This window comes from Cervus canadensis, chromosome 4 (genome assembly GCF_019320065.1).
Source record: "Cervus canadensis isolate Bull #8, Minnesota chromosome 4, ASM1932006v1, whole genome shotgun sequence".
NCBI classification, from domain to species: domain Eukaryota; kingdom Metazoa; phylum Chordata; class Mammalia; order Artiodactyla; family Cervidae; genus Cervus; species Cervus canadensis.
The window spans coordinates 26387265-26497616 of record NC_057389.1 but is presented as its reverse complement, the minus strand read 5'-3'; the positions used below and the strand labels follow the sequence as shown (position 1 = coordinate 26497616).

The 110352-nt window shown below is 38.3% G+C and overlaps 1 protein-coding gene across 2 annotated transcripts; it reads right to left on the bottom strand.

Moving 5' to 3' along the window:
• Positions 1-2807: 2807 nt before the first annotated feature.
• Positions 2808-79823, bottom strand: HAPLN1 (hyaluronan and proteoglycan link protein 1). 2 transcript variants are annotated; one of them, XM_043464718.1, is made up of 5 exons: positions 79408-79823; positions 39464-39586; positions 15820-16191; positions 7893-8195; positions 2808-5584 (listed from the first exon to the last, which is right to left on the bottom strand). In XM_043464718.1, the coding sequence occupies exons 2-5, from the start codon at positions 39558-39560 to the stop codon at positions 5295-5297; spliced, it is 1062 nt and encodes a 353-aa protein (XP_043320653.1). In that variant the 5' UTR covers positions 39561-39586; positions 79408-79823; the 3' UTR covers positions 2808-5294. The 2 variants fall into 2 exon arrangements, with proteins under 2 accessions (XP_043320653.1, XP_043320652.1); XM_043464717.1 differs by lacking the exon at positions 79408-79823 and adding an exon at positions 54613-54778.
• Between the last annotated feature and the right edge of the window lie 30529 nt (positions 79824-110352).

The window sequence follows — 110352 nt, the reverse complement described above, 5'->3', positions numbered from 1 at the left end:
GGAGGGCCTTTCAAAGACTTAAAACTTCAAAATTCCCTGCTTTTTGTTTTCTACTCATATGTATGAGCTTTGGCAGGCAAAATTTTCATTGACTAAAATCAAAGGGAGAAATAGTGAAAAAAATTTTAAAAACAACAAAAACCCCAGATATTTTGAGCAGAATGAAGAGCTGCCAATTGAGCCCCTTACTTAGAAAGAAAAATATGGGAATGTGGTATTCTCAGAATTTACCACCATCTGAGAATCTCATATTTGTTGATCAAACCAATAGGTTCATCATTAGAAAATGAAGAATCTGAGCTTTCTCTCCACCTTGAGAATAATCGCCTGGATAAACACAGCTCACGCTGCAGTCAGACACCAACTGAAAGAAAGAGGCATCTTTTAATAATGGAGGCATGTGGAACTGGACAACTTCGGTGGATAGGGATAAACTGAGAAGGAAAATTGTTTAATTTCAGAGAAGACATGGAGCTACTCTCTGGGCTGACCCAGGTTGTCTCAGATGATGAGTGGCTATGGAGGTGACAAAGCTTTATTGGTGTGAAACAAATATAGAGAAAATAAGCTTCACTTGCTTTTAGTGGAAAAAAAAAAAAAAAGTGGGCTCAGTGAATTTCCTCCTGAAGATTGGAGCAAGTAGCCTGTTGTGTTTCCTAAATACATCACCTACAAAGAGATAAGGACTCCAGAGTCATCTTATGCTGTGCCCTCTAAATAATGCTAAATGAAGGGCTGAAGAAATCATACTATCCAGCAATGCTTTAATGTAATGCTTTGCTTTTTGGTGGCTCAGCAATAAAGAATCTGTCTGCCAATGCAGGAGATACAGGTTTGATCCCTGGGTCAGAAAGATTCAGTGGAGAAGGAAATGGCAACCCACTCCAGTATTCTTGCCTGGGAAATAAGATGGACAGAGGAGCCTGGAGGACTATAGTTCATGGGGTTGCAAAGAGTCAGACACAACTGAATAACTAATCAACAATTCTTGCATATCTGATCATCCTGGACAAGGTCCCTTCTGCTCAAGAACAGTCTTAGTATTAAGCCTTGACACTTGATAGGGAATTAAGGGCACCACATCTGAACAGTGAACTTGTTTTTATTTAAGCACTATGGAAACCCATAGGAACTTTCAGTATTAGTACCAAGCAGGTTTGTGTGTGACTTGGCCATAATACAAGAGGTTTGCTGGAAAAGTTAAGATGATACTTTTCATCTGTGTGAAAACTTAAACATTAAAGAAAGATGATTTAATTTCATGTTACCCTTAGACTTTCTTCTCCAAGGTTGTTCAAAGTATTCCAAGTAAGTATGGGAAAACATTTAAAGTAAGCTTTTCTGTTTGAATGTCAGTAACCCAAATTGTTTTAGATGTGCTTGCATTCAATTGTTGCACCAGTAATAGACTCTTGCACTCAAGAATCCATTTTTAAATACCAGAAATATCCAGAAACTGTCTTCCACATTGAAAATTCAGAAGGGATGGAAATATTAACAAATATGTTCTTTTTTATTGGAGTATAAAGTGCTTGAGAAGAGCTTCAGCAAGAAAATTAAAAACGTTTTTTTAATATAGCTACATATGTAGCTTAAATATATAAATCTATTCAAGGATACTACAGATTCCTGGCACTGCTAACCAGATGAACAAAATAAATTACACTTTGAATCATATCAAAAGAGAAAAATAAACAGTATATTTGGGGATAATACTATTGCTGATTTAGTAACACTACAGATATATTCCTTTTGTTGCTGTTTTGTTAACTTTGCAAAATATAGGAAATGGGAATTGGTAGGTGTTTACAATTTGAAGTCAAATGTATCAGAAAAAGGATGAGTTAAACGTCTTTTCTTGAAATAATGCATTTATGGGGTTTGACACAAAGAAGAATAGCTAAGATTCTACAACTCAGAAGAATCAAGAGATACTGCAGTAACACAAAATTGACTTTTAATGTTTGTTTACCAGTTCATTGTATCTTACAGAAAATGAAAACATTTTTTTTTTTTTTTTTGTAATACAGATATGGTTCTTCTCCTCAGATTTGTACTCAGTAGGTATTAAATGCCTTTAAATACTGACTTCCTTTTAATCAGGTGGCTTAATAATGACTTTTATATTTTTCATTTCTTTCATTGTACATCATTGCTGTGCTGGCAGTAGTGAGCTACGGTACAGTTAACTTCTCAACACAACTATGTCATTTATCCACTGATCATTCTTTATGTATTCTACACTGAGAATGAATAAGTAATTCCCTTTTCATCCTTCCCTCCTTAGTGGTCAACTACTTCTTGAGACCACCATATTCTTTGGAGCACTGAAATCAAGAAACCCAGTATGGCTGCCAGCAACCAAATTGGAGTCTCCTTTGAGACTACTTCTAATTGCCAAAGTAATAAGCGACTATATAATTGCATAAAATAAAACTTTAACAGGTACCGGCCCCCTTTCTATGAGAGAAAGTTTAAATTTACAAATATCATATTTGGCTAGAAATTACTGTGATAAAACATGGCAGCAGTTGGTAAAAGATGGCTTCCAGTGTTAATGTAGCTAACTTGTTTTCATTATTATACTGCCTTTTATATGAATCATTTCTTTTTGTCTATTTTATCAAATGTAGGCTTGTCAGTGAAATATGCAGATATATTTTGTTCCTTAAATGGGCCAAGTGTTAATTATGAACAAAATGATCAAAACAAGATTTCCTAACCAGACTCCCATCTCATCCCTCTGTTGTTCTTAGTACCCAAGTCTGAGGAGCAATTGTTGAATTAGTCAGTGTTATCTAGTGTTGTACCAACTTTCCATTAGGAATTGTGTTAGTATAACCTTTTTTTTTTTTTTTTTTTTCAGACATTCTCAGTGAAATACCTTGAGGAATGAAATAGGAAAATAGATATTTGGTGAAAATGGCAAAACAAGAACATTAAAAAGAAACTCTTATTCAAGGAGGAGTCCAAAAGGGTATGGGAATTCTGATCCTTTGAGGGAAGTCAGAAGATAAAAATTCTGCCCAGCAGTATTCGTTCTGTTAAGATTTTTTTTTTTTAACAAGCATGGAAAAGTGGTGTGCAGTCAGTCTAGATTTTAGTCAGCTAACAGTCACTCCAAAGATTTTTATCAGCACCAATTCCTATACTAGTAAGTATTCAAAAGTTAAGAAATGCTACTATGCTTAATATTATAAAGGTAGAGTTTTGCAGCAATAACTGGAGTTTGTATATCTGCTTCAAAAGAAATTTCTTTTTCCACTTGTACTTCCAATAAGATTCTTGTAACGAGGGTAGTAATCATTCAAGTATGGATTTCCTCCAGTGAGCTGACCCCACTTTTGAGGTACTAGAGTCACTGTTTCAGAGATAGTCCCTCTTTAAATAATATATTCATCTTATCTTAGACCATTCAGGTATTTTTAATTTAGAAGTTTGAATTCTATTTGTATCAGCAGTGTTTGAGTTAAACTTCATAATCTCTTTGGATTTATATTTTTGTACAATTTGCATATCCAACTTACTGTAAAAATGTGCATGCATACATTCTCATCTTTTAATAGTAAAGCATCTGAAAATTTCCAGATATGCTTTTGACAGAAGAAATGATCTACTTTTATTTACAATATTCTGCCTAGATAATATATGAGTATAGTTATGGTTTCATGGACTTCCAATTGTCCTATAACTTCCACACAAATAACTCTACATCTATAGAGTAAATTTATTAGAATTATTACAGAGCTTTGAAGGCAACCACAATCAATTCAGGAAACAGATTTATTTACTCATGTTCATGGGAGGAAAATCTACATAAAAACATTCATGAAAGCATATCAGCTATGTCATACTTGGATTATTATACTAAATCCCATTTATTAGAACTCATTGTGAAACAATGGGAAACCATGAAATGTAATTTGAATACAAATATTGGTCCCTGTGGGGTTTCAACACTCATAAAAATATAGGAAAACCGAGCTTTATTTAAGATTGGAGCTGCTAATGGGGAAAGTTGTTTTTTGAAGCTGGTCTTACCCTTTCATATAAAGCCCTGAAGATTTTAGTGTAAACTCTTTGACAGCTTCAGCATTTCATTTAAGCCTGATGATGATCAGCAAGAAAGTGATATCCATCACTGTTCACATTTTCTATATGGAGAAAGGTTAAAACGACTTTGTTGACTTTTTTACCCAAACACAGGCACCAGTTGGACTTTCTAGTCTTATACAAATAGGAATAATAAGAATTCTGAAAGTTGGGTTCTTATATCTTGGTTAGGCAAGTATAGTTATTTATTCCTTCTATGATTTAAATTTTTGTCATGTCATGTAAATAAGAAGGAAGTATTAAATATTTTAAAGTTAATTTTATAGGACAAGAACAATTCATAGGCTAACATAAAATCAAGCTGCTAAATTTTACAATTTTTCTGTCCAGCAGTTTATCTATATAACTGCCCTGAGTAGATGCTAAATGCTGCTTAGCAAACGGCCCTTAGAATTTAAATATATTTCAGTAAAGCTACTCAAAAGAAAACAGTTCTTCTCAGGCATGTATAATTTTAATTAGAAGAAGGTAGGAATCTCTCATTGGTTAAATATGATCTGCTTATTTTAGTTTCATACTTCATATAAATGGGAGTCTTAAGGGGTTTTAACTGTGCTTGTTATACATTGGAGTTCATCTGATGTCTTTTTTTTTTTTTTGGTCAAAAAGGCAGGATTTTAAAGAGTAAAATATTCTGACTGTCGGAGCTTTGAAATATTTTAGAAAAGTATAGATTGTTCCCTTGTGAAACTAAGTGTTGTGCAACCTCTCAGAACCTCAGTTTATGTAAAGAAGCCTATATTTCAAATCTGTTGCTCTAATCTGTTTATTGTAGTGCATTTCAAAACTGTACAAACGTGTAAAATTTGTGCTTGTGGCAGCTGCTGCTCTGAGTAGCTTTACTTTCCTTAGTTTAATCCTAGCAATCCTCAAGCTATTGCATGCCCCGATCATGAAAGGATACTTCATTGGGATGATGTAGCCTAAACAGTTTGGCTCTAAAACCTCCATATGTAGTGCTTCCCTTAAAATTATATTAATTTATAATATATATTGAATGATAATAGCTTTACAAAAACAAATTAATGAATTGGTCTTTATGAAAATGACTCTTTACAGTAAGTAAAAAAGGGTTATCACAGTTTTGGTAACTTGCATGAGTTCATATTGGAAAAAAAAATAAAACCTTTCACTTCACATGTTCTTAATGACTTTCAAACTGCTGTGCTTTAGGGGCACGTTCAGTTGTATGCTCTGAAGCAGTAGACACCATACAGCTTATGCTTTTTATCTGGGAAACCCACAAAGCGCACCGCAGCCTCGCTAGGACTGCAGCGCCTTCTTGGCCTAGAGATGGGGTAGCGGACACTGCCGTCCGCCAACCAGCCTGCATCGCAACGGTCATATCCCAGAAGTTTCCAGGCAGCGAATATCTGGCCCACTTTAGCAATCTGAGCACCATCATTGAGACAAGCCTGCACCGCTTCGTCGTAGGTCAGCTTGGTGGGGTGGATCAGGTAGTAAAATCGGCCTGCAGAGAGAAGGAAAGAGGGTCAGTGGGCCTGTCTGCAGCTCAGCCCAAGAGAGACGGAAAGAGCCTCAAATGGAAGTGTTTCTCAAGGCAGGGGGATATACAGTGTCTGTAGAGGTTCTGAAACGTAGGCTAGTCAGTTAAAGGCAGTAACCCTAGATCTCTCTCCATTAAATTAGTTTTTTCCTTGCCCCTTAATGTGTGTTCAGACATGCTCTTTTAGAGCAGTGAAAAAGAAAAGGGAAATGACAGATGCAGTCTCTGTTAGCCAATTAGTGGCTAAAAGGGCCCTTCTGTAGCATTAGAGAAGACAGAATTCCATGTTAAAAGCAAGAGCTATTTAAATTCTAGCTGTAGCAAGACTGAAGCCCAGCACAAGTTTCTGGAGAGGCAAAATTTGAATGTGAAAGGATCAAAAAACATTCCTGACAGAAAAGTCCATTTAAAAAAAATCAAAAGCCCTCAAGTCCTTTTCATTACAGGTATCAATAAGGCATTATTCTTATTCAAAGACTACAGTATGAAAATGCAAAACATACAGGAAGTCACTTGCCATAAATAGTACGGACTTAGAATGTGAACCCAGTCTGTTCACTCACTAGCAGAGAGGAAGAAGTTAGTTGTTTTTTCCAACTTCCCTCTGTGGGAGCTCTGACACCTAACCATTTCTTGATTTCACAAAAAAGAGCAAGTTAGCTCAACCACTTACCTCAGTAGTGTTCATTACCTAGATTCCTTCAATTTGTACTAAATATGCATAAAAAGTATAAAATATGACACCAACTAACTAAAGTCATAGGCACCTACCAGTGCAAGATTTTCTCAGACTTTTAGTTTCAGGTAGAATAGGATCAGACTCTTACCAGGTTACACATTGTCATGTGATACCCTCCTGAAAAGTGAAAGTCGCTCAGCCATGTCCAACTCTTTGGGAGCCCATGGATTATACAGAATAATGGAGTGGGTAGCCTTTCCCTTCTCTAGGGGATCTTCCCAACCCAGGGATCAAACCCAGGTCTCCCACATTGCAGGCAGATTCTTTACCAGCTGAGCCACAAGGGAAGCCCAAGAATACTGGAGTGGGTAGCCTATCCCTTCTCCAGCGGATCTTCCCGACCCAGGGATCGAATCGGGTTCTCCTGCATTGCAGGCGGATTCTTTACCAACTGAGCTATCAAGGAAGCCCTGATACCCTCCTGCCTCTCTTCAAATATAGATTATTGAAGTCTAAATTAGTGCTTGTCAGTTCTTTCTAGACTAAAAGGGTATAATTTGGAGAACGGGTAGTGGTCATGGGAGCATTAATAGAGGGTTAGTTCTATCACCTGTACCTGAGGCTGGCAAACTATAGCATGTGAGTCCAATGAGGTTTTATTAGAACACAGCCACACCCATCTGTTTAAGATTGTTCATGGTGGCTTCTGTGTTGTAGTATACAAAGTTACATGAAGTAGTTGCAACAGAGAGCATATGGCCCACAAAGCTAAACATATTTACTGTCTGACCTTTTGTTGATCCTGATCCCTTTCTGTTTCCCCCATAGCATATCAACAGGCACCTAAAATGTAAAATAATGGACCTGGGCCAGCCTCATGGGTTTGCAACCTGCACGGTTACACTGGGCCTCATGCTTGATTTAATGTTCTACTGTGTCATCTTAAAATTTTTAATAATTTTTTTTTAGCAAGGAGGCCACATTTTCATTTTGTACTAGGCCCCACTGTCATATCACTGGTTCTGGAAGAAGCAAGATAGGGTTGGGAGTTGTGCTGAATTCAACTAATCAGTCATCAGTACTGATGCAACCTGGATCTCTCACTTCTGCTTTTGCCTCCAATGTTATTTCTACTTAATTTTCTTGCAAAGTTCTCTTAATCAGAGCTCTCTCTTTATCCAAGCTCTCTGTCCTAAGCTTTGCTGATGATCTGTGAATAACTTGACATTGTAATTTAAAGAAGAGCATGACACGGACACCATCCTTACTTCAGTGGAGAGATCTATATCCTATGGAGGGCACACAGTGGCAGCATCTTTGGCAGTAACAAAAAGACTCCATAAAACATGACAGTCAAACTATTTCACAATAGCAGTTGGATGCAATAAAACCAGAGCATCATGGAAATATGTACTTTTGCTTGGTATCTGTGTGGATTTTTTAAAATTATGATATTACAGAGCTTCTTTTATATGAAGCAATACTTCAAAGATTTTCCTCTTTTTAAGTAGATAAGATTAAAATTTTAACGTCATATCATAGTATGCATTGGTCTCTGGGATAGCAAACAAGGTAGTATGGTTAATATCTTACCATTGAAATTGGATGTAAAACAGAAGACATCATATCTGCTTTTATCTTTGTCCCAAAACCCATAGTTCCTGACGCCAGGCACTGTGTTCTGGCCTCCACAGGGTTCTCTGGGTTTTGTGATGGGATATTGCACAGACCCATCACTGAGCCAGCCAGCATTGCACCAGTCCAGCCCACTCCGCCAGGCATCATACAGCTGATCAAAGGAGGCAATCACAGCATCCTGGTCCAGACAAGCCTGCTGTGCCTCATGAAAATTCAGATTGTAGCGCCCCAGTCGTGGAAAATAAGGGAATACTACACCTGTCCAAAGGAGAAAGCAAGGACTCGTTAGTGGCACAAATATTAAGAACTATAAGCAAACCCCACTTGAGTGGGGAAAACAGAATTATCATCAGATGAAGTAGCAGCTTTTTGTTGTTTGCAGTGTTTTCTAATGGTTCCATTTCCCTTCAAATAGCCTCTCAACTCTGAGCATTTCACAATGAGCTATTTGGTCTGGTAACTTCAGTGATTTACCTATTTTGCTAAGCATTCAACTCAAGCCTCACAATTATCCTTTCTGAAACGATTCATCTGCAAATTATAGTTTTCAAGTTGCCCTCCCTGTGAACTTACCTTTTGCATATCTAACAAAAACCTAATTAAGCAGTCTTATTTCATATTAATAGGGTAATTTTTTTACAGTCAGGCACTTCCATAAAAAGCATCCTGGCTCTCTTATTCTTTTGTCTCAGCTTTTACTGTAGCTTAACTTAATCCTATTTTTTTCTCTCCTTGAACAATATGACTAAAATAAAAGCTTTACTTTTTAAATATTTCTATTACTATTTTTCAGCTTCCATATTCATACATTGCAAAGTGAAACTAAGCTTTTCTAAACATTGATATTGCAAATAGAAAACAAAAGCCTTTAGAAGTTTGTCCTATACAAGGTAGGTACAAAACAGACATCTGCCAAAGGGACTGCCAAAGAATTAAATATTTTAGAGGACAAAACCCCTTAGTAAATGTAAGCACTTGGTGAAGATTTGGCGCTTGACTTTGCCTGGGAATATGCAACAGTTTTCCAAAGCATTTCTTTAGGTTGATTCAAATCAGATTTTTATAGGAGATGATTGAGCTGTCTCACAACTTTCTGCACAGTTTCTTTAAAGAATAAGGGTTGCATCATAAAAAAGAAAGTTGTATCATTTGTTGAACTTTATGAAGGACCACTGAGTCAAAATGTCTCCTCCACGGTTGCTAAAAGAAAATTAATTTTGCCTTGAATTTTTTATTATAATGAGTAGTAATTCATATTTTAGCATGTGGAATGTAAAAAACTGTGACTCACACAGTAATTTGGTGGATTATACCAAATGTGCTATTTTACGAGACTGCAGACCTTGTGCAAAATGGATGCACAATCTACTAATAGTGTAACTAGTTGCACAGAAAATGTTTTCTTTTATCAGTTGTCCTGGAAGATTCTACAGGAAGAAATTTCAAGAGCCTAAATCAAGTCATGTTCACTGAAGGCCTCTGCAGGACACATTTGTCCCTGCAGGGCAGTCCAGCTGGCACCATCCACTGGAGGCAGAGATCCAGGAAGGCTTCCTGATCTCATCCTGCCTTCTCAGGTTCTTGGCTGAGAGATCTGTAAGCTGAATTGGAGCCAAAAGTAAGGAGGAAAAGACTCTGTTGGTTGCCTTTGCCCCCTGTAGTGGGGTGGGGAAGGCCTGGAGGCGACTCCTTCTAAGAAGGGCTGTGCCCAGGCATCCAACTAACAGCCTAGTCAGCGCTGAGAAGGAGCCACTTTAGTGTTCCCAGTCCCCTCACGCTTTGCATCCTCTTTTCTCAGCAAGTCCAGAAATGCCAATGGAAAAGAAAATATTCCATTTTTCCAGTAAAACTTTCCTTGGCAGCTAGACCTTAAGTGAGAGAAAATCTCAACGTATACGAACACCCCCATTTCCCAAATAGCTCGAGACGGTAACATTGGAGAAAGCAGGATATTTTAATTTGTAATAGTTTTAAAGACCTAGGCAACCTCTCAAGTTTTAATTCACCAGACTGATTTGGTGAACTCCCATAGGCATTGGGGAAATTTTTTCTGTAGTCATTTGTCCTTGATTAACCATTGAATTATGTTTGATTTAGTTCCAAAAATAGTGTAATATATTTTTGAGTTCCTTTTACATTTAACATAATTTCATGCAATCATTTCTCAAAGTCAAAGTGTAACCCTATATTAAAATTTCACTCTTTTTCAATGGTAAGAGTAAATGGTCAACTTATAGTAACTCAAAAAATTTACTTAGCAGATTTTAATCAATATTTGATGCTGGAAAGAACAAATTCTGAGTAAATCAAGGTCAATTTCCACATCCTCACCAACATTTTAAAAGTTTCACTTCATTGTACACATTTCAACAATCAGATGTTTTGTATGGGTGGGGGCATTTCTGGAACATGTTTGTTAGTATTTTATTTATTTACTCGTTTTACTTCCAGCTAGTTAAGATTTCAACATCTAAGACTATAACTGCAGAAACTTTCTTGGCTCTGTGGAAAAATGTGCAATTCCTACAGTTGAATTATGGAGCAAATGGTGATTACTTTCATCCAGCATTACAAAAATAAGAAAGTTAAACTTTCATGAGTGAGAAAGAAAGGTATATGATTATTTTCCAAGTATGATTATTTTATACTTATATGTCAAAATATAATCAAAAGCTCTTTACTTTTCTCTGAAAGGCTGGTATGCATTACTACAAAGGGGATTAAAAAGAAATATCCATCACATGGAAAAGGATAATATCAAGTGATGTGAGTAGTTTAGTGAATTAAAATATGTTTTAAAAGCACATTCTTTAAGACTTATAATTGCACAGTCCAGTTCATCTTAGTTGTTGGCAAATATCATTTTGTTGGATATGTGAAAGGTTTTCATGCCATGGTGTATATTAAAGCTAAAGGAAATTTCAGTAACTCCATAAAGTAAATCTTTTTAATAATAAAATGGTAGAGGCCATGCAGAACAATTTTACTTTCCACAGTACCTCTCAGAATGCCTTTCAGTGTTACATACATATATGAAGTTAGCTTTCTATTTCTAAAAGATCTCAGACTGTATTTTTGTGAATTAGCCCCATTTTCATCAGTGGAAGACCAATACAGTGGGAGATTGGAAGTACAAATATCATGTTTCTCATATCATTATCTATATATTTATTGGTTGCTCAAATGAATTCTGTAGGCCAAGCTACTCATGAATTTCTGGTGACACTCTCCTTGTTATATAAGGCTTATCTTTTGCTGGGTGTTGTTTCTAGCAATGTGGGTAATTTGGTAGTAATCAGAGGGCTTTACCCTATCCAAGATTCTATATGAAAAAAAATTATGTTTCCACAACTAATTCCAACTCATATGTAGGTCAGTTTTTCAAAAGGGTTTACTTTTTTAAAAAAAAATCAGTGTGATTTGAAAAACAGACTTAAAATACAACTAAGAGCAGGCATTATGCTGAGTACTCTAGGATACCTTGAGTTTGGGGTGTAGTGTCTTTCTGCAAAGAGTCTATGATTGTGCGTATACACACACACACACACACACACACACACACACACACAAATCTGACTCCAAGATAGAATAGAATCTCATAAATACAAACCATATGATTTTGGCATCTTGAAGTAGAACGATTTTTTTCTAATTGGGAAAATTCTTTGAACGACATAGCATTTAATCTGGTATTAAAGGGCCAATATGATTATAGACATTGTACATTTACAGTTAGAAAGGCAGCTTAATTATGACATTTAAAATGATACACTTCCCTGGTCTTATATATGCATGTTAGAAGATTGACAAGGAGCTTAAGCAGAACTTGCCTGATTGGGTGATGACCCTATGTAAGGATGTAATTGATAGTGAAAAAAGGTCAGAACCTGGAATAAAAGCTAATAAATGATAACCACAAGGTATCGCTTCTGCTGCATGTGGTTTACCATAGCCTTCCAATTCTTATGTATATAATTGCTGCACTGTGAGCATCTACCCAAGACTAGGTGGAAATTGTCAAGTCCCTCATAGTGTCTGTCCTTAGTTAGCAATTATGGTTCCTCAGATTTTATTCTATGATGGCACTGTGTCTGTCATTAAAATTTTTGTAGTTTTATTTTAAAATGAATTCTTATTTCAAGTTGAAATATATAGATAAAATAATATCCTGGATTTTTCTTGAAAATTATTCAATGGGAGTAGATAAAGCAGGCTAAAGTAAGATTGGCTATCTGATGACACTTTTTGAAGCTGGATGATTATATATAGAGGCACGTTACACTCTTCATCATAGTCTTTCTCCTTTTTCAAATGTTTGAAATTGGTGCTAATGAAAAGTTAAAAAATTTTATCCCACCCTATAGCCATGCTGAGCCTTAAATCAGTCAAACTGGATGGCATCTGTTACTCACATTTTGGCCTTTGAAGAGTTTCTCTTTCAACCTGTGATGTTCTCTTTCCCATTTTATCATGCTTTCTATGCTATGAAGGTACCAAGTTCACTTCTCACGGTCCATATCAAGTGTCTCTTCCTTTAGAGTGCTTTCCATTGCATGGCCCTTCCTTTACATGCAGGCTTTTTTGTATTGAAAGCATAAACCCACTATATCAAACATTCACTCACTTATAAACTATTTACTGGAGAAGGGAATGGCAAACCACTTCAGTATTCTTGCCTTGAGAACCCCATGAACAATATGAAAAGGCAAAAAGATATGACACTGAAAGATGAACTCCCCAGGTCAGTAGGTGCCCAATATGCGTCTGGAGAAGAGTGGAGAAACAACTCCAGAAAGAATGAAGAAATGGAGCCAGAGTGAAAACAATGCCCAGTTGCGGATGTGACTGATGACAGAAGTAAAGTCCGATGCTGTAAAGAACAATATTGCGTAGGAACCTGGAATCTTAGGTCCTTGAATCAAGGTAAGTTGGAACTGTCAGACAGGAGATGGCAAGAGTGAACATTGACATTTTAGGAATCAGTGAACTAAAATGGACTGGAATGGGTGAATTTAACTCAGATGACCATTATATTCCATTTAGCAGGTGAAAAGTGAAGTTGGACAAGTTTGCAAATATTTACAAAAAAAACGTGATTAGAGTTACAGTAGAAATCTGTGGCCTGAGAACATCATAGCTGGGGGTGGAGGGGATAGGGCTCAGGGTAGCATTGGTCTTTGATCTTATTTTTAAAGGATTGTATTGTCTCTAGTTGTTCAGAAATGGATTCATATAGATAATGTTAAATGTGGAACTGTCAGTCACTTCAAGGCAGATCTTCTGGTTAATGACTGTTTCTACTTTTCCTATAGTACACAAGAGGATGGAAGGACACTCTGCAATGAAGGGGATTACCAGCTGTAATAGACACACCAATTAACACAGCATGACTAAAAGACAGTCCCTTGATCACCTCCCAAATAATTCTGGGGCCTTTAAGAATCTTTAGAAAGCTTCAGAGGAACTGAGACTATCAAACACCAGTGCCTTTCTGGAACCTCTATTCTTTTACCCCAACAAAAACTTTCTCCTTACTGCAAACCCCCAGATCATAGTAGATAAAAGCAATGACTTCATTGAGTGCCCTTGGAATCAAATCTAGTCCTAGCTCTTACTCCTAACCATGTTACCTTTGGAAAGTTTTCCCCAAGTTTCAGCTGTCCAGGGGTATTACTGAAAGTGAGCAAAATAAATATGCATATGATTAGAGCAATCTGTTTGTACCTACTTACTTTAACAAGTTCCACCTTATTTTAAAGTACTTACTTTTGAAAGTATCTTAGAATCTTTAATGGACTGTAAGATTGTGGAATGAAAGGAACCATGTTTTAGAATTTTTTGTTTCTCATGGTACAACAACAGCACTTTAAAAAATATTTATCAATTAAATTGGTTTCTTGGGCACATTTACTTAGTTCATATGCATATAAGTTATATGGTAAAGAAGTATCCTGAAAGCATGGAAAACATGGAGATTTGGGAAGGTGCAGGGCTTATATAGGAAAAATTACTCTTCTTACAGTTCCCCTTCAGCATATCTAAGTGTGTCTTAAAGGAAGTCTCAGTTTGACTATCGAGTGTAGTATCCTCTAAAAATGTGCTAAATTTCCTTTTCAAAGAGACAGCAGGCTTCATACTCAAAGCCATCGTCAAGCCGTTATAATTTAGAAAGACCTTATATTCATTGTACTTATTTTTCTGGTTTCCTTCTATTTCTGGCAAGTTATATTGTTTTCTATTTATTTAAAGTGTATTGTTAAGTAAGTGTAAGGAGATAACAAATATGGCATATGAGTTACTTAAGTTTAGGAAATACTGTGGTATATAAACATGGACTTTAAGAAGAAAAACTAACAATTGATAATATAGTTCAAGCTATTGTTCATAGATTGGAAGCCAATGTACAATATGGATAAGTAACTTGATCTGGTTACAAAACATATACTGACAAAGCTGGGACTAACATAAGCATCTTAGTCCTCCTAGTTTCCATTGCCTGATGCCCCTTTGATAACAGAAAGTGACCCTCAATTAATATTTGATGATTACTGTCTTCTCTAAGCCAACTACTTCTTTCATCTTTAATAATGCCAGTGTTCATGGATATTAAAGTGAATCAATAAACACTCTAAGTATAAGGTGGTGTGCAATCAGGAGCCAAGAACCACAGATAAGAAAAGGTCACAAAAATGCACATTACAACATCAAGCAATGTATCAGACACACAAAGCTGATAAATCTGTACGCATGTAATGGTACTCTATTAGATTCAGAAGGTCACATCTTCAGTGGTATGCTAGTGGACAAAATAGATACTTTTCCAAAAGCCACAAATCTGTCCTAGAATGTAGAAGGAACTTATAGCAAACACATACCTATGGTTTATATAAGGAAGGACTATTCCATTAATGCAGTCCAAATTTGTTCTTTCATGTAAAGAAATGCTCAAATTCATGAATGAAGAGTGTCTAGAGGTATATCATTAACTAAGGGGAAGCGTAGAGGGCTTTGGTATAGGCAAGACAAGATGGCATATTTTATTTTTTAGCTTTGTATACATTTTGGTCTTTGAACCTACTAAGAGTGTTGAGAGTGTTAATTGCTTAGTCATGCCTGACTCTTTGTGTCCCCATGGATTGTAGCCTGCCAGACTCCACTGTCCACGGGATTCTCCAGGCAAGAATAACGGACTGGGTTGCCATTCCCTTCTCCAGGGGAGCTCCCTATCCAAGGATCAAACCTGGGTCTCCTGCATTGCAGGCAGATTCTTTACTCTCTGAACCACCAGGGAAGCTGAACTTACTGAAAGTATTGCATATTTAAGAAATAAAACTTCCTCCAAAATGCCTTGACCATTTGCTATTCAGTGTCTAGGAGACTCTGGACCATTAACAAATTTACCTCTTTCCAAGAATGTTTAAATAAATCTAGAGGTTACTTTTTGTTAAATTAAGTTTTCACAGTTATTTTACAGAATACAACTAAATTTATTTTAGTTAGCAGATGTCCTTCACAAACTTGCCATTATTTTGAAACTGAGACAATTTTAGAAGCATAATAAAAAGCCTCCACTCTGCATTTCTTAATAACTATGTAATGAGATTTAAATTTTGAATGGCATAAGGCAGTTCCTGAATATTGTTAATTCAGTTACACTGCACATTTCTTCTACTTGCAAATAGCTTCAATTTTGCATATAACCATTGTGTATAAATTTCAAATATGAAAGCTTGAATTGTAGATAGACTGCAAATTACAGTAAAACATGCTTTACATGGACTTTTGGTTTCTCACATCAGCACTGGGATAACCACTGGACATTACTTGTCATGAAAAAAAAGCAAGGATTAATTATCATTCCTAAGTTTAACACGATACTTACCTTGTAAATCTAATGCTACCACAGCAGTATCATCTTCTAATCCTTCAATCACCTCACACTTATATCTCCCATAATCCTCTAGAGTAAGGTCTGTGATCACCAGAGAAGCATCATTATCACTGCCTCCTTTCAGAAACACTCTACCATGGTAGCCTCCATAGGTTTTCTTGTGGTATCCCATGGAAACAAAGACATCCACTTCCTTGAGGTAATCTGAAGTTAGCTTGGTCCACTTAATCCGGATTTTGTGGGTTCCTGAGCCAAATGCTGTAGGGTCTCGGTAAAATTTACACGGCAGTGTAACATTGCCACCTCTGTGTGAGAACACCTTGGCTTGTTCTGCTTCCACCAGCAGACGGGGGCCATTTTCTGCTGTAATTGGAAAAAAGAGAACAAATTAATATGCTTTTAGACTTTTATAATATTAAATATACTACCTATAGAGGGTATCTGGTGAAGAGTAGCATTGAAGATAAGCTTCTCTGCCTTGTTGAGCAGTGACCTCCTTTAAATTACAGAGAAAGGTACCTCTAGTACCTAGTGGGGTTCTATAAGATAGTCATGTCGTTTAAGCCACTGAAGAAAGGGAAAGTTGTACATGACAATCAATGAGAAATAGTGGCTCTAAGATTCTACAGTCATCTTAAGTTTGAGGATGTCATCATAAATTCCTTTTTTCTTCTATATTTAAATATAAAAATGTAGAAATAAGACTAAGAGAAGTGATGGGGAACCATAATTATTTCATCGATATAAACCCAAAAATTCAAATTGGGTAAATTGATCTTTCCTCAGCTGAACTTTCTAATACAATAAGCCTGTATTGTATTTAGGGAAAAGTTTATGGCAACAGATTAATGTTCATTGAACTGTTCTGGCCAAAGAACTTAGAATGTTCTCCCATCTCTGCCTTCAGATATACATCTGTGATATGCCATTCTGGCGCATTTCAAGCAACATGTATGTATTTTATTTTCACACAAAGGCTAGACCTCAGAAAGCCATTTTTAGTGAATGTTTTTTTAAAAACTCCAGATTTTGAAATATATTCCTCAAACTTTGAATGGTAAAAGTGTATCCAAAGTTATATTTCTTTTCTAATTAACCAGATAGTTATTTGTTTCTTTATTCCTTTAAATCTCCTTCTACTGTGCCTCTGCTTTTTCTGTGTCTTGGTTTACAGAATCTTCTCACTTCACTTCTGCCTTGACTTGCCCTTTAGCTTCCTTCCTCCAAGGACTTTATTGCCTTCCCAAGAGCACCGTGATATTCCTAGCCTGCCAAATCAGCAGGGCTGCCAGGCTCTGGATAGCCAGTTGTTATTTTCAGATCTTGGCTTTCTCTGGGGTTCCCCCTGGTTCGCTCATTGTGCTTTTGACCTTGATGAGCTCTCTTGAGAATATGCAAGCTTTGAAAATGAGAAAGCGCTACAAGAACTCCTGGATGCACATACCCTCTCATCTACACACAGCTTTCAAAGGCTGCCAAAGCTGCCTTTCAGGCAGTCTTTCCTTCTTTAGGCTGGAGGTTCTGAATCAACCTTGGTCATGAATCATTAGTGGTATACAGGTAGGTCATCAGGCAGAGTAGTTGGTCATCTCCAGACAGATCTCAAAACTAAGTTTTGAGATTAATTATTTAATTAGTTATATGTAACTTTCAGATTTTAAAATAAAGTGTCCAAGAATAGACACACTGATTCCATTTTTATTATAAAGCAATCAAAATATTAAAAAATAAGCATATTTAATTTATGTCAGCTCTAATCTTCAGAAATGGAATAGTTTAACCACTTTTAAAGCCATCAGTGCCCTACTTTGAATAGTTTTTTAAAAAATGAAAGGATAGTGGCTTAATTATCCAGCTTAAAAAATCCTGGCTAAAAAAATCCAGCTCATTAAGCATTTCCTTTGATTCTCTTCATCTTCTTATTTAGGCCCATAGATTCATAAGACATAACAGGTGAATCTATTCAGCTCTACTGCATGTATGATATTCCACCTGCAATATCCTCAATGACCACACCCATGTTCTACTTAAATATTTCTAGTGTCTTCTTTCTGGGAGGAGGAAAAAGTGCTGTTTAGTAAGTTGCTCAGCCATGCCTGAGGCTCTACATGGATCTACCCAGTACCTTGGGAGGACACCTGGAGCTGGGTCTTTCCATGATGGGACTTGAGACATGACATGGAAGTGAAGTCAAAGTCAAAGTCACTCAGTCGTGTCTGACTCTTTGAGACCCCATGGCCTATACAGTCCATGGAGTTCTCCAGGCCAGAATACCGGAGTGGGTAGCCTTTCCCTTCTCCAGGAGCTCTTTCCAACCCAGGGGTTAAACCCAGGCCTCCCACATTGTGGGTGGATTCTTTACCAGCTGGGCCACAAGGGAAGCCCATATAAGACCTTCAAAAAGTTGAAGTTTCCTGATTCTCTCAAGTTTTTTTTTTTTTTTTAATCTTTTCTCTTATATTGGAGCACAATTGATTAACAATGTTATGATAGTTTCAGGTATACAACAAAGGAATTCAGTTATACATACACATGTATCTGTTCTTTTTCAAATTCTTTCCCTATTGAGATGGTTACTTAATATTGAGCAGAGTTTCCTGTGCTATAAAGTAGATCTTTACTGGCTATCCATTTTAAATATAGTAGTGTGTACATGTCAATCCCAAATTCCCTAACTATCCCTCTTCCCTACCCTTCCACCATAAGTTCATTCTCTAAGTCTGTGAGTTTGTCTCTGTTTTGTAATTAAGTTCATTTGTATCATTTCTTTTTAGATTCTGCATATAGGTGATATCATAAGGATAGTTCTCTTTGTCTTACTGTCTCACTAATGATAATCTCTAGGTCCTTCCATTTTGCTTCAAATGGCATAATTTCATTCTTTTGAATGACTGAGTAATATCCCATTGTGTATATATACCACATCTTCTTTATCCATTCCTCTCTTGTTGGATATTTAGGTTGTTTCCATGGCTTAGCGCTTGTAAACAGTGCTTCAGTGAACATTAAGTGCCTTTTGGACCATGTTTTTCTCTGATATATGCGCAGGAGTGGGGTTGCTGGATCATATAGTAGCTCTATTTTTAGTTTTCCAAGGACTCTCTATACTGTTCTCCATGGTGGCTGTACAAATTTACATTCCTGCCAGCATTCTCTCCACACCCTCTCCAGCATTTATTGTTTGTGGATTTTTTGATGATAGCCATTTTGACTGGTGTGAGGTGATATCTCATTGTAATTTTGATTTTCATTTCTCTAATAATTACCAATGTTGGACATATTTTCAAGTGCCTCTTATCCGTCTTTATGTCTTCTTTGGAGAAATATCTATTTAGGTCTTCTGCCCATTTTTTTGATTGGATTGTTGATTCTCTCATGCTTTTTACTTTAAAGTCAAAGCTAATGCCCAAATGGATTGGGTTAAGGGGGTGTTACAGTAATTAGGAAAAAGGGCTTTGATGTATCAGAGACCTTGTTTTAACCTCACCTTTTCAGGTTTCTAGCTGTCTAGCTCTGAGCAAGGGGTGTAACCCCTAAGGCTCAATTTCTTTATATGTGAATTAGAGATAGTAATATCTACTATGTACAGTTGACATAAGAGACACTGAAAGCACTTAAAATAATAGCTGACCAAGGTATTACTCTGCGTAGTTTTTCCACTATATTTTTCCAGTATGATACTGCCTGATACTGCATATAATTTTGACATATATTAACCTTCCATGGTTCCATTATAAAGTTTTGAACCATGTGGAGTAAAAAAATACATACAAAGCCACCTGTGTTATATAGGAAACTTGGAAATTATTGTGTGGTTTAGCATAATCATAAGGTATTCCAGAATGAATACAAGGCCTGAGTGTTTTATAAATTAAAGAGTTAAAGCACAGATCAAAAGTCTTGTCTAAAGGGCTGAAACTTCTAATTTTTTCTGAGGTTAACTATAAATCATCTTGTAGTGTTTTAGAAGTATAAACTTCTGATTTTTTTTTTTATTTTTTTTAAAGTACTATTTACTTATACTCTAGCATTGTGAGTAGATGATGACTTATGTGGTAGAATGGTGAGAACTAAGCAGACACCAAAAAGCCATTGGATTCCCACAAAATAATTTTTCTAACAAGACTGCTAGAATGTATAAATTTCTACCATTCTTATTTTTTGGACAGCTGGGGTGTTGAGGTAATAGATGCCAGAAGCCCTGGCTGAAATTCAAAAAACCCTATGAAAAATATGTAATGTATAACACGTTGAGTGACTGAAGGCCATTAATGTTCATTAACCTAAATCCCCAACCTGACCTTTAGAACAATGCATTTTATTAGTTTGCTTGCTTTTAGAAGCTCAACACTGCATATTATAAAGCATTGAACACTGCTGGTGGGAGTGGCCTATTGTAGAGCAGGTAAGATGTAGGAAAGAGCAGGGTTCTGTTGCAGGCTCTGGTAGGGCTTAGCTGTTTGAGTGACAGGTTTATGTCATGAGACCATTGAGCTTTAGATTTGTATCCAGCTGCCTTTGGCAGGTTGTCATGACAGGGATCAGCCAGGAAACACAGAAAGCTGGAGATGGGGAGGGCAGGAACAAAGGGAACCTATAATGCTGAAGACAAACTTTGCACAGTCGTGCCTAGAGTAAGTTTTGAATCTGATCCTTAGATTCAAAAATGTGAACTAGTTTGAAATTAATGTTTAAATCAAAACTATTCAATCAATAGGGCACTTGAAAAGCAAATCAAATGCAAAAGATAAAAATAAACCTTGATCATCAGAATGAGTATTGCTTATCCCTTAAAATTTTTCTTTGATTAGAAAAACCTAAGCAGCATATATGTGCTCATTTTAGGGGCACTGAATTTTTTAAAAAGTCTATCTGTAAGTTACAGGAATTTCACATTTTTATTAGTGCGTGTCAATGACATTTACTTGAAAAGATTTGATGACCTTCAAGACCACAGTTGTCTCCAGGGGAAACAGCAGGGCTTCATTATTATTTTATGAATTCTGCTGTGAAGTCTAGAGGACATCATTCAATTTCACCAAATTATGAAAGCAATGGCATGACTGAACAACTGATCTCTGTGTCACTCTGTAATTTAGAGGAAATCTTTTAAACAATAGGACAAAAACAAATAGTTGGAGAAAAACAGTTTAGAAATATGGTATGGGAATATTACCTATTGTTCTTAGTTCTATTAAAAGTGTAATCATGGTGGGGGTCAGGTTATTGATAAGGAAATAGAGATAATAAAAAAGGAAAGGTGTTATGAGTCTGAGTTGGTCTTTTAAAAATAAATAACTTTTGGATTTTACAAAACAACCACTCCTGGTATTGGTTACTTTCTCACTGGTGTATAATGAAGGAACCTCCAAACTTTTAGATTTTCTAGACCAATAAAATGTAAAAAGAATCCAAACAGACAAAATGGAGGAATATATTTAAGATGGCTAAACAAGAACAAAAAAACACTCCCAAGGAAAAATTCTACCACTATCATTTGATTTTTTATTTTCTACATATAACATAAAATTTGCCATTTTAGCCATCATTAAGTGTACAGTTCAGTGTTATGAATTATGTTTACACTATTGTGCAACCACCACCAACCATCTATTTCCAAAACTTTTCATCACTCCAAGCAGAAAACTAATTCCTCCTTTACATCCCAAGCTAGTCAGCAGACACTCAAGTGCCAGCTCCACAATGAGTCATTTGAAAATGCTTCATAAGGGTTTAAAAATGTTTCCTTATTTTTGTGGTATTTGTTATCACTCTGGTAGGTTGAGATGTGTAAGACTAACACTTTGGAAACTGTTACTTCCCTTAGGCTAGCCAGCCTGTCCAAGGATGAGCAACCAGGCTCGATTTGTATCCTTATGCCTGTGCTTACCACAGTCTACTGAAAACAGTCATTCTGTCTGTTTAATGACAGTCTCTCTAGTGCACATCTTGTTATATTGTTCCTCCAGCATCAAAATAGTGCCTGGCCTATGATAAGTGTCTGTACTGAATTAGACTAGTGCCGCCCAGAGCCTGCACTCAACTATGGTAGTAGACATGGACCCCTGCACATGCTTTATACCATAATATAACTCTAAGATGAAAACATTTTTATAAAAACAGCTAAATACATGTATTAAAGACACAATATTTAAAAAGAAGAAATGATTTAGACATTTATCTCTCATGGTATTTTACACATTACATTTGAGTAGGATATATAATTTAGGAAAAAATTATCTTACTCATTAACCTTTAACTCTTTATAATTACAGTTAGTCCTCCATATCTGGGTGTGCCTCTTTTGGGATTCAGCCAGTTGGGGGTAAAAACTGTTTTTCAAAAAATGCCAGGAAGTTCCAAAAAGCAAAATTTGAATTTGTTGTGTGCCCAGCAAGTATTTACATAGCATTTACATTGTATTTAGAGCTATTTGCATAATATTTACATTGTTTTAGGTATTATAAGTTATCTAGAGGTGATGGAAAGTATAAGGGGATGATGGCTGTAGGTTAGGTGCAAGTACTGCAACATTTTATATAAGGGACTTGAGAATCTGAAGATTCTGGTATCTCAGGTGAGTCCTGGAACCAATCCCTGGTGGATACTGAGGGATGATTGTATTTTGTTTCCTTCAGACTGGAATAAACCTAATTGTTTCTGAAGTTGCTTACTGGGAGTCAGAAACTCCCATCATTTGGTCTTGATTCTGATCTGTCTAGTAAGCTTTGCATCAGAAAGTTTTACAAGGTTCACCCCCACTGTTGCCACCCTCCACTTCCGCCCCCATCCAGCCTTTATTGCCCTTCCGGAGGGCAAACTGCTTTTAGTTTATCAGAGACAGAGCTTTAGTTTCTTCCCCAACTCTTCCTGACTGTAAGAACTCTGGGTCTCTGTGACTCAGTGCTTCAGGAAGGACTACCTGATGAGGGTAGGAAAGCGTCTCTAAGGAAGATCATTTCAGCCCTCTGTCCTCAGCGAGTTGATCTGAGTTTGAAATCCTGTTGGAGTTATCCCTAGCTCATCTTTACTTTCATCTGGAGTTCAAACACTGATCTGAAGACTTGTGAGATTATGTGTACTTTTGACCGTTTGTGTGAATGCAAAAGAAATATATATATTTGCCTAAACTAAACTATAGAAGGAATCACTGGAAGCCCAAGAAACTAATAACCATGATAGCCTGTGGGAAGATAAGGTAGCTGTGTGGGTAGAGAACTCCTGAGAGATTTTCACTGTGTATACTATACTTTCATATTTTAAAAACTTTTGAACTGTGTATATGTATCACCTGATCACACACTAAACAGAAATGGTATAAAAATACACAAAATGGTTGAGGGAATTTAATTGACAAAATAAACAAAAAAACTTTGCCTAGAAATACACACAAGAAGCTGGTAGCTAGAATTGTAGTATACCATTATAATTGCAGGATTATAATTTTGTAGAAGACCTATGGTTCGGTTAATTATAATGTTATCTTTAAACAGGTCTTCAAAACATGGAAGTTTTATCTCATTTTTTCCCCCAATCCTTTAAGATGCTGCTGACAAAGGTACTGACTGTCATCCAGTTTCGACTATAAAGGAAGAATCTAAAGCTGAAGATGAGGTAAGTGAAGGTTACTCTTTGCTGTAAAGTGCTTACTGCTGTTTCTCACCCTCTGTGACGCTGCCTTTTGGTCTCAGAGGCTACAAGAACATACTCCTGTCAATACCCCTCCACCCTCTGCCAGTACCTACCTGCTCTCTAACCACTGTATAGTCTTTGTCTCCTGTTAGTTCCTGTCAGCGGAGAAGACAATGGCACCCCACTCTAGTACTCTTGCCTAGAAAATCCCATGGACGGAGGAGCTTGGTAGGCTGCAGTCCATGGGGTCGCTACGAGTCAGACACAACTGAGCGACTTCACTTTCACTTTTCACTTTCACACATTGGAGAAGGAAATGGCAACCCACTCCAGTGTTCTTGCCTGGAGAATCCCAGGGACGGGGGAGCCTGGTGGGCTCTGTATATCCCCAGTGCTGGCTTCGTCTACACCCTACTCCCCTGACTGATCCTCCTACATAGCTACCCCAGACCCCAGCTAATGATTGTTTTAGCTTTAGATCAGAATGTCTCCCCCATGATAGCTTATCAAAGGGGAGGTGAAAGGCATTTCCCTCTGCTGGTTTCCCTGGTAACTAATGAATCAACCTGATTTTACTTCGCCCTGTAACTAATAACCTTCCCTTACCCCTGGGAGCGAAGACTACAGCCAGGTCCTGTCCACTCTCTGCCACATACAGTGGGGTATTGCTCCAGGACCTTGCTTCAGACATGTAAGCTCCCTCATCCATTAAACCATTGATGACTTCGTTGCTGATTTCAGGCTCTTTCTTCAGTCTTGAGGCTGGGCAAGTGCAGGGCTTGTAAGCCTATGACGTTCAACCCAACACTTGCCTTAGAGCTAAAGCAATTCTGTGATGGGTGCCCAACACCAGAATATAGCATTGTTTGGGTGATGTTGATCTTGTACGTGTACCACATTATTATCATATCCAAGTTCTATAGTGAAAAAATAACAGTAAGTGCTATCACTATTTTTTTTCCATATATTTTTATTAGTTGGAGGCTAATTACTTTACAATATTGTAGTGTGTGCTATCACTATTTTAGAGCCTATAGGTTTTTTTTTCAGAGACAGTGGAAATCCACCCCACCCCCACAAAAACATAACTTAGACAAATTTTTGCCATATAAAAAGGTAAGCTTCTTTGCTGGAAATAGGCATAAAGAGCCTTCAATTAGCTCGAGGGCATCCATTGAATCCAGTTCAAAAATCTGTGTTCTGAACTGTAAACCCAAAACTGTTACTATCTTGAAAAATATTGTCTGTTTTTAATTCCCTTTTCTTCATCTGTTTTGACCAGGAAGAAGAAAAGTGTGGTGAGGGTGTTCAGCTCTGTTCTGCTGACCAAGTTCTTTGTGGGCTTTTGTCTTTGCACATTCATTCTTGTTTCATCTGTTATCTCAGAAGCTATAGTTTATTGATTAAGCCTATGAATTATGCCTCTTACATTGTATCACCTAAGCTTTATGGCCTCGGTTTCCTCATCAGGAAAATAGAGTTAAGTCACCTGCCTCCCAGGGTTCTCATTAGGATCAGAGGAGGTCATACACTGAGAGCTTAGCCTAGTACCTGGCACCCTGAGTGCCCAGTAAATGTTGGCTCTTACTAACAAACACACACTTAGTGGCCCAAGTGTGCTAGGTGTGCAAACCAGCTTCTGTCTTCAACGTTGTCTTCTTCACTGTGCTCTTTCGGAAGACAGTTCCTAAAAGTACTGATTCTCAAAAACTTGCACCTCATCAACCTATGGTGATTCTCCTAGTGGTTCTTAACAGCGTAGGAGCTTAATTCAGGACCACCACTTTAAAGCCTTAAAAACAAATCAAAACCTGTATCTATATAATCCAACTTCTTCCTGCCTCTTCCTCAGTTTTCTTTGGGGTTCCAGACAGTCTTCATTTGGGGGTAGGGGTGGAATGTATGTATACGTAGCTGTCACCCCCACCTTGCTCCTCAAACTTCTCTTCAGAATCACTACGGCAGCCTGTAAGACAAGTTTCCCCAAGGCTCAAAACCAGAGCCTTTTTTCATAGTGATTTAATTTCTGCTGGAACATAGTTATATCAACTGAATGGAACAAGATGGGAGCCGTTTTCACCTACCGCTTTGCTCAAAAGTTTTTAAGAGAAGGCTGAGATGGAGGTTGTATGATTCCTGGTGGGTTAGGAGCACAAGAATCAGCCTGCCTGAGTTTGAACATCAGTTTTACCACTTAATAGCCAAATGACCAGGAGCAAGCTACAGATGCTCTCTCAGTTTCAGTGAGGATAACCACTTTTATACAGTATGGTGGGGAGGACGGACTGAGATGATCTAGGTAATGCACATTCTATTGTGGATCACACATGGTAAGTGGTTTTAAATGTTACTATTAATTTATCAGTATTATTGCCATTGGTAACTTCAATATAACTGGTCCCCAAACTAGAGACAGTCATGCTAGCTGTGTCAGGCCAGAGATGTTTGCATTTGTTAATAATTTTCAGAATTTAAATTTATCCTGTTATCAATGATTTATGGAGAATGAAATAGCATTTGATTTCCATTATTTGAGACAGAATAAAACCAAATTGAGAAAAAAACACCAAATTGAGTTATCACCTAGAGAAATTAAGAAATACATTATAAGAAAATAAAATTGATTGTTTCATTAACAGTAAATTACAATCTTTGAAGAAACCTGCTTTCCAGGATTTTAACTGTAATACAGGCTTATTTCAAAGGGTATGGAGAAACTGAAACATTAACATGAGTCATTCTTCTTCATTAGGCTGTAATTAACCATAGTCCCTAATTATTAGAAACACGTCTTCATGTGGTAAAGGGCCCAAATCTACTTGTCTCTGCTCAGACTGCTTCCATTTTGTGGTGAAATGTAAGGTCAAGTTACCCATAATTTGCAGAAAGGACAGTGTTGGTTCTCTACATTGCTATGGTTACTGTCTTCATTTAGTGTGCAAAACATCAGGATAATACTGTCCAGAGTCAGTTCTGGAGGCAAAAGGGAACTGTTGGTTTTTACTTAATCGATGATCATGAATTAACAGCCTATAATGTGTCAAGAAGCGCGCCGGCTGCAACGGACCGTGCAGAAGTGTGGCCCCGAGGAGCTACCTCTCGCAAAGGTCAGGGTCGGTGACCGAGAGCGCCAGGCTGTGAGGCGCAGGAGCGGCTGAGAGGAGCTACCCCACGTCCAAGGTCGGGGCGGCGGCTGCGAGAGGAGGACCGAGAGGAGCTACCCCACGTCCGAGGTCAGGGGCGGCAGCAGAGAGGAGCTACCCCTACGTCCAAGGAGCGGCGGCTGCAAGGGCACAGGAGGGCCGAGAGGAGCTACCCCACATTCAAGGTCAGGAGGGGCGGCCGTGAGGAGATAGCCCTCGTCCAAGGTAAGAGAAACCCAAGTAAGACGGTAGGTGTTGTGAGAGGGCATCAGAGGGCAGACACACTGAAACCATAATCACAGAAAACTAGCCAATCTGATCACAGGACCACAGTCTTGTCTAACTCAGTGAAACTAAGCCATGCTGTGTAGGGCCACCCAAGACCAACGGGTCATGGTGGAGAGGTCTGACAGAATGTGGCCCACTGGAGAAGGGAATGGCAAACCACTTCAGTATTCTTGCCTTGAGAACCCTCTGAACAGTATGAAAAGGCAAAATGATAAGATACTGAAAGAGGAACTCCCCAGGTCGTTAGGTGCCCAATATGCTACTGGAGATCAATGGAGAAATAACTCCAGAAAGAATGAAGAGATGGAGCCAAAGCGAAAACAATACCCAGTTGTGGATGTGACTGGTGACAGAAGCAAGGTCCGATGCTGTAAAGAGCAATATCGCATAGGAACCTGGAATGTTAGGTCCATGAATCAAGGCAAATTGGAAGTGGTCAAACAGGAGATGGCAAGAGTGAATGTCAACATTCTAGGAATCAGCGAACTAAAATGGACTGGAATAAGTGAATTTAGCTCAGATGACCGTTATATCTACTACTGTGGGCAGGAATCCCTTAGAAGAAATGGAGTAGCCGTCGTGGTCAACAAAAGGGTCCAAAATGCAGTACTTGGATGCAATCTCAAAATGACAGAATGATCTCTGTTCGTTTCCAAGGCAAACCATTCAATATAATGGTAATCCAAGCCTATGCCCCAACAAGTAACGCTGAAGAAGCTGAAGTTGAACAGTTCTATGAAGACCTACAAGACCTTTTAGAACTAACACCCAAAAAAGATGTTCTTTTCATTATAGGGGACTGGAATGCAAAAGTAGGAAGTCAAGAAACACCTGGAGTAACAGGCAAATTTGGCCTTGGAGTATGGAATGAAGCAGGGCAAAGGCTAATAGGGTTTTGCCAAGAGTACGCACTGGTCATAGCAAACACCCTCTTCCAACAACACAAGAGAAGACTCTACACATGGACATCACCAGATGGTCAACACCAAAATCAGATTGATTATATTCTTTGCAGCCAAAAATGGAGAAGCTCTATACAGTCGGCAAAAACAAGACCGGGAGCTGACTGTGGCTCAGATCATGAACTCCTTATTGCTAAATTCAGACTTAAATTGAAGAAAGAAGGGAAAACCACTAGACCATTCAGGTATGACCCAAATCAAATCCCTTATGACTATACAGTGGAAGTGAGAAATAGATTTAAGGGACTAGATCTGATAGACAGCCTGATGAACTATGGACGGAGGTTCGTGACATTGTACAGGAGACAGGGATCAAGACCATCCCCATGGAAAAGAAATGCAAAAAGGCAAAATGGTTGTCTGAGGAGGCCTTATAAATAGCTATGAAAAGAAGAGAAGCGAAAAGTAAAGGAGAAAATGAAAGATATTCCCATTTGAATGCAGAGTTCCAAAGAATAGCAAGGAGAGATAAGAAAGTCTTCCTCAGCGATCAATGCAAAGAAATAGAGGAAAACAACAGAATGGGAAAGACTAGAGATCTCTTCAAGAAAATTAGAGATACCAAGGGAACATTTCATGCAAAGATGGGTTTGATAAAGGACAGAAATGGGTGGACCTAACAGAAGCAGAAGATATTAAGAAGAGGTGGCAAGAATACACAGAAGAACTGTGCAAAAAAGATCTTCACAACCCAGATAATCACAATGGTGTGATCACTCACCTAGAGCCAGACATCCTGGAATGTGAAGTCAAGTGGACCTTAGGAAGCATCACTACAAACAAAGCTAGTGGAGGTGATGGAAATCCAGCTGAGCTATTTCAAATCCTAAAAGAAGATGGTGTGAAAGTACTGCATGCAATATGCCTGCAAATTTGGAAAACTCAGCAGTGGCCACAGGACTGGAAAAGGTCAGTTTTCATTCCAATCCCAAAGAAAGGCAATCCCAAAGAATGCTCAAACTACCACACAATTTCACTCATCTCACACACTAGTAAAGTAATGCTCAAAATTCTCCAAGCCAGGCTTCAGCAATACATGAACCGTGAACTTCCAGATGTTCAAGCTGGTTTTAGAAAAGGCAGAGGAACCAGAGATCAAATTGTCAACATCTGCTGGATCATCGAAAAAGCAAGAGAGTTCCAGAAAAACATCTACTTCTGCTTTATTGACTATACCAAAGCCTTTGACTGTGTGGATCACAATAAACCGTGGAAAATTCTGAAAGAGATGGGCATACCAGACCACCTGACCTGCCTCTTGAGAAACCTGTATGCAGGTTAGGAAGCAACAGTTAGAACTGGACATGGAACAACAGACTGGTTCCAAATAGGAAAAGGAGTACGTCAAGGCTGTATATTGTGACCCTGCTTATTTAACTTCTATGCAGAGTACATCATGAGAAACGCTGGGCTGGAAGAAGCACAAGCTGGAATCAAGATTGCTGGGAGAAATATCAATATTCTCAGATATGCAGATGACACCACCCTTATGGCAGAAAGTGAAGAGAAACTAAAGATCCTCTTGATGAAAGTGAAAGAGGAGAGTGAAAAAGTTGGCTTAAAGCTCAACATTCAGAAAACTAAGATGATGGCATCTGGTATCATCATTTCATGGCAAATAGATGGGGAAACAGTGGAAACAGTGTCAGACTTTATTTTTGGGGGCTCCAAAATCACTGCAGATGGTGATTGCAGCCATGAAATTAAAAGATGCTTACTCCTTGGAAGGAAAGTTATGACCAACCTAGACAGCATATTAAAAAAGCAGAGACATTACTTTGCCAACACAAAGGTCCATCTAGTCAAGGCTATGGTTTTTCCAGTGGTCGTGTATGGATGTGAGAGCTGGATTGTGAAGAAAGCTGAGCGCCAAAAAATTGATGCTTTTGAACTGTGGTGTTGGAGAAGATTCTTGAGAGTCCCTTGGACTGCAAGGAGATCCAACCAGTCCATCCTAAAGGAGATCAGTCCTGGGTGTTCATTGGAAGGACTGATGCTGAAGCTGAAACTGCAATACTTTGGCCACCTCATGCGAAAAGCTGACTCATTTGAAAAGACCCTGATGCTGGGAGTGATTGGGGGCAGGAGAAGGGGATGACAGAGGATGAGATGGCTGGATGGTATCACCGACTCAATGGACATGAGTTTGAGTAAACTCCGAGAGTTTGTGACGGACAGGGAGGCCTGGCGTGATGCGATTCATGGGGTTGCAAATAGTCAGACATGATTGAGCGACTGAACTGACTGAACTGAACTGAATGTGTCAAGTATTAAGTTTAGTGCTGAAACAAAATGAAAAGTAAATGGAATACAAATGCCCGGGTAGGCAAGACTGAGAGAAGTGAAGGGAGCACCACAGTCCAGAAAATAACAGAAAGTGGAAGGGACTGTACTATTAGGGCACACACGCTCCATGCTAAAGGGAGTGGGTATTGGTTCCCACTGATGTCCAATGAGAATGCAGCCTGAAAAACAGCAGGACTTTCAATGTTTCAGCAGATGCTAGAAATGCACATTTTAAGACAAATATCTCCTATTCTATTTTTAAACACTTGCAATTCATTTAGATTTTTTAAAGGTACATGCGAAAACAATGACCACACATCAGTGATCAGAATTTAGACTCAGAGGTGAATATGTGACCTTTATCACTTCCTTCACCTACCTCCCTGCCCCACTTGATGCTGACGGTTTCCAAACTTCAGACCAGGGCAATCTCCTTGTCTCTGCCTGCATTTCCCCCCTTTTCAGGTGATCTCGCCTAATCCTATGGTTACACATATTTATGTACTGGCGATCCCAAAGCTTTCTACCAGTGTACTTTTCCTTGAGCTCTGAAATAGTAAATCCAACTACTTGCTGGTTATATATTGGATGCCAAACAGATAACTTGAGTCCTCCTCTCCTGTCCAAACTTGTTCTTCTCCCAGTCTTCTCAACTCATTTTATGCCTATGTCATCCATCCATTTGTTCAAGTCAAAATCTAGAAGGTGTGTTTGATGTGCCCCTTCCTTTCCCTAATCTCTTAATTTCTATGTCTTCGTTCCCCGCCCCCCCAAACTGGCTCATCTCCATCCATCTCCACTGGTCCCATCCTGGTTCACACCACCATGATTTCTCATCTAAACTACCTCAAGACCCTTCTAAATGTTTCCTCACTTTTACACTTCGCCCATCATAATCCAGTATCCACCTGGTCTTTTGTACATGGGAATCATAGTACGTCAGCCCCTTGCTCAAAATCAAGCAGGCAAACAACACCATTATGAACAGAAGCCTCTAGAAGTGGAAATCTCCTCACTTCAAGGATATGTTTTCAATGATGTTTCTATTGATATTTAAAATCTATGATTCGTTAGAAATAAGATAGGACTCTTCTTTCTTTCCATCTCCTTCACCCCATCTGAACACTTTACTGGAGTAAATGCTCTCAGTTCTAACTTGCTCTGTTAATTTTTTCTCGATGGACTATGGTCTTTCTGTGTTTTTATCCTTAATGTCCTTGTCTTGCTCGAGTGGACAGTGTTTGGAAAAGGTAGGTAAAATTCTTGTTTAACTCAGTGTTGTTTAGCTCATTTCACAGCATCATCCTCTAATATGTAAAAACATACGACTTGGAGCTTATACATGTGGTAATTAGTCTCCAAGTAAGCACTGAAGTTAACAACCAACATGTTTAGTTAAAACAAGATTAAAATGGCTCCAATTTGTACTGGTGATTTGAGAATTATTTTTGAGAACATGTGTATTTAGTGTCACTACCCCATTGGCTTTTCAGGTGGGGCAGTGGTAAAGAACTCAGATGCCGATGTAGGAGATGTGGGTTTGATCCTTGGGTCAGGGAGATTCCCCTGGAGAAGGAAATGTCAACCCATTCTAGTATTCTTGTCTCAGAAATCCCATGGACAGAGGAATCTCTCAGGCTACAGTTCATGGGGTGCCAAAGAGTTGGACACCACTAAGCATGCATGCACATACCACACTGTAGCAATACCAAATACACAAAATGTTTTTGAGTGATTTGTATAGAACTTTTATATTTCTTGTGCTTTCATTGTCTTCATTTTGAAATAAAAATGCTCGTATCATAAAGATTTCCCCCCCACCAGATATTTTCACTTTTATATCTCTTAAATATTCTTAACTTCTTAGCATTTTGATAGATTTTTGTATTCCAAAGTACATTCTGAAAAGAGTAGTTTCCATTTTATATTCAAAATAAAGAACCAAAACAACAAAGAAATCTAAATCTATTTTTTCTTGATAGCCCCTGCTAACAAGTCAGAGAAACAGGAAAGTCAGAGAAACATAGCATGTTGAAATTACTCTAACATTAAACCACTAAGTTATAGGTTAATACAAGTTACAACCAAAGAAAAACGCTTCTCAAAAAAAAAAAAAAAAAAGAAAAAAAAATAAAGAAAAACGCTTCTCTATTTAATTGACTTTTTCTGGGGAAAAAGAAAAAAAGCTTTGGGAAAGTTTCCAAATAATCATTGACTCCCCACATAATTTGCCAATTTCAGCCCCCAGAATGGAACAGAGAAAGCAATGACTGTTTTAGTGTGAATTTGCTGCTACCTGAAAATATTAAATATACGTTTTTATACCCAGAAATATTCCAAAATTCATTGTTTTAATAGATGCCTTATAAATAACACAGAATTCAGACTTTTAGGTTACTTAGTAACAAGATTAGAAATATTCTTAAAACATATTTTATGGGTTTAAAAAGTATGAATACAGTTTTATAATAAGATATTTTTGTTTGGCAACTAATTATTCTTTTCTTCATATTTCCACCTCTACAAACACTTATTTTAATTTTTTTTTATTACCTTTGATGTTCTAATAATATTGTCATTAAGCTCATTGAGGAGACGGTCTGTCCTACAGAAAATAACTCAAGTGTTTTGCACAAAGAGGGCCAGTGTTTAACAAATGCCCAAATGAGTAAATTATTTCAAAAGATACACAAATGTGAAGAAGATTGGGCCATGGGCTAGCAGATGCAAAGTTGGCATGAAAATATACATATATATTTCTGAATATAGATTAAAGGATTTATCAAAAGTATATATCAACCTACAACCAACCTATAGTTTTTGCTTAGTTGAATGGCAGTTATCCCAGTCAATAGTTCTATATTCATAGTGATGTCTGCCTTTCTCTAGACCATAAACTTGATGAAGACAGATTGTGTGTTCTGATCATCTTTCTATTCCCAATGCCTATTTAGGTGCTTGCTGTAGACTGAACATTTGTGTCCCCCCCCCACCCCACCCCCAGCTCCTCCCCAATTCATATATATTGCAGCCTGTTTCCCAATGTGATGATATTTGTAGGTGGGGCCTTTGGGGGTGATTAGGTTATGAGGGTGGAGCCCTCATGAATAGAATTAGTACCTTTATTAAAGAGGCCCAGGATAGGTCCCTTGTCCTCTTCTGCCAGGTGAGGACACAGAAAAAAGATGGCCATATGGCCATGCTAAACTAGGAAGCCAACTTTCACCAGACACCAAACGTGCCAGCATCATAATTTTGGACTTCCCAGCCTCTAAAACTGTGAGAAATAAATTTCTATTGTTTACAAGCCACTCAGTCAATGGTATTGTGTTATATGGCAGCCTGAAGAGGAGTATATGTGTATTTGTGCAGTATTTTGCAAATATATATGTATATATACCTGTATATACATTTTCATTCTTTTGTGTTTATTTATTATATATATGGTGATATTCTTATTTTGATCAAATGATAAGCCTGTGTTTAATGTAGTAAGTTCTTATTAGTATATTTGATCTTACATCCTAAAGTAAACAAAGAAGAGATTTTAGCATTAGGGTGTTGCTAATTTTTATAGTTTCATGATGAAATTCTCTGATATTTTTTAGCTAATAATTTCTAGATAATATTATTAATAGTGTATGTATTTAGATAAATGTAATTTGGAAAATGTAGTTGACATTCATGGATTTTGCATTTGTAGCTGTAAATAGTATACAAAAATAGTACATGATACCTCAAAAAGAGAAAAAGAAATTATAATTTAACTTTTAATAACAGACTCATATAGTCTGAGTCCAAACAAGTTTTAAGTGAAAGAGAGAACACATATCTAGTTCTCCCACTAAACTCTGGCTCTGTAGATAGTTTATGATCATACATTATTAAATTCACTTTTGATCCTTTCTGCACCACCAGATCTTGACTCTGCAGATATTACATAAAGAACATGATAGCATTGCAGTGACCACATGTAAATCAAATATTCTTCAAAGTTTCATGCCCACATTAGGAGGATTGCTGCATCATGCCTCTGGTTGATTCTCCTGGAAGTAAGATGTTATGTGCAGTGTGGGAGCTATGAAAGCGACCAAACAAAATTTGCTACCAAAACTCAGAATCCTCTTATCTGCTGCCTCTCATTCTACAGACTAAAATTTCCCTGCAATTTGCCAAGACTGACTTGGGCTTGATTAGGAAAAGTTCCTGGATTTTGGCCCTGAATTTATTCAACAAGCATATTGATCACCTACTACATGCCCAGTAGTATTAATTTAGGTGACAGGGATGCATTGGACAAAGATTCCTTCCCTTGTGGAACTGATTTATATTCTTGTGGCAGAGATGGACACAGTTATATAAAAATAAGTAAAGTAGATATCCAAGACTAGAGAGAAAACAGAAAAGGAGATCAGAGATAAATTGGGATACCAGAGGAGGGTAGAACATGGTAGGCAGAGTGAGTTCATTAGAAGGTGAAAAGTGATCCTAAATTTGAGGAAGGGCAGGAGGTTAGCAAGAGAAATTGTTCCTCATCAGTCATGCAACCTGGGCCAAGCAACATTTAAGCTCTGGGTCTTGATTTCCTCATTTGTACAATGGGATATTGACCTCGATGATCTATATTAAAGTCCTTTTAAGTTCTTAAATTCTGTTAACTATGATTTACTTTATGCCAACATTACAGAATGAAAGCTGTGATCCAGTTAATGTACACTAGGCCCCCACAACATGTCATGTGTTGCTAAATGCCATGGATGCTGCAGGACTTAAGGGGTGCTTGTTATGATAGTGGCAATTTAGAAGTATCTCATTACACTCATTCATGTATTTATCACATATATTCAACACCTACTATGTGCCAGGCACTACTTTCTAGCTGGAGTGTGACAAAGCTGACAGTCTAACGCTAAGCTAGGATGGAAGAATGGTTTGGGACACAAGAAGGAGGAAACAGCCACATTGAGTGGGGAGTGTCCACTTCTGCAAGGGATTCTAGATCTGCATTAATTTTTCTGCTCACAGAGAGATGATTTTCTGACAACTCTTTCTTTAAAAAATCTAATTGCTTTATCTCTTGAGATAAGTGACCATAAATTTCACTTAACAAAGGGTGTCACAGTGGTAAAGAATCTATCTGCTAATGCAGGAGACGCAAGAGACACAGGTTCAATTCCTGGGTCAGGTAAATCCCCTGGAGTAGGAAATGGCAACCCAATCCAGTATTCTGGCCTGGAAAGTTCCAGAGAAGCCTGATGGGCTACAGTCCATAGGGTCGCAGAGTTGGACATGACTGAGCACACACTTGGGCACATTATAAAGAAGGGGACTGCTTTCATCTCCAAGATTTCCTCTTATTCTTTTAAAAAATTTAAAGGAGCTTAGTTGTGTTTACCTGATATGTATATTAAGAGGAATATTACTTAAGTTTGGAAAAATTCACTTTCTACAAGGAAAGTAAAAGTGATCATATAATATTTAATACCATTGGGGAAATCTTAAATAGTACAATTTAAAAAGGGTAAAGAAGGCTACGTATAAAATGTTTATTTCATTAGAACTAAAGTAAGATATTGTTCTTACTGCTAGAAAATGAATTTGAAAAGCAAGAGCTTTTCCCACCAGTTTTTGTGTTCCTTTTTTATTTAAAAATCATTTTTTTTCCATAACAGTAAAGAAATAACATGGCACTAACAACTTTCATCTACTGGGAGCTTATTGCATGCTGGGTACTAAGCACTTTCCCATATATTATCTAATTTAATTATCATAAAGCTTTATGGAATAAACAGTGACTATGTCCAGTTTTATAGATGAGATAACTGAGACTGAAAGAGATTAAGTGAATTGCCCAAGGTCTAAAGCCAGAAAGTGGCATTAGGGGAAAGAGTCTTAAACTGGCAATAGGGGAAAAAATCTTAAACTGGTGGTCAGAAGGCCTGCTCCTGAAATACCAGAGGCAGGAGTCGCTAGATCACTGACATGGATAAGAACAGGCAGTTACGTATTCAGTATAACTATTTTGGTTAATAGCAAATGGTCATAAAATTTCTCTGCTGTCTATATAAATGTTTTCTTAAAAATTGTGTTTTATAAAGTATATTCATCATCTCTGAACTTCTACTGGTAATTGAAAGTCTACAAAGAATTTTTAGATCAGATCTAAATATTTTTAAAATTGTGCTTTTGTGAGATTTAATACCCCATATAAAATTCTTCCTAATGAACTCAAGTTTCAAAGGATTTAGATATTGTTTGACTAGGCACATCATGAAATGAGGAATATAATCCATTAGTTGAGATTGTTATAGAGACAATATTAACAGTAGCCATCTCTTTCTGTAGAAGTATTTGAGGAAATTACTATCCCCATAGTGCCAACAGTATATGATATATAAGCGAATACATTGATTACAGATTTTTAGCAGACTCCATGGACAAGTAGTTTGCTTTCTCATATTTATTGAATCAATTTGTAATCAAATTTGTAATCAAACTGATTCAATAAAAATTAAAGGAAGTGAGTTAGTACAAGTGCAATTTCATCTAAAACTATACCTTTCTCCATGGAAAACCGGCACAGTTTCCTTTTTCATCACTAAAAAATATGCTTCTTAATAGAAACTCTTTATATAGGAATCTATACTTGCCATTTCCCCCCTGGTATTCTGATTTTCTTTAAAAACCAGATTAAAATTTTTTTGCATATATATATATAGAATTTCCCATAGCTACATAAGGAAGAAATCTTCAGAAAAAAAAATTAGGTAACTCTTATGCATAAGAGTTAAGGTCCAGGATGGATGTATGAGACAAGTGCTCAGGGCTGGTGCACTGGGAAGACCCAGAGGGATGGGATGGGGAGGGAGGCAGGAGGGGGGATCGGGATGGAGAACACATGTAAATCCATGGCTGATTCATGTCAATGTATGGCAAAAACCATTACAATATTGTAAAGTAATTAGCCTCCAACTGATAAAAATAAATGAAAAAGAAAAAAAAAAAGAACATGTTAACAAAGTGTTCAGCATATTTATCAAGGCAGCCAAGATGAATTTGAGGGTGATGTGCCTGGGGAACTTAACAGTACAAAAATTTTTTAAATTAATGGAAAATGAGAGACAGAAAAGGTGTTTTTGCAGTAAAATGAATTTTGAATAATTTTCTATTACTGAGAGAAGCTTTTACTGCTTATCAGTATGATTCAGGACTTTGAGATTCAGATTACTAATTTAATGATTTGATTGCAAAATTCTTATAAAATTTTATGAAAGTTTCAGCTCCCTTAAATTCCTTCTGGGTCGTGTTTGATAAATAAAAGTTTTAAATGTGACAAAATAATCCAGTATTTCAAGTGAGTAATGAAAGATGTCTGCTTTAGTGATTACCTGCTATGCTATGAGTTTATTTTTGTGTTATAAAAGATGCCTGAAATTATGGCAGATATTTGGAAGTGTTTCTCTGAAGGGCGAGAACATGAAAGTTCAATCTGAATGCTATAATAAAGATAAAAGAAAAACTTTTATTGAATAGAAACTAATGCGAACAAATAATTGGAGCAATTTTAAAATAGATTTCAACTATGGACATAGCATGAAAATATCAACCCAAATCATATTTCAGTATTAACTTCCTCAAGCAAAATGTAGACCTTGTAGTTTTATTACTTGAAAGCTCAGGGCAACTTTCTAAGAACATTAATTTACAATTAAAATGAAATGGACTAGCAAGTCATTTTTTAAAAAATCGGATAGTGCAGGCAAATAATCTGGGTAATTTTGATACCTTGTGTCAGCAATTCTTTTGTACTAAATTTCAAGAGGGTATATGGGAATGGAAAGACTGGAGCAACAGAAGGTTTTCTTGATGAGAAAACTTGAATCTGACTTATAGGCTTCCTTCAGGAATAACTTTTAAAATGCTAATATACTTTAAAATATTTTTATACTCTGCATGAAATTTAGACTTTATGATTTATACATAGTTAAGAATATAACAGGTATCTAGTCTAGTAATAATTTAAAACCATTGCTAAACTTTATTATTTTCCATGAGATTTAAAACTGTTATTAAGAATTATTAGGTATTATACTCTGGCTGAATTGACTTTGACTTGACATTAAAAGGATGATCCTTCATCAGAAATCTCTATGTGTAAATGTCTTAAGTCTCTGGGAAACAGCCTTGATTCTGCTTTTATACAGTAAAGAAAATAGCTGAGTCAGCAGCTTGCATAGTAAAATTTGTGATTATATAATTCCTTTTTATGGTCCAATAGTGAAAAATGTAAAGCTGTTAGAAACAAGAAACATAGAGGTCTGAAAGAGGACCATCTAAAATAACTAGACATTGTCAAATTCAGAGTTCTATTTGGGTAGTCATAATACATACAGAAAAATACTTCTAGACAGACCTACACTATCATTTGACCTTCACAAGTCATACTTTTCAACAGTGGATGCAATTTTCTCAGACTGCACTTTTGACCTTGAAGACATTGAGTTATATCTTCTCAATGTTTTATTTCTCTTAGCAAACTTATAATGCTTCTGGTCCCCAAACTGACTTCATCTAGAATTCTTATCATCATATGTTTAAACTGTTAAATTCTGTAATTCTTATTTTAAATATTCAGCATGCAAGGGCAAAGAGAGAAGCTCCAGCTCCTTTGGAACTATCTTTTTCTTATTGCATAAGTCTCTTAGCTTTCTTAATGCGGGATGTCCCTCATCTGAAGCTGGGACTGAGGAAATAGCTGCATTGTACTGCAGCCTCAAATCTTGCTACAGCTCCCAGGCTTAGGATTCAGCTGAGCTGCAAAGAAACATGCAGGGAAAACATTGCTCTGTGGAAACTAAAGCTTTACCGAAGGAGATTTTAATGGGGTAAGTTCTTTTTCCTGAAACTTAGCTTGTCTGACTCATGTTCATGTTGTTTTTCTTGATGACTCTAACAGAATGACCTTACATATAAGTTTTGCCTCCTATTTCTCCCCGCTTTTGCCCTGTCTTTAAATGAACTTTCTACCCTGCATTCTACTTAGAAGATAGCAACTGAAAAGCCTTGAACAATTGCATCAACTCCCTGCAGTTGGATATTCTTAAGCCAATCCACTTTAATTGTCCCTGATTCTTAGCTCTACTGTAATGCAATAGCATTCAAAAGCCAGGGAGCATGTTCACCAATTAGCAGAAAGAAAAAGAAAAAGTCAATGCAGCAGAACCAAAATTGAGAAGCACTAACGTAAATGTTAAGAAATCACTTAACATTTCTAAGTAACTTGAAATGGATTTAACTTTCATAAGAGAAGGTGTGTTTTCTTACCTTGGATATGAATAACTCTGTCATGATCTACAGTATAGTTGTCTGGATGATCAGCCCAGCAGATTGAAATCAGCACCAGAAGAAGTAGACTCTTCATCTTTGTAGCCCAAATAATCTTCTTCACTGTGAGAGCATCACATACAAAGAAGCTTGTGAGATTTGGAACCCTTTGGAGTGTTGCACTGCACAACTTTTACTGCCTTATCATCCTAGAATGGGTCTGTAAAAATATTTAACCCAATCTGCTCAGAAAGTTACTGTAGCTGTCTTTGGAAGCTGAAGACTGCAGCTTTGAACAATTCCAGTTTCCCTTATGTAGTCAGAGTCCAAACAGTGTTTAACTCTATCTTTACAGAGTTGTGAATCTAGAAATTTATTTAGAACAGTATAGTTTTGATATAGAGAGTTATAGCAAGTTAAAAGAGATATGATAAAAATATAAAGACTTAAAAAAAACATTTAAACCTCTGAATTTGAAGTACAAGTTAATAAAACAATTTGATACAGCTACATATGAATATTTATCACCCAGTTTAATTCATAACTGAATATTAAGCCAAGGCAAATAAAGAATATTTGCATGAAACTTGACATCATCATTCATTTTACATATGGCTTTCTAAGCAGGTTAGATTTGCTTGTTCTAAAAAGAAAAGAGGACACACGCACAAAATGCCTCATTAAATAGAAGCAGCACATTTGTTACAGACTCACCATCTTAAACACTGCTTGGGTCTATGGTGAATAATTGAAAATTAGAGACAAACGAGGTTAGAATTGTGCATGCTATCACTGCAGTCATCCTGATTGATTTTTCATTCATTTCTACCTGAAATGCTGACGCATCAACTTGGAGTGCCAGGTAGGGTCTCTGCAGTCAGCAGAGCCTTGGCTGCAGGGAACATCCCTGCCAACCTCGCAGGGCAATTAGGCAAATGAAGAGCTGAAATAGACGGCCGGGCACTGCTCTGGTCCTGAGTGACAGCAGCAGAGCCGTTGCCTGGCTATCCTCATTCAAGACCAATTTGATAAAAAGGGACACAATCCCCCCCAAAACATTGTCATTGTAAGGACCAAAAAATGATTCCAAGTGATACACACCAGATGACCTTTGCAGTATTTGCCAGGCAAGAATTTCAGTGTAGCTCCTCTGTTTTAATGTGGAAGCTGAGGCAGATATTAAGAAGGGCTTTCTTTTCCTCTCATGCACACAGCAGCCTTAACAATACTTGGCTATTTTTAAAACTGAAATTGCACAGTACTGGCTTCTCACACTAATTTGTTTTTTCCAGGAAAGCCTGACTCCCTGGAATACTTATTAAAGAGCTCCGAGTCTGTTCCTGGAGGTCTTTGCAGGCCAGCCTCTCCTCCAGAGCCTAATGTCCTAATCACAGATGTCTCCCAGGTCCCTCTTGGGACCTCAGTACCTCTCTGTTTCCTCCTCTCAAAATCGTTATGATGCTCTGACTTCAGTCTCTAGTGTTTGCCCTAACCCTTTTCTTTTTATTATGTCACAGAAAGAAGATAGTGGATGAGCAAATTGAGAAACTTACTTTCCCAAGAAACTAAAACTGTCGCCTTCAAAATTCTATCTGATTTACTGATTTTATTTTCAGAAGTTTACTTGCTTGTTCCTCTGAGGCTTTTGGGAAATGATTTTTTTTTTGAAGCTACTGACTTTTGCCTATAGGAATACTCTTAACAAATATGACCTGTTTTCAGTCCAGAATAATGCTTTGGGTGAAAATATATACTAAAGGTGACCTTTTAGAATTTGGAATATAATTGGCACAATTACAGACACACACATAAGATAGTAGGCCAGCCGGTACACGAGATGTCCTGTGCTTCCTTGCTTGACATGGGAATCAGAGGAGGGGGGGGGTTGTGGAAGAGAGGGTATGAGAAAAATATACAAGTGAGCATTAAAAAAAGACCTTCAAGGAAGGGTCAAGATGAGCTGAGGCAGAGAATTTGCCATATTATCTTTCACATTAAATTGAACATCTACAGTATAACTTATAGAAAGTTGTATACTCTCCTCTCAAAACACACACACACACACACACACACACACACACATACACAGGTATGCATCCTACCACAGAAGTCATTCTGATTTGCTGATTTCCTAAGATTTATTACACACAAATTTATCTCCTTTAATTTCATATCATAGTATTAAAATTATATCACTAAGAATTCATTCCAGTGTGTTATGATATTAACTATCCAATGACCCAGTTTTAAAATGCAAACATCCCCAGGGGGAGGGTGGGACAGACAGTGCTGGGGATAAATAATACTAACAACGGCAGTTCCTTTTCATTGAATGTCTGTTATCTGCCAAGTGCCCTCCTAAGCACTGTGCATATCCTGGCGCATGCAGTCTTTACAGTAATACTGTGAAACGCAAGCCATTTTTCCTGACACAGTCACCTTGCTGGAGGTCACATATCTAAGAAAGCAGCAATGTTTGTGTTTGCTTCAGGCAAAAGTAGCACCTACTTTGAATTGCACTTATTTTTCTGAAAGAGAAATCTACTTATTTGTTTCGTTACCTTTTTTATTTAGGCTCTTTTACTTGAACCTACTATGCTCTTAAGCCTTTGACTTGTGCTTTATGTGAATATAAAACTTTTCCCCCAAGACTGAAGTGTGAGCAGTCAGATGGCACTTTCCTCAGCCTACTTCTGCCCTGCTGCGTTTACAACACCCTGCTGGTGCCATGAGCACTGCCACGGTGCTCACGTGTGGGTACACAGATGTGTGGGTACACAAACGTGTTCACACACACACACCATCTTTAATTAAAATCGGTGAGGACATTCACATCTTCAGTGATTTGTGATTAGAATAAAGTGCATATATCAGTGAACACTTGCCAGTACCCCACACTGGCATTAATGCAGTCCAGGTAGGAGAAAGCGGAAATGATCTTTGTTACTCTGCTGGTATAACAGCTGTCTTACCAAAAGACATGAAAATAGACAAGCAAGCTTTAGGGACACACTCTTCAGAAGCCTAAGCAAACTGCAGGTACACACGAGGCATTGCACACTGGACTGAGGTTTGTGAGGACGCGGGCTCTGCCAGCTCTCTATGTGCAGATGCTCAGGGGAGACCTGCTTGTTTGCGTTTGTAATGATTGTCTTCTCTGAGTGTCTAGATATTTTTGGTTAAAATCTTTCAGTTTTTTATAGGAGCAAAATTTAGAAAATTTGGGGGCTTTTATACAACCAGTTATTGTTGGCCTTGAATTAGCATTCTGAGTTCACCTGCAACTCACACACTGATGGCCTCCTTTTACAGGCTACCAAACTTTGGAACCATGATGCTGCAGTCAGCTTCAAGACGAGTTCCTATGGAAATGTCTGTGTTCACAGTCACAGACATCATAGGACTGTAATTTTGCAGCTCTGCTTTGGTGAAAATTGAGCTACTATTTAGAAGCAAGATATCTACCCAGCTTAAATGTCTCATAGTTTGATAAACACAGAGAGAAACTAACAGTCTAGTAACAAAGTGGCCAACTGCTATTTCTTAAATACCTATTATGCTAAAATTATTATTTAATTAGACACTGGAGAAATAAAGTGGAAAGCATATATGCTATTTTCTGTGTCTTGAGAGGTAATGCCACATATTTCCTGAACTACTATTACAGTGGGCCCTCTATATCTGTGGCTTCTACATCCTCAGATTCAACCAATCTCAGGATAAATATATTTGGGAAAAAATTCCAGAAAGTACTGAAAAGCAGAACTTTAATTTCAACTATTTTTGTAGCCTTTACATTGTATTAGGTATTATAAGTAATCTAGAGATTTTAAAATTAGGGGAGGATGTGCCTAGATTTGGAGAAGGCAATGGCACCCCACTCCAGTACTCTAGCCTGGAAAATCCCATGGATGGAGGAGCCTGATAGGCTACAGCCCATAGGGTCACTAAGAATTGGACACGACTGAGCTACTTCACTTTCACTTTTCATTTTCATGCATTGGAGAAGGAAATGGCAACCCACTCCAGTGTTCTTGCCTGGAGAATCCCAGGGACAGGGGAGCCTGGTGGGCTGCCGTCTATGGGGTCACACAGAGTCAAATACGACTGAAGCGACTTAGCAGCAGCAGCAGCAGCAGCAGCAGCAGGGCCTAGATTATATGCAAATACCGCTCCACTTTATATAAGAGACTTGAACATCTGTCAGTTTTGGTATCCACAGGGCATCCTGGAACCAGTTCTGACAAGGACACCTAAGGATGACTGTACATGCTAGGTACTGTCCTTGAAGCTTCACCCATTTAGCTGTTATATCTCAGAACAACCAAATTGAAGTCAATCTGTTCGTATACACATTTTACAGTTCTGGAAATGAGTCAGTGTGGCAAATTCCCCATCATGTCAAGTGAGAAGCTGGGGATCTGGGCAGTCTGGTGTGACCCCAGAGCCTGCACAATCCACCGCCATCACTGGGGGTGTCCTGGCACCCCGAGGAATGCCAGCAGCTCTCATAACTCTTTCAAGGCTTCATACAAGCTGGAGTGCTTCTCCCTAGCCTTCTCTCACTGGGTTGTAGGCATAGCACTGATCACAACACTGTTGGCACAAGACATGTGCATGTCCAAAGTCGGAATACTTTCCTCACTGCATGCCCGGCACCCAGAACTATCCTTTGTGCCAAGAAGAAGGGTGAATTTAAAACTGGACCTGGGAGAAACACTTACCAAGACTAAAGAAGCTAAGAAGGGAGTTTCTATGCTGTTTATAAAGATCACATGTGTTATTATGTAGAGGATGCTGAAGAGTTGATTTGTTCCTCCATTGAGGGCATCATGAAATTGACCAGGTTTCAATTTAGCACTTGAAATTTAGTTTACAAATTATAAGAATCAATACAAAGGTTGCTAGAAACTGGGCAAACCACAGAATCTCATTGGACAGAATTATTCTACAATAGACTGAATCTCCTCCTTGCTATCAAGCCTGATCTAGTTAGAGGTGGGTTAATGATCAGTGGTGCAGGGAAATGAAAAAAAGAAAAGACAGGGAGTGCAAAAGTATGCTTTTTCATTAGGTTAAATTAATTCAGCTTTTAAAAATTGCTCTCTTTCTGAAGTAACTTTTTTTGTTATCGTTTTTACTGTTCGAATGGCCTTTATTTCATGGAATTACAACTTTTAGGTTTTTTAAAGATCATATTTTATCCTTATTTAGCAATATATTTTTAATGACAGCCTTACACTAGCTCATCACTTGTTGTGTTGTTTTTGATTGGCTTTGTCTTCTCTTTTGACTCTGCAGGTGTGTAAAATTCAGAAGTCAGACCACTGACCCAAATGATGGCTAAAGAACTCAGACTATTAACGCATTTGAATTGTTCAGTGTGTGGAGGAACCACTGGGCTATTACCTAAGCCTCAGGATTTATAGCACACAATGGAGCAGAATGCAGAACTGCTTGGAATATACCCAATGCTCAAAAGAGAAGTCATGACTGGAAAAAAAAAAAAAACAACAACTTTGCTCAATTATACAACAACTTCCCCTCAGGGAGTTAGCCTGTATAAACTCCAAGTGAACACAGCATCCGCTCTGTCATCTTGCATTGTTCTATGAAAGTGCAAATTACAAAAGAAGCAGAAAAGAATTTATAATGCCCTGAATTAGATGTCCAGCCACAGCCATCATGATGACCTTCTACTCAAGCGTCATCAGTGTGCTACTTCCTTGGCGTGCTTCACTGGTGACCTGAGAAGGTGGGAAAGTCCTCGGTCAGGAGGAGGGAACTTTTCCCACCATCTCAGGTTGTTCCCCCAGTGGCTCAGAGGTAAAGAATCTGCCTGCCAAGCAGGAGATGTGGGTTTCATCCTTGAGTCAGGAAGATCTCCTGGAGAAGGAAATGGCAACCCACTCCAGTATTCTTGCTAGGAAACCCCATGGACAGAGGAGCCTGGCAGGCTACAGTCCATGGGGTCACAAAAGAGGTGGACAAAACTTTAGCAACTGAACAACAGGAGGAGGACGGAAATGTAAGTTCTACAAGAAGTCTCATAATCAATACATCATGTCTCATTTTTTTCACCTACAAAATAGTAATATTTTGTTTCCTAAGGTGAAAAGTTTTTGAAAAAGTATAAAAACTATGCAGCTTGTATTACAAGTTCACCTTGGACCTGGTCAATTTTTATGGCAAAATGTAAGAAAAATAACAAACTAAAGATATCTCCTTCTCAAAGGCTGGTGAGTTCTAAAAAGTTCACTATCTCTGTGAACTTTGGAATCTAAACTTTGTGAACTGTGGAATCTAAAAAAAAAAAGGATACAAATGAACTTATATGCAAAACAGAAATAGACCCACAGACATAGAAAACAAACCTATGGTTACCAAAGGGAAAGGGGAATGGAGGAATAAATTAGGAATTTGGGATTAACATGTACACACTAGTATATATACAATAGATAACCATCAAGGGCCTTCTGTGTAGCATAGAAAATAATACTTATATATACAGAGAACTATACTGTAATAACTTATAAAGGAAAAGAATCAGAAGATATACATACATATATATATATACACATATAACCCTGAATCACTTAGCTGTACACAACAGTGTAAATGAACTATACTTCAATTAAAAAACAAAGGTCACTATTAGGAATGAGAACAGAGCTGAGAGCAGGAGCAACAGGAAGCCCATTAATAAAGCAAATTCCCTGGGCCCTAAACCAGATCTTCTGAATCAGAACTGAGGATGCGACTTGCCCGCTGAGCTTGACAAGCCCTGCCCCCTCCCCCAGGTGACTCTGACACAGGCTCAGTTGGAGAACCACGTGCCTAAGCCTTTAATACCAGGCATTCTTCATCTGGTGGTTCAGGGAGCCAAAGCCAAGTTATCACACCGAGGACCAGGAAGCAACAGACTGACCATGTCCGGACTACAAGGTCACCATGATGCCTGGTAATGCTACAGGTTTAGTAGACTAGTTGAACTTAGGGTCTTCACAATTCTCCAAATAAGCTGCATTTTATTTATTTATTTTTTTAATTGAAAAAAAAAAATAAGCTGCATTTTAAATTTTATGAGTTTTTTTTGTTTTCCTTCTTTCTCCGTACTTTGAAATCAACCTATTTAATTCCTATTTTCCCCTAAATTTTTCATTTCAAAGATGCTTTTATCTTTTCTCATTTTGCTTTTCTGCTTCTGTTTCTCTATTTGTTACCTACAGACTTACCCATGCACTGTATCTTCATTTTTTTCTCTTTTCCCTATATTTATTGTATATTACATTACTTGGTAATTGATGTGATCATATGATTTATCATCCAAACCAGAGCACAGGGTGAACAGAGAAACTATAACTATATGGGAAACAGTACCACGTAAATTGGGTCTACCCTAGGGAGAAGGGCGTATGTTGAGTATAATGATAGAAAGGCACAATTTAGTTTTGTTCTTTGATCTGCCACTTTCTAGTTGTGTGACTGTAAGTGAAGTCATTCAGTTGCTTTGGGGTCAGATATTTTATCCATCACTTGGAATAGTTGATGACAAATATCAAAGTCTTCCACATGTTCATTGTTGTTCTTATTGGTATTTAACTTTTTCTTGCCAGAGATATCAGACCCTCCATTCTACTCACTTTGCATTTTAGGACTGTCCTCCTCAGCAAACAAATTCATGGATTTTTAAATGGATGACATGAGTAATGCTTGTTTAAGTAGCATTTGAATCACTTACTGTTTTTTAGCTCACTGTTCTTTGCCTGCTCTTTCTTAGAGAATTTGGGACAAATTGAGAGTTTGGGACAAACTCAGCAACTCTTCACTTAATCAAAGCACATTAGCTCCAGCTGCTTGTTGACCCATCTGAACCTACTTAAGGTAATTCTTGAGGAGGAGGTTAGATGTCTCCAAAACCAGCTTTATGGAAGGGTGCCACAGTGCTTTTGTTTGTGATTGCTTTTCTAAAACAAACATAAAAGCACAAATTATATTTGTTATTTATAGTGTCAAGTCCTTCAATCTCTAGGGAGTAAGGGAGAAAGCAATGCATATACATACTAATTAGCACAGTGACTTATTTGGACCTGTTTCTGAATAACTAATACTGGCATTGCTGAACAAATAAGTGAATGAAGCATATACAGCAAGATTCTAACACTCCCAGGTTGTATCTGTGTGAAACCCTAACAGTGATGCTAGGGAACATTGCTAGCAATGAAATGCTGGGAACATTCCATTCAATGTTTATTTACATGCAATACCTTTGGTTGGAATTGTATTGGAGAGTAGGTAGTATAAACTGTGCTTTTCCAATCTTGTAAGATAATACCAGTGGATAGGTAGATATCAAAATCCACTCACAAGAAAGAAAAAAAAACAGAAGTTGTTAACTGTAGTAAGGCCTGTGCATTTACAATGGCAATCAGTAAAGCTCTCTCCCGAGGTCATGGCAAGGAAATTCCAGACTCGCTGTCAATATACTCCAATATTCTAGTCTGAATACTAGCGGATAATTCACAGGCTGCTGGAGAGAAAAATAGTATGAGAGATGGGCAGTCTTAGGATACCAAGGTCCTGGAGTGTTGAGGACATTGCCTCAGTAGCTTGGGCATGTTCTGTGAGCTCTCTCTATGTGCCTTCTGCAAGGTTCTCACAGCTACTCAAAAGCCTTTTAGTTACATGAGATTTCTAGGTTTGCAGAGTAAGGGGCATGTCTTCTATAATTAATAGTGTGTTTCTTAACCAGAGAGTTGTTAGTAGAGGAAGTCAATAAATATATGCTTAGCAATACATTTTGATGATAACTGTGAGATTAAAAGACAATAAATCTTTTGTCTTCCTTTCTGTTTACTTTGGGGAATTTATCCTACTTTTCTTGCCCTAAAAAAATTATTTTACCATACAACATTAAAAATTAGACTATAACTAGTATGAATATTACATGGCTATGCAATTAAAATGCATCCATCATAGAATGTAGAAAACATTCATTTTCTATCATTAGAGTAAAGAAAATGTTCAAAAATCAAAATATCTCATGAGCAATTCTTAAATTTGTTGGTATATAAATTAGCAGTGCTATAATTTCATAAACTCACTCATAACTTCTTTTCTGTTTTGATTGCTGTCAGGGTGTATTGGCATTATAATCATGATCAAATTATGGCAGTAATAAGTCTACATACTAGAGGTTATTTTGATTAAAATTAAAATTTCACTAAAATTTTGCTTCTTCCCTGGAATAATTTCCTCAAAAACCAAACAAGAAAAATGTGTATAGATGTTAGCATTGTTCTGAAAACCTTCTTTACTTTAAAGAATATACTTGATAGGCATACTTGTACAGGGAACACATCATTTTATAGGTTCATTCTTCCTTGAGTCATGATCAAAATTCTCAGCACAAATAACAAGCATTACACTGAATAATATAAAGTTAGACCTTAAAATATTTTTCTTAATGTATAAAATCAAATGACTGGCTGCCATTATCAGTAATACTGAATGATTTTTGAATACTGACAAGGAATTTGGCACTAAATTAAGAACTCTACAAAGGTAGACGTATTCCCTTGTGAATTGCAATTCAAATAGGACTTGAACACAGGCATTTTAAAGAGACTGGAAGGCCCCTTTTAGCCAAGGATAGTTATAGTTTTAGTAAGCAGTTTTTTTCTGAAGCATTGCAAAAGAATGAATATATATGAAGACTATTAAGAGTTTAGATTGCTATCTCATTTTTTCCTAACTAACATATAACATCCAAAAACAGACGAAAGTGAATAAAATACAACAGTTTCCATTTTTAACTACTCTTTTACATCATTTTAAAGCCATGAAAAATAACTCTGTTTGTATTTTAATGGACAAATATGAATAAAATCACTAGTGTTAGGACTAGGTTACATAAAAATGAGTTAAACTCCAGCTTATATTCATGCAACTAAATAAATGCAAACCTCTTGGCTACAGACTTTATAATTTGAAACAAAAAATGTTTTAATTTAAACTAGAAGTAGGGTTTATATGGATAGAAAACTGATCATAACATCACTTTGAAATAAACTGCTTTTGGAAGTACTTCTAATTAAACTTGCAAAACAGTTTTTTAAGACTATTTCATTTAAAATTTTAGCATTTCTTATAAAATTCAAAATTGCAACAGCTGTCAGTTAAACATCATATTAAAACTGAATCTAAAAATACAACTGCAAATCATCTACAGGACAGCTTTGGTGGATCACAGATGTGACAGTAACAAGTTTTCAACATAACGCAAAATCCAACTCTAAGCCCCCACTGCATCCCACATGGAATTCTAAACTAGTTAACAACAAGAATCAGGCAACTCACATATATTTTAAACGATGATCAAACTCTGAGAAGGTGTAGAATGATTTTAAATATATGTCAATCCTGACTTTTTACTAAGCACACTGAAGAGTTTTATGAGCAAAGTTTTGCTGTGGTATCTTATCATACTAAGTCATGATAAAAGAAAAATAAATCCATTCATGATCTTTAGCAGCAGAAGCTTCTCTCCTCTCCGCTTGATGCAGTCCCCACCTCTTTTGGCTGCAACTTTTAAGATATCTTCCAAGACCCTGAAGCAGGTTTACTATTGGTCCACATCCTACGTCAAAGCATGATTTCATCAGAATTCAGTTCATTGGCCTAGGGATAACAAAGGCTGTTCCAGTCCAAAAGGCTGTGTCTACACAGAACAAAAAGGGAGTATCCAGTATTCTCCAATTAACTTGGCAAATATTGACAACTAAGCTCATTCAAGTTTCCAAATTGGTTTTGTGATACAAGACACAACCCAAGAATACATCTTAATAGATTTTTTAAAGTTCTAGTGATCTTTGAGTGTATTTTAAGCTTTTAAAACTAAGTAATCCTCCTTTATATCTTCTTGAGCTGAGGATTTTGTTCATTCTGTAAACAACCAAAATCATTTAATCAGCCTTCTTTATAGCATGGAAGTTTAGTCGGTTAGAACTGACTACCCTAGACTTTAAAATATCTACATAATTTATAACTTTCATAAAGAATGCCATTTAAAACTTTTATGTTATATAAGTATTAGGCTTGCCATTGACTTAGAAGTAAATAATCTGTACAAAAATGCGGGCAGTATTATCACAAGAAATATAGAAAGTGGGTGCACATAAACCTCAAAGGTTTTTCAATGTCCTAAATAGCATGAAATTACACTCCCACCCCTCCAGACATTCTCCTTCAGTTTGCTTCCAAATTCCCACCATTAGAGTTGCCAGTACAAAGTTCCCCTAGGTCTTTTCTATTTCAAACTTGAACACGTTTTTTTTTGTTGTTGTTTTTTAAGATATTATGGAGAGCTTCACGTCCATGCTAGTGAGAGCAGTGTAAAAATGACAGAGTTCCTGGATGAGTACTGTTAGAGTTAAGGAATAAATGGTCCATCATGAACAATTACATAAAGATCAGAATTCTCATCAAAGCCAGGTAAATGAGAGTTGTATACTATTTGTGTTCTAAGGCACAGTGGTAAAGAATCCACCTGCCAATGCAGGAGAATCAGGAGATGCGGGTTGGATCCCTAGGTTGGGAAGATCCCCTGCAGTAGGAAATGGCAACCCACTCTGGTATTCTTGCCTGGAAAATTCCATGATCAGAGGAGCCTGATGGGCTACAGTCCATGGGATCATAAAGAGTCGGACATGACTGAGCAGCTGAGCACAATAACCTTTGAATAGTCGCGTTCACCTTGCTAACTTCAGGAAGTATGCAGAGATATCTCTATCTAGGTGATACAATGTATGCCTGAGAATAAAGTACATACAAAGAAAGGGATATGGTTCAGTTCAGTCCCTCAGTCGTGTCTGACTCTTTGCAACCCCATGGACTGCAGCATGCCAGGCCTCCCTGTCCAGCACCAACTCCTGGAGTTTACTCAAACTCATGTCCATTGTGTTGGTGATGCCATCCAACCGTCTCATCCTCTGTCATCCCCTTCTCCTCCTGCCTTCAGTCTTTCCCAGCATCAAGATCTTTCCCAATGAGTCAGTTCTTCTCTTCAGGTGGCCAAAGTATTGGAGTTTCAGCCCAAGCATCAGTCCTTCCAATGAATATTCAGGACTGATTTCCTTTAGGATGGACTGGTTGGATCTCCTTGCTGTCCAAGGATATGGTAACACTGTACAATTTCCAAAAATGAACTGCTGTCAAAAAATTTTTTTTAAAAACCCGCCAAACTGAACAGTCATAGCCCTCAGGTGTTGGTAATAACTGCACATCTGAAAATCATTTTTAGTGTACACAATACTGCAAGGAGATCAAACCAGTTAATCCTAAAGGAAATCACCCCTGAATACTCATTGGAAGGGCTAATGCTAATGCTAAAGCTGAAGCTCCAATACTTTGGTCACCTGATGCAAACAGCCAACTCATTTGAAAAGACCCTGATGCTGGGAAAGATTGAAGGCAGAAGGAGAAGAGGGAGACAGAGGATGAGATGGCTGGATGGCATCACCAATTCAATGGACATGAACTTGGGCAAACTCTGGGAGATGGTGAGGGACATGGAGGCCTGGCATGCTGCAGTCCACGGGGTCACAAAGAGTCGGACACGACTTGGTGACTGAACAACAAATCCTGCGAATACAGAGAAAACCACTAAAGGTATAAATACCATAGGAAATAAAATGCAAATGACTGATTCAGTGTTCATTTGCAGATAATAGTTTAAAAGGCAAAAGCCCTTACCACTGAGAAGCAAGCAGGAAGAACAAGAAAAGGAGGAGGGGAAAGGAAATGAGGAATTAGGGGGAAAAGGAAGAGATGGAAAAGGAGAAGAAGAGGAGGAGGGGGAAGAATACATAGCAACTGGGCCGTGGACAAGGAGCAGTGTTCTTAGCGCTAATGGACCCCTGAAAAAGGCAGCCAGCAACACAGCCGCTGGCAATGGAGGGATGACTTGAAGGACAGATATCCCAACAGAGAAAAAATGGCCAGGCTACGCCAACAATCTGAACAGATCCAGGGAAGGAAAAACCAACCTGACAGACCTTAAGGGCTTCTAAATTATGTACTGTGCCATGTGAAGCCCCAATTCAATTATCCATTGAGCACTATTATATGTCAGACAAGTAGAAATAAGGTTCAGCTTCAGATTGCAAAGCATTTATTACCCTTTGGGGAGGCTGCAAAGCAGGAGACAGAGCAGGATGCTAAATGCATAGAGGCATCTCTATAAGATGCTACGGGAGAAAGAGGAAGAGCTCTCTGGTAATACAGTGGGGAGGGTACCACCTGGAGCTGTGAAATGCAGCAGCCTTGGAAGGCAACTAACCCTGGTGCCTGGGAGGGGATGGGAATGGTTTCACAAAGAAAGTGACTTCTCAGCTGGATCTGAACACAAGAAGGAGATAGAGAAGAGGGGAAGGCATATTGCTGTCCGTGAGAATAGCATGTACAAAGGAAGTGAGCTGTGAGAGACTTGGGCTGCTCATGTGACTGCATGTATTAACAGCTCCCTGTGACCGAAGAGGAGGATAATCAGAATGAATTGGCTGGAGATGACGCCTGGCAGGCAGGCAGGGGCAGGGACAAGGCCTTGCATATCATGCTTATTTGTGTTTTTCCTGGTGCTGCCAGTTTTTCTAAACAAAGTTCCATACCCACTAAGAGTTATTTACCTTATCCTTACACTTCTCATAATTGTCATTTAGTTGCTAAGTCTTGTCCGACTCTTTTCGACCCCATGGACTGTAGTCCACCAGGTTCCTCTGTCCGTGGGATTTCTCAGGCAAGAATACTGGAGTGGGTTGCCAGGGGATCTTCCCAACCCAGAGATCGAACTCGCATCTTCTTCTGCTTGGCAGGTGGATTCTTTACCACAGAATACCTGGGAGGCCCACATCTAACAATACCCTAAAAATACAACCTTGTTAGAGTACATTACTAAGAGAGATTTTCTCTTTTTCTTGAAGTATAGGTGTACAGCAAAGTGATTCAGTTATGTATATATACATATACATATATATACATTCTTCAGATTTTTTTCATTATAGGTTATTACAAGATAAGGAATATAGTCCCCTGTGCTATACAATAGGTCCCTGTAGTTTCTTTTATATATAGGAGTGTATGTCTGTTAATCCCAAATTCCTTATTTCTTTCTCCCTGCCTTTCCTCTTTGGTAACCATAAGTGTATTTTCTAGATTTTTGAGTTTCTGTTTTGTAAGTTCATTTGTATAATTTTTTTTAGATTTCACATATAAGTGATAGAGTATTTGTCTTTGTCTTATTTCACTTAGTATGATAATCTATAGGTCCATCTATGGTGCTACAAATGACATCATTTCATTCTTTTAATGGCTGAGTAGTATTCCGTGGTATGAATATACCACATCTTCTTTAGCCATTCCTTTGTTGATGGACGTTTAGGTTGCTTACACATGTTGGCCACTGTAAATAGTGCTGCAGTAAACATTGGGTGCATGTATCTTTTCAAATTAGAGTTTTCATCTTTTCTGGATATATGCCCAGGAGTGGGACTGCTGGATCACATGGTAGTTCTATTTTTAATTTTTTAAGGAACATCTATACTGTTCTCCATAGTGAAAGTGAAGTTGTGTCCAACTCTTTGCGACCCCATGGACTGTAGCCCACCAGGCTCCTCCGTCCATGGGATTTTCCAGGCAAGAATACTGGTGTGGGTCGCCATTTCCTTCTCCAGCGGATCTTCCCAACCCAGGGATCAAACCCGGGTCTCCCGCATTGTAAGCAGATGCTTTACCATCTGAGCCACCTGGGAAGTTGGCTCTATAGTGGGTATACCAATTTACATTCCCACCAACAGTGTGGGAGGGTTCCCTTTTCTCCACACCCCAAGAAGGATTTTCTTAATCATGTTTTGTCATCTGTTTACTAAGGAAGATACAAACATAACACACTTTAATAATATTTCCAATTTTTATGAAAGTAAAATGGTCTTAAAAGTAATGTGCTAACTTTTACTATTGGATTCTCAGTCTTTAGGGTGGCCAGATTAACATGATATTGCTATAAATTCAATGATTAGTGTAATTATAGAAGACATCAACATTTTAACACATTTTCATTTTGGGCTATAGCAAAAGACTGTCAAGCCACATACTTTAAAGTGCTTCTAGGAATATTTTATAGGATTTGAGAGCAGAATTCAGCCCATTTCATGGACACATAACAGCTGGAATGCAAGCTCCAAGAAGGTAGAAACTGTGTTCACCAGGATGTCTTCTGCACACAGTAGGAGCTCAGATGTGCTGGTTTTTCTCCGTGCACTGCAGGATGAATGGCAGCCCTCAGTGTTGGATATTATACAACATGCCCAACCATGTTCTATAGCTCTCTAGATGTTAGATACACCACACACATACAACCTACCTGTTGAAGAAATCATCATATTTCATATTAATTTAGAAAACAGTCATTTAATTTTCCAATGATAAATGAAGCACCTAAAAGTGCCTGGTTCCATGTTAATGTTACAAAAGTTTAAGCCCCCTCAGGACCAAAAAAAAAAAAAAATGTATTTTATTAGTCTTTGTACTCCTGGCATGTAGTGAGTTTTCAGTGTGTATTGAATGAATGAATTAAAAAGACTGGCAGTTCTGTGGTTCTAAATGCAGCTGATGGAGGGTGTCCTAGAGTTAACTAAGTAATTACTAGAGTCATTCATTTATTCCATTTTTTGTATTGATTGTTGTGACCCTTTCTGGCCTATCTCAACCTCAACCTGTCCCCTTTGAACTTTGCTGCTTGTTTGAAAATGTAGTCTACATAATCTGACATAAAAGGACCACTTTTGGCCAAGAGCGTGTGACCACCGGTACTTTCTTCCAAGTATTTCCACACAAGCTTTTAAAGTCCAGTTGTGGAACAACATAAGGCATAAAAGCTTGAAAAGCATTTGTATTGACTCTTACTGTTAACTGTCTACCTCTATCCAGATCATCAGTCCTCAGCCCATCTTATTAACAGAACATTCTCACACCAATAGAAAATAAACACAGTACAAGCCATTGAAGGCCTCGTATGAGTAGAATTATTTTTCATCAGCATTTCCTATTTGATTTCTTCCAGATCATTTAAAATTGTATTAACCACCAATGGTAGAGACAAAACAAAACCTAGGTGTGTAAAATGCAGTCAAATAGGAACTAAAAAGGGAAAGAACAAGATATGAGGCCAAATTATCTATCTCATTTCCTCCTCTGCGCTAATTTAAAATCTGCTTAAGCGTCATGACTTTTGATGTACTCCTTGCATGACTATCTGACTTCTTTCATGGAAAGGGAAAGGTATGCCAGGTAAAACAAAGAAGCAGCTGTTGCTAGTGGTGAAAAAGTAGAAAAGAGAGCAAGGCCAGTCTGTCAGATATAATCACCTCAGAGAGGCTCTCTGAACCCTGCTGTCCTTTTCTGCCATGCTAATGGAAGCCTCCCTGGGCTTAGAGGAGAGACAAAGACAGTGAATAGTAATTGCAGCCCTAAAGTAGGAAGTTTCGATGTCTTTGGACTTCAGATGGTAATTTCCAGCAATGAATGAATTCAGAGGCAACTATATCATCTCTTCATTCTGCTAATGCTGAAACCCATCAAATCTAATGCCAACACAGGCATTGCCCCAGCCCCCACTAAATGTTACCATTTTAGAGACAGTCTGCAAGTGAACTTAGAAATGCTCACTGACTCTGGGATGCTGGACCAAGGAGTGGGGGAAGATGGTAAAGCAGGTGGGGTGCAAAGTGACTCAAAACAAAAGAAGGTCATTATAATTTCAGGAAGTTCAAGGGCAGGATAATGTTTATTTTCTTCACATCCGGAAGGCTGTGTTATTTTTTCACTCATTCCTAAATATCAAGGGAAGAATTTCATTCTGTCAAAATGCCATTGCTTAAAAAAATAATAGGTTAAGTTAGCTGTTTGACAGTTAACAGGTGTTTGGAATAAGATTTAAGATTAAGATTTCCTCTTCCAAAAGAGGAAATATATTTAAAATAATAAAATGTATGCAAATAAACTGGTATGAAAAGGGGCATCTTGTCATTAAAAAGAAAAAAAACCCACAGGAAAGAAAAGAGGAAAAGACTAATCTCATTGAATCATTAACTTCAATGATCTGGTTTAGGCAAAATCAGTTTTTAAGAAATGCACAATTGGCAAATATTCTCTCACATATAGTGAATGGCCTACGGATGCATCTGCTGTTTCTCCCATTGAGAAGAAGAGCATGGCCTTCAGGAAACTCTTCACTATGATCTGCATTTTTAGTGATAGTTTAGTAAGGTCTTTGCAAAATAACCCTGTTTGCAAAAGCATATTTCTATTTAGTCATATGCATAGGCAGAATAAATAGCTACTTAATGGCATCATATGAAAAGCATTTATTCAAAAATACTTTAGAAACAAGTATATAAAATGCAGTCTATATCACCATTATGGAATCCAAACCAGGAAGGACCTCTTTAAATCCCATTGGATTGCATCTGGTGTCATACTGATGTGATTAGACACTCAGCTTCCCCGACTGTGATGCAACTGCTTTGATCAGAGCAGTGCCCACACTGTAGTATCAGTCCTTGAATCTTCAGCATTTAGGCTAGAAGAATACCCTCATGACTACCTTACAATTTGTAGCTATCAATTTTAATATTGTAGAACACCCTATTCTTTGATATACATAATGGAAAGAGAAAAAAGAAAACATCAGGAAGACTGATAAACTGCTAATTTGTGCTTTTTGGTGTTAGAATATCTAAATTCCGGAATTGCATTTATATAGAACATTCCTAGTTACTGCTCTTAAACAGAAACATCCAAAGAATATTTTTATCCCCTTATCCATTTATCTCTTTGCAGCAGCATAGTTCCTGCCATGCTTTATTTGGTTCTCTTCACAAACTTTCCAGTGCCCACAATGGATCTGGCATGAGCTCACTGGCACAGTCCCACTTTAAGAAGTTCTCATTCTCAATTGCAAAATGAAGCTGCCTTCAAAATACTAGCATAATTGGCAAATCAAATTTCCTCCAATAATTAAATGCACATGAAAAACAAATGGTTGTTGACCTCTTTAGTTGGCACCCATGATTTTGGATAATTTCTTGGGATGGTATTTGCCAAATGCAGATCTGAGTCTGTTTTTTTTTTCTTTTGTGATAATGGGTAAGTTAGGAAAGCTTATTTAAATGGGAGACATTAATATAGACTGGGGAGACAGCCCTAGAAAATGATGCATTCAGGGCAGTGGTGGACAGAAGCAGGAAAGCTTCAGCTTATGGACAGGGAGAAATAGTTACTTATAATCCCACTAATAAAGCCATGAGCCAAGGAAACTAGCCAAGGAGCTGAAGGCCATGACAATATTCATTTGCCAACCAAAGCCCACTTGGCCAATCACTGATGAAGGTCAGCAGCACCATAAGGAATGTAAATTCAGTGTTCTGTATTCAGGCAAGTACAATTCATAGTACAGACATTGTATTTACACAGCCAAAAATGCCATTTACAGTGAGCTTGCCTGAAGGATATGCAAAGTCTACAAAAGTCACACAGTCTACCTTATTTAAATTTGCTCAGTCCACTAGTCAACCACTGCAATTATTAGGTCCCTGTTTGTATAAGATTTTCTTTTCTCATGACAATTCATTTGACTATCCTTCCTATTTGGGGTGTGTGGGTGGAGAGGGTTTGGGGTTGCTGGATTAGTGTGCGTGCTAAGTCGTTTTAGTAGTGTCTGACTCTTTGCAACCCTAGGGACTATAGTCCAGCAGGCTCCTCTGTCCATGGGATTTGCCAGGCAGGAATACTGGAGCAGGTGGCCATTTCCTCCTCTAGACCAAAATGGAATGATCTGAATGCTAAGTGGTGACTGTCTTCACTGTCAAACTGTTAGACTGATACAGACAGTGAACTACTGAAGATCAGAGTCACAGGCAGTTGAGCAGTGACGACGACTAACATTGTCAGCCCGTCCCGTGTTTCCCTAGGGGGAATAGCTGCCTAAATAGATATTTTTCAGGGAAATAAAAGGCCTCAAGACTGAAATACAATTTTTTTTCCCCACTGATTGGCCAAGAGTAAAAAGGCAAAAGAGGTCTCTGGAAGAGAATGGAGTACCCATAAAAGCAACTTCAGCTACTTTAGTATTTTGCCTAGGGCAAGCGCTAATGAGGGGATAATATTGAGAGAACACAAAGGGATGATTTCAAACCCAAAAGGGGAATCAAATGTACAGACTAAGGCTAAGTAATAACCAGTTTTCTCAGAATTGCACAAAGTTCTTTACTTACTAAATGTCCCTAGATATTTTAAATTTATTACATACTGATTTTAATATAGACTGCAATATATGTGTGTGCATCATTTACATATAAAAATAAGCAAACCAAGTAGTTTACACACATGTGCATGCACAAACACAGCTATAGTTGGCTAATTCTCAGTTCAAATGTACACACATCTTTTAAAAAAGTGTTTCATTGGATTCATACAGAATTTTTGCCTCTTAAAATCTCAGCTAGAAAATTCTATATGAACAAACAAAAAACATTGAATTTCTCTTCATTCTTTCTTAGCTTCAAAGTTAAAGGACTAAAGTTATTTTACATTTACAGTATTATTAGTTCACTACTTTCTTCAAAGAACTATTTTTTAAAGGACCACCCAGAAGATTCAAGTAATTGAGGAATCAATCTTCAGTTTACTTGAAAAGAAAGACTGCATGGGACACATTTCCTGAAACCAGCATTCTGTCATATGTTTGGACTGGATATAATGCAAAGGACAATCTTAAAATTTGAAAATAACTTGGTCTTTTCTTTCTGTTCCTAAAACACCCAAAGCAAGAAAACAGTTGAGAATTTCTGATACCTTTTTCAGAGAGATTATTTTATAATTTGAGGTTTAGTAATGCCAGGAAAAAAAAAAATATACCACCCAAGGAGATCATAAAAGCCAAAGTCACAGATGTAGAAACAGGTTTTTAGCAATGTGATGAGTTACTGAGTTTGGGGAAAGTGTAAGATGTTATTCAAAGTGAATTATTTAGGCCATGGAATTCTCATTAGGTCGTGAGAGAAACATCTGTAAATGGGAACTAAAAGGTTTTATGAAAAATATTTGAGGAATACATTAGGACCTAGAATAACAAAAATGTAATGGTAGAATTGGAAATCAGTAACAAAAATATATGTGGAATATATCCATATATTAGGAAACTAAACTATAAACCTCCAAACAACCCAAGGTTCATAGAAAAAAATCAAAAGGAACATTAAAAATTATTTTCAACTGAATGAAAGTGAAAACATTAAAATTTGGGGGTTTCAGCTGAAGCATTATGTACTGAAAAATTTATAGCTTTACACAACTGCAATAGAAAAGAAAAAAGTTTCAGGTCAAGGGCTTCAGATTCCACCTTAAGAACCTAGAAACTGAAGAGTATTTGAAAAGGAGAAGAAAGAATAAAAATCAGCACAGAAATCAAGGAAGCAGAAATCAGAAACAATGAGAAAATCAGTGAAAACAAAAGACAGTTTCATGAAAAGATCAATAAAATTGATAAACCTCTATCCAGGCTAATCTGATAAAAGATAAATTATTAATTAATAGGACTAACCATACCCATGTGTTGGATAGGATATAGAGCAACTGGAACTCTCTGTAACACACTGCTGGAGAGAATGTAAAATGGCACGATCACTTTGGAAACTGTTTGGTTGTTTATTAAATAAAAATGTAAACATTACCTACCATTTACCAGCCATTCCACTCTTAGGTGTTCACTCCAGAGAAATGAAGGCATATATCCATATAAAGACTTATGCATTAATATTCATAGCTGCTTTATTTGTAGTGGTCTAAAATGGAAACTCCCTAAATGTCCATCAACAGATGAATGGATAAAAAACTGGTATCTAGATGGAAATACGATTCAGCATAAAAAGGACTGAACTACTGCTATTCACAATAATGTGAATGAAGTTCAAACAAATGATGCATGAATGAAGCCAGATTTTTTTTAAGAGAACATAATAATGATTTTTTACATAAAATTCTAGAAAGTGCAGACTAATTTTCAGTGATGGAAAGTATACAGGTATTTGTGCACAAGGAAGAGGGATGGGGAAGGATTACAAAGGGATAGTAGAAAACTTTCTGGACGATGAACGTTTTTATTATCTTAATTGTAGGGATGGTTTTATGGGTATACACATATGCAAAGCTGATCACTTGTGCACTTTGAACATGTCCTTTTTATTATATGTTAATTGTGCCTTAATAAATATTAAAAATAATCACCCATAATTCCAACTGATATTAATTATGGTTGCATCTTATTGCATACTTATCCAAACATTTTAGTCAAATACAAATGCTTTTCATTTTTGCTGAAATGGAACCAAATTATATCGCCTTTTTAAAAGCAATTTTTTAAAATTGAGTATATAATGGGCATCTTGTCATTTCATTAAATCCCCTTTTACATCATTTTAATACTTGCATGTTACATTATTATGTATATCAAAGATATATATGATGAACTATGGACAGAGGTTCATGACATTGTACAGGAGAAGGGATCAAGACCATCCCCAGGAAAAAGAATGCAAAAAAGCAAAATGGCTGTTTGAGGAGGCATTACAAATAGCTGTGAAAAGAAGAGAAGCCAAAAAGCACAGGAGAAAAGGAAAGATATTCCCATTTGAATGCAGAGTTCAAAAGAATAGCAAGGAGAGATAAGAAAGTCTTCCTCAGTGATCAGTGCAAAGAGGTAGAGGAAACAATAGAATGGGAAAGACTAGAAATCTCTTCAAGAAAATTAGAGATACCAAGGGTACATTACATGCAAAGATGGGCTCAATAAAGGACAGAAATGGTATGGACCTAACAGAAGCAGAAGATATTAAGAAGAGGTGGCAAGAATACACAGAAGAACTGTACAAAAAAGATCTTCATGACCCAGATAATCACGACGGTGTGATCACTCACCTAGAGCCAGACATCCTGGAATGTGAAGTCAAGTGGGCCTTAGGATGCATCACTACAAACAAAGCTAGTGGAGGTGATGGAATTCCAGGTGAGCTATTTCAAATCCTAAAAGATGATGCTGTGAAAGTGCTGCACTAATATGACAGCAAATCTGGAAAACTCAGCAATGGCCACAGGACTGGAAAAGGTCAGTTTTCATTCCAATCCCAAAGAAAGGCAATGCCAAAGAATGCTCAAACTACCGCACTATTGCACTCATCTCACATGCTAGTCAAGTAATGCTTAAAATTCTCCAATATCCGCTGGCTCATTGAAAAAGCAAGAGAGTTCCAGAAAAACATCTATTTCTGCTTTATTGACTATGCCAAAGCCTTTGACTGTGCGGATCACAATAAACTGTGGGAAATTCTGAAAGAGATGGGAATACCAGACCACCTGACCGGCCTCTTGAGAAACCTGTATGCAGGTCAGGAAGCAACAGTTAGAACTGGACATGGAACAACAGACTGGTTCCAAATAGGAAAAGGAGTACATCAAGGCTGTATATTGTCACCCTGTTCATTTAACTTATATGCAGAGTACATCATGAGAAACCCTGGGCTGGAAGAAGCACAAGCTGGAGTCAAGATTGCCGGGGGAAATATCAATAACCTCAGATATGCAGATGACACCACCCTTATGGCAGAGAGTGAAGAGGAACTAAAAAGCCTCTTGATGAAAGTGAAAGAGAAGAGTGAAAAAGCTGGCTTAAAGCTCAACATTCAGAAAACTAAGATTATGGCATCTGGTCCCATCACTTCATGGCAAATAGATGGGGAAACAGTGTAAACAGTGGCTGACTTTATTTTTGGGTGGCTCCAAAATCACTGCAGATGGTGATTGCAGCCATGAAATTAAAAGATGCTTACTCCTTGGAGGGAAAGTTATGACCAACCTAGACAGCATATTTAAAAGCAGAGACATTACTTTGCCAACAAAGATCCATCTAGTCAAGGCTATGGTTTTTCCAGTGGTCATATATGGATGTGAGAGTTGGACTATAAAGAAAGCTGAGTGCTGAAGTATTGATGCTTTTGAACTGTGGTGTTGAGGAAGACTCTTGAGAATCCCTTAGACTGCAAGGAGATCCAACCAGTCCATCCTAAAGGAGATCAGTCCTGGGTGTTCATTGGAAGGACTGATGTTGAAGCTGAAACTCCAATATTTTGGCCACCTCATGCGAAAAGCTGACTCATTTGAAAAGACCCTGATGCTGGGAAAGATTGACGCGAGGAGGAGAAGGAGACGACAGAGGATGAGATGGTTGGATGGCATCACCGACTCAATGGACATGAGTTTGGGTAAACTTCGGGAGTTGGAGATGGACAGGGAGGCCTGGTGTGCTGAGGTTCATGGGGTCTCAGAGTCAGACACGACTGAGCGACTGAACTGAACTGAAACCACCAAAGGCAGATAACCTTGAAGAAGATTCTTTTTTTAATAAGAGTGTCCCAAAACTGTTTTGGTGACTTTATATAGTGACTCTTATTAGGGCATCTTGCAGAGAACCTGTTTATGCTGAATGACAAGCACTTTTCTAGCTGTCCTTAAGGAGCATATATACAGTTCAAACTGTAAATTATCAAGGCCCAGGATGCCTTTGTTCTACTTCAAGGAGAAACCCTATGGGATGTGTAGAGCGTTGCTCTGCTCCTGAGCAGTCTTCCTTAATCAAAGGTTCATAGGCATTGCACAGAGCATAGGGGCAATTATATCAAAATCTCAACTTCATAGGCAGTCAATACACTGTAAGGCATTTTGTATATGCTTAGATAATTTCCAATAATATGTCAGGGTAGAGAGGAAGGGAAATATTTTTGTAGTTCATTCAAAATTAAGTTTCCTACACTGTTCAGGCATGCACCAAAAATTCAGACTTGTGACTCATGGGAACATTCTGTTACATAATGTAATGTGTAAGCAAAGAAATAACTAATTCCCAATATATTTAGTATTAAATCAATCCTGTTCCATAGTGTAGGATAATAGGTTTAATTAACAATCAACTGAAATATTGATAATAACAGGAGTATAATTCAAGTTATAGTTCTACTTTAAAATCAAGAGGAGAACACAGGAATTCTTGTGTTACTAGGTTGAAACAAATGCTTTACTTTACTTCAGATGATACTTTTCTATTGCTATACTGTGTAGAAATAAGATTTTTCTTTTAAAGTGGGAAGCCTGACATTCGCGGTATGGCTGATGTGTCATTTCTGAATGACCCTTTGCTTTCCATCAGTCTGAGGTGGCAGTTGCTGGCCTAGGGCAAATCCATTACCGTTCAGAATTTATAATTATTATTCAGGAGTCACAGATTGTTCACTTCTTATCTTTAGCCTGGATATTGCAATACTGGTGCAGGCAGGGTGGACTGGGGTGAAGGGAAGCATTTTTTCAAAGAATGTACAGTAATTATAATCACATTTTGAGTGCAGACTCAGTTGCTCAGTCGCATCTGACTCTTTGTGACCTCATGATTCGGTAGCCCGCCAGCCTCCTCTGTCCATGGAATCTCCAGGCTAGAACACTGGAGCAGGTTGCCACATCCAGGGGATCTTCCCTACCCAGGGGTCACACCCGCGTCTCCTGCGTCTCCTGCAGTGGCAGCTGGATTCTTTACCACTGTGCCTCTTGGGAAGTCCCAAGATCACATTTGCTTTATACCAATTACAATAAATTGTATTTTCTGTTAACATTTAGATCTCATATTCTTCAAGATATATCATTTTACCTTTGGGAAATTAATGTATTACCACTAATCATAACTATTAGACAAGCTAGGTTTCAGTTTTTGATATTCTAACAGTTTAAGGATACGGATATTCAGTGATGGTACAATGCTGTTTTCATTCTGCTCTCTGAAATAGTAACAGCATGTAATGAAATAAAGTTACAATAAGAGTGCAGATGATCAATGCCTTCTGTTTTCAAAAGAAAGGTTTTTAACTCCACACTGACATTTATTTTCCATTTCTCTGGTGCACTGGCTATTTGTTTAATAAAAGGAGACCTTTCCAGTGACAAGGACATTATCTTAATCATTAAAATAATTCCGGAAGCACCATCAATCAAGAGGTTTGCTTTCAAGTCATGATAATATAAATGAAGTTTTTTTTTTTTCTTTTAGTCTTAGAGTTTCAAGACTCAAAGCTTAGTACTTGCAATGTGGCCAAGAAGCTAGAAGAAATAAAATGATCTGCAGAGTTTGGAACAATGTGCCCAAAATAACAAAATTTTGCAGAACATAACATAATGTTTTGCATTTAGAAATAAATTGCTCAGATATGAACTGGGGAAGATATTGGACTTAATCAATGCAACTTCACAGGGCAAAATGAAAACACATGAATGGAAGTTAAAGAAGCCAATTTTGTGCAATGTCAGAAAGAACTTCTTGGTAAGTCCTCTAAAAGTGAAATGAATTGCCCTGTGAAATACCAGTGCTTTTTGCCGCTGCAGGTGTTGAAGCAGATCAACAAACATCTGTCAGTTATATTACACAAGGGATTCCTAGAGTGGGTGGAACACTGGAACCGATTAGGTCCTTTGAACTCTGATTCCCAATCTAACCTTTCGGGTCAGAACCCTTTAGGACATCAGATGGATAAACAATCTACTAAGAAGAAAAACATTTCAACAATTAAATACAGTATAAGAAATAGAAAAGTATGTAAGTAATGGTGATGCAAATAAAAAATTAAGGAAGAATTGAGAGAAAAGTGACAAATTCTAGCTAGCAGTACAATGTCAGATTGCCTAGAGGAGTCCTTATATTAAAGATTACAGTGGGTGTCATAATTCAGGTGGGAAGGATAATGTAGTACAGGATTCCTGCCTGAAAGGAGGGCCCAAGCAAAGAATTAGAGGAGTAGATAGAACTCCATGAATATCTGAGAAGAGAAGAGAAATATTCTGGAGCTTTTAATTCATCAGAATCTTTGTGATAAATCTGTATTTACTTTGGCTGTCAAGACCTGTCTTTCAGGGCCTTAAACAAATAGGTATAAGGTTGTAAAATACCGGACACACATCAAAAAGCATGAAATCATGCCATTTGAAGCAACATGGACTGATCTAGAGGTTATCATACTAAGTGAAGTGAGTCAGAAAGAGAAAGACAAATACCATGTGATATCACTAATTTGCAGCATCTAAAATATAACATAAATGAACTTATCTACAAGACAGAAACAGGCTCACAGGCACAGAGAACAGACTTCTGGTTGCCAAGGGGGAAGGCAGGTGGGGGAGGGAAGGACTGGGAGTTTGGGTTTAGCAGATGCAAACTATTTTATGTTATACATAGGATGGATAAACAATGAGGTCCTACTATATAGTACATGGAACTATATTCAATATTGTGTGATAAACCACAAAGGAAAAGAATAGGAAAAAGAATACATATGGGTATAACTGATCATTTTGCTGTGTGTGTGTGTGTGTGTGTGTGTGTGTGTGTATGGTTTAAATCATCAACTTCTCAGTCATATTTATTTCTTCTTTGTAATCTAAAATAATATTATATAGTGATAAAGATAGGAGCCTCCCATATTGCTTCCAGAATTTTCTTAGATAGCAACAGGACTGCCCAGCATCTGAACATAGGCTGCGGGAACCGGGTCACCAGGTACTCTCTCTCTAGGCTTGAAGACTTTGCTCTCGGAGAAAGTAGGCTGAGTCCATGAGATCCACCCAGAATATGATCAAGCCAAACCACTGATTTTGGGCATTTTCCTAAAGTGAAAAGAGAAGCAAAATTTCCAACTAGCTAATTGTGCTGCTTGTTAGTCTATCTGAAGTCTTTTGTTTCTGGAAGCTTTTAATATTCTCTTTGTTTCTGTCAGCAGTTTTTCTGTACCATGCCTGGCTGTGAGTTTTTTTATTTCTTTATTTTCTGGTTTTTATCCTGTTGGGCTTTGTAGTGCTCCTTGAATCCCTGACAGGGATAGTCACAAGCTATTATTTCGAAAAGATTGTTTCTGCCCCATTTGCTGACCTCCTGCTGGGACACCAGTCTATACCCCATATACGTTTTACACTTTTCTTCCCTCCAGTATCTTTCATCCTTCTTTCTATAACGTCTCCATCTGGTTGTTTTTTCAGAACTACTTTACAGTTTATTAATCATCTCCTCAGTGTGTCTAAACTTTTTGTAAACTCATGTATTGAGTTCTTAATTTTGGTTATTACATTTTCTCAGTTCTAGAGTTTCTATTTGAATCATTTTTGGTAGTTTCAAGTTCTTTGCTAACATTCTTCAGACCCAATTTCTTAAAATAAACATAAAATCTTCATCTGATAACTCTGATATTTAGAGCTATTGATCCATTTCTACTGTCTTCATTTTTCTGGTCATTTGATCCTGTCAACTGGGGTGCTGGATTCACTGCTAGAGGAGAGATGAGGCTGGTAAGGGAAACTAGGGCTGGTCACTGAAGACCTTGCCAATCATATTAAATAACTTGGACTTAGTTTTCACAGTAATAGTGACTGAGGAGATTTAAGCAGGTAAGTTTTTTTCCGTTTACACTTTAGAAAGATGACTCTAGCTTTAAGGTGGGAGAATGCATTAGAAAGCAGTAAGACTAGAGATGCAGAGACCAATGGGTAAGGTTTACAGGAATGTAAGAAGAGAGGATGGCAATTAGATAAGGCTTGTACTAATGGAGATTTTAGTGGGCTTCCTTCATAGCTCAGTTGGTAAAGAGTCTGCCTGCACTGCAGGAGACCCAGGTTCAATTCCTGGGTCAGAAAGATCCCCTGGAGAAGGAAATGGCAATCCACTCCAGTATTCTTGCCTGGAAAATCCCATGGACAGAGGAGCCTGGAGGGCTACAGTCCACGGGGTCCCAAGAGTTGGACAACTTAGCAACTAAACCACCACCATCACCAATGAAGAATTTTAAAAAAGGGTGTATATATCCAAGAGATTTTTATGGGCTAGAGTCTACATGATGATTCCCATGTTTCTGTTTTTGAAAACTGAAAGAAGAAAAAATGATGCCATTTACTAAACTGGATAAAATTGAGGGAAGTTCAAATTTAGGAGAAAAAGAGTTGACTTGGGATTAGTGCAGTTGAGATGGTAGGCTGATTTCCTAGTTGTGAGATGTTGTGGTCTGGACACTCAGGAGAAAATTCTGGGCCAAATATACAGCTCTGGATGTCATCTGCACACAGGCAGCAGCGGTGTCGCACAGAGGAGCAGATGAAAGGGCACAGGGTGGAGGTGGAGGTCAGGGTGGGCACCTCGGGTGAAGCATCGGAGCACAGAGCTGCCATGAAGCATGTGGGCTCGAGGGAGCCTGGACCAGACCGCGATGGAGTCAGAAAGAAGTCTGTGGTAACCAGGGCAGCGCAGTGTCACAAAACTGAGGGTAGAGATCATGGCGAGGGGATCATGGTGACCAGAATGAAAGGCAACTAAGAAAACATACTGAAAACAAGCAAATCATCGGTGACCCTGGTGAGGAGCGTTTCGGTGGAGTGAAGGGAGAAAGCAGGTTGTGGTGGGCGGAGGAGTGGACGGGGGAAGGGGTGGACAATGAGCCCAGGGAGTTCGTGAAGTCTGGCTCTGAGGAGGAGGAAGGTGGGCAGATAGGATGCATGTGAGATTAGGGGAAGTTTTCTAATTTTAGATCAAAAAGATTTGAGCATGATCAAATGCCAATAGGAAGATATAACCAAAGTGGGAGAGGTTGAAGGATACAAGAGAAAAAAAAAAAAAGCCTGCGTGCATCCTAAGTTGCTTCAGTCATGTCCAACTCTCTGCTCCTGGAATGACTGCCAGGCTCTTCTGTCCATGGGATTCTCCAGGCAAGAATACTGGAGTGGGTTGCCTTGTCCTCCTCCAGGGAATCTTCAAAAAAAATAGCCTAATTAATAGCAAATATGGGGGCTTCCCAGGTGGCGCTAATGGTGAAAAAAAAAACCACCCACCTACCAATGCAGGAGACCCAGGTTCAATCCCTGGTTTGGGAAGATCCCCTGGAGGAGGGCATGGCAACCCACTCCAGTATTCTTGCCTGGAGAACCCCATGGACAGAGGAGCCTGGTGGGCTACAGTCCACGGGGTTTCAAAGAGTTGGACACGACTGAAGAGACTTAGTATGCCGCACGCACGATAGCAAACATCTGAAAAGACTGGAGGATTCAGGATCTAGAGCTCAAGGGGCAAGTTCTGCCAGAGATGCTTAGAAGCTCAGGAGAGAGATCCTTTCCCATTTTTTCCTAACAGAAGGGAAAAGTCAGGGGCTAGTTTTGGTGGCAAGACAGGGAGAGAGTTCTTTCCAGATGGTTTCTCTTTTTAGTGCAAATTAGGGGGGCTTGGATATCTGCTGTAGAGAAAAAGCAAAAACTTTCAAGCAGTATGGTATAACAGCCACATAGCATTAATGATCCACCTGAAGTCAGATACCATGAAGTTGGTCAGTGGCTGCATTCTACAGGGTGATCTGAGTTTGCCCAGCAGTTCCCAGCAGTTTGGAGCAGTTGCAGAGGAAGTCGACTGTTAGATGTATCCTGAAAAAGGATTTGGGGCTGGTGGGTCCCTCTGCAGACAACAGGACAAGGCTAATGAGAACGTTGGCAAGTGTGATGGACAGTGGGGAAGAAAGTGAAGATGAAAGGGAACAAGTAGGTAGAAGGGACGTAGATGTCTGAAATGGAGGTTCCAGGACAATTTGATGAAACAGAGTCTGGGACTCCAAATTTCCTAGTTTGGGTGACTGGGATTTGACGATTATCAATTTATGTATAAGAAAACCAGTTTTCTTGAGACAGTCTTGGTTTATACCTGCTTTCCTGGAGTAATTGCTAAGGCACCCCATTTCACTTTCAAAAGTATCCTTGTAAAAAAAAAAAAAGTATCCTTGTTTGTGTAATAAATTAAATGTCTTGGTATCTATATAGAGATTACACGGAACGGGCTTGGAAGAAGGGAGATAATTAGTTTAATTATGGACATGTTGAGTTCAAGGAATTTATAGGAAATTCAGGTTAAAAGATCAAGTAAACCAAACATTTGGGCAGATACAACCTATACTCACCCATAATACATAAATCAGTACAGTACTACATGACTTATAATGTAGTGATTATCTCAAGTGATATACTGCAGATAATAGATTAAATTCCTAGAAAATATTTGCATTGGATGCTTGAGGGCCTTTTCTTGGTATTAAAATGTGTGGTATTTGTGAGTGAAATGAAAAATATTAATCATGTGAGAAACAGTTTTAACACTGACCAATTTGTCAATCCGGTCTAACATGTGAATGGCCTGAGTTAAATTGTGTCATACCTCACAGCACCACAAGGTGGCAGCACACTACACAGTGATAAATAATTAACCAGGGAGAAGATTCCTATCAGATATTCTGCAGTTAGAACTTTTAAGAGTTTATAGCCACTGGACATTGTAAGTGCATGCATGTTAAGCCCCATCAGCCGTGTCCGACTCTTTGCGACACTATGCATTGTGACCTGCCAGGCTCCTCTGTCCTTGGGATTCTCCTGGGAGAGGATTTCCATGGCCTCCTCCAGGGGGTCTTCTCTTCCCAGGGATTGAACCTGGGTTTCTTATGTCTCCTGCATGGGCAGGCGGGTTCTTTACCATTAGTGCCACTACATTATATAAATTTTTCTAAATGTATGCTTTTTAATTTAGAAGTAATTATTTGTTTTATTATTGTTGCCAATCTGAAGATGTGAAAATTAAAACATTTTATTTTGAAATATGTACATTATTTTTAAATATCTTAAACAGATTAAGACACATGTTGTCCCTATTCCCTGGTGGCTCAGTGGTAAAAAAAAAAATCCACCTGTAATTCAGGAAACACGGGTTCGATCCCTGAGTGGCAAAAGATCCCCTGTAGAAGAAAATGGCAACCCACTCCAGTATTCTTGCCTGGGAAATCCCATGATCAAGCCTGGTGGGCTACAAAAGTCCATGGGGTCATGAAAGAGTTGGACACAACTTAGTGACTTAACAACAAAACAAATGATCACAGATATACATTTATGGGCATTCTTAAGATAGCTATTAGTATATACAGCTTCCCTGGTGCCTCAGACGGTAAAGAATCCACCTACAAAGTGGGAGACCTGGGTTTGATCCCTGGCTCTGGGAAGATCCTCTGGAGGACAACATGGTAACCCACTCCAGTATTCTTGCCTGGAGAATCCCTATGGACAGAGGAGTCTGGCGGGCTACAGTCCATGGGGCCGCAAAGAGTCGGACATGACTGAGTGACTAAGCACACACAGTATATCATACACGAGCTATAAATGTTTTATAAATTTGCATTTTGATTGGTATCTTGTAGTTAATTTCACTTACAGTATCTTTTTAATACATTTATCTCACTAGTGAACATACACTTAGTAACATCATTCATTGGCCTTTGGAAGGAAAGCGTTCAGAAAGCTCATGAAGAAATTCTTGTTTGCCATATTCTAGCTATAGCAACACAAATGGAGGTAGGTATGGTTATCTGATTTAGCCAATGGATAGCACAGGATACCTGGTTAAATTTGAACTTTAGCTAAATGGCAAATAATCTCTTTAATATAAGTATGGTACCATACAATATTTGGGACATACATATACTAAAAATAAGTCAGCTCTTCGATATATTTTATGTGGCAACCCAAGTAGGGACCAATAGGAGGGAGAAGAAATGGGGGGTGGGGAGAAAGCAAGCTGCAGAGAAATCCAGGATTCTAGGCTCCAAATCTGACCTACTATTTAGAGCTCTTCAGGACCAAGGAAAAGAATTATAAATGGACTTGAACTAGGCTGCATTCTGTGGTGAACTCATTTATATGTTAAGCTAAACAACATGGGCTAGGGTTAATCAAGTACTCTGGTGAATTACCATCTACAGCACACATTGATTACTGATTTTCAAACAACAAAATACGACAACATATATTTAAAGCTAGTTCAGTTTTGGACAAAATTGAATAAATAACTGCAATTCAGACATTTTGGGGTCTTACCCACATTCAGGGTTATCATTATGAAAATCTGTCATTAGAGCATGAAGGCTCGGAAATGCCATTTTAATTTCGTTTAATCAACAAACATGCCTGGCACCTTCTGTGTGCAGAGGGCTGACTTAGACTGTGAGTATAAGGATTAATAAGACACTGATGTAATTCATCTCGGTAGCCATTTATCGTTGATAAAATAAAAGTTAAAATCTTGTACAAATCATGGCAAAGTCATTCTTACCATTCCCCCCCTCCCCACCCCCAGCCCCGGTTTTGGTCCCTGATCAATTGTTTCTCCCTTTGTTCCTCCCTAGAATGATCTCCTTTCTCTTCTGTGTGATTTTCAACTACCATTTTAATACTCAAGACTTCCAAATGTCTATTCCAGCCATGACTTCTCCACTGTGCCTAAGTATGTACATTTAACTGATGTGAGTTCTTGGCTGTCCCGTGAGTACTTCCTAAATTAGATTCATGGTTTTCTCCCAGAAAATTTTATTCTTCGTTTATTCCCAATCTTAGTCAATTGCAGTTCTCTTCCTGTTCTCCTCTGCCCTTCAGACATTCACACAATCCTCAACTTCTGTCCCCCATCCAATCAGAGTATCCTTACTAGATCATGTGTCTACTGTTCCATGTTCTTTCTAAACTCATTTCCTTCCTCTAGCCTCAATTGCCTTAAGTTAAAAATTTATTAAAATTATCAATTAATTTTATTTACATTATTTTATACCAATAATTATATTTTTAAATCTGAGAAGAGTTTATGATTTTAATGACATTAAGATTTAAGAATAAGACTGATAAGGAAACACAGGCACCTGGGGTTGGGAGGCGTTCAGATGTCTGAAATACAGACACTTGGAAGAGAAGGCAGGGAAACCCCTCAAGCTTCCCATTCAGCACAGGGCTAGGCAAGGATGGAAACAACTGGAAGCATTTATAGGACACCCACTGAATGTTCCACAGAAGACTCTTGAGAGTCCCTTGAGCTGTAAGGAGATCAAACCAGGCAATCCTAAAGGAAATCAACCCTGAATATTCAATGGGAGGACTGATGCTGAAGCTGAAGCTCCAATACTTTGGCCACCTGATGTGAAAAACTGACTCACTGGAAAAGACCGCAATAGGAGAAGGAGGTGACAGAGGATGAGATGGCTGGATGGCATCACTGATGCAATGGACATGAATCTGAGCAAACTCCAAGAGATAGTGAAGGACGGGGAAGCCTGGCATGCTGCAGTCCATGGGGTCACAAAGAGTCAGGCACAAGTCAGTGACTGAACAACAACATAACAACAACAACACTGACCCTTAGGCATTCACACCCTCCAGCGAGGTGAATACAGCAGGTCAGAGATCACATTCCTCTAGACTGCAGGGAAGAAGGGGAGGGAAACCAAGTCTTTCAATCTGGGTCAATAGTCCTAGCAATTTAAAAAGTGATGAACACATCTTTTTAAGACCAGCCCAGTATCTTACAGGAGCATCAGTGGTGGCATAATCAAAGAAATATAATCAAGGAAAACATAAATAAATCTGTAACAACTAATAACATGACTACCCTTATGCCCTATATCAACTATAAAATGCTGCTGCTGCTAAGTCGCTTCAGTTGTGTCTGACTCTTTGCGACCCCATAGATGGCAGCCCACCAGGCTCCCCCATCCCTGGGATTCTACAGGCAAGAACACAGGAGTGGGTTGCCATTTCCTTCTCCAATGCATGAAAGTGAAAGTGAAGTCACTCAGTCGTGTCCGACTCCTAGTGACCCCATGGACTGCAGCCCACCAGGCTCCGCCATCCATGGGATTTTCCAGGCAAGAGTACTGGAGTGGGTTGCCATTGCCTTCTCCGAACTATAAAGTGGGAAATATTTAAACAAATGATTCTGATTGGTGTTACTTTTAAAAAGCCAAAGCAAATTTTCAGTTTATTTCCAATTACTTTTCCAGAACCTATAATCATCATTGATGTTGAAATTTCTCAAAACCCATTGGAAAGTATCTGAGCACACATTTCAGAAAGATGCTGGCTTTGATCCATTTTGTCAACATGATGGCTAATCCCTGTCCTTGTCTTATAGCCGATCCCGGTCTTCCTCCTTCAGTACTTTGACTCAGAGGAATTCTGGACGACATATGTGGATTCTCAAGGCTCTGTCTCTGTATTTGGGGTGACAGAAGGGCTCAAACAACAGAACATGAGAACATAGGTGTTTTACCTGTCCAGAGGCAGCCACCCAAGCATGCTATTAAAGGGCTGAGAGGACTCAAGCAGAGAGAACAGGAAGGTTCAAAAGGAGGGGTCATGATGCTCCTTGCAACGGGGGAGGGGAGCTTGTGTCCAGGCAAAGCACTGAGGGGAGGGTGGAAGGACAGGTTGATCAGGCCAGGGGTTAACTGGACCCAAGATCCTGTGTGTTTCTAGAAACAGGCCTTGGGCGAGTCTCTCTGGCCTCACATATGGAATGGGGATAACAGAGATTGAAGACCGTGGAGGCCTAAATCGGCTTAATTACACACTGTGGTGTGAGGATGGGAAGGCCCCCAGATGCTTGAAATTCTTTCCACAGAAAACAAAACATTTACTTTACAGAGATAAAAGGCTTGAAATGTAAATGCATGAGTGAAACTCATTCACACTTGGTTGTAATCAGTCAGTCAAGAAATCAATAAACAGAGAAGTATCAGATTCCCTGGGGGTGGGGGGCAGAGAGGAAGGGTCTAAGTTTAGGAGGTAGCAGCTGGGTGGAAAGTTAGGATCAGTGCCCAGGAAAGAGACCTAGGAGACTAGGAAGGCCAACTTCACCTACTTGGCACATTTTACTTGTGATTCATGAGGTTTGTCCATCTGTCTTCTCCACCGGCTTGTGAACTCCTTGAGCCAATGACTCTGTAGCACCTAGCATTGAGCCTAGTGCAAACGGTAGGCACTAAATAATTCTGGGCTCATGCTGAATTTTAGTTCCAAACTGGTGGACAGCAACTGTGTGCAAATGAACTTTTGCTTTTCCTGCCCATCCAAAGAAACAGATTATTGGAACCCTTACTCTCCTGGGGTTCTGGGGTGTCAGAGCTGCCTTCTCAGGCCCATCTGTGCCCACACAACCAAGAAACAAAGCTCTCCCTCACTCAGCTGGGAGATGGCAAACGAGGGAAAATGATTTTAAAGATGCCTACTCAAAATTCTCCTAATAATGAAAACTATGAGGCGAGGACATTTTGGTTGCTTCTGTTGCTCAAAATATACATCAGGATCTTGCAGTGTTTTCTATTCATTATCCTCAGTGTGGAATTCTGATTTTTTTTAGTATCATTTTTCATGATATAGATAGAGTGAAGAGGCTAGCACATGGAGCTAGCAATGTGCCTGGCAAATAGCAAGTGTTCAATAAATTTTTGTTGAATGAACAAATGAATGCATGAATGATCGATTGGGGGTGATCCCCAAATTCCAAACAATTGAGTCAAAAATGAGGAAAATCCACATCAAGTAGGTAGAGACTAAGCTGAAACATTATGCATAAAACTTTGTGAAAAGCTGAGGAAAATCTAGATTTACCATACAAATACTTGAATGTCATTAGCTTAATTGGATTTTATTTAATACAGTAAATGGAACTGGAATATAGTGACTAGAGTATAGGAACAAATCAAGTCAATTTTGCTCTCTTTGGGTTAAGCTAGGTTGAACAAAATGGGAAATTTCTGTTGCCCTTGCAAGGCTGGGACCTAGTAATTTTTCTAAGTTATTTGGAAAATTCTGAGTTTGTTTTGTTTGTTTTTGTTTTGCTTTGCTTTACAAATAACCTCCTGGCCCTCTAGCAATACCCCCATCTCAGATATCACTCCCCTATCTAGCTATAAAACAATTAATAGAAGCTCAAAATATTTGAGCAACATTTGCTATTTTAAACAAGTCCTGGTTTTAGTCTGAACATAGTTAAGAACTTTTCAGGCCCAGCGAGCCCCACTTCAGGTCTCCATTATCGGAAAAAGCCATTATGTGGAGCCACTGCGGTTCAGCCAAGAACCCAGTAGTATTAGCACATTTCAGAAAGCGTGGCTGATTCTCTCTCGTAGTTTGTTCTTATCTAGTATCAGGTCACCTGAAATCATTAAAACTTCTTGTAACAGTTTTCCAATCCTTGACTAAATTTCCACTTTAAGGACCTCTGACTTTTTAGGTCTTAGAGAAGAAAATGGCAATCTCTCACTAGAATGAGTCTACGGTTCATGCTAAATCACAAGGATGATCGGATGAAATTGTTAACAGAATGCTGTGTTTCTGGTGGATAATAACTCATTGGACATAAAAATTAAGATAATATGCTTTATTTTACATGATTGTTGATGTTGATTCCAGCCATTACCTCCAATCAAGTCAGGCTATAATTTTGTGGCATTAATGAAGACAGACTTAATGAGCAGCTCTCCTTTCACAGTGTAGGTCTCATTGCCGTACACAAAACCAAAGTCCGCTAAACAGGAAACTTCCATTCCACACCAGCAGGCCTAACTCGATTTGTGGATTACACCTCCAGAGCTCAGCAAGCAACAAATTAATCATTTTTTTTTCCCCAACTGAGGCATTTTTTCCCTTCCAATCTGAATTTCAGAACTTGTCTTGATTAATGCTGATGTGCTGAACACTGTTGCCATTAAGTCATAGATCTTGCAAAGAGCCAGTTGGAGTAATAATTCATATATCTCCTGGAGCAAAGTTTTTCAAAAGTCTCCGTGCAATATTCTGATGGATCAAAATCCTATGATATCCTGATGCTTCTTTCCAACAGTGGCTTTCATTGTAATTGTTCTTAAAGATTTTTATCTATCATGTCAACTTAATAGAAACAATGTTCCTGCTTCAAAACTACATATGAATAACAGGTATAGATAAAATTGTTCTGCATGCTGATTATTAGTCCCTGAGAGCAATATTTTGTAAAGCTTACCTCACTACCCAAAAGCAACTTTTACCCTTATCCTTTTATATTTAATGAAAAAATATCTAAAGAATATGTGCTAGTATTTGTGTGCTAACCTTTTAAGCTAATTATTATTTATCCACTTAAAATTAGTAAATTTTCCATTTAGGAAAGTCATTCAAGATTCAGACTCTCCCCACTCTTTTTTTAAGCTAGGTCATGACATCTCTGCAGAAGACAAATCCTGTATTAGCGACGAGTTGCTGTTGTTTAGCTGTTAAGTTATATCTGACTCTTTCGTGATTAGAAGTAAGTTACTGTTATCCTGAAGGAGGCAGAAAGTTGATGATGTTACCCAGTAAAGAGTTTAACCAACTGTTAAGTGACGCCTTGATTTTTAAATTATACGAAAGTCACTTGCTGTATTTTCTATTCTGAGCACCTACCCCAAAGTCTGGCCTGCAGTTGGTGTTCAATGTCAACTGAATGCAACTCAGAATTTTTTAGGAAGAGGCTGGTGAGATAGCGTTCTTCAATTTGTCCACTAGGTGGCATACAGGGATCACTCTTCCCACATGGAACCGGCACAGACCCTCCCATTCATAGTGTAAATAAAGAGCTGCATTATTAATTTATACCATAGCATCCACTCTACACCTAATATTTGTTTAACCAGCTGTTTCCTGTAATCCTCCTTAAACACTATTGATTAAAATCCTAAGAACATTCAAGTTTCCATCCCTTCCCATTTTACCCCAATAACATATCGTTACCTTTACTTAACAGACTAAATACATTTAAATATCATAGGCTAAGTACTATGGTTACTGATAATGAACACAGGAGGTCGGAAAATTAACTGGAGGCAACGGAAGACTATAATACAAAGTATTTTCAAATTTGCTCTGCATTTCGCTGGAATTTTAACTGGCTGTGAATACCATTATTTTTAAAATGTAATCTGGAAAATAAAACATACATGGGGCAAAAGGAAATGAAAAGAAAACCAGTATTAGGGTGTTCCAAAAAAGGGAGTTATTTCCTGAATATGCCTCTTGTTCATCTTTACAAAGACCAGGGGCTGTGCTACCTTAAGAGTCAAAGCCTTCTTCAACTACTCAGAAAATACCAACATTCCACACCCAAGATGCTAAAAGGCAGGACTGTTTAGTAGACCATCTATTCATAAAGCATCTTCGTTCGCCGAATGTATTTATCCTGGATGTGTTACCGGCTCCCAAAGGAAGGAAAAGGAAGTGAAACCACTAGGGATATAATGAATTGATTCTTCTCTGTGAAAGTATCTTCAGTTCTTCTAAATTACAGTGTCAGTCATTCCTCTGAGATTCAGGGCCTAGCGGACAATAAATGGCTCACTTTATAAGAACACCATGTTCTCCTCTTGCTTGTTTCTGATAGAAAGCCCAGGCCCACTGAACACTCCCCTTTGGAATACTGGCCTCTGGGTACTTTCTCTTTGGAGACCAGTGGTCTGGAGGTTGTTGGTTTTCTCTTGCTCATTAAGTTATGTTTAAACAGAATTAGTTCTTATCTAGTTTTCCCATTTTTAATCTGTTTCCAGTTTTGTGAAGAGATTACTAAAACATATAGTCATTCTCTTAGCTTAAAAATTAAATTATCAAGAACAGATAGCCCCAAAGTGACTGAAGACTAAGGTTTAAATAAATGCCCAACCACCTTCGGCATACTTTCTGTTTTATTGAATGAAAGAAAAATTTCTTTATTCATAAAAATAATGGAACTGAACTTAAGACACATCAAACTAAAAGTTATCCAAAGAGAACGACGATGTATTTTTAATAAAACAATACTCCCATTTTATGATTCCATTAAAATATTGAAGTTGTTTAAGTGTGTGTAAAATGATGGCAAATTTAGTACACTGAAATAATCAAATAGAAATAGTTATCAGAAACTACGTTTGTAATGAATAAATATTACATTTCATGTAGAAATTAATTCTCAGGCTTTATTTCTTAAGAACCGTTAGCTTCCAAGAAGCCAGCCAGCATGTTTGATTTTATGACATCACACTGGAACGTGTACAAGAACACTTTCCATCCTAAAAACTCCCAAAGTACTGGCCACTTTGTGTATTTTTCCAGGGATAAATGAAAATAAAATAACTTATTTTCAAAATAATAAACCATCTTATTTGGAACACAACAGTCATAGTCAATGGAAGAAAACAACTTCATTTCAACCCCAGAGAGTTCAGATTTACTTAGGATGCTAAACAGTCTCACACAAATCATTCATTTAAGCAACTTTTTAAAAGTAACCTTATAAACCATGACTTAAAAGGATTTTTTTCAGTGTATTAAAATTGCCCACCAACATCATTCTATATACAAAAAGCACCATAGTTCTATGATCTTAATTTCACAATTAAGTTGAGAAGCCTGAACCAAAATCGGTAACATCTCAAAGACTGTCACTCTAACAGGTATTACCTATGTGATTACAATAACTTTCTTTTTCACATGAATTTACATAGTTTCTAAAAGAAAACTCATAAATCTGGAATGGATATTGCCACTCCTCAGCATTTCCTTCAGCCTATACTATCCTTTTTTTCAGGTGTTATAAAAATGCTTGTTGAAATTCAGATGGAAAAACTGCCACTTGGAAACCATGCATCCACCAGATTTATAGTAGCATCAGCAAAATCCGGGATACTGGACTTCATCCTCACTCCAGTCTAGACTGAACTTGTTTACTGCAGAACAGTATTTTATCTGATAATAAGAGACTTAAAAAAAAAAAAAGTTGAGATGCCATGTCAAACTCAAAAGAAAATTAAAACAAGAAAAGTTATTTTAATGTATACATATATCATGATATGTATGCCCTCTGAAATCTTAAAGGAACCAAGGCTTAACCCAAAGAGTAAAAAACATATATATATATATGGGATTTTTACCTTGTCCTAAAATCCAGAAGTTCAGATGCTCTCAAGTCCTGCTGAAGTTGGAGCCTGGAGATCAAGTGAAGCCAGGGCTCTTTCCCCTCACCTTAAGTTTGTCTCTGGGCAAGTGTGTGTGCGTGTGTGAGTGTGTGTGTGTGTGTGCGTGTGCCGCGCAGAATGTCTCTTTGTGGCGCTGGATGGCAGAGGTCCTGCTCCTGGGAAGAAGGAGGCACTTTCTCACCAAGAGCAGAAGAAAAGCAAAGCAGCGTCACCAGGAAAGTTCTCCTCCCAGATCCCCTAATTACAGCCTAACGTGCGCTTCATGCAAACTTCAGGGAGGAAGGGAGGGGCAGCTCTATGCCCAGACCTTGTGGAACAGCAGCCTCTTAGATGACTTTCCCTCTGCTCGGATCCCCGAGTTACCCGCTCAGGGGTTCAGGCAAAGCGCGAGCTACAGCCACAAGCCCCCACCACGGCACACCTCCTGGGTCTGTCCAGAGGGGATGGGGCAAGGGGCTGTGGAACGATCGGGGGGCAGCGGGGTGAGGCAGGCAAACCAGGACAGTGAGTTTTCACTTTGTTTCTTAGCCTCTGCTTAAAATGAAGATCCAAAAGTAGGACAGGTCGTCGCTTTCCCGGCTCCCTTCCCCCAAGGTATATTCCAGGGTAATCAGGTAGAAAGGTAATTATGACCACAGCGGGAAAAGCTTCCAAAATGTAAGGGGCCGTTTCACCCACACGGCCAGAAGTATGCTTTCTTGTTTACTGGACGCAATATTGATACTGAGTTTGATTCTCCTTTAACAAACAACTGCTATTGTATCCTTGGATGACAAAGCTCAAAGAACCTGGGTTTATTTATAGAGTGAAGAATGCGAGGGGCAGACAGGCTGGGTGGAGTTGGCTTATGGATCCATACCCAGGATTAGAACCAGATGGGTACAGAGCGCGCGCGCACACACATGGAGACAGGCGCGCGCGCGCGCGCAAGCACCCCTAAAATAACCGCTGGGGAAGATGCTAGGACACGCGGGAAAACGCCTCCTGAACAAACAGACATTTATTTATAACTTCTGGGACAGTATATAGGTCCATTGATTCCCGCCTTGAGTAACCAAGGGTTTTGGAGAGGAAACGGCTTCATATTTCAATAACAGAGCCACCTTTGATGGAGCCTAGGAGAGGGGAAAAAAAGAAACACACCGCAGGAAGCAAACGGCTGTTGCAGCCGCCGGGAGGAGGGAGCGGGGCTGGCCCGGGGATGAGGACAAGCAAACAAGCCCGAGAGGCCCCTGGCCAGGGAGGAGGCGAGACGCAGGCCATTTCGCTTGAGAGCTTGGGGTGCCAGGGCACCCGGGGCGCTGGGCGCTCGGAGGCGTCCCGGGATCGCGGCTGCGCGCCTCTTTCTCGCCCGCGGGCTTAGGAGGCGCGGGCGGAGCTGCGGGCTCTTCACGACAGCTGGCGCTCAACGGGTGCAAGGAAGGGCAGAGGGTCTGGAGAGCCCGAGGACTGATGGAGCAGAGGGATTGGTGGGGCGGGGGAATTGGGGAGAGATAAGCCAGTGAGATGGGGGCATCGACGGGACAGGGCTCAGGTGAGCCACGGGGACCAGTGGCAGGGACGCCCGTGGAGTTGGCGCGGCGGGGGACAGGGCACGAGCAGGGCATCGCGCGCTGTCGGAGCCGCTCCCGAGGCGGCGAGCGGCGCTATTGTCTTGGAGATAAACCCTAAGCAGGGTTGGCTGCTTCCTCTTACAAGAGAGGCGGGAAAGAGGTCTTAAAAAGAAGATAATGAGGCTTCGTTCCAGCTTTTCCCCCTCGCTGTATTTCACCGGTTCCTGCCCCCAGGTTCACCCTTGCCATTCGGGTCTTCGGGTAAATTTAATATGTGCCTCTTGGAAAGATTTTATTCCGCAGCCAAACTAAACACCCAGAAAGTCTCATAAAGGAAGACTAGTTATATTCGCCACGAAATAATTAAAAACGAGTCCGCCAACAGACAACTCAACACCTTTCTTGTCATTTCAAAACCTGGGCACGGGCGCCCCCTTTTCAGTTCTGTTTGTCCTCACCGGGAACAGGCCGCTCAGGACTTAACAATTTTATATCATTGATTTCGTGGCTATTCGAGACAGCTGTTCTGCTGTAGGTCCCACATTAACTGCCAATAAAAATAAGATACATCTCTGCCTTTCAGCTGTGAAAAGAGTTTTTATACTGTTTCTTGTAAGTGTTCAGGATGGTATGCACTTTGAGGAACATAAAGGATTTGGACTGTAAAGCAAATGTACCGCTATGAAATCATATAAATATGTTTGAATACTGATCTTATTCCCTCAGTTTAAACACCTAATTTCTGGGAGTTGCCTGAGCAGTAAGTCAGACCAGCTGGTTCATCCCTAGCACTTGTTCTTTATTTTGCAATCTTCTCCATCCATATATAGGTATTCCAGCACAGCATTAAGAGAACGTAATGTGTCCTCTTGAGAAATTGCTTATCAGCTACCAAAAAACCACCCATTATGCAATTTAGTCACTCCACAGTGAGTTAGAATTTTGTCTTTTTTCAGTTTCAGGCAAAACCCTACCATCTGAGCTAGGCTTTCAGAGTTATCTCATCAATCCTTCCCCATCCCTAGCTCCTATCTCCTCAGATAGGCTAGTTACTAGTGTGGTCAGTAAGATGGCTGTTCTTCTGCTTTCTGTGCATCCCCTGCTGGACCAGACTCTTCTTTACTTAAACCCTACTCACTTGAGAAATCCTCCTACAAATTTGCCTCTAGCTCCAGCAAGTGATTGTTCTAATCTTTGGATCAGAATATCTCCACCAGGAGAGCTTATTAAAGGGGTAGTGAGGGGTAGTGTCTCTGCTGGTTTCCCTGGTAACTAATGAGCCAACCTGATTTCAATTCCTCCTGTAAAACTAGTGACCTCCCCTTCCCTCCTCCGATCTTGGAGTGAAGACCATCCCCATGTCCTGCCTGCTGCCCGCTGCAACCCAGGACCTTGCTTCTGACATGTAAGATTCTCCCCAGCCATTAAACTGCTGATATCTCTGGCGCTGACTCCAGGCTCTTGTTTAGGTCAAGGCTTGGTATGGACAAGACTTGTAGGCCTGTGGGGTACAACCCCAAACTAGCTCTTGTTAAAAGATGCCACGTACAGCGTTTTTAATCGCAAGTACTTAAACCTGTTGAGTTGTTGTTTAGTCGCTAGGACGTGTCTGACTCTTTGTGACCCCATGGACTGTAGCCCACCAGGTCCATGGGATTCTCCAGGTAAGAATACTGGAGTGGGTTGCCATTTCTTCCTCCGGGGGATCTTCCCAACCCAGGGATTGAACCTGCGTCTCCTGCATTGCAGGTGGATTCTTTACCACTAAGTCACCAGGAAGCCTAGAAAAATATTAGAAGATCCAAATGTCTTTTCAAGGAAACTCACACCAAAGTTACTGTGTGTGAAGATTCTTTCTAATTATTAACATCAATAATTCATGTGGAAATGTTACCAAATCCTCATTTATGTGCCCCAGGCATGATGAGGCCAAAAAACACTGGGGTTTGGAGCAGAGAAGGTTTTATTGCAGGGCCAAGCCAGGAGAATAGGCGGCTCATGTTCAAAACCCCCAAAGTCCCTGATGGTTTTCAGGGAGAAGTTTTTATAGGCAAAATTTGGAGTGGGGGGCTGCAAGCTGTGTGACTTTTTGCTGGTTGGTTGGTGGTGAGGTGACAGGGCTTTGCTTCCTGAAGTCTGGTGGTCTCCCTAAAGTTCCCATCCTCTGCCTTGCTGAAGGCCTTAGTTCCTAAAGAAGAATCAAAGACAATGTTATGCATATTGCTTGGGGGGTTGGGAACTGGGCCTCTGCACTATTGCTTCTTGACTCTTCCTCCCATGTTTCTGCATTCCCTCATTCCCTGATTAGCTATTGTTTGAATCTGCCCTTTGGAACTCAGGTTAAGATCCAGGAGGCTAAATGAAACCTATTTCCTACAAACAAACAAGAAACTGGGGACAGGGAAAGGATTTGTACCCAGGAGGACCGCCCCCCCCCTCCCCCCCCCAGAATTCAGAAACATGTCTTTCATGGCATAATGAGGTGTTTTGTTTATGTTTGGAAGATGAGGAGACCAACATCTTAAATTACAAGGAAAAAGCAAATATCTTCTTCAACATTAATTTTTAAAATGGCTTATGTGCTTAAAATTCATGTGAAGTTTTACCTTAAATTGCCTGGCTAAGTGCTCAAGATACAGTCTAGAAATTCAAGCGGAAAATCCAAGTTCTGGAAAAGTAAATACCAATTTAGAGCTAATGGATATTGAAAAGACCTTGTTTAGCATAAAGCAAAAGTATTTTTTTTAAGAATGAAAAATAGGTCAGAATAGTGTTAATAAAATCTAACTTTGCATTCTTTTACTAATTGTAAGACAATTGGGTTGAACTAGATAAAATCGAGTATTCAACCATTTTTGACCTACCAAAAAAGGCAATTCATCTGGTTTAACCTAGTGCAAACTTAAATATGTGCATAGTATAAACATAGCAGGAACATTTTCAACATTTAAAATGTATCGATATAAAATATCATGAATCTTTAATATGTGATAAATTTGCAAGTAGAGCGGTATTCCTCCTGGCATATTATACTTCTAATGAAATATACATTTATATTCAAATGGAGATTATCTAAATTCATCTCCTTTTCAAACTCTGAAAGAGGCTGCTCTATTATCTACTGAATTTCAGAGAACTTCTTCTCAGTGAATTTGTGTTTCCTGGAATTTTTGCCTTAGGCTAATATCATACCTGGCTGAACATCTGCTAGGGAAAAGGGTGCACTCTGTGGATGGGGGTGGGGAGGAAAGCTGTTTGACCTTTCCTGTCTGAGGGCTCAGAACTTCATTAAAGCATCTCTTGGGATTGTGGGATAACCATGAGAAAGATATCATTTGTAATTAAGTCCTTCCCACTGGCTATATTCCTGTTGAACTCCATGATTAAGATACAAATTCAATATTTTAAATGGTCACAAAGCATTTGATAAAAGGTTATTTGGCTTTTAATTCAATGGGTGGGATGACTTTCCAAGGGCCCACTTTTTGTACTCTCACTCTCAAAAAGTGTCCTGCGGAGAGACTCTTCAAAAGGGCAGATGAAATAATTAGGCAATAAATTGTTCAAATGTTAAGAGCGGAGCTGTTCCAGAAGCTAGTGAGGCCACATGAATATCATACCAAGTGATAAATATCCTCTGCTCCGGAGAAGTTAAGTGCCTACGTGTTCTGCTGCTTGCCCGGTGGGTTGGTTTTGGCTTAACATCATATTTCTTATAATCTATTGTTCCTTCAGCGTGTTTCTCTTGTCCTGAACACAGAAACTCTTTCATTAGTTTTTCAATACTTTGATGTCTAGTTGGTTATTAACTAGGTTCTATTCATTTTGCAGTAGGGCCCAGATTTAGTCTCATGTCCTTTGTTCTGTGTTGACTGTTAAGAAACTTCCCTCACCCACCCTCACAGTCCCATATTACTCTTTAGAGCACTCACTGGCCTATTTTATACTGTCTTGCATTTTACTTATATTTTCATGTATTTAGTTATTTTGTTTTTTTTTTTTTAAATCAGGTGTACTGTAAATTCTCTGAGGGATGATATTATATCTTTGCACCTTCAGTTGCTAGCACACAGCCTTGCTGATCAAAAAATATTGCTATTGTCGAAGATGACAATGTCATCTTTTATATTCAAGAGGGAAAAAGAAAAACAAATGAGGAAAGCTAGTTTTTGAACAAGCTAGTTCAGAGTATTTTGCATCTAATAGCCAGTGGCATAAATAGTAAATCATCAGAGGTTGATTAATAATTTGTATCATTGTTACTGATCTCATTGAATTAAAGGAAACATAATACATATTTTTCTTCCATGTTTGGTTGATGAGTGATTATATAAAAGATAACAAAGGTAAAATATTTTACTCTTAAGAAACTAGGTTGATGTTAGTGGCAAAATAAGGTTATTGTCTTAGAATTACAGTATCAGTCACTTGAATATTGATTGTTTTGCTTATTTTTATAGTTACTTTAAATTTAGTCCAATTATAACTATCAATAAATCTAGTCTTTATTGTATTTTCTTCTTGCTCCTTTTAACCTTTAGAGAAAAGGATGTTAAAGTCTAATTGGGCTGGACTGATTTATATACAGTTCTTCTTAGGATAAAATGGGTGAATTAGCTAATGCATCAAGGTTGGCATAGGGCAAGACTACTTCGGAGAGACTAAAGTGTAGGGCGTTGATTATTGGGAAGTGAAGGAAAATAGTCTAGCTTTGTTGGAAAAACAGAGAAAGACAGTGATATATTGTATCAGAAATCTATGGAGAAGAATTTCAAAAGCAAATAATTGATGAAGTGCCAAGCTTAGAGACAGTACTAAGACTAGAAGAGAATATTAACCTAAGTACTTAGAACAGCATGCCTCTTAGTAAATTTTGACTTAAGTGTTTTGGAATAAACATTTGGATGTTTTTAAAATTGTCTGTACTGGTCTATGCTAAACTTGATAGATAAAATCTATTTCTTTCATAGTATCACCAGAAATACAGAATTCTTTATTTACATCCAACTTTTAGGCAGGTACTAGGCAATATTTAAACTAACTAATATATCTAGCAATATCTATGTTTACATGCATCTATCATATGTATAACCTTTTTTTTTTTCATTAAAGTCATTGGAAAGCTCACTTATAGTTTATTTTAAGCAGCAAGGAAGTAAAAGAATTTTGGAGGGAGCCTTTGAACCACACATGTGGAAATAGCCTTACGTATATTTATCTTAAACTTCCTTTCACAGACTAGCTCAGCCGATTGATTCTACTGTAAATAGGAAATCTGCACTTCTTCCTCAACATATGGCTAAATTAAGGCATGAAAGGTAAATTGGAAGGAAGATGCTTATGAGTAAACAAAGAAAAGAAAAAGAGGAAATATTTCTCCGCTTTGTGTCTAACTGACACTTCCACTAGACTTGTTGCTGAAAGCACCACAATCCCTCAGTAATTCTGCCCTGATGTCAACTCAAGAATATTCTCCTGCTGGTCAAATGCCTGGGATTGAATCTCTTTAGAGCTTAAAGGCCGGTAACCTTGGGATATGAAAAATTCTGAAAATTTCCAAAGTTGAGGAGATTGTAATTTCAGTTTGTACCTGGAAAAAATGTCAATAGCTTTAGTATCTGGTGATCCCCAGGAATTTTTTCTCTGTTAATGTTCTCTATTCCAAACTCTCCTGCCCCTTCCAAAAACACTTAAATAGAAAGTATTTAGAGTGAATAGTAAGCGGAAATGATTTAATTCAGTCCTTTACTTTCTGAAACCAGGACTTCTGAGATGCACGAGTTGTCCCCATCGTTACCTCTTACCCTGAGATAAGTCTGTGAATTGTGAACAGCTACCATTTCTGCAAATCGGAGTAGTACTTAGGATGCAGTTATGATTAATGTACTTCTCCTAGAGCATAGCTAAGAATTAATTATTTTTTCCTCTCCATTTATTACCTTATATCTCTTATGGAACTTTGCACAGTTCAACTCATTAGTTAGGTATATATCTATCTCATTATACTGTGAGCACATTGCTTGTTCATGTCTAATTCATTCTTAAATCTTCCAGTGTCGCCTCCCACCCTACCTCCAGCTCAGAGCCTTGTACATGGAAGCATAGAGAAATGCTTGCTGAATTGAACCACAATCAAAACCACAGAGAAAGCGTGTTAGCAGGGAGAAATCCGAAAGTGATTTCTAGCCCAACTTTTCAGGTTTATCTTTCATTAAAAAAAAAAAAAAAGCAACACATTTTGGTTTAAAACCCGACTGGACTCATTTTTATGCCCTTTATTTCTTAGTTTCTGTCTTCAGCGTCTTAGTTCCTCGCCACACAAATGCTTGATCTTTTCTGCTAGCTGGAAATTACCATGTCAGGAGTCTGACTCTGGAGGAAGTCTGAAATGTTTCTCACACCTGTAACCTCTTTTTCATTTTAAGTGTCCCTATCTTATTTGATCTTTACTCTTGTAGTAGCATCCTGGTGGCTTCTTTGACCCTGCTCTCCTTTGCTGGCTACCATTCCTCCATGCCTATAATACTACTTTCTTCTGTCAGAGCTGTGAACATAGCATTTCTTTTGTCAAAAACTTTTTGATGAGGCTTGCTGGATAGCTGAGCTCTAAAAAACCTAAGATATGTATTTAGTTTTGTGACCTATACGTTAAAATCTAGACTGCTTCACTCTGCTTGGCCTGAGAGTGGCATTCTTAACTCTGAATTAATTGCTTTGTTTGGAGGCTCTAGAAACTACCATGGGTCAAGCTGAGTAAATATAGCTGTTCATCAGATGCTGGCAACTCCTAAAATATAATTTTTTATTGCTAAATTACCATGCATGAATGTTTCTTAAATAGACGTCTGCTGAATCGGATTTTGGACTCCAATTTCATAGACAGTCACTATGCTCCATTTCTGTAAATCTAGGCTCATAAAATAATAGACAAATATTTGTAGAGCAAAAAATTTACTTGATAATTTTGTATTATGATTTAATCACTTTGTGGATTTTTCTTGTGGATAAAAGGCTTTGTGTTATTTGAGTACTACTTATTATGTGAGTACTACTATTAGAATTGTGTGCAAAGGGTTTAGAAGCCCTCTCCCTCAACTGGAATATTTATAAAAAATGAATAAGCTAAAAACCATGTGCATTGCCCTCTTGAGACTATTTCTCTTAAAAAGATAGTTTTTTAGAGCAGTTTTAGATTGAAAGCAAAATTGAGAGGAAGGTATAGAGATTTTCCAGATACCCCTCCTCTCACATCTATGGCCTCCTCCACTGTCCACACCTCCCTATCAGAGTGGGATATTTATTATGTGATGAACCTACATTGACACATTCTTATCAACCAAAGTCCATAGCTTATATTAGGGATCACCCTTGGTGTTGTATATTTTATGGATTTGGACAAATATATAATGACATATCTGCCATTTCAGTAGAATAGAATATTTTCACTGCCCTAAAAATCCTCTGTGTTCCACTTATTCATACCTCCTTCCATCTAACCCCTGGCAACCGCTGACTGAGTTTCCATTTTTAATGCCTCTAGATAATTTAAGAAGCTAACAGTGAACTTCTGTGGGATCCTATACGGAGTGAAAATTTACAGTCCTACAAGCCACTTAAAAAACACAAATTAGGGAGCTTTAAATACATGTTACTTATTTCAAAATATGTCCTAATACTGTCTAATTATGGAAGGGGAGAAATAAAAGTTTTGAAGTAAAATAATTCAGTGCATCAGGAATATATTCCTGGCTCTTCAATGAGAGTGAAGCTTCATTTCTGCCTAGTAGAATGTCATGCAGGCTGCCTTACTACTAACTCTCTTTCGATCTTTATGAATGGTAATATTTTCTATTTGTAATTTTGCTATTAAAAGTCATGAATTATGTTTTAATCAACTGTACAACTTAAAGGGAAGTTAAGGTTCATAGCATTGTTTTCATTTCAATGTAAAATGCGTGTCATTTGTGACTATCCTTTTAAAAGTGAACTCTGAAAATGACTTCTTTCTACCACCATTTTTTTGAGTAATTAAGCTTGAAGCATGTTTTGTCTCACTGATTCTTCAAAGTTCTGGCTGTCAAAAGTTATATCATTTCCTTAGAGTTTAGAAGAAAAAAGCACTCTTAAATAATAAAATACTTAATTTTAACGCCTGAAATCCTTCTGTATGCTGATATCTCAAAGAATAAGAAAATTATCCTCATGGTTGTAACATCCATTCTTTGCTTGACCTCTAGGAACGGAGTAATTTGAAGCAATTCATTTTGTTGCTTTGATGGCATGACTACTTTAGTTAAAGTTTTGTTGTGTTTATTCCAAAGTGAAATAGATTTTAGTCCAAACCATGGAATAGGAATAGTTAATTGATCAACGAAACAAAATACCTATAGGACTTCCTTAGTGTCCAGGGGTTAGGACTTTGTGCTTCTACTACAGGGGGGCAAAGGTTTGATCCCTGGTCTGGGAGCTAGATCCCACATGCCATGGCCAAAAAAATTAATAACAATAATTGTTCTTAATGCTTTAAACCTTCTAGTTTGCATTATATCAAAATATTCATCATGAATTGTTCGGGCTATTTTCATTTTTTTCAGTCATCATGTAGACAATGGAAGTAGTCATTAATAGAATAAAAGCTTATTTACATGTATGCTTTTATTCTGTGGTGGGAACTAGAGAAGGGTTCATTACAGTAACTCTGTATAGTTTTGAGGTCACATGCTTAACTTGGACTTGTGCTTTATATATTGGCAAAATGATTGTCCATAAAGGTCTTTGCATTCTCCTGTCTAATTTAACACCTGTTCTGTCAGGGAAAGATGTATAATTATGAATATTTGGTTGGAAAAATTCTAATTGGGCAGTTAATTTTGGCAATCCTAATTGCCCTGCCAGATAAATTTTTGCTTTTTTCTCAAAGACATATTATGATTCTCTTCCTGAAAAGTGTTTACCAGCACACTTGATAAAACCGGCTATAGTCACTTCTGGTTTTTATTGGTACCTAAGGAATAGACCTTGGGAAAAGTAACCCATTTGATCTGCAAAATACTGAAAGACTTCTACTGAAGCTGTCTCGAAATTACAATCTCTATAAAATGATATTTTAAACTGGATTAAGCTGTTATTATAATAGATAAAATTGCTGCCTACCAAGATCTAACCATTTTTAGAAACTGAGTATGCTTATATATGAACAAGAAGTAGAAAAAGGTCAGAATTAAGTTCTCTTTTCCTCCCATTATTTTCTTAAGGTATTTTTTCATAGGCGAAATTATAAACTATGAAGAATGCAGTAGATTTGGAAGTAATTGGCATCTAAAGTTTTCCTCTTAAAAAAATTTCAGCTTTAGCTTCTCTGTCATCTACACTTTACCTCATATTTTTATGACTTGTTTGATATATGTCTTTCTTGGTAGTGTTTAAACTACCTGAGGGCAGAAAACTAAATCCATTTTATTCTCTGCTTTATCTTTAATGACTTACATGTGGTAAGTTATTGACAAATATTTAACAAGTATTTTAAAAATAAAGTTTATTTTAAAAGTAATAAAAATAGAAAAGAGCAAAACCTCTTTAACTAAAATTAGGTTTCATGTCCAGGGTGTCTTTAATTGAAGCTTTGAAGGACATTGACACTTGAGTGAAAAATGTTTCCCTACCCTAATTTATATATTCTCACAAATCTTTCAGATCTATTAATAAAAAATAGTATTAAATTCCTTTGAGCTGGGATGGTCCTACTTATAAACAGAGTAGGAGGCAATGTCAGTGGTATAATTTGAGGGACAGTAAGGGGTTAGGTCTCTTCAAAAATAGCTCCCACCTGGTAGCCACAGTATTTGGAACTCTATCATTGGAGTTTTTTTTTTTTGTAGCTGTTAAAGGGTCTCTGGGAGGACCGTTTCAAATTTATTTATTCTGGTTGTGAAAACAAGATGATATGCTACCTCCTTTCTGGGGCAGGACTTGTAATTAGGAATTATTGTATGAAAGGTAACAAACTTTTGATCAGTAAAATGAACATAGAGTATGCTATCATTTTGTTGAATAGGCAGAGATTTTTCCACCTGAAAATTTGAGAGAGAAAAAAAAATATCTCTGAAAATATTGTTAAGTTAAACTTCAGGTGAAGATTAGAAGCTTCTCCTCTAAGGAAGGTAAGCAGAGATTAAATACTATCAGATACAAGATTATTTGTACAAAATTTAGGGAAAGAAAGAAAAATGACATATTCCTGGAGCATGGAAGAACCTGTGGAATATGAGTTCATCCAATGTATTGTTTATGTATTTGGATCATGGATTGAATAGGATGGTAGGACCAGAGTTTGAGGGGCAGTTATTATTAGAACACATATAGGGATGAGGGAAGGAAGTTGCTTAGCAACTCAAAAGCAAATAGACCTTGTCAGAAAAGATGCCCTGGTTTATGGAACCACCATTTGCACATTCACTTAAGCCAGGAAACAAAGGTGGGAGATTTTACTTGTTCTACTGAAGGTTGACTATGATATTGGGATTTATAATAGGGTAAAAATAGTTACAATATGATTCTGCAATCCCGCTCCTGGGTATATATCCAGAGAAAACTAATTCAAAAAGACACATGCAACCAACATTCATTGCAGCATTATTTACAATAGCCAAGACGTGGGAGCACCCTAAATGTCCATTGACAGATGAATGGATAAAGAAGCTGTGGTATATATATACAATGAAATATTTATTGTTGCTTAGTCTCCTAGTCATGTCCAACTCTTTGTGACCCCATGAGCTGTAGCATGCCAGGCTCTTCTGTCTACGGGATTTCCAGATAAGAATACTGGAGTGGGTTGGTATTTCCTTCTCCAGGGGATCTTCCCAACTCAGGGACTGAACCTGTGTCTCCTACATTGGCAGGTGGATTCTCTACTGCTGAGCCACCAGGGAAACCCCATAACATCGTATACTGATGCTACAGAAGCTAATCAAATTTTCTATAAAATTTAATACAAGAGAATTAGTTCAAATTTTCAAAATCACTCATTCATATACTTACATTCTTCCAAGATTATACCCTAATTTGAAAAACATATTTGTGTAATGTGCCAGCAGATTAATTTTATTTTCTTATTTCTATATCATTAATGCCTTATTGCCCAGCTAGACCATACATTCTCTCATTCTAAAGCATACTCCAAATCCCATTGAGATGTGATTAGACATATGGAGAAGTTATTTGTAAATTTTACCTGATAACAACTATCACTCAGGCATAAAAAATGAAATAATGCCATTTGCAGCAATATGGATAGACCTAGAGATGATCAAAATAAGTGAAGTAAGCCAGACAGAAAGACAAATATCATATGATGTCATCTATATGTGGAATCTTAAAAAAACAAAAACAAAACTTATTTCCCAAACAGAGACTCAGACACAGAAAACAAAGAAGGTTTGTTAAAGAAAGGGTTAAAGAAGGGGAAAGGTGGGGAGGGATAAATGAGGAGGTTGGAATTAACATATACATACTACTGTATATAAAAGAGGGAACCAACAAGAATCTACTGTACAGAGAACTATACTCAAAGTTTTGTAATAACCTATAAGGGAAAAGAATCTTAAAAAGAATATATTCAATGTGAATCACTTTGCTGAACCCTTGACGCTGTACGGCGCTGTAACACGGCATTGTAAATCAACTGTACTTCAACTTAAAAAAAACAAATGTGTATATAACTGGTTTATAGAATTAAAATATTGCTATTATATATTCATTAAACAATATACCTTTGTATAAACAATATAAAACAATATACCTATACCATTAAACAATATACCTGGCTCCTAAAACCCTTGGAATTCCTCTTATCCTCAGGTGATAAGAGAAAACAAGCTGTTTTTTGTTATGTTAATGCGGTGACTTTTGGACCTTAGGGATGGAGGCTGGTTGTCAGTGGAATCAGGCCTGGGATTAGAGGGTTTTGACTTTCAGTCCCATCCTCTGAACTCCTGGAAAGGGAGAGAGGGCTGGAGATTGAATGAGTTGCCAGTGGCCAGTGATTTATTTAGTAAACCTTGGAGTTTATTTAGTTAATCATTTATTCAGTTTTATGGAGGTAATAAAGGTTCCATGAAATCTCCAAAGGAGAGAATTTAGAGAGCTTTCAGGTTGGTGAACACGTCAAGTTTGGGTAGAGTGGTACATTCTGAGAGGGTGTGAAGCCCCACGTTCTTCCCCCACACCTTGCCCTGTGCATCTCTTCAGCCTGGTTGTTTCTGAGCTACATCCTTTTAGAATAAACCATTAATCTACTAAGTAAAATGTTTTCTCTGAGTTTGGTGAGCTGCTCTAGCAAATTAATCAAACTCGAGGAGAGGGGGTGGATCGTGGGAACCTCTGACTTATAGTCAGAAATACAGGTAACAACCTGGACTTGTGACTGGAGTATAAAGAATGAGGAGGGGATCATGGGAACTTCTGATCTGTAGTCAGCGTGTCAGGAGCACAGATAACCGCCTGTCTTATGTGGGAGGGAAGGGGCAGTCGTTATAAAACTGACCTCTCAGCCTCTGGAATCTGATGTCCTCTCAGATAGTGCCAGAAGTGAGTTAAATTGTAGGGACCCCTGCTAGTGTCCTGAGCTTCGCTTGGTGATGTGGGGGAAAACCTTCCACCTCCACAATCACCACTGAACTGAGGGCTGTTCGCTGGTGTGGGGAAAGATGTCCACACGTTCGCTGACTGGAAGTGTTCTGTGTCGCTGTGTCAGGAGGGCGAGAGGAAAAAAGAAATACAGGGGATGGACTGGGTTTCCCCTTCACAGGTAGACTGATTGCCATTTTTCCTATTTATTGACTTTCTTGTTTGGCATTTATGTTTTTCTATTTCCGGCTTTCTCTTTGGTAAAGATGATACTGTATTCTGTGGTGGGTAGAAGGCAAACTCAGGAAAGAGGGAAGGAAAGTAACTCATCACTTATTCTTATAGTAAATAGGCTCCTGAATCATTGAGAATATGAGTCACTTCCTACTTGTTTTCCTCACCCAATGTTTCCTCCACTGAAAGAATCAATGGGATACAAGTAGAAGAGAAGCCAAAGGATGAAGCCACCACTGCGTTCATGTTGTGACTATTTATAGTCAAATCTGGGCTTTCTTCCTCCCCAGCATCCTCGGGCAGGTGATCTAACCTTTGTAAATTGAAATTTTATCTGCTATAAAATGAAGGTCTTCATGGCGGCTGATTGCAGGGCTATGTGAGGGTTAAATGAGCGCGAAGAGATCATAACCTGAGCTGTGTTCACAAACTGCTCAGTAAATGTCAGCTGTTATTCCTCACAGGACAGAACCCCCCAAGCCTGCTCAGGCTGGAATGATCTCCAAGTTGAAGATGACCCAGAAATTCTTGATGTATTTGGAGATTCCAGTTTGGACATCTTTCTAACCAAATGGTGGGAAATTATACAAACCCCCCTGAGGGCTCCAAATCACACCAGGAAGTAACTGCCTCTGTCACAAACATGGGGAAAAGGAAACCTTTGATCTGTAACAGAAGTGATATTTCATTGAGCCAGTTTTCTCCCTATAAGATCTGAATCACAGTTGGTTGATGTTTCACAGGAAGTTAATGCTAACTCATAAGTAACTTAATAGATACATGCTATGAACTGTAATCACAGAGAATTTAAAATACTCCATGCTGGATAATTTACTTGAGAAAAAATTCATGCCAGGCAGACTAAATAGTCAACCTTTTGAACTTCCCTCTCGCACATTATAGCAGACCTACTGCTTTTTCTTTTTTGGGTCTAAACTGTATCAGTGTTTTGAAATGTTACTGGAGAAGCTTCTGACAACGTCTACTTTCCCTCACTTTTGATGCCTGACCAACTGTATGTCTGGCTGCTGCCTCATCCACTTTACTGCTCTCCTAAGAGCGTCCAGTGTCAGCTTTAAAACCAATGGATGCTACTCGGTCCTCATAAGCTACTCATACTATTGCCCACATTACATGCTTTTCATATCATTTGTTCTTTTCACTTTGATTTTCTCTCCTTGTCACCACAAATCTCTAACCACTGCTTTGTTTTGCTGGAGTCTTCTCTTCTGTCATCCCTGTAGTGTTTTCAAGGTTGAATCCTTGGTCTGTTACTCTTTTCTGTTTTACTTATCCTTCTTAGATAATTTCATTTATCTACCATCAATGTGTCAATCACTCCTAAATCTGAATCTCCAGAGTTTAGACTCTAATTTTCAGACATATGTCTGACTACATATCCAAAGTGAACATCTGCACCTGAACCAGCCCATCAGAAATACATTCCTTCTCTTTATTTCTTATCTTGGCTTATGGACTCACCATCTCCCCATTCAACTGCAGCAGAAAGCCTAGGAATCCTTTGCTACTCTCCTGTCTTCATCCATATCAAAGTCCAGTCAGATTTACTTCCTAGCGTTTTTTTCCTTTCGATCTAAATGCCTGAGTGTTTACTGACACAGGCCTGTGTCTTTATTATTTCAATAATCTTCTAAATGTTTTCCATTCTTAGCTTTTAAATAATAACAAACCCTGAAATATCAGTTACTACATTCCAATCTCTCTTCTGAGTGCTTTATTTATATTAACTCATTTAATTCCTAAGATAAGCCCCCAAAGCAAGTATTCTTATTATTGGCTTTTTACAGATAAGATCACTGAGGTGCAGAGAGGTTAAATAACTTGATCACAGAGCTGGTGGAGGCAAGATATTAATCCAGGCAGTCAGGCTCCAGAGTCTATCCTCCTCTCTGCTATCAGAATAATCTATGCACACGGAAGTTTATGTTGTTTGCCTGCCACCCATAGCCCGGAGCACAAAGCTTAATCTCTTCAATGGGGCATAAAAGCTCTGTCTACCTGTTTTTACAGCTTCACTTGTCACTTCCCTTTTCACAGTATGTTCTAGCCACACTCACCTCATGCTACACTCTGGCATCAATCTCAGTAGCAACAATGGATTCTCTGTCTTCGCATAGCCACCACGCAGCTTGGCATTCATTTTCTCTGTTCTCAAACTGACATATTTCTTAAACACACAGTTACGGATGCTGTAACAGTTCAGCCAATTTGTAAAAAGGGTATTGTGCCAGATAGAATTCCAAGATGCCTCCTGTTTCCCCCAGTTCCTGACCCTTGGTGTCCATGTACCTTCTCTGTTATTCAAATAAACACTAATCTAGGTATTACTATGAAGGGATTTTTTTGCAGATGTAACAGAAGTACCAAATCAGTTGACTTTGTAATAAGGAGATTGCCTTAGTGGGCTTAACTTAATCACATGAGCCCTTCAAAAGCAGATTTTTTTTTCCCCCTCAGCAGGAGGAAGTCAAGAGATTCAAAGCATGAGAAAGATTTGATGTGCTATCACTGGTTTGAAGATGGAGGAGGCCCCAGCAAGGACTGAGGAAAGCGTCTAGGAGGTGAAACTAGCCCCTAACTGAAAGTCAGCATGGAAACAGGAACCTCAGTCCTCTAAAGACAAGGAATTGCATTGTGCCACCAAGAATGAGCCTGGACTGTTTTTTAAATGCGAGATCACGTCATCTGTGAGTAAAAACTGCTTTATTTTTAACTTTTTTAATCGGAGTGAATTTTATGTCTTTTTCTGCCTGATTTCCCTATCTAGAACTTCTAGTACAATGTCTAGTAGAAGAGGCAAAAGTGGAATTCTTTTGCAGAGAAACTTGTATCTAGTCTTTCCCCACTAGGTATGATGTTAGCTTTGCGTTTTTGGTAGACATCCTTTTTCAGTGGAGGAAGTTCCCTTTTCTTCCTCGTATGCCTGTGTTGTTTTGTTTTACTATGAAAGGATGTTGGATTTTGTGAAATGATTTTTCTTCATTGATTGAGGTCATCATGTGTTTTTCTTGTTTCTTGATACAACAGTAATTGATTTTGTGATGTTAAGGCTATTTCATTCCTGGGATATGTCTCACTTGGTCATAGGGTCTAACCTTTTTATATGTTGTGGATTCAGTTTGCTGGTTCTATATTGAGGATTTTTGTGATTCATAAGGAGCATTGGTTTGTAGTTTTTATGTCTTTGCCTGGTTTTGGTATGATGATAGAATAGACCAAACAGAATTACATCAGAAATCAATAAAAGAATGAAATTTAGAAAATTCATAAATGTGTGGGAATTAAAACAGTTGTAAATAATCAATGGGTCAAAGATGAAATCACAATGAAATTTCATTAAAGATGAATGAAAACAAAAACACAACATGCTAATACATATGTGATGCAGCTAAAACAGTGCTTTGAGGGAAATCAATGCTTTAAACACATGTGAGAAATGAAAAAGAATCTCAGATCAGTAACCTAAACTTTTAAACTTTTAAACAAAAGAACTAGACTAAACAAACCCAAACTAAACAGAAGAAAGGAAGTAATAGTGAATGAAAGTAACAGAATACGAAAAATAAATAGAAAAAGGAAATCAATAAAACCAAAAATCGGTTGTTTGAAAAGATCAGCAGAATCTATAAACCTTTATTTATAGACTAACGATTTTGAAAAGGGTTCAAATTACTGGAATCAGCCTGAATAAGAGAACATCACTATCTGAGCCCTAATTTCCTCATCTGTAAAGTAAAAATTATAATATATGCCTCATCAAGTTGTTATAGACATTAAATGAAAATTACTGACCATTGTGCTTGGAATGTAATAAGCATAATGGGCAAATATAATATGAAACATGGTTTCTGCCTTCCTCTTTTGTACTTCTAGTTTATTTTGTACCATTTTATTCTTTCCAAAGTCTAGTTTAAAAATCAGAGGTAATTATTCATACTTGTTTAAATCTACTTCACTGCTTATCTTCAGTGCCTTCCATACTCTAATCCCAAATGACCTTCCCATTTATAGTCCTCCCTACACCCTGGCATTGATGCTTAGCTTTGGCTAAACTGTTTCATTCACTTTTCCTTGAGTTGTAAATGATGTAGGGATTTGTTTTCAGGTATTTATCTGTTTATTTTCCAGCTCTGGCTTTTCCTTTATTTTTGCTCTCTCACTGGTTCTCCGCAGATTGTTTTCCCCTCTAGCCCAAACCAGAGCAGAATGAATGAGTCAAGGCAATTCTTTTGTGAGTGAAAGGCAGAAGCCTTTGGCTTCTGCTAGAAGATCTGTTTTCTTACATAAACAGCTTTCAAACCTGTCTCTGTCCCCATACAACAAACATGTACACAAAGGTGTATATACCTTTCGGGCCCTCAAATCCTGCATCCTCCTCCAAATTTTCTTTCATGTCCAGTTTGAAGCTCAGTCCATTTCTGCATATGACTGCAATTAATTTATTCAATTATTTTGTCTTTTGATTTGTTTAATTGCTTCATGACCAAAGTCTTGCCAGAATGTGTATACCAGCATATCACTACAGTATTACCTTGGATTTAATTACAAACACCAAAAGAAAATGTTCAAAAATTTGAAAGGTGTGAGTATGAAAGTAAACAATATTTCAGACAATATTTCAAACAATATTTCAGGGGTTAATAAAAGGAGTTTTTATGCAGTTTGTTCCTGCATCATTTTCTCTACAGCTTCTAAAATAAAAGTGAGTCATCTTTTAACAATGCCGTTCAGAAAACAGTAACTTAAGACAGCATCTGCAGAATACCTGCTGTAAAAGATTAGGCAATCAATGCACACACACATTTTCCCACTTCCTATCAAACAACTTTGTCCTGTTTTTTGTCAGGCATATTGGTATTTACATTTTTGAGGTTTATAGTGTTGACCTAAAAATAGACAGCCAGTTATTTCCCCAGCAAAAATGCGTGTATTCAAGATTTTTAAAATTGCATTTCGGAGTCTGCAACTATAGTGAGCCATGTGTAAGTCCCCAGACAACAAGGAGAGAGAACTCTTTTAAAGAGGGGAAAAGGAAGTTGGGAGGTTTGTAGTAGACAAAGGGTCTATTGTTGGAATTGAGAGTCCTAGGTACAGTGGCTTTTCATTGGCAGCACTGTGAGTGTCTCTCATCCGCTGAGCTCTTACCAGGCAAGAAGAGGAAGTCTTTCTTCTTCCGGTTGGCCTCGGCTATCACTATAGGGTATGAGAGCCCCTCCTTCTAGCCTCCTGACTTTATTTTAATTGAGGTTTCTGTTTAATTTTCACAAAAGTATATACCTTCTTAAACTGGCCTTTTAAAACCAAGCAACAAAATGTCTGCATCCCTTTGAGATGGAGGAGCCTGATAGGCTACAGTCCATGAGGTCGCAAAGAGTCAGACACGACTGAGCGACTTCATTTCACTTTGAGATGATAAATATATTTTTCAGCATTTGTTCAATGGATGCATAGTATGATCTGTTGTATGGCTGTACCATAATTTATATAACCTGTGTGCTATTATAAAACTTGTATGATATTTTCCATTTTTCTTACATAAGCAGTATTCTGATCAGTTTTACAGCCAAATTATTGCTCAAATACTTAATTTTTTCCATCCTTTCTTTCCTAAGTTTATGAAGATAAAACAAAGACAAATTTAAAAATTTTAAGTCTGGGTAGTCATTGGCTATCATATTGACCAAGCACATGGGAATTTCAATTAATGTATACTAATAATGTAGCTCACCTGTAACATTAAAATGTGATGTCTTTTCCCTCAGGCTTTTGAAAGTTGCATTTAGATAACATCTGAAAAAGATACTCTATCAAACAGTGCTGTATATTACTAATTTCATTGTTGAGGCAGTTTTATGAAATCACTGCCCCCACAACACGGTTTTTATGCTTTATTACCTTTTGACATAAATGACTACTTACAACAACTGAAAACGCTATGAAAATGTCAGAACAGTCCTGGTTTCTACACATGCCTGGCTTTATAGACTCTAGCAGATTATGAGGTTTCAAAGTGCGCTATCATTAAGAATTCCTAACACATATCTTTTTGAAAAAATACATAATAATGACTTTTCCAAATATTTCATTTATTGACTATCGTACTCAAAATTATAAGTCTGAACTTTTAATGTGCAGATTATTGTTCCCACAATTGCAGTATAATCCCACCCATTTTAGTGATGACATTTTGTATGCTTAAAGAAAACATGATTGGAAGGCTCTGCATCTGTGTTGTAAATACAGAGATTAGAAGAATCACTATTAGCTAGTTAATACCTTTCATAGTATTTCCAAATAATAATGACTTCACAAAATGGGCTGAGGTTGGAATTTATTTTTAAGAGTCTACCTGAATATGTGCTTAGGTTAAGAGAGGCAGTGTGCATTAATATTTCAAAATGCTACCTTTCATACTTGTCTAATTAAAAAAAGCTCTTCACTGAATCTATCAAGTGGAGTGAAGTGTCTGTTTGCTACTACTGTCTCCACATCATTGGCTTTCCTCTTCTATTTGGAAGAATTTAACAGAGAAGCAAATGCTATTATAAATATGCCATGGTTTGGCAAGGGATAGACAGTTAAATAAACATTCATTGAGATCCTACTTTGTAGCGGGTGCTATCTAGGTACTAGAGGTTCCAAGATCAATGTTTTTTGGTTTCTGTCCTTGAGTTTACAATTTAGAGGGAGAAATAGTCACACAAACAGGTCATCTCAATATGATAGTTTAAAAATAATATTCAGGCAGAAGAAGTCAGAGTATTTGGGGAAACAAAGTATTGATCCTCTCTGGCAAGATAAGAAATGCAATGCTTGATCTGAGTCTTCCCAGTCAAAAGCTAGCTACATAGATGGACAGGAGCATTTTCCACCTGGTTTTATTTAGTGCCATCTTGGCCAGTGGGCTGAGTGCAGTTGTTCAGACTGTGCCTTTATGTTCAGCCCATGCTGCTCTGACTTGCATTCTTATACCATTTTGCAATTCGTCTGCCTAGCGGAGGCACTTTTATGTAATTTCTCCATCCATAAAGGTGTCTTTTTTTTAATGTTTGTTCAATCAGAAGAGCTGCTTTTCTTGTGATTTTACAAAGATGTTATATTTTAGCTTTGTACTGTTGGTCAGAGAGCAAGGCTTGCTCTTCATACCATCTTTAACTCATAAGTTTGCTAAGCATCTAACAGTCCCTTGTCTTCTCTTCTGAAAGCTTCCAGGCATCCTGAGTTTGCTCCCTGTGGGCTATCAACAGCTAGTGAACTGGAGAAGCGAATGGAGAGGCTGGTCTGCACCCCGGGCTGTCTCTCTGGTCTAGATCAAAGTCAATACAAACAAAGAGAAAGGTGGACAACTGGCTGGAGTGGATCTCAAAAGGAAACAACTGCACACTGAGTTAGTTTCCAGAAAAGTGAGCTCCCAGAGGCTCGAGTTTTCTCTGCTCTCTTCTCCTTTCTGCCTGGTGCCTCCCTGTCTTTTTATTCCTTCCTTCCATCTGGTTGCTTCTATAGACTCTGCTAGTGGAAAACTTACACCGCCATAGGCTCCGAATCTCTTTCTCCAGCGTTGTTCTCAGGGTTTGTTTAGCTTTCTGCAGTAGGTGATTTATGTCTGTCTATCCCTGTGCAGACCTGAGAGAAGGAAGGAACCCTCTGGCTGGGGGATGGAAGAATCCACTAAGTTCAGAGAAGGTGTAGATGGAGGGAAAAAACAGGCTAAAATCTAGAAATACATATGCTATCACATGTGTATATGCGGGAAATCACTAAAGAACTTTTAGGGAACACCCAGGGTAGTGGCCAGTATATATAGCCTTGTTATATGACTCCTTTGTTCAGGTAAAATCAATCTTTGAGAACTAGGTTGAGTCCTGGTACTGATCGGTGTCCCAGTACAATATCAGAACTCCAATAAGCAGGGAGATGCACTTGGGCAGCTCTTGACTATCTTTGAAGTCACTGAGCAAATATTAACTCTGTAGATAGTAAAAGGTGATGGTAAATAGTTTAAATTCCTTTTCTTTTCTTTGGGGGAGAGATAAGGAGCCCTTTAAGTGTATTCAAAAGCCTTTAAAATTCTTATTCAGTATTTCTGAGGCTCTCTGAGGAAAGATTGCAACCTGGGAAGCATGACTTTGAACAGAAGTTGTGTGATCTTTGGGGAAGTCCCAACCCAGCAAAGTCCTGCTTTACATAGAGGTTAGACACGAAAATCTGATCCCTAGCCAAGAACACCAGCAGTGATTGTTCAGCGGCAATCAATTGACAAAATACATTTTGGAGAGGAAAAGTGCTGGGGATAGAATTATCTGGACAAGCTGGGCATTGAGTTAATTTGATCAAGTCTCCAGGAAGAGGTGGGTATTGACATATAACCATGACCTAGAGAGATTGCACCCACCTACTCTAAGGAGCAGCATCTGTTCAAAGTAATATTTGGTAAGGTGATCAAAAGCCCACAGACACTCTGCCATTACCCTGTACACAACCTTATGGCAATGTTTCATAAATGTAGGCTGAGGACCGCTGGGATCAGGGACTCCTGGGGTACTGTAAAATGTCCAGTTCCCGGATGCTACCCTGACTTGACAGCATCAATATCTTAGAGTGAGAGTCAAGAAACTGGCTATTTTTTAATGACCCTGAGTAAATCCTAGGTCTATCATTTAAGAATCATTGACTTACAGAATACTGTGTGTTGTACGTAATACTAACAGGCAAAATTGTGGGAGTCTGTCTACACAGAGAAGCTACAGAAGTAAGCTTGAAGATGTAAAATTCCATGATATGCATGTACCTCTTCTGTCAAGATACATTGCTACTTAGAAGTTAGAGTGCTCCTACCAAGCCAATCTGCTTCTCATTTAGGTTTTTCCTCCTTTAAAAATAATTAGAGAAATTTTTAATGGATGAACTGGGAGTGGATAGGTGAGGAGGGAAGGGGAAAAAAGTCTGATATTCACAGAGTAGCCTGTTGATAATTAAAGTGATAAATGTGGGTAAGTAAGTTGTACTGAATATTATGATGGTGTGCTGTAAAGTGTTGAAGCACTAGCTCTTCGGGGAAAAAGTCCTGATTTAGAAGTTGCTTATTTTTCTGTTATAAATACTTCCAGATTCATCCATTTCAACCTACCAATGCTTTAACAGCCAGTTAGCAAAGTTCCTAAAATTTTAATATCAGTTTTTATGAACAATCCCTGGTGGCTCAGTGGTATAGAATCTGCCTGCCAATGCAAGAGATGTGGGTCTGATCCCTGGGTGGAGAAGATCCTCTGGAGAAGTGAATGACCACCTACTCCAGGATTCTTGCCTGGAGAATTCCATGGACAGAGGAGCCTGGTAGCTACAATCCATGTGGTAGCAAAGAGTCAGACATAACTGAGCGACTAACACTTTCATTTCACACCAGCCTACCAGCCAGCTCCACTGATTTTATATGTAAACCAGCATATTTATATATATATATTTTCAAAGTGTATTTTGTAACTTATTTATTATATTGAATAGTACATAGATTCTTCAAGTTTTAGTCAACATTTGTGAGTGAATGCACTTTTTCCCTTTTGATGTTCTTTTTGCGTCATCATGACTTTGATATGTTAACATGGGTTTCCCTGGTGGCTTAGATGGTAAAGAATCCACCTGCCATGTGGGAGACCTGTGTTCGATCCCTGGGTTGGGAAGATCCCCTGGAGGAGGACATGGCAACCGACTCTAGTCGGCCTGGAAAAGCCTGTGGACAGAGGAGCCTGGCCAGCTACACTCCATGAGGTCGAAAGAGTCAGACATGACTGAGTGACTAAGCACAATAGCACATGTTAACATGGCCAGTGTACTTTTCTTTCAATTTGGTTTTCTAGAATTACACATTGCTCATGTACTTTGAAAAGGAACTTTTATCATAGCAGTAGGAAATGAACTACAACTACTAGATGAAGTAAAAGTTATTTTTTTGGAGGTATTTATAAAACTAAATGGCACCAATATATCAGATACCAGTCTGAGTTTTTAAAAAATTTTCCCCTTTGTAAAATGATTTGTTTATAGACTTGGAAGATAAAGAGGTATCTGGTTCAACTGTTGGAAAACTCTGGCTGTGAGTGGGTCTGTCAGAGAAATATTTGTTGTATAATCTTCTGAAAGGAAAATAAAGGTATGAGAGAAATCTAGGAATATCTTTTACTGGTACCTACAGATACCCACATATAACTTTTCATAATGGGAGAGATTATTGAGAAAGAAAGGTATATTTTGAGAAAACTTCCCATGATAATTATAATTTAATTGTTGTGTGACTATGGTCTGACACAACGGTCCCTGCCTTTGACCATCTCGTTTTCCAGAAATACTTTAAAAAGTGAAAGAGTTAGTCTCTCAGTCATGTCTGACTCTTTGCGACCCCATCGACTATAGCCTACTAGGCTCTTCTGTCCATGGAATTCTCTAGGCAAAAATATTGAAGTGGGTTGCCATTCCAGTCTCCAGGGGATCTTCCCAACCCAGGGACTGAACCTAGGTCTCCTGCATTGCAGGCAGATTCTTTACTATCTGCACCACCAGGGAAGCCCCACTTTAGTAGGATATAAGACTTCCCTAGTGGCTCAGATGGTAAAGAATCTGCCTGCAGTGCAAGAGACCCGGATTCGATCCCTGGGTTGGGAAGATGCCCTGGAGAAGGGAATGGCTACCTGCTCCAGTATTCTTGGGTTTCCCAGGTGGTACTGGTGGTAAAGAACTCGCTTGTTCTTTACTGAAGCACGAAAGGTAAGAGACACAAGTTCAATCCCTGGGTGGGAAAGATCTCCTGGAGGAGGATATGACAACCCACTCCAGTATTCTTGCCTGGGAAATACCATAGACAGAGGAGCCTGCCAGGCCACAGTCCATAGGGTCGGGCAGTTCAGTGCAGTTCAGTTGCTCAGTCGTGTCCGACTCTTTGCGACCCCATGAACCACAGCACGCCAGGCCTCCCTGTCCATCACCAACTCCCAGAGTCCACCCAAACCCATATCCATTGAGTCAGTGATGCCATCCAACCGTCTCATCCTCTGTCGTCCCCTTCTTCTCCTGCCCTCAGTCTTCCCCAGCATCAGGGTCTTTTCAAATGAGTCAGCTCTTTGCATCAGGTAGCCAAAGTATTGGAGTTTCAGCTTCAGCATCAGTCCTTCCAATGAACACCCAGGACTGATCTCCTTTAGGATGGACTGGTTGGATCTCCTTGCAGTCCAAGGGACTCTCAACAGTCTTCTCCAACACCACAGTTCAAAAGCACCAATTCTTCTGCATTCAGTTTTCTTTATAATCCAACTCTCACATCCATACATGACCACTGGAAAAACCATAGCCTTGACTAGTCAGACCTTTGTTGGCAAAGTAATGTCTCTGCTTTTTAATATGCTGTCTAGGTTGGTCATAACTTTCCTTCCAAGGAGTAAGCATCTTTTAATTTCATGGCTGCAATCACCATCTGCAGTGATTTTGGAGCCCCCCCAAAATAAAGTCAGCCACTCTTTCCACTGTTTCCCCATCTATTTGCCATGAAGTGATGGGACTGGATGCCGTGATCTTAGTTTTTTGAATGTTCAGCTTTAAGCCAACTTTTTCACTCTCCTCATTCACTTTCATCAAGAGGATCTTTAGTTCTTCTTCACTTTCTGCCACAAGGGTGGTGTCATCTGCATATCTGAGGTTATTGATATTTCTCCCAGCAATCTTGATTCCAGCTTGTGCTCCTTCCAGCCCAGCGTTTCTCATGATGTGCTCTGCATATAAGTTAAATAAGCAGGGTGACAATATACAGCCTTGACGTACTCCTTTTCCTATTTGGAACCAGTCTGTTGTTCCATGTCCGGTTCTAATTGTTGCTTCCTGACCTGCATACAGATTTCTCAGGAGGCAGGTCAGGTGGTCTGGTATTCCCATCTCTTTCAGAATTTTCCATAGTTTATTGTGATCCACACAGTCAAAGGCTTTGGCATAGTCAATAAAGCAGAAATAGATGTTTTTCTGGAACTCTCTTGCTTTTTCAATGATCCAGCAGATGTTGGCAATTTGATCTCTGGTTCCTCTGCCTTTTCTAAAACCAGCTTGAACATCTGGAAGTTCATGGTTCACATATTGCTGAAGCCTGGCTTGGAGAATTTTGAGCATTACTTTACTAGCGTGTGAGATGAGTGCAATTGTGCGATAGTTTGAGCATTCTTTGGCATTGCCTTTTTTCGGGTTTGGAATGAAAACTGACCTTTTCCAGTCCTGTGGCCATTGCTGAGTTTTCCAAATTTGCTGGCATATTGAGTGCAGCACTTTCACAGCATCGTCTTTTAGGATTTGAAATAACTCAACTGGTATTCCATCACCTCCACTAGCTTTGTTCATAGTGATGCTTCCTAAGGTCCACTTGACTTCACATTCCAGGATGTCTGGCTGTAGGTGAGTGATCACATCATCATGGTTATCTGAATCATTAAGATCTTTTTAGTATAGTTCCTCTGTGTATTCTTGCCACCTCTTCTTAATTATCTTCTGCTTCTGTTAGGTCCCTACCATTTCTCTCCTTTATTGAGCCCATCTTTCAGAGTTGGACACACCTGAAGTGACTTAGTGTGCACGCAAGCAAATACTGGGTTAGAGTTAGGATTATAGTAGCTTTGTTCTACCCGACACTGCTGTGTTTAGAAGAAATTAGGAATTTAATATTTCAGAGTGGTGGTCCAGTGGTTAGGACTCGGCGCCTTCACTGCTGTGGCCTGAGGTTCAGTCCCTATTTGGAGAAATGAGATCCTGCAAGCTGCATGGTGGGATCAATCAATCAAATAATTGAAAGAAAGAGTCGTTTTACGGAGTGGTACAGCTAAAGTAACTAGAAGGGAGGATATTTTGTGGGGACATTGATTAAAAATGCTAAACATCTGGATTGTATGTTATGAACTGAATTGTCAACCCATTTTCATATGTTGAAGCCCCATCTCTCCAGCGACTGTATGTCTTCCTGCTTGATGATACATGTAGCTGAACACACAAGAATGTCATTACTTGAACAACAGTAACATTTTTAAGCATCCAGCATTACCAGGTGGGACAAGGTAATGATCAGATCGAGTAAAATCTGTTTTCAGTGAGTTTTCCATCATAGTTAGCGAGAAAATTCTAACACACCTTGGAGAAATATAATTTCTTTAATATAAAGAAAATGTAGTTCAAGATTGGGATGGAGATAATTTAAGGTAGGACTCTATTGTTCAATAATATGTATTTTATTTTTTATTTATTTTTTGTATTTTATTTTAAATATAAATTTTGCTCTTGCCAAAACAACTTAAGGTGGATTTTAAAACAAACTTGCATGTAACTGTGGTAAGTTCTCATGTCTATGGCTATCTGTGGGAGCATTAAGGATAAAAAGTGAAGTCAGGAATCATGCTAAAGGAAAAGCAGTTCTGCTCACAGGGGATAACATGTTCTGCAGGAGTACAATTAAACTGGCTCTGGGAGCCTTGGTATTTCAAGGGAGGAATAATCTAATAGCTTGCACAGATCTTCTTGTTGGTATTATTCGCTTTATCACTTTGCGGTACATTTCATTGTCCAAACTCTGCTTAACATTCTGCTGTAGAACAAAAATAGCTATTTTCGAAGGCTGAATAATGATGGATCTGTAGGGTTTCATCAGTTCACTACGGGGCAGTTTTTCCTAGTGGCTCTTCACTTTCCCCTGCAGCTGGGTGGTGGCAGTATCCCACACATTCTAGCTTCATGAACAGGAAGAAGGGCCTGCTACTGCCCTCTTTTTTTTTTTTTCCTTCCGTATCTATATCTAATATGTGTGTATATTTCCTGGCTAAGACAAAGGGTGACAGAGATCCTTCCTGTTTTTCCTGTCTTTGGGTTCTTCCTGCCTTCTTCCCTCTGGTTCCTCTGCTTATTCAGATTCCCTGTTGTCCATTTTTTTGACCTCCCATCTTGCACCCTCTGCAGTAGTCTTGTCCTCCTCGCTGGTTGTGTAAGATCTTTCCTATCTTTGAAAACTCTTCTTCTTTTTTTCCCATAGATAAACTACTCAGAGGTTAATTTTGGGTTCCTGTAACTAGAATTCAACTTAATAAAGTCACAAGTTCAAAACTTAGTATATCCTTAAGAACAAGTTATTGTTTTTAGCTTACAAATCTTACTACTGTAATTTCTAAGTCCAGCAAGCTATTGACTACCATTTTTATACTGTTTCAAACTTAGTTAACTAATGTGCTAAGTCGCTTCAGTCTTGACCAAGTCTTTGTGACCCCATGGACTGTAGCCCACCAGGCTCCTCTGTCATGGGATTCTCCAGGCAAGAATACTGGAGTGGGTTGCCGTGCCCTTCTCCAAGTTAACTAATAAACACCTTTAAATATATTGAGCTGAATTTATAAACTAAATATGTTTAGCATTCTTCTTAAATACTCAGTTATCTGAAAGATATGTCCAAAATGATTATTTTTCTGCATAATGAGTGTTTCCAGTTAATGTGACAAACGTAAGTTCTTTCGATTTTATTAAGATTTATATGACAGTTTTCACTTGAATTGAACTCGATCCTGTGACACCTCATTCTCAGACTGAAAATTTCTGCTTGATTCTACCCTGCTGTCATGAGCTATTGAGAATTTTCTTTAGAGGAAAAGCTGCCTAAATATGCATGGCTCTCAGTGTAGCACTCGCTTCTTTGGTTTCTGCCTGTTTTTGGTTCCTCTCCATTGCTTTCAAATAGTCGTTTTTCATAATTCGTCCAAAATTTTCGTTGTTCTCTGTGGCAGTGTTAGTCTGATATTAACTATTTTGTCATTACCTAGACTGGACCTTTTAAAGCAGAGGCTCTTGCTTTGTTAACCTGTCACTGAACATTAGGTGAAGACTGGGGAAATAAAGATACAGCAGATAGTTGCCCAACAAAAAATGTCTTTTATAGGCAAAGCTGGAAAATTAAATGCAGAATTCATACATGGCTTGTGTCATACCAAAAAGGTAAAATGTCTGAAATTCTATTCTGCTGCCAGCAAAGCTATCTAGGCCTACTAACTAGCAAGACTAAAGAGAAGCTATCTTTTCATTAGTGTGACCAGACCTGCTCTGCACTCGGCAGTAGCTCACAGCTGTTCTTGCAGAACTGTGCCCTAGACCAATGTGGTATATGTTCTTCCTCAAGTGGCTCAGATATCTGACAGCGGCAGGTTTCTGGCATTTTAGCTTGGGAAAAAATGATGGATATCCCTTTAGCATATTGAGACACTTATGCAGACTTCAATAACTGTAAATTCTGTGAGTCTAAACCCATAAGAGAATTTGTCATCACTCCATTTGAAACTTACATGCTATTAAAATGCTTCATTAAATGGTATAGATAAAAAAAATAGCTTGGAACAAGTACAGAGAACGATAGTGGAGGAGAGGATAATTTTCAACAAAACATTACACATAAAATGTATCAGAGAAAAAGGAAAAAAAGAAAAGTTAGGGAGATGGGATAAGCCAACTTAAAAGAGTAGCCCCTTCTGTGAACTAACCTAAACCAATTTGGTGGCCAGCAACATCGCCTCCAATGAATAGGAATATGTGAAGGCTACGTATTCCCACCTTTGTGTTAGGCTGACTTTACGATAAATGCAAGTCTGAACCTCTACCCTAATTCTGCCTAATGTTAGCATACAGGAGCAAATAGAATCACATAATCCTTTCTTGTCACTTCTGGAATATCTACCTTTCTGTCCTCAACCCCTCTGACAGGCATCTAACAGATTCAACCAGAGGCTGGTTCAGCCAAAACTTCCTGGGGTCAAATGACAAAGCTGTCCTTGAAACAGTGGCCCAAGGCTGTTAGACCCTTAAATTTCCAGTGATGCCCAATTTAGATCTGTTGAACATTAATGCTTCCTTTATGTAGTCTCATATACTCTCTAGCCAATCATGTGTTTCAGAAACCATTCATTTCAGCACCAAAACCTTTTTTTAAAAGGTAATACACATTTACAGTTATATTTTTCAATGTGGCTAGAAGTTACAGGAAGGATATTGGATAGGTGTTCTACCAGAAGCAAATTACTTTCTTCAATTTCAAGTTTAAGAGTTATTTATTACATTTGCTACCTGTCCCAAATTAAAGCTGAAAACAACTCCCCCGTAAGAGATATTTCAAGCTTTTTTTGCAGATGATTTATTACATTAATCAATGTCTGTTCATTCTTTCTTTGAATTAATTTTATTGGAATATAGCTGATTTACAATGTTGTGTTAGTTTCAAGTGTATAGCAAAGTGAATCAGTTATACATACACCCACTCTTTTTTTAGTTTCTATTCCTGTATAGGTCATTAAGTAGAGTTTCTTGTCGGCAATGAAAATTTACTAAGACTTCTTTGTGATTAGTAAGATTTCATGTAAAGGTTTTGATAAAATATTTGAAGGGCTTAAGTGCACTTCCAGTGTGTGGATTCCTCTTTAAT

Coding starts and splice junctions, on each gene's coding strand:
- HAPLN1 (XM_043464717.1), bottom strand. Junction 16,192..39,463: donor CAGAGTTATTCATATCCAAG/GTAAGAAAACAC, acceptor TTCCAATTACAG/CAGAAAATGGCCCCCGTCTG. Junction 5,585..7,892: donor TTTTACATCCAATTTCAATG/GTAAGATATTAA, acceptor TTCTCTCTGCAG/GCCGATTTTACTACCTGATC.